Raw genomic sequence first — 144,179 nt, 5'->3', positions numbered from 1 at the left:
TGTTGATAGAATACTGGGGAAGTGAATCAGTCTGCAAAATAGATTGCTCACTAATCACTCATACGACGATTCTATAGTATTGCTCAACTGCGTGGGGCTCGTACCAGATAGGGCTAACAGGGGGTATTGTACCTATACAGAGAAGGGCAGCATGAATAGTCACAGGATTGTTTAATCCGTGGGAGAGTGTCACAGAGATACTTAAGGAACTGAACTGAACGAACTTGAAGAAAGATGTAAACTATCCCGAGAGAGTCTATTAACACAGTTTCAAGAACCAGCTTTAAATGATTACTCTAGTAATATACTACAACTCTCTACATATTGTTCACATAGGGATCGCGAGGATAAGATCAGAGTAATTACTGCGCACACAGAGGCATTCAATCGTTCTTCCCGTGCTCCATACGTGAATGGAACGGGAATAAATCCTAATGAGTACTACAATGGGATGTACCCTCTGCCATGCACCTCACTGTTGTTGCACATTATAGATGTAGAGTCCAGCGGAGAGAATCCACAACCCGGCCGGGAATCGAAACCGGGACCACTGCATGAGAGGGAAGAATGTTGCCACCTTTTTTGTTTTTGCATTTTGTTCGTTATCGTTCATTCTATTTGGATAGTATCGGACGTCGCATGGCATCCGTTGTAGTTCGTTTTTGATCCCTTCACTCAGTTTTTTATACCAACACTCAGAGCTACCGTGCCGGCATCTCAGCTAAGCAGGTGGGCTATGCGGCTGGTGATGATCTCAAAGAAGTAAGGATTGTGCTCTGGAACGAGGGTAGTATGAAGGAAGATTGTTATGAAGTTATGACTACACACTGCGTGACTGCATTCGAATAATGCAAATATAGTGAAGTGAAACTATGGCTTAAGGAAGTTTTGTTCCCGTAGTGGAGGAAAAGTGGTTCCAGACTTGGAACATTTGACAGTAAAAGTATGTAAAGGCGCCATAGCGCTTGCAAATAACCATGACGCTGTGTTGCTTACCGGAATCTAGTGGTAAGGAAAGGATTCGTGACTTCTTCAGGAACTTTGCTACTCTTCTCTCCCACCTCTGATGGAGGAGGGTGGACTGTTTGAGGGCATGCTAGTGTCCCTTTTCAGGTATAGTGGTCTTACGTATTATTTATTTCTTTCATTGTAATTTATTTTTCTAGGAAGTGAGTTTGTCATATATGGTATACAATTTTATTATATGTATTGCAGTATATTCCTTTTTTTAATATGTAAGTAACATTATTTTAATATAACGTGGGTTTTCATAAAAAACAAAAGACATTATAAAAAGAAAAGACTTTATAAAGACAAAAGACAGAAATATGGATAATACACTCCCGGAAATTGAAATAAGAACACCGTGAATTCATTGTCCCAGGAAGGGGAAACTTTATTGACACATTCCTGGGGTCATATACATCACATGATCACACTGACAGAACCACAGGCACATAGACACAGGCAACAGAGCATGCACAATGTCGGCACTAGTACAGCGTATATCCACCTTTCGCAGCAATGCAGGCTGCTATTCTCCCATGGAGACGATCGTAGAGATGCTGGATGTAGTCCTGTGGAACGGCTTGCCATGCCATTTCCACCTGGCGCCTCGGTTGGACCAGCGTTCGTGCTGGACGTGCAGACCGCGTGAGACGACGCTTCATCCAGTCCCAAACATGCTCAATGGGGGACAGATCCGGAGATCTTGCTGGCCAGGGTAGTTGACTTACACCTTCTAGAGCACCTTGGGTGGCACGGGATACATGCGGACGTGCATTGTCCTGTTGGAACAGCAAGTTCCCTTGCCGGTCTAGGAATGGTAGAACGATGGGTTCGATGACGGTTTGGATGTACCGTGCACTATTCAGTGTCCCCTCGACGATCACCAGTGGTGTACGGCCAGTGTAGGAGATCGCTCCCCACACCATGATGCCGGGTGTTGGCCCTGTGTGCCACGGTCGTATGCAGTCCTGATTGTGGCGCTCACCTGCACGGCGCCAAACACGCATACGACCATCATTGGCACCAAGGCAGAAGCGACTCTCATCGCTGAAGACGACACGTCTCCATTCGTCCTCCATTCACGCCTGTCGCGACACCACTGGAGGCGGGCTGCACGATGTTGGGGCGTGAGCGGAAGACGGCCTAACGGTGTGCGGGACCGTAGCCCAGCTTCATGGAGACGGTTGCGAATGGTCCTCGCCGATACCCCAGGAGCAACAGTGTCCCTAATTTGCTGGGAAGTGGCGGTGCGGTCCCCTACGGCACTGCGTAGGATCCTACGGTCTTGGCGTGCATCCGTGCGTCGCTGCGGTCCGGTCCCAGGTCGACGGGCACGTGCACCTTCCGCCGACCACTGGCGACAACATCGATGTACTGTGGAGACCTCACGCCCCACGTGTTGAGCAATTCGGCGGTACGTCCACCCGGCCTCCCGCATGCCCACTATACGCCCTCGCTCAAAGTCCGTCAACTGCACATACGGTTCACGTCCACGCTGTCGCGGCATGCTACCAGTGTTAAAGACTGCGCTGGAGCTCCGTATGCCACGGCAAACTGGCTGACACTGACGGCGGCGGTGCACAAATGCTGCGCAGCTAGCGCCATTCGACGGCCAACACCGCGGTTCCTGGTGTGTCCGCTGTGCCGTGCGTGTGATCATTGCTTGTACAGCCCTCTCGCAGTGTCCGGAGCAAGTATGGTGGGTCTGACACACCGGTGTCAATGTGTTCTTTTTTCCATTTCCAGGAGTGTAGAAAGGCAGTATGAGAAAGGATATGTACATAAGAAGATTGAAGATATGTAAATAAGGCGTAATTTATATATAATTTGGTAGTATTGACATTGTAAGTTTCATGGGTAATTTGCTAGATCGTTATACGTATATTTCTGCAATCTGTTGTGAACATCAGATTACGAGCGTAAAGTTTTATGGGTAATTTGCTTGATCGTTTCCACATATATTTCGGCAATCTGTTGTGAACATCAGATTCCGAGCGTAGTTGATTTACAATGTATTTTGTGTATAGTGGTGTTGCATCTTTTCCTTGCTTGTTTTCTATTTTAACTGATCGTTTTTTTAATTGATCCTGAGAGGGGGTGTTCGGTATTGTCAGGTATTCGGTGTTGTTTAGACTGTATGCTAGTTTCTTGTGTTGGTGTGTTATGTGTGTGTGTTGGCGGTTAATCGATTATTCTTTCAGCTGGGTGAGTTTGTGTTGTTGTGTTTTCGAATAGGGGTTACAGGATTGGAACAAGGTCAGGAAATCTTATAGCTGTGTTTTAAGGCATTGTGAGTGAGGTTGGTACGTATTTCTACTTAGGTTTTCTGTATTTTCTTCCGTTTGTGGTGAGAATATCCACCATGTCTGGCCTTTGTAGTAGGACGAAATTGAAGCGTCAACCATCCACCAGTGTCAGCCCAGTTTGCAGATGAATATAAGTTTAATTTAGTTTTGTTTATGTATTTTTGTAATATTTGTAATGGTTGTGAAGTGTCTAAAGTTTTGTATTTTTTTTTTTTTTATGTTTCATGTACGGAGAGGGCGGCGCAACGAACGGAGACAGCATCTTCGTAGCCGGGACCGGAGAGAAAATTGCTGGCCACTATACGTCGCGGGTCGACAGCCGAAGAGCGACAGAAGATTCTGAAACCGATTTGTTGCGTCGTGCTTCTAAAAATTGAAAATGAATAATTTGTAATGTTTTGTACAACAATGACGTCGTAGAGAGTTTAATCTTATTGATACTGTTAGTTTTGCCTTGTCAAGGCTCAGGTTCACGTCTGTATGTAGGAAGATAATAAACTAGTGGATGCTACTAAAGTTGAAATACGTGTTCCGAGGATTTATTTATGAAGAATTATGTGAATGAATTAATAATATATTTGACAAGATTATTGGATTTTGACAGCGTTCATCGCGACTTTGAATCTCAAAAAGTTTATTCAATGTGGTTCTATTATCGATTAAATCTGATAACGTGTATCAATATAAATTCTGAGGAGAAACAAACGACGTCTAAAATTGAAAAAGTTTACGCAAACCAATTGGCCCGAGTGACGTAATTCTGTGCATACGACTCAAATGATGTTTTGCAGTTTCGTTCAAGAACCATTCTGAGACAATTTAAAAAGAATATAAATAATTTTGAAGTGGGTTGTAACTGACGTAGGTGACGAAGTCTGCACATGGTCATATGTCGAAAGAAAATCATTTATAAGAAACTTACGTCGTTACACTACACCTTGTGTGGAGTATGTGTTTGCCGTATCTCGCCCTGAGCTTGGTCATTACGGTTTTCAGTGGTTCTATATCTGTGATAGTGTACACTTCATTCCTGGGGGTTATGGAAGGTAGTTTGGTGATACTGCGTATAAGTCTTCTTTCTGTTTTGTAGAGTTTTTCCACGCTGTGGGCCTGTATTCCCCCGAGTGGGGCGACTGCATATTCCAGTATCGGTTCTACGAATGTTTTATACGTATGTAAGGCTGTTTTATCTCTGCACACATGGAAGCGTCCTTGCACCTTACTTACTAAATTTTGTCTGAGTCGTGTTTTGTTTAGTAAGTGATTCAGGTGTGTTTTCCTGTTGAGGTATCTGACTGAGTTGTTGAATGTAAGGGGCGCGTTCCAGAGTGATAGATGAATATCGTTGTCGTCTTACTGTCGTTTTCTTTGTCAAATATCTGTGTTGGAAGAGAACTGTTTGTATTTTGTTCGGGTTGGGGCGAATTCTCCAATTGGTCATCCACTGCTGTAGTCGTGTGAGGTAGTCTTTCGTTGTACGGTGATTGTTTTCAGTTCTGTGTATCGGTAGACCTATGGTTTACCACAATGAAAGAAAGTATTCGGCAGCCTACGTTCATAACACACGTGCGGGAATAAAGTACGCCGCGCCACTCAACTACGGTGGATAAGAACGCCAGTTGCCATGCTCTGGTACCGCACTGATTGTTGCGTATGCATTCATATATGCGCCAGCATTCTTGCCACCCAATGGACATAGGGACAACGTGAATTGTAGAATAGGAAACGAACATCATAAAGGCACTTATGCAAGTGCATATTTAGGGAATTTGTGGAGAAAGAAATAAATGTCAACTACTCACAAAATCCGTGGTAAGTGCCACACCTGCTGTTTTGAGGAAATCGCAAAAATCATCCAGAAATCATTTCTTTTTTATGTACTTATTTTTTTTATAGCCTAAACTAATGGAAAAAGTTAATCTAAAACATTTTTAGAGTAAATGTACTGTGAAACATTTAACAACAAAAAAAATTGTTGATGGAACAAAACAATAACAGGGCTATGTGTCAACCTAACTAACATAAAAACTGGGCTAAGTCTACCACTTATATCGGTAAATAAAGGGGTATGGGAAAATAACAATAATAATTTTACTATTAGTAAAATCTGGAAACTCCTGTTTTCAGTTTTTCTATAGTAACTATATTGTTATATAAAGTCAGTTAGGCCTACAAAAGTGCTGTGTTAGCAAACAAACTAGATAAAGAACAAAGACAAAATCAAGAACGTTACTGCATTCTTACAAGTTTTATTTCGAAATAAATGCTTTTTACAAAGTTTAAAAAGTAATTTTTTGTATTAATTTAACACTATTCTATAAACAAAATATCACAATGGTACAGTCTATAAGCAGCTGCTGTGTTTACTCTGTCCGATTTTGGTAAAACAGTTTGTTTTCTTGTTTGAGCTAAGATGTCATCTTTTTTAAGTACTACTTCTTCTCAGATTTCAATCTGGATCTTAGGTGAAGCTGGGCTAGATCTAACCTTTTATGATTTCCATCTTCATTCCTTCTTGGAATACATTCGTTTGCGTCCATGTTTCAACTTAGTTGATTTTTTTTTTTTTTGCAAACACTTTTCCTGGGTTGGTTTTGGAAACTTTAAGGCAAACGGCCTTGGAAATTTCTAACTTTTTGTGATGAGGTGTTCTTTGGAAAAGTCATAAAAATCATGCTCATTCATCGTAGTGGTTAGAAAAGGAGTTTTTCTATTGGAATTATACAAAACTCTCACAAGATCCAAAGTAACTTCAAATTTTTCTACTCTTTTTCCATTTTTCAATAAGAGCAAAGTCTCAGTCACAGGCTATGAGTGTCCAGAGATGACATACTTATGGTGAACTTCGTCAAAGAAATCATCACAATCCAAGTATATCCATAGGAACAATACCATTTGATTTTTGTTTTGGCCACAGCTGTTGTCAGACCACACTATTAACTTTTTTTCTGGGCAATTTTACTTTTAATCCCCCTTAACACACAGCTCGCTACCTCGCTGCTTCCCCTGCCACTCATGCCAATGAAACATAAAACTTTTATTTTTATCTGCCGTACGCAATCCCAAATTGTAACAAGAAATTTGACTTAAATAATACATTTGGCAGTGTTATAATGTTGGCAAAGAGAAAACCTGTTGTAAATCTATGGATACTGTGCATGTGTCACTTGTTGGAGTGGCAGAATAACATGATCACGCTTCTTCTCTTCTCTAGCTTTTTAAGTGCGTCTATGATGAAATTCCAGTGAAGTACGTAGAACATCTCTATTGGTTGAGTCATTCAACATTTTACTTTTAAGCAGATCACATGTGTTACAGGTATCTTCCCTTGGGCGGTGAAATCTCAGTTTGGGAAAGTGTTCTGTTAGTACTTTACAAATATCTAATGTTTGTGTTTGAATAAAGTGGAAGAAAAGCCTCATACATTCAGCTGTAATTTAAATCTTGGCTTAAAAATGGAAGGGAGCTTTTAGCCCTTTTGTAACAGCGTTCGTCCTTGGGGAAGCTTTTGATGTATTCAACAATGCGTTTTACATTAACAGCTGTATATTTGCTTCCTTTGTTTTTATTTCCCCCATATGTTCAACTTAGGTAACATCACCACTCTCTTTTGTTTTTACCAAGTTTTCCACTCTTCGCCTGGTAATTTTGTATATTTGCACACAGGTTTTTTTGCAAACTTGAAAATGCCCGCCTGCGTCTCAGGAACTGTATAAAAAACACTGGCCTGTCTGCGACTCTCCTCAGGTTCTTTGTAAGAACTATGATGCCTTCTTCTAACATTGGATATGCTTATATTTCCCATTACATATGAGTTTTGCTTAACATTATCACCTAGTTCGTAAAACTGATTGAATATGTTTAACTTGTGTTTCAATGCAATGCCTCTACATTGATAGCGGCACCGCCACGAAACCTACAACGAACAAACAAAGAAATTAGATGCATTAAATAATTTGTAACTGCCACAAATAACCTGTTTGTTTGCGACTCTGCACAGCTAATAAGTCTACTACAGTCCAGGAACCAGGTCAAACATAACCTAACGAGGTCTGCATAATCTGGACATAGGTTAGCTTAAAACGCCCCAAAAAAATTCATTATCAAGCTAAGTTTTTCAAAAAAAGTCTTAGTCTTAAGGCGTTAAAGTAATCATATACACTTACCTCATTAGGTGGAGGTTGTTTTTGAGGTACAGTAGTTTTACAGTAGTTCTCATATGGTTTTCCCTCAGCTCTCAGCTTCTTACTTATTTGGAAAACACTACGTTCACCCCTTTTTCGACGTTTTCCTACTTCATCTATCACATAAACCACAATACTAAACACAACACACAGGACTAATCACTGCAACTTGAACACAATTGAACCTCAAACTTAAAACAACAGCACCGGCACATAGCACGGATTCTGTTTCAGAACAGGTGGCACTTAGCACCTGGCGCATTCTGGTGGCAATGTTTCAAACCACTTCCACACTGATTACTAGGTATCCTGGTTTTTACTGACAAAGGTGGGGGCACATAGCCCATATTTTGACAATAAAACGTATTTTTGTCACTCATGCTGGATTTTATAATTAGTCGACAAATGTATCCTCACTAAAAGTTCATGTGTTAACACAAAAGGAGAAATGTCGAGACATTCAAGACTTCAGAATACCGAGAATGAAACGATAATGTAATAAAGGAGAACGTAGTATTTTTATGTATACGTAAATATTCATGTAGTATAAGATATTATCTAACCTCTGTTAAAATATTTGTCTCATGTTAACTGTCATTTGAGAAAGAGATGGACATTCCCCAAAAGCCTCGGGTTCCGTGGGGAGTCTCGGGTAGCAAAAAACTACGCTTTGAAGATCTTTTTACGGGTGGATCAAACGACAGTCAAATTACCAACCTATTCCTTATTATCATACGACTATAACATCTAGTAAGTCACATGAAGAGAACATGTACCTATATGGGTAATCTTGTATATTTTTTCTTGTTTCCGTTTCAGCTACGAGAAAGTGTAACTGTTTTACTGAAAAAACAACTTATTGTATTATCGAAATATGAATGAATAAATTTTTTTACAAAGAGAGAAATCACCTTGTATCAATGTAGTGCGATAAGAGATAAGTTATTTCATGTTATTAGGTAAGTTAGAATGATTTTTTGTATGGAAATACAATATTGTGTGTGTTTAGTTGAAAGACTAGAACGAAAGACAATTTCACATTACTGTAAAAACTGATATGTGAAAGAATCACGTAAGAGGCCATCGAACATCAAGGCAACATGGATAATATTGAATGCTAAGATTTTAAAATACCCGAGAGCACACTGGCACAAACGAAAGACAGTATGTAACAAACATTTTGTTAAATGAATCATTGGGTTCAGCCGTGTGAGTGAGAACTGCACAGACTTTGCCCAAGAGGACCGTGAAACATTCCTATAAATAATTTCGGTGCCTGATGAAATGTTATGATCTCTGTAGAAAAACAGTAGGTATGTTAAGATTGATCTTTTTTTGCCACATTCTGGTTCCTCTACTTTCTTAGTGTTGAATAGACTTTGGACAGAGGGGAGTATGTCGCTCCTTATTTAACAATAACCATTAAAGTGAAGAAATCGGTACACATATTTATTATTATAGATCTGTGGTGCCGGCCGCGGTGGTCTCGCGGTTCTAGGCGCGCAGTCCGGAACCGTGGGACTGCTACGGTCGCAGGTTCGAATCCTGCCTCGGGCATGGATGTGTGTGATGTCCTTAGGTTAGTTAGGTTTAAGTAGTTCTAAGTTCTAGGGGACTGATAACCACAGCAGTTGAGTCCCATAGTGCTCAGAGCCATTTGAACCATTTTGAGATCTGTGGTAACTTCTACTGTAGAGGAGGCGAAGGAATTTAGCTGTTCTTCGAGGCTGTAAAACGAAGTACGCGGATTAGTTTCTGGCTGATCTCTACTGTATCAAAATGGCCGCTTGAGCGGTACGTAAAAATTAAGAGAGTAGTTGTCACCCTTTTCAAGAGCTTGCAGTCTTTAACTTTCCGATTTCACTGTCAAAACGTAAAAGGAGTAATAGTTTTCTCCAGGTCAGCTCATTACAGAATCCCTCTGCCTCCCGTATACCGATGTAAAGCGAGACAGGTACTTCTTTCTATATCATAAAACTAACACCCCCCCCCCCCCCCCCCATGAACCATCTTGCCGTTGGTGGGAACGCTTGCGTGCCTCAGCGATACAGATAGCCATACCGTAGGTGCAACCACAGAGGAGTGGTATCTGTTGAGAGGCCAGACAAACGTGTGGTTCCTGAAGAGGGGCAGCAGCCTTTTTAATAGTTGCAGGGGCAACAGTCTGGATGATTGACTGATCTGGCCTTGTAACACTAACCAAAACGGCCTTGCTGTGCTGGTACTGCGAACGGCTGAAAGCAAGGGGAAACTACAGCCGCAATTTTTCCCGAGGGCATGCAGCTTAACTATATGGTTAAATGATGATGGCGTCCTCTTGGGTAAATCTTGGGTAAAATATTCTGGAGGTAAAATAGTCACCATTTCCGATCTCCAGTCGGGGACTACTCAAGAGGACGTCGTTATCAGGAGGAAGAAATCTGGCGTTCTATGGATCGGAGTGTGGAATGTCAGATCCCTTAATCGGGCAAGTAGGTTAGAAAATTTAAAAAGAGAAATGGAAAGGTTAAAGTTAGATATAGTGGGAATTAGTGAAGTTCGGTGGCAGGAGGAACAAGACTTCTGGTCAGGTGAATACAGGGTTGTAAATACAAAATCAAATAGGGGTAATGCAGGAGTAGGTTTAATAATTAATAAAAAAATAGGAGTGCGGATAAGCTACTACAAACAGCATAGTGAACGCATTATTGTGGCCGAGATAGACACGAATCCCACGCCTACTACAGTAGTACAAGTTTATATGCCAACTAACTCTGCAGATGACGAAGAAATTTTAGAAATGTATGATGAGATAAAAGAAATTATTAAGATCGTGAAGGGAGACGAATATTTAATAGTCATGGGTTACTGGAATCCGATAGCAGGAATAGGACGAGAAGGCAACGTAGTAGGTGAATATGGCTTGGGGGGGAAGAAATGAAAGAGGAAGCCTCCTGGTAGAATTTTGCACAGAGCATAACTCAATGATATTTAACACTTGGTTCAAGAATCATAAAAGAAGATTGTATACATGGAAGAAGCCTGGAGATACTGACAGGTTTCAGATAGATTATATAATGGTAAGACAGAGATTTAGGAACCAGGTTTCAAATGTGGACTCTGATCACAATCTATTGGTTATGAACTGTAGATTAAAACTGAAGAAACCGCAAAAAGGTGGGAATTTAAGGAGATGGGACCTGGATAAACTGAAAGAACCAGAGGTTGTACAGAGTTTCAGGGAGAGCATAAGGAACAATTGACAAGAATGGGGGAAAGAAATACAGCAGAATAAGAAGAACGGGTAGCTTTGTGGGGTGAAGTAGTCAAGGCAGCAGAAGATCAAATAGGTAAAAAGACGAGGGCTAGTAGAAATCGTTGGGTGATAGAAGAAATAATGAATTTAATTGATGAAAGAAGAAAGTACAAAAATGCAGTAAATGAAGCAGGCAAAAAGGAATACAAACGTCTCAAAAATGAGATCGACAGGAAGTGCAAAATGGCTAAGCAGGGATGGCTAGAGGACAAATGTAAGGATGTAAAGGCGTATATCACTAGGGGTATGATAGATACTGCCTTCAGGGAAATTAAAGAGAGCTTTGGAGAAAAGAGAACCACATGCATGAATATCAAGAGCTCAGATGGAAACACAGTTTTAAGCAAAGAAGGGAAAGCAGAAAGGTGGAAGGAGTATAGAGAGGGTTGTTGAGGACAATATTATGGAAATGGAAGAGGATGTAGATGAAGATGGCTCAAATGGTTCAAATGGCTCTGAGCACTATGGGACTTAACTTCTGAGGTCATCAGTCCCCTAGAACTTAGAACTACTTAAACCTAACTAGCCTAAGGACATCACACACATCCATGCCCCAGGCAGGATTCGAACCTGCGACCGTAGCGGTCACGCGGTTCCAGACTGAAGCGCCTAGAACCGCACGGCCACACTGACGAAGATGAAATGGGAGATACGATACTGCGTGAAGAGTTTGACACAGCACTGAAAGACCTAAGTCGTAATAAGGCCCCGGGAGTAGACAACATTCCATTAGAACTACTGACAGTCTTGGGAGAGCCAGTCCTGACTAAACTCTACCATCTGGTGAGCAAAATGTATAAGACAGGCGAAATACCTTCAGACATCTAGAAGAATATAATAATTCCAATCCCAAAGAAAGCAGGTGTAGACAGATGTGAAAAGTACCAAATTATCAGTTTAATAAGTCACGGCTGCAAAATACTAACGCGAATTCTTTACGGACGAATAGAAAAACTGGGAGAAGCCGACTTCGGGGAAGATTAGTTTGGATTCCGGAGAAATATTGGATCACGAGAGGCAATACTGACCCTACGACTTACCTTAGAAAATAGATTAAGGAAAGGCAAACCTACGTTTCTAGCATTTGTAGACTTAGAGAAAGGTTTTGACAATGTTGCCTGGAATACTCTCTTTCAAATTCTGGGCAGGGGTAAAATACAGGGAGCGAAAGGCTATTTACAATTTGTACAGAAACTAGATGGCAGTTATAAGAGTCGAGGGGACGAAAGGGAAGCAGTGGTTGGGAAGGGAGTGAGACAGGTTTGTAGCCTCTCCCCAATGTTATTCAATCGGTATGTTGAGGAAGCAGTAAAGGAAACAAAAGGTAAATTCGGAGCAGGTATTAAAATCCATGGAGAAGAAATAAAAACTTTGAGATTCGCCGACGACTTTGTAATTCTGTCAGAGACAGCAAAGGACTTGGAAGAGCAGTTGAACGGAATGGACAGTGTGTTGAAAGGAGGATATAAGATGAACATCAACAAAAGCAAAACGAGGATAACGGAATGTAGTCGAATTAAGTTGGGTGATGCTGAGGGAATTAGATTAGGAAATGAGACACTTAAAGTAGTAAAGGTGTTTTGCTACTTGGGGAGCAATATAACTGATGATGGTCGAAGTAGAGAGGGTATAAAATGTAGACTGGCAATGGCAAGGAAAGCGTTTCTGAAGAAGAGAAGTTTGTTAACATAGAGCATAGATTTAAGTGTGAGGAAGTCGTTTCTGAAAGTATTTGTATGGAGTGTAGCCATGTATGGAAGTGAAACATGGACGATAAATAGTGTGAACAAGAAAAGAATTGAAGCTATCGAAATGTAGTGCTATAGAATAATGCTGAAGATTAGACGGTTAGATCACAAAACTAATGAGGACGTATTGATTAAAATTGGGGAGAAGAGAAGTTTGTGGCACAATTTGACTAGAAGAAAGGGGTCGGTTGGTAGGACATGTTCTGAGGCATCAAGGGATCACCAACTTAGTATTGGAGAGCAGTGTGGAGGGTAAAAATCGTAGAGGGGATCTAGAGATGAATACACTAAGCAACAACAAAATAACCATAACCATGAAATATGATACTAGGTGATAACCAGTTCATACCTCTCTCGCTAATGAAATCCCTTTTGTGTGCTGCGACTAACGATTCCATCGAGATATCCTCAGATAATGGGCATATCCGTTTTTAAAATTGTTAAATTGTCTTTCTATTACTAAACAGTCAACAGTTAATGTATCCCCATCAGTATACGCAAGTCACACAGAAGGAGTTTTTACAACATTAGGGACTATTTAAGTAGGCAACACTGGTCACTAAGGTATACGTTCAGAAATATAAAGAATTGTTCCGCAATTTTCTAGATGTATGAATAAAGTAAACCGATGTTACAATGCAAATAGATTTTTACTATTCAAGTCATACTGTTTTCTTCTCAAGAAAAGATTTACTAGTTCTCATGAAGAATTTTTGTGTTTTGTGCTTTTTTTGCTTCCCAAGCTGTTTCAGTGTGTTTTTCCAAGAAGAGTTGCTATTGGTTGATTTTTTCTAAAGAAGTTTTTCTTTCTTTTTATCTGCAAATGTGATATGTTACAACTTATTTTGCTCAGATGGTGACGTATATTAGTTTTACAAGAGGGCATTTATTTCTCTTTGCTTCCAAGAAGAGTTTATTGTATTCTTTACATAAATAAGTTATTTGTTTGGTAAACACGAAGAGCTCATCTTCTACCAAGACGATGTTTCAGTTTTAAGAAGCCTTACTTGAGCGGTCTGTCAGAGGCTTCAGGACAAACTGAACGAGGAAAGTGTCCTTATGAGCTACAAGTCTGAGGCGATTTTGGCCTTTCTTAAGTTGGATGTAAAGTAGGGCTGGAAGGGAGGAAAAAGTTACTAAAAAATTGTCCATGGATAGCGTCTTTAACTGTTAATCAAAACTCTCTCACTCCCGAATCTGAACCGAGGCACAGTTTTAATTTTGATTTATAGTTAGCAATGGTGGCCAAATATTAGTGATGTTCAAAAAGAAACGAGCCGGAGGCATAATTACAAAATGGTTCAAATGGCTCTGAGCCCTATGGGACTTAACTTCTGAGGTCATCAGTCCCCTAGAACTTAGAACTACTTAAACCTAACTAACCTAAGGACATCACACACATCCATGCCCGAGGCAGGATTCGAGCCTGCGACCGTAGCGGTCGCGAGGTTCCAGACTGTAGCGCCTAGAATCGCTCGGCCAACCGGACCGGCGGCATAATTACAGAAACCAGTACGTGAATATTAGAAATATTGACCCTGGCTGTTGCGACACTTGTCCCACTGTGTCACAAGGCGGTGAATGGATGTCTCATAAATTCCTGGGGCTGCGATGTTAACCAGTTCCGCACGTACAGCTGGACTTTCTATTAAAATGTCCTCTCCTACACATGAATCACATAAAACGTGTTCGATAACAGATCATGAAGAACTAACGACGATAAATGTAAGTTTGGGTCTGGCTGAGAGTCATGCACGGATAGCCAAAACACTTAAGACATCCGTTCACATAAAGCGACATATCTGGGTTCTAGTCCCAGTCCGTGGCAAATTTTCATTGTCGTCAACCCTTATACAGCTGATGGTTGTTTTTACTCGCATCTGTGAATACAGTTCACATATACCATAAAGGCAGTAGTCGGACTTATATCCATGTCCGAAGGAACAATGCATCTTTATTCCTAAAATCACGGGCGTTGCAACATTGTTTTCATCCGACGATATCAAGCAGCTACTTCATTAAAATTTTTCTCCCGTGTATGGAAATATACATCATGAATGTACGAGTCCTGGTTGTAGACACTTGGCTGACGACACCATTACCACTCCGCGCGTTGGGCGCGTAGGTTCTGTCTCGTCTTTGCTTACCATAGCGTCGCGAGAGCTTCCTTGTCTCCCCTTTAGTGACCTGTGACTCCTTATGCACGTCTCGTGTTAGTGCTCAGTTCTGACGTGGCGTTATCTTGCGTCATACTGTCACCCATTGCTCCTAAGAAATTTCCATCCTTTTGCTTTGATAAGTCCACGCTGCACATGCAGCCACGTTCGTTGAAAATTCATGATTGTCTTGTAGATACTGTCAGGCTATCTCCAGAACACCATTCTACGGCTTACTTCGATCCTGAATCGTATGTGTCTTATGTCAAGTCTCTAGACTCAGATGAGGTTGACAGTCTACCTTTGTGGCACGGACACGAACTCCCTTTCGCTCAACACGTCGGATGTAATAGCACGGTTATTTTGGCAAACGCAGAAGTGGAATATGTAAGTTGATGACAATTTCCTAAAGATCGTGCGGCTTTCCTTTGAGGACATGCAGGGTATACGGTGAGAAACGCTGGTCCGCTCAACATCGTTTACATGTTTATGGTGATGTTCAATCCTTGGACGTGATGATAAAATCGGAAAACCCCTCTCATTTGCGTACGTGTTGATACCGGGCACATTTAATTTAAACAGGACACGTAGGGACCAGTTATATGTAATGAGCGTGGATACTCCTCAGAAATTGCCCTCGTCGTGTCACCTTAAAAATCCACTAACAAGCACTGTAAAATGGTAACTTTGGCGGACCTCGTTCCCAGAGTGACAGCCATTGTGCATGACCAAGATCCTGAGGGACAACACCAGCCACTGTTTGATGTCGCTAGGGAATTTCCAGAGTTAACCTTTAGCAATACAGAAATATACGTCGCTGAAGAATGAAATAAATAGGCAGTAAAGGGAAGCTAAGACGAAATGGCTCCGTGAATAATATGAAGAAGTCGAAAAAGGAATGACTGTCGGATGGACTGACTCAGCATTCAGGAAAGTCAAAAGAACCTTAGGTGACATTAAAAACAAGGACGGCAGCAATAACAGTGCAACCGGAATTCCGCTCTTAGATGCAGAGGAGAGCGCGGTTGAGGGGGAAGATTTATCTGATGTCATAGAAGAAACAGGAATCGATTTAAAAGATGTAGGGGATCCAGTATTTAAATTGGTATTTAAGACAGCTTTGGAGGACCTAAAATCAAATAAGCCAGAAGGGATAGGTAATATTCCATCAGAATTTCTAAAATCATTGCGAGAAACGGCAACAAAACGACTATTCACTTTGGTGTGTAGAGTTTATGAGTCTGGCGACATACCATCTAACTTTCGGAAGAATATCATCCTCACAATTTTGAAAACTGCAAGAGATGACAATTGAGAGAATTATCGCACAATAAGCTGAACAGCTCATGCATCCAAGTTTTTGACAAGAATAATACGCAGGAGAATGGAAAAGGAAATTGAGGATGCGCTAGATGACGATCAGTTTGGCTTTAGATAAGGTAAAGGCACCAGAGAGGCAATCCCGATCTTGTAGTTGATAATAGAAACAATACTAAAGAAAAATCAAGACAAGTTATTAGGATGTATGAACCTCGAAAAAGCTTTCGACAATGTACAATAGTCCAAGATGTTCGAAATTCTGAGAAAAATAGGGGTAAGCTATAGGGAGAGATGTGTAATACACAACATGTATAAGAGCCAAGAGAGAATTACATGAGTGAACGACCAAGAACGAAGCGCTCGTATGAAAAATGGTGTAAGACAGGAACGTAGACTTCCCCTCCCCGCCCCCCCCCCCCCTAGTCTGTTAAATCTGTATATCGAACAAGCAATGATGGGAATGAAAGAAAGGTTCAGTAGTGGAATTAAAATTCAAGGCGAAAGGGTATCAATGATACGATTCAACTGATGTCACTGCTATCCTGAGTGAAAGTAAAGAAAAATTACACGACATGCTGAATGGAATGAGAAACCTAATAAGTACAGAATATGCATTGAGAGTAAATCGAAGAAAGACGAAAGTAATGAGAAGTAGCAGAAATGAGAACAGCGAGAAACTTAACATTAGGATTGATCGTCACGAAGTAGATGAAGTTATAAAATTCTGCTACCTAGGCAATGACGGGCGAAGCAAGGAGGACATCAAAAGCAGACTGGCACTGGCAAAAGGGCTTTCCTGGCCAACCGAAGTCTATAGGGGAATGTTGACAATTAGTTGGACTGATAAGGTAAGGAATGAGGAGGTTCTGCGCAAAATCGGAGAGGGGAGGAGTATGTGGAAAACACTGACAGGGAGAAGGAACAAGATGATAGGACATGTTAAGACATTAGGGAATCACTTGTATGGTTCCAGAAGGAGCTGTACAGGACAAAAACTGTAGAGGAAGACAAATATTGGAATACGTCCAGCAAATAATTGAGGATGAAGGTTGCAAGGGTTACTCTGAGATGAAGAGGTTGTCACAGGAATTCGTGTCGGGCCGCATGAAACCAGTCAGAAGACTAATGATAAACAAAAAAGCGCTCGTATAGGGACTTTGCCACGTAGCTTCCGCGTCGCCGCCACTTCCACGTCGAAACAAGCGTAGACGGACGCAAGACAATGCGGGATCAGACGATTTCTCTTACCTTCTCCGCTCAACTGAAAAGATTCCGTTGGAGGAGGTCTCCCCCCCCCCCTCTCCCTCGCCGAGTTAGGACCAGATGATAATGTGTTATCTGCTGTTCACCTCCGGCACCCCCTCTGACATATATCACGAGACCGAGACCGTCTCTTGGGGATCACGTGAGAGTGGACCTGTTCCGGAGCTTCCTACCTTTCTGGGTATTCATCTTATACTCCTCTGGATGGGGAAAGAATGCCACAGATCGCCGCTGATCACACCCAGAACGGCACAATAAGTGTAGAAGTGGAACACATGGGACGGCAAAATATATACCGTCAGCTTTCGTTTCCGTTCATTCTCAGTATCCGCACCGCCCACCTATGGAGAAGTGGGGTATGCAGACACCTTCCTCTGTGTCTGGTTCTGAATTTCCGCATCCCCCGACCACCACCCACCCACTCCTCCCACGTTACCTCATTAGCTGTCACATTCCAGCAAAGCGTTTTGAAGCTGAGCGTGCGACGTCGAAAAAAGGAAAAAAAAGAAGATGTGGAGAAGAGGGGTCAAGCGCTTTACATTCAGATTCATCCATGCTCTCTGTCGCGAACTGTGAAGCAAGACCTTAAAGGTCACGTTCAAGTAATCGTCTGAACTGTGTCAGTGATAACTGGTTGCAGGCCTATACTTTTCTTACCTTGAATGTGAACAGAATAAGTTCCGATCTTGCGGCGATGCGACAGTCTTGCCATGCTGCGACATTTTGTTTACGATTCAGTAGCAGACACGAAATTTTTGCAAGAGATGTTATTAAATCATTTTGCTGTTCCCGGATTTCTAAGTTATTTAATGTCACTCGTGAACTATCTACTGGTACTGCGTTATTTTACAGAGAGGGAATACCACTGAGAGATTCTGAAGTTCTTGATAACGGCTGAGGTACAGGCTGACATTTTTGTGACCTTACTTTAATTGTTATTTATGCCCCTTCCGGATCTGGCCATTCGACAGATCGAGCGCGTTTTACAAAGAGAGTATAGTTTATTTATTCTGTAAAACTCTGCTGAAGCTTTTGTTGGGCGGAGATTTGAATTGTGTTTTGCGTCCTGTAGATATTACCCCCAATTGTAATTTCAATAAGGAAGTATATGACTTGGTGCGCTCCTCGCAATACACCATACGTGGATCTGTTACTGTCTCTCTCTCGTCAAACATAAGCATTTTACAGCTACATCTAGCAGCAGACTCGATCGGTCTTATTTCCCTCAAGCTTTATCTGTGCGGTTAATAGCCGTTTCCCGATACTGCAATTCACCAAAGCTGTGTGGCTGGGCGCAAGATCCTAGTTTCTGTAGTCAAATGCCAGAACGTCATCTCAGTTGCTGCAGCTTCGTTTCTGGAGCCTTATTTTTATTGATTTTAATGAGGTTTTTCACCGTATCAGCTACCGTTTCTTGATGCACGTGTTCCAGGCGACTATATACAATACGACTGCGTGTGACATATTAACCAATCTTTTTGCTAGTATTCAAGCAACCGTCGTGGTGAATGGACAGCTCACTCCCCACATAATAATCCGACGGAGCTTAACGCAGGGGAGCCCCTCTCCAAGTAGCTTTCTGTATTGTCTGTAGAACCTCTGCTTGAGTTATGTAGCTGGAAGATAATGGGAGAAAACATATCGGTCCGAGCGTACAATAATGATGTTATGGCTTTTCTAAGCCATATCTATGACATGTCCTTGCTCAAGGACATATCATACCTTTTGTTATCTCTCTGAGGCCCGCGTTAATGAACAGATATTAACATGTTACCTTTGTTGGGTTTTAATCAAGTTGTCTTTTCATGAGCAACCGAGGCTGCTCGCCACAAATCGTTGAGGATTACATAGTATCACTGCACTTAAGGAGGCTGCACTCAGCGAGAGGTGACTCGCCGTATGCAAAGAGCAATTCGTGAATGCGAACGCCGTTTTCTTAGCCTTCTTCACGAAGCACAGGTCTCAGATTCCTCAATCTTCAGTTAAGCGTGTTATTTGCATAAACTTTCCCACTCCCAGCTATGATTGCGTACCAATTGAAGCAGTTAGTCATTTCCTATGGGAAAGTCATATCTTTCGACTAGGGTTCGAAATGATAGCGAGGCCACGTCCCCTTCGAGAGTTGATGCTTCCCAGTATTAAAGCAAAGGTTTCGATACCGTTTGTATGAAGTAACGTCTTAACATATACTCGAGCTTTTCATTCCATTGCATCTCGCTTACTTACATATCTTCAGTCGGCCAGTCTCACTCCCCCTGCAGATGTTGGCAGCTTCAACTCTAAATTGCAGCACGTACGACATTTTATCAGTGACACGTCTTACCACCAGATCTTTGGTTTACCGTTGGGGGTACAACAATAGCTCTCCCCTGCTGAAACTGCCGCGTCACTGATATCTTGAAAAACAGTGTGGTTTCACGTTAGTGAACGTTTTTGATGGAGTCGCTTCATCGTGGTATGGGGTATTCATACCTACGAACGCCTCCGTTGCATTGGTCTTCGTCCAACTGATCTTTGCGACACGTCACGAACCCTATACATCACCACTTAGGCTTGTCTTACGGACGAGAACAATGGCGCTGGATTCCCCGACAGCTGGCTTTCCTTACCCGATCAGCTGAAGCTGTTTTCGCGGTTGAACTTTTTCTCCGTCCGGACTCTTCGATTTTATCTCGGACGAAGACCAACTCGACTGTATGGCACCTAGGACACTACGCGCACTATGTAGTCATGTGTGACAAAGATACCGATCCCCATGTCGTTCACCAGTGTATCGTGAACAAGCATTGAGAATGACAGAGGCTTCCGCGTTATCGTGTTTCTTTGGAATATGCTGCACCTTGTCTTTAATCGTCAACGTCTTAGATAGTTTTTCCCTCCTGTTCCCTAATCGTGTTCTTTCCTAGGCAAAGGTAAAGGCATTTTTATTTTCATAACAATATAGAAAAAGCAAACATGGTAAAGCGTGAGACTGGAAACCAAGTTGTAGGATGATCAAATCTCGATGCGACCACGGATTTTGCAGTCTTCGTTTTAACATGGTCTTCACCTCTGAAAGATTTCAGGAGTCACCAGAAACAACATGTGGCTAGAAAAGTGGTAAGGTGGCCGCTCGCGATAAGACTGGAATCCGGGTTCGTGTACCGGTCCGGCAATAATTTTCACTGTCATCATTTCCTTATACAGCAGATGGTTGTTCGTATACGGATCTGAGAACACATTTCATATAAGTAACTCTGAGTTACTGAAAACTGCAGTTATAAAAAGAAAAGATTGGGCATAAGTTGTTATTCACGGCCTTCCCTTCGTTCACAACGTTCATTAACGTGAATAAGGTTCAGAGAAAAAATTCGACAATAGGTGCTACGACGAGCAGGTTCAGCTCATGCCCGGTGCAGAAGCTGTTTGTTGCGCCATATACAGGGTGAGTCACCTAACGTTACCGCTGGATATATTTCGTAAACCACATCAAATACTGACGAATCGATTCCACAGACCGAACGTGAGGAGAGGGGCTAGTGTAATTGGTTAATACAAACCATAAAAAAATGCACGAAAGTATGTTTTTTAACACAAACCTACGTTTTTTTAATGGAACAGCGTTAGTTTTGTTAGCACATCTGAACATATAAACAAATACGTAAGCAGTGCCGTTTGTTGCATTGTAAAATGTTAATTAGATCCGGAGATATTGTAACCTAAAGTTGACGCTTGAGTACCACTCCTCCGCTGTTCGATCGTGTGTATCGGAGAGCACCGAATTACGTAGGGATCCAAAGGGAACGGTGAGGGACCTTAGGTACAGAAGAGACTGGAACAGCACATTACGTCCACATGCTAACACCTTTTTATTGGTCTTTTTCACTGACGCAAATGTACATTACCATGAGGGGTGAGGTACACGTACACACGTGGTTTCCGTTTTCAATTACGGAGTGGAATAGAGTGTGTCCCGACATGTCAGGCCAATAGATGTTCGATGTGGTGGCCATCATTTGCTGCACACAATTGCAATCTCTGGCGTAATGAGTGTCGTACACGCCGCAGTACATCTGGTGTAATGTCGCCGCAGGCTGCCACAATACGATGTTTCATATCCTCTGGGGTTGTAGGCACATCACGGTACACATTCTCCTTTAATGTACCCCATGGAAAGAAGTCCAGAGGTGTAAGATCAGGAGAACGGGCTGGCCAATTTATGCGTCCTCCACGTCCTATGAAACGCCCGTCGAACATCCTGTCGAGGGCCAGCCTAGTGTTAATTGCGGAATGTGCAGGTGCACCATCATGCTGATACCACATACGTCGACGCGTTTCCAGTGGGATATTTTCGAGCAACGTTGGCAGATCATTCTGTAGAAACGCGATGTATGTTGCAGCTGTTTGGGCCCCTGCAATGAAGTGAGGACCAATGAGGTGGTCGCCAATGATTTCGCACCATACATTTACAGTCCACGGTCGCTGTCGCTCTACCTGTCTGAGCCGGCGAGGATTGTCCACTGACCAGTAATGCATGTTCCGTAGATTCACTGCCCCGTGGTTTGTGAAACCCGCTTCATCGGTAAACAGGTAGAACTGCAACGCATTCTCTGTTAATGCCCATTGACAGAATTGAACTCGATATTAAAGTCATCACCATGTAATTGCTGATGTAGCGACACATGAAAAGGGTGAAAGCGGTGACGATGCAGTATGCGCATGACACTACTTTGACTCAGTCCACCGACTCTCGCAATGTCCCGTGTACTCATGTGTGGGTTCATGGCAACAGCAGCTAACACACCAACTGCACCCGCTTCTGCTGTGACGGGCCTGTTACGGACCCGTTTGCGTGCTACGACCATACCTGTCGCATACAGTTGGCGGTAGATGTTTTGCAATGTGCGGCACGTTGGATGCTCTCTGTCCGGGTACCGTTCTGCATACACCCTGCAGGCTTCAGCTGCATTTCGTCGACACTCGCCACAGATGAGTATCATCTCTGCCTTTTCAGAGTTCGAATACACCATGGTCACAGGTCCTACAACACTACACTATCACAGACGTCTGGTAACACGGTGTACCACAGTTGGTCTGCGTGCGGAGACGAATGCTGAATAACAATAGCAGCAAGCGCTACATGCGGACACTGCGACAGCTAGACCAAGGCACAACGGTGCACTACAGCCACACTCGTAAACACGGTCGTCATCGTAAACATGTCCCGGCAGATGCTGCTCGCCGACCGTGGCCCGTGTTTGTTACAACACGCAACTGAACGTCGGAGGTTTCAAGCGTCAACTTTAGGTTACAATATCTCCGGATGTAATTAACATTTTATAATGCAACAAACGGCACTGATTACGTATTTGTTTATATGTTCAGATGTGCTAACAAAACTAACGTGTTTACATTTTAAAAAACGTAGGTTTGTGTTAAAAAACATAGTTCCGTGCATTTTTGTATGGTTTGTATTAAACAATTACACTAGCCTCTCTCCTCACGTTCGGTATGTGGAATCGGTTCGATAGTATTTGATGTGGTTTACGAAATATATCCAGCAGTAACGTTAGGTGACTCACCCTGTATTTCAGCCGGAATTTTTTTTTTAAGTCGCAGTGTGAATTGCGCTCTCCCTCATTTTATTTCGGTTCTAAGCAGCCTTCTCTATAACATTCGCCGGTAGATAAATTATTTTGCAGCCCTGACTAACCGCATAAGGATACCGATTTCGTGCCGCAATCATTTTCTGTTAAAATGTATATGTTTCTAATGTTGCTGATAAGTTTCTCCGCAGTACCGCAATCAGACGCCTGAATGCAGGTGAATAACTTTCCCACGAATTTTCTACTGATGCTTGTGATCGAAATACCTCCCTGTTGATGTGTAGTTGTGTGTTGAAAACAGCGCTAGCAGATCGCATACGAAATTACTAGCCTACGCGCTCTAGAATCCTAAACTGGTTCTATACAAAAGGTAATACAATGATCTACATTCGGTGGTACTATCAGCTCATCTCAACATGTTCATTCTACTTTAAGACACGGAGCTATTGCACGTCAACAATGCTCTTATTCGCTGGCATTCTTCTAAGGAAACATAGCATCTACGTGTACATGGATATATTATAGAAACGTGCATCAGTGTTGATAAACAGTACGGCGATTTTGTGCTATTAATTCCAAATTTATAAAACTCTATATACTCCCTACAGCTAGAGCAAAATATTTAATAGTAGTGTGAACAAAATTTGTGGCAGAAGAAGGTTGATGAATAGTCCTGTCAACGTACATAATCCAGAAATAAAACTAGGTGGTGATAGTGTGAACAACATGAGTTCCATGTGATGATTGAAAGGAAGTGCGAGCATGTAAGTGGCTTAAAATAATCTATTTAGTCGTTAATGTTGTTCTGATTATTACTGCATTTAAGCTGACAGTACAATATCCAAAGACCAAACAGACATCTTTCCTCTTGCTTCAATTAATCCAAATGAAGTAATTAAAATATTGGATTACCATACTAGGAGGTGGAAGCAGGTGGTAGGGCAGTGTGGAGGAAGGGGAGATGGGGGAGGAGGTGTAATCTGGAAAACAAGATCGGCACAAAGTCGATAAGGACGAAGCAGTAGGAAACGAACGTAATGTGAGCTCAAATCAGTACCTATGAACTAAGACAGTATGCACATAAAAAGCCACTCACAATCACATCTAAGTCAAAGACAAAACAGAGAAATATAAAGCTGACAACTGACAACTGATGTTTCTATAGGTAAGCAAAATTGAGGACGTATTGTAGAAAGAGAAGAGGAAGTAGGTGAAGATAAAAAACAAATTACGAAACTGAGAGATTTGCACAGCAATGAAAGAAGAAGTGAAAATGAGGTGCCTGTAGTAGACGACATACCGTCAGAATTTTTGAGATTTTTTGAGGGCTAGCCATGAAAAATATATTACATTTGGTGTGCAAGGTATACTGTTTGTCCAGAAAAGTGAGGCACTCAGAAGAGGAGGAGGAAACGAGATTTCACGGTTTGAGAGGACACGTGATGTTATTGCAGTAATGTACAGATGTGGACGTAGATGTAGGTGTAGAATTGCAAAATCTAATCAAATGTACAAAGTACTTGGCAGTATGAGCTCATTTACCACAATGTGGTTACACCCTGTCTAGTCTTTCAAGCTGTCAGGTGCTAATGACGGTGTCTCATACAAGCACGTGGGATCTCCGTAACCTTCACAGTCATCACTCAACATCTGACGTTGTCTGCTCCTCCTATAAACCCTACCAGGCCTCGTAACAACACTAAACACGAACAAAAGTGATGCACTATAGTGGTGTTTCTACTTTTCACAGAGGATTGCAACTTTAAACAGTTACACACCCACCACCAGCCTGTAATTGACATCCCATCATTCCATCTGGCTGCTTCAGGTTTTTGTCAGGCAATGATTATGAGATTGGGGAAATAACTTTAAACTTCAATAAGAGTCTAATAACTCTATTCCCAGCTGTTGTCTGGTACGAACACTGCCGAACCATCAGTTTAATACTTAATGGTTGGAAAATGCTGAAGTGACTAATTTACAGAAGAATGAAAAAATTGGTTCCAGCCGGGGAAGGTCAATTGTTTCAATATAAATGTAACACACATGAGACAATACTGCCCCTATCCTTTATCTTAGCTTGTAAGTGCAGATTTAGTGAAAGCTTTTGACAATGTTCACTGTACTAAACTCTTTGATATTATGAAGTTATCAGACACAAAATACATGGAGTGAAAGGTTATTCACAGATTGCACAGAAAGCAGACTGCAGTTGTAAGAGTCCAAGGGCATGAAAGTGGAGCTGCAGTTGAGAAGGGAATGAGACAGGTTAGCTGCCTATTCCAGATGTTATTGAATCTGTACATTGAGCAAGCTGTAAAGCAAACAAAGGAGAAATTTGGAAAGGGGCTTAAAGTTTGGTGAGAAGAAATAAACCCTTTGAGGTTTGCCGACGACTTTTAAATCTGTCAGAGAGGGCAAAGAACACGAAACAGCAGCTTAACGGCGTGACTAGCATCTTGAAAATAAATCGTAACGAAATTAAAAAAAAAAAAATTTCAAATGTGTGTGAAATCTTATGGGACTTAACTGCTAAGGTCATCAGTCCCTAAGCTTACACAATACTTAACCTAAATTATCCTAAGGACAAACACACACACACATGCCCGAGGGAGGACTCGAACCTCCGCCGTGACCACGTAACGAAATAAGACAACGTGTATCGAATATAGTTCAATCATATGAGGTAATGCTGACAGAATTACATTCGGAAATTAGACACTAAAAGTAGTGGATGAGTTTTCCTATTTGGCTAGAAAAATAACTGAAGAGGGCCGAAAATAAAAAAAAAAAATTTGCCAATAGCAAGAAAACTTTTTGTGTTTTTATTTATAAATGTTTCATACAAAGTTTATGAGTAGTGATGACATTTGTCGATTCAGCCGCACGTCATGGCGTTCACTGCTTAAATCATTCCATTATACTACACTTTAGACTTAATATTCAATAACGTAACGCTGTTCTCTGCATTTATATCTTGACTCGATGCAATGGCCCACTCCAGACAACTGGTGTAGTATAATTTTAAATGTTCTGGAGTCGTTTCTCCAGGTATTTGTGTCGAGTATAACCTTGTAAGGAAGTGAAACGTGGACAGCAGGCAGTTCAGACAAGAAGAGAATAGAAATGTGGCACTGTAGAAGAATACTCATGAAGAGGTGGAAAGGCTGGATGACTAGCGACATGGTACTGAGCAGAGATTGATGGAGCAACTAGACCAAAAAAAGGGGAACGGTTGGTATGACACATCCTGAGGAGGAATAGTCAGCTACGTAGCGAAGGGCAGTGTTCGGGGCTAGGGAGGAGGGGGTTATGGGGTAAACTGGTTCAAACGCATGTAGGATGCAGTAATTATTCAGAGATGAAGAGGCTTGCATAGGATAGACAAGCCTGCAAAGCTGCATCAGCTGGGTCAACGAGAGCAGAAGCAGATTTCACAGGGGAGGTTTCACAAACCTCTACATGTATTACAACTGACCGACTGAATATCAAGTCGCACAATACTGGTGAGTCATTATATCCAGCAGTACACCTCAGTAGCAGAGTGGCCAGCTCAGCGTAGATGGCTGCCGTGTGGAGGACGTGTTTCGACTCCCTCTACTGTCGGTAATTTTTCCTTGGTGTGGAGTATGGAGTGCACTCAGCCTCGTGATGCCAACTGAGCAGCTAGTGGCTCCAGAGTCTGACAAGTCCGTAAAATGGCCGGGAGTCCAGTGAGTTGATCATATGCCCTCCATGCATCATCCGCATAACACCACAAGGCAGAGGACGACGTGGCGATGGAAAGACACCCCTCAGGCCTTTCCTGTCTGGACGAGGAGCTCGTTAATTATATCAAAAATGTTCGAATGTGTGTGAATTCCTAATTGACCAAAATGCTGAGGTCATCGGTCCCTAGACTTACACACTACTTTAAACTAACTTAAACTAACTTATGCTAAGAACAACACACACACAATCACCCATGCCCGAGGGAGGACTCGAACCTCTGGGGGTAGGGGTTAATTATATCCAGCACGAAGTTTACCCCCACAGTATAATGGGTGACATGCAATGGCAACAAGTTCAAAGCACCGAAATGATCAATAAATTGCAAGAACTTTACTGTAAAAAATTAATACCCATAAACGCATTTAAATGTCAGTGTTTGCATGTGAAAGAAGCATTTTAATTTATATCTTTAGTGATAAGATAGTTTCACCTCCTCACTGGTTGTTATCATACGATATTAAACAAAAACAATGTTACGCTTTTTGTGTAATGTCACTTTATAATTTCCGATGGGACGAAAGTGTCTTATAGCTAATGATACAAACTGCAGTGTTTATTACAAATACTAGACATATCCCAGTAAATAAGTAAATAAAGATCAACAGCCTATGCTGGAAAATTATTTGTAGAGGTTTTTAGTCGATGTACACCAAATCATAAAGAATGCTATTCAACGTGTTCCGTTTCCGCGAGATTCTAAATCAAATACTGCAACCTTTCTATCTCAGCAGTACACTACTGTTGAGATAATATTAGTGAGACATAGCGTTTTCAGCGTGCTTGTACGCTCTTTCTGTAAGACTCATGGAGTCAGTCGGTTTTGTACGCTAAGTTTAAAACCCATGAAACTTCCTGGCAGATTAAAACTGTGTGCCCGACCGAGACTCGAACTCGGGACCTTTGCCTTTCGCGGGCAAGTGCTCTACCATCTGAGCTACCGAAGCACGACTCATGCCCCGTACTCACAGTTTTACTTCTGCCAGTATCTCGTCTCCTACCTTCCAAACTTTACAGAAGCTCTCCTGCGAACCTAGCAGAACTAGCACTCCTGAAAGAAAGGATATAGCGGAGACATGGCTTAGCCACAGCCTGGGGTATGTTCCAGAATGAGATTTTCACTCTGCAGCGGAGTGTGCGCTGATATGAAACATCCCCCAGGCTGTGGCTAAGCCATGTATCCGCTATATCCTTTCTTTCAGGAGTGCTAGTTCTGCTAGGTTCGCAGGAGAGCTTCTGTAAAGTCTGGAAGGTAGGAGTCGAGATACTGGCAGAAGTAAAGCTGTGAGTACCGGACATGAGTCGTGCTTCGGTCGCTCAGATGGTAGAGCACTTGCCCGCGAAAGGCAAAGGTCCCGAGTTCGAGTCTCGGTCGGGCACACAGTTTTAATCTGCCAGGAAGTTTCATATCAGCGCACACTCCGCTGCAGAGTGAAAATCTCATTCTTTAAAACCCATGTTAGCACGAAATAACCATGTGGATGAAATATGTATTGCATTATTGATTTACATTAATTAATTACTGTTCTGGCAAAGCAGAGTGTTGAATCTAGAATTCATTTCTGTAGACTTTTCAAAGAAATAGTGTTGATACTTTGTGATTTATTTGTCTTTATTACAAATCCCTTCTTCATGAAGAAACTAATGGTTTATTGTGCTAATATTATATTATTTAATATTATTTGTAATGATATTGTACATTTATTGGTTTGTAATACAAAGTAGTAGGAGAGAAAATAACAATTTCCTTAATATTAATGTTGCGTACGGCACTGTAGTGGAAAAAGGAAATTTATGCTATCCCAGGATGTAAAGTTAAACACGATATCCGGAACAAGGAAAACATGAGAAGCAGAACAGCACGAACAAGAAAGCTTTCTTTACCAGCAGGGCTCTACTGGTTCCGAATATCGGTATGGAAATGAGGAAGAAATAGCAACATTTGGAATACAGTATAGTGTGGAAGTGGAAGAGTACCATCTGAAGTTCTTATAAGAAATAGAAAAAAATTGTAACGTGCCGCTACAGAAAAAAATACGTTAACTGTACAGTTAAAGATACAAATGAAGAAGTGTTAAAAAGACTATCTGGGGAGAGAAGGCTGTAGAAGGCGCTTTCAAGAATAAGGAACAAGGAAAAATTGCTACGGTACCAAGAATGACGGTAGTCTAAAGACTGGTGATTAAAATGGATAATATACACTTCTAAATGTGTTCATTAACAAAGTCGAGGAAGGCGGATACCCTGGTGTATATACTTGGGGACCTCTCTGTGGCACAGGGCATGATGGTCCATGAAGCCACGCCAATCACCATGCCGTCCTGAGTAACTGGACTACCAGAGTCACCCTGAAAAAATAAATAAATAAAAATAAAAAAAGTTGCAGGAATCTCAGAGCCCAGTAATAACAACTTATTATAACATAAGGGTCAATCGAAAAGTTTCCGTTCGATGGTCGTACAATATCGATATGCCAATCAGGAAAAATCACCATGAGGATTGAGGCAATCGTCCCACCAACGCACGAGGTTGAGTATATCGTTACGGTAAAACACCGTGCGCTGCTGCGTGAAAAAAACCACGACTGCTGCTATATATCCGCAAGCTACAGGAATCTTCGATGATTAAAGGCCTTTTTAAAGGAGCAAAGGCATTATAATCACATGGGGAAATATCAGGATTGGCTTCTCCCAGTCAGATCGGTGTCTTGTGTCAATCAGTAAGGAACTTTGCGCACCATTCCAAGACAGCGGTCTTATACAGATACGCTGCACGATACACGTTCTTCATTCGTTGATGGCTATCTACCGGTGTTTGGCTTTCGGCAACTAAGAAAAGAATAAGAGCAAGTTGGCTTTTTTGAACGCATTTGGTAATAACGTCGCCGTAGTTCACGTATCCGCATTTGCTGCACACACGTCAGAAATGTATGAATGCCACACTAATCCACTGCATACTTGTCGGTGCTTATATAGGCTCACTAGAGTCGCACTACAAAGGATATATCCGGCAGCGATACCCTTAAACGGAAACTTTTGGTCGTCCCTTATGCAGATCAAACCCAGAATAAAAAGCAACTACTTCTATAAACGTAAAGCAATTTTTCTTGCTTTCTTTTTTTTTGTGATAACGGAACATCATACTACAACAGTTGTTTTACTTTGATATTTATGTATGGTTCTTTTTATCTCGCTATTATCAAACATGAAACACTGTATTGTGGCAACTCTGGGTAAATCTGTATTTAGAAAACTGCAAATTATTACGAAAATAAATCAAATCAATTTCTTACGCATTGAAAAAAGTAGTTTTAATTATTTAGTCAACTGGCAACCCTTCCATGGGACACTTCTTACTAGTTATTATACCTTCATACAAAGAAATATATGTAAGCAGAAAATGTTAAATATGAGGAAACAGAATAGCAGTGATAGAGTACCTGAGCAGATATTTCGTACATCAGTAGATTGCATTTTCGGTTACATCAGTTCTCGCTTTGCTTATTGTTCTGCCATCTTGTGTAGTATTGTTTCGTAGAAAGCACGATTCTTTCGTATCTTGAACTTCTTCTTTCAACTTCTCTGTTGGTTAACGAGTTATTAGGGCAATTCTGGGTAATCTTCTTGTCATGGATATTGTACGGCTCAACAGAAACAAGCGGCCGTTTGGGGAGCCAAGCTGAAAAGGGGACCGCGCCTACTGATCATCATCAATTTCTTCCAAATTTATGGTGTACGCACGACTTGTCGAGAAATGAAGGTGGCAGAAGTACGAGCTCCAGATGGATAAGCGTCTAGAAAAAGTAACATGTCTGTCCCGGGTGGGGCGGTACAAGGGCCATGTCTTAATATACTATCAAGATAGCGGTTGGCGCAATGAAGTGTAGGACGGTAATATACGTTGTATTTTCAATTTCGATTTTACTTACACTGTAAGTAAACCGAAAGAGTTCTTAATATTTTATATTTATCAATATTTACAAAAAGGACACGATAAGGAAAAGCAGCGGATCATTTTGGACCGAGGATTCGAAAAACTGTGGATGAGTATGTGGCAAAATATTGGAATGTCGTCATTATTTCATCAAAATCTAGGGAAAGTACAGTAGCGTTATGCAAAATTTTCTTGTGTTACAGTAGCGTTATGCAAAATTTTCTTGTGTTAATAATTTTTCAAGATGAAGAAGGATCGCCATCCTGCAGTATTAAAGTGCCATCCCTCACAACCACCCCATCCTAAAAAAAAAAAGAGAAGCACTTCGCTGGAGTAAACCTGCGATAACTATTTTTCTGTTTTTATCGTCAGGGAAAGCGTTTGCTCAAAATGCTTAAAAACTGCTTTTATCTCATAAATACAGAAAAATAAAGCACTTCCCGAGAAGTCTGCAAGAAAATACATTCCAATGCACATCACCAGCACTCCTCGCCGTCTTGACTAAATGGCGCATTACGCCTAATTTTATGACGAGTGTGAGATGAGAGAAAAGCTTTTATGAATTTAAATCAAGTCTATTTTTCCATAGAAACTTTAAAACAATCACGAAACTGTAAAAAGGCGAGGATTTAGAACATATGCAAATGCCAAAGAATAGTATTTCTTCCCCTCTTTTTATGACGAACATCACTGCAACACGTGAAAATCAACAACTGTAATTTAATAAAAGTATCAAATTTTATTTACACCTTACACTCACCTTTAGGAAATTTGTTTGCTTTCCCAAATTTTCCTTCCCCTCCCTTTTCATCATTTTTATGAATATATTAATGAATACAATTGTAAGTAGGCTGTTTAGGTTTTTTTATTGGTAACGCCACCTCTGTATGAAAATCACTGGCTGTGCTGTGTGCAGTCTGTGGCTGCTTTGCGTTGTTGTAATACTCGCCATTGTAGTGTTAGGCAGCTGGCTGTGAACAGCGCGTTGCGTTGCGCAGTTGGAGGTGAGCCGCCAGCAGTGGTGGATGTGGGGAGAGAGATGGCGGAGTTTTGAAATTTGTCATGAACTGCTCTCTCTCTCTCTCTCTCTCTCTCTCTCTCTCTCTCTATATATATATATATATATATATATATATATATATATATATATATATATATATATATATATGATATCAAGGTAAATACATTGTTTGTTCTCTATTAATATCTTTCATTTGCTAACTATCCCTATCAGTAGTTAGTGCCTTCCATAGTTTGAATCTTTTACTTAGTTGGCAGTAGTGGCGCTAGCTGTATTGCAGTAGTGGGAGTAACCAAGATTTTTGTGAGGTAAGTGATTTGTGAAAAGTACAGGTTAATGTTAGTCAGGGCCATTCTCTTGTAGAGATTATTTAAAGTCAGATTGCGTTGCGCTAAAAATATTGTGTGTCAGGATAAGCACAGTCGTGTAGAAATTTTTCAAAAGGGGACGTTTCATTTGTCGACCCTTAGCCGAGGATACCTCACTGGAATCTTCTGATTTTTTTCTTGTAGTTTGTGTAATTAGTGTAGCTTTTGTTTATTGCTAGCGTGTAATTGTAGAGAAAATCTCCTTTGTAGTTGCAGTCTTTCATTGTTGTACAGTAAAACAGTTGTGGCATGCATGTAGATTTGCACCAATTATTTCGCAGCTGCAATTAACTAGATATTATTTTCAGTGTTATGTTAATGTGTTCTCTTATTTTTGCTCTTCAAATTGTGTTTTTCTGTGTTGTCGTGTGAAATACTGTGACAATAATGGCGTGTGAAAAACGTAATGCTAGGCTCCAAAGTAAACTGAGAAATGACAGTAAAGACGAAAGCAGTGTGTTAGCGCCACCGAGTAATGAATTAACTAATGTTCAATGTAGTAATTTGGTAATTGTGCATAGGGAAATGGAGCGGGCGACAAACAATGGTGTAGACAGTGAAACAATTAGAGAACAGGGAAGCATTATCGATCGATCGGTCGGCGACAGCTCGCCTCAGGAATCCGAAATGACAGGAAACAATCTCGCAAATGCTGTGGATTCAGGATTTGGGTCCTCACCGTTTTCTCAAATAAGTCAAGACACATTTTCTGCTTGTCAAAATGTGAATGTTGCCGGTGCAACTTCACTGCCGAAAAGCACTGAGGAACGTGTTTCAGACACCAGTGCATTGTTATTACAGTTAATGCAACAAATGGGACAAAGACTACAAAAGTTAGACACAACGCTTGAACAAAATCAGAAACAAATGGAACAAAATCAGAGTCAAACACAGCAAAAGCTACAAAAGTTAGACACAATGGAACAACATCAGAGACAAACACAGCAACAGTTAGGCACAATGGAACAAAATCTTCAAAAGATAGACACAGTGGAACAAAATCTTAAAAAGTTAGACTCATTGGAACAAACTCTTGAACAAACACGTGAAGATTTAACTATTGAGTTACATAACATTGAATTGAAATGTCAAAAAGTCTGTAATGACGTAAAAATTCAAATTTGAGAGCATTTTCAACCTATTTTTTCGCGGCATGAAAATGCATTACAGAATCACGAAGCAGCCATAAAAGAACTGCAAACTATTGTTCATGAAAATCACGACACCTTGCAAGCTAAAATTGACTCAGTTGCATCTACCGATACGGTTATGCAACTTGCAAAAACTCAGGAAAACTTAAAGGACACAGTAGATACGATTTCAACACAAATGGACACTCTGAAACTTGGTTCAGAAAAACATACAGAGGAAATAATTTCACTATCGGATAAAGTAGCCGAACTTTCAGATCAGTTCACTAACTTATCTACAAAGGTAAATGATGATCTGAATGACACAACACCTGTAGCCTTCACTGACACAGAAGAGTATGAACAAATTAAGAAATTCAAACAAATTCAGAATCAAATTAATACGCAATACAAAAGAGAAATCCGGGAAGTACAAGATCAGTTGGCGCAAGTAATACAAAAATTTCATATTTCAGAGGACACTCGCGCTCCAACACGGGAAGAGGGACTTAGAAATACGGAACACCCACAAAATAGTAACACAGGACACTTCGGAAATTATGAAAGAAATTGGCAAGGTACACCGAATTATGAGATGGAACCGCCGAAACGACGTAACAATGACCGACATGCGACTCGCCGACATGATGAATTTGACTATAAGCTGTTCATTACTACACGTAAATTCAAAACATTTAAGAATTCTGCCAACGACATTCATCCACAAGCGTGGCTCCATCAATTCTCTCATTGTTTTCCTCCCAACTGGTCATTGGAGCACAGGTTAGAATTTATGTGTGGCTACTTGGAGAATGAACCAGCTGTAAGAATGCGATCGGTCATTCACGATTGTCACAGTGAAGGAGATTTTTATCATGCCTTCCTCTCAGCATATTGGTCTCAAGCCACACAAGACCGAGTAAAACATAGCATCATAATGATGAAACGTTTCGAACAATCTGAATTTTCCAGTATTATGAAATATTTTGAAGACATGTTGCATAAGAATCAGTATCTTTCAAACCCATACAGCCCCTCAGAACTCATCCGAATTTGCTTAATCAAATTACCTGAACATTTACGGCATATTATTTTAGCAGGACGTTGCAAAGACGACATTGAAGCTTTTCAGGGACTGTTACAAGAACTGGAAATTGACACTGACAATCGCGGAACGCGAAAACATGGAAACAACAATTACAGGTCACATCAGCCACATTTCCGTGATGACAAAAATAATAAATGGACACGACAAGGCAATTCTCACAACACAATTCGTGACCAAAACAGACACCACCCTTATGACAACCGCTGGCAGGATAATAATTACAGGGAAAGATCACCTTTCCGCGGTAATGACTATCACAGAGACAATCAGAGAAACAGGCAATATGGGAACCAAAATAATTATTATCAAGGGAGACAGAATAACTTTAGACGCAATGGTCCAGCACGCAGTTACGATTCCGGGAGAAATTCTCCACCACGTGATCGACAAGAAAGAAACTATGGAATCTACCGACATGACGACACACGATATGATCGTAACGACAGACCTGAATTGCATCAGAACTGGCGGGATTTAAACAGAGCAAGGCCCTCTCGACAACGTGAATTTATAGAAGCTAGGTCTCCTAATCCCAATAACGACGCACGGCAACAAAGAGACAGACAATGACTCGCACCGCAGGCAGCCGCATGCGCCGGCTGGGCTTGAGAAAAATAACACAGGCGCTAACGTTGAGAAAAATTCCAGTATTCTTTACCGACGTATACCGCATGATAATTGCATTCAAGTTGAAACTCTGCGTACTAGGAAGAGTAAAGGTTTACACCACATTTCACATGTAAAACCGTTTATTGAAAGATAATCTGCTTTTTAACTTAGTCTTTACCAAAACTTTTCACTTCACATTTCTAGTATGCATTGTCAGACTTAGAAACTGTTACCATGCAACAATGTTTGAAGTTAAATATCCAATCAAGAATCAAGAGAACTTATTTAAACAGAAATTACGATTGCATTGTTATAGTGAACAGACAACACAGTGTTGTATTTGTACATTCTTGCTTGTTAGTTACACGATTACGTAACGACTATCAGGCTTACATACTTCGAACATGTACTGGTACTGCTAATGAGATTTTAATGCAACATTTTGGTTTACTTGAAAAGACATTCTGAAATTAAAGTACTTTTTGCGAAATACCAGATGACACAGTGGTTAGTTTATGTGACAGCTACACGATTTTATCACGACGCTACTAATGAGTGACAATTTACAATGTTGCTTTTTCAGTGTTTCTGTTTTATATCTGCACAGTTTTTCTGAATTATTCTGGAAAGTAAAACATGTTCCAGTAGTAACTTTTGTGGTATAGTAACAATGAGACAGCCCTTTTCGTGGCACAACAATACGTTACTGTACAGTACTTTCTTCATCACGCCAATAAGCATTATAACTACGATATCTATACGCAAAGCATTTCACTTTCGTTTGTGATGAGGTAAGTACATTGGCTTCTGCAGAACTTAGCTTTCGGAGGACGATAACTACGACACTTCCACAGAGATTATCTTACAGCAAGACGCACATTTAGCGCTACAGGACACGTATTTGAGTGATTAATTTCGCACTTAAAACATGCATTTTTTAAGATATTTGAAGTACAATGATACAAAAGTTTTCCGTTATATATTTCATTCCATTGCTGTAATCTGTAACACCTGAGGGTATTATTCATTAATCCTCAGGGGGGTACACGCTTACTTTGTGTACCATGTGTGTGGCAAGCACAAGGAGCCCTAGCTAATATGGTATTTGCTTAAACAACTTTACACATCGGTACCATATTTCTCCAACACAAAATACACAGCTATCTGATCATTTAACTGAGAGAGACAAACTTTTTTACTACATCAGTGACACATGTTTACGTAATTACACCGTTGGATAACTTCACACTTATGAAATTGTATTTTGTCTGTACTTTGTGAAATGCTCATATTTTTTTGGAACCATTGTGATACTATGAGAGCTTTGAATGATATATTTGGTATGGGATCATGATTTTTAAAGTACGTTTGAGGTAGATGACACTATTGAAATGAGCAGAGAATTTTTTTTAGGTTTTGAAATTATTGGAGGAAGCTACGACGATTTTGAGAATTGACTGAGATGTTATGATATTATTACGACAACGATGTGTACTATGCTGTTGAGATATGTTTATGATCAATAAGATGATGCTACCGTATATGAGGAATAAGAAGTATGTTGGAAACCAAGAATCGTACTTTAAGAGTTATGAAATGTGTGTAAATGTGTGACTGTATCACAATGCTGACGAATATTTTTTTTTGACACTGTTATATCAATAAGATTTTGTTTCTACAGATTTGTAACGCTAATTCTTGACCTGTGAAATTTTTTATATGAGACTGTCACTGTAGCGGAAACTGCTGTCGTAAATATTTCCGTACGAAAGTTAAGTGACCACCTGCACGTAATGCGTCGTGGGTACCCAGCTGTGTCAGACGCCTGGAGAAAAAGCCATTATTGCGAGCCCTTTTCAGTGGCACAGGTAAAAAAAAAAAAAACAGGGAGGCCATTATTCTCGCTATTGACGTTCCTTTGTAGAAAGCATCGCAAAAACGACACGGTCGAACTTGAAAACATATGTTTACACTGTGGAGCTCTTAATTTATGATATCTACTGCAATGAAATGATGAGAAACATTTCACATCTATTGTCTTTCTAGTTGAAAGATTGTTTATTGCACTATGAAATGCCATATGGCTAGTGAATGACGTTTCACGCCTTGCTTTGCCTATTTTGTTTAATATCTAGTTTCTAGCTGCACTGCAGCATTGGTTAAAATAAAATTTTATAGATGTACTAATATAAATATTTTCTGTCTACAGATCCAGTAAATAATACTTTTGTGATATATTTCCAAAAAAAAAAAAAATGAGGGAGCACAAAAAGACATTTCCCTTCACAGGAACTGCATACATAATTTTCTTTACAATACTTGGTAATTTATTTCATAGAATAATTTTTTGTGGTGCACCACTTTAATTACATAGACATTAAGATGTGAATATACATTTCCCTTGTCTGCATTGTTGTCTTTACTGTAATATTTTTCTGCTTGAGCTTTGTCATGTTTAGATATAATTTATTACCTTTGCTTCTGCTGTTTGCGAGGCATAGCGCTACTAAATTTCACTTTGTATTACTCTGTTAAGCCAGTTTTACTACGAATTTATTTTTCTTGTTTGCTGCGAATTGCCTTATATTAGTTGTAATATTGCAATTGCTTTGCTAATTTCTATAATGCTGCTTGCTTCGCAAATCTGCATTTTTTTATTGCTGTTTGTGTTAATTGTTTTGTGCTGCTGCATTGCCTCGTCCCTTAGTTTAGCATCTGAGCTCAGTAGATTTAAGTTAGCTTAAGAGGGGGTAGACTATATAAGAACCTAACTATGGAGAATAGGGAAAGAATGCTTTGAAAGTTATATGAAAACGATTTGGGCCTAAATGAGTATTGTACAATGAGCCATATTTATTTTGAAAGAAATATGGTTAGAATACAGAAAAGAGGTACAGATAGGACTTTTTGGGAATAATGATGAACGAAGGGAGATCTCCAAAAGGTTTTGTTCGCAAAATACTGCAGTACCAAAAGTTACACTGAAAACGAACCCAGTCCTTTCCATTGTGTTATCCCCCTATGTGTTTGTGTACCCTTGTGTATTTGTTTTCTTCCTGTCTCTGTGTACTGTTTCATAGAACTTTTTTCTCTTCTAATACTAAGTTACATTCACTATGATGAGGAATACTGTTATCCTCAAATACAATTGGCATTAATAATATGTTATTTACTTTGTAAAGATGTTTAGACATTATTTATTCTGTTTTGTGTTAATGCTCATGTGTGAAGTTGATGTTTCGAAAGTTATTCTGATCTTTTATGTATGTACTTATGTCATAATTCCTGTAACACTGATGTATATGTTTATTTCTATTATGTTGTAAAGCCTGTATTACTACAAATTTTATCTGTATTGTTATGTTCTTTAATGATGTATTTTGTACCTTTGTAATTGTATTTTTATGTTATAAAATTGTAATTGACACCAGTTCATCAAATTAAGTAACTTGTAAGTTACATCTCACTGCACACGTTTCTGTTGGTCATAGTATATGGACAATAAGTGAGAAGTAGAGACTGTTAGTGTTTGCACGTGTGTTAATAATTCAGCAAGGGACTGGATAACAGCATTGCTGGTTCTAAGGACATTTCAAACAAATTATTTGTGAGTGGACAAGTGGTGGTTTAAGGACTTGCTATATTCTCTGCAAGACTCTTCGATGGTGATTGTGCACCTGCACAGTCGCAACAAGTGGCTGCTGGCCGTCTCTACATGGAATACAGTGGGTCTGCGTCTTTGCTGACTCACCAGTACCATTATTTCTACAAGGACTGCAGTGGGTCTACGCCTCTGGTGGCCCACCAATGCCGTCTCTACAAGGACTACAGTGGGTCTGCATCTTTGATGGCCCACCAATACCATTATTTCTACAAGGACTGCACTGGGTCTGCACCTCTGGTGGCCCACCAATACCGTAATCTCTACCAGGACTACAGTGGGTCTACTCTGTGATGACCTATCTACCAATATTCTTCAAAACGTCGAATGACTCAGCTGTGGGTTTGCTCTGTTGTGGACTATTACCTGTCTGCATGTCAAGAGTCAGCACTGTCTTTTCGTTGGAAGGACAACACTACTTCTTCAACACGGCATGGAAACCCACTACTTCCGTGTGCATTTTCTTTTACTGCTCAGACTTTGAGAAAAACACTGCTATTTTACTGTGATGAACGATTATGACTGTCTTTATGGACTGTGAGAAAATTTTAGCTTTTGACCAACATTGTATCAATAAATGTGTGCATTTGATTTCTTTGTGATTGTAATTATGAAAAATTTTATCAAATCATTATTGGGCACTGCCCAAAACAATTTGTAAAATTTTTTGTGGGGAGCATGGGGGCTATGTAAGTAGGCTGTTTAGGTTTTTTTATTGGTAACGCCACCTCTGTATGAAAATCACTGGCTGTGCTGTATGCAGTCTGTGGCTGCTTTGCATTGTTGTAATACTCGCCATTGTAGTGTTAGGCAGCGGGCTGTGAACAGCGCGTCGCGTTGCGCAGTTGGAGGTGAGCCGCCAGCAGTGGTGGATGTGGGGAGAGAGATGGCGGAGTTTTGAAATTTGTCATGAACTGCTCTCTCTCTCTCTCTCTCTCTCTCTCTCTCTCTCTCTCTCTCTCTCTCTCTATATATATATATATATATATATATATATATATATATATATATATGATATCAAGGTAAATACATTGTTTGTTCTCTATTAATATCTTTCATTTGCTAACTATCCCTATCAGTAGTTAGTGCCTTCCATAGTTTGAATCTTTTATTTAGTTGGCAGTAGTGGCGCTAGCTGTATTGCAGTAGTGGGAGTAACCAAGATTTTTGTGAGGTAAGTGATTTGTGAAAAGTACAGGTTAATGTTAGTCAGGGCCATTCTCTTGTAGAGATTATTTAAAGTCAGATTGCGTTGCGCTAAAAATATTGTGTGTCAGGATAAGCACACTCGTGTAGAAATTTTTCAAAAGGGGACGTTTCACAATATATGGAGTATTATTTCGGTCTGTTTGCAGAGCAAGTAACGTGAAAATTGGAAATGAAATAATACTCCGCACACTAGCTCGAATGCGCGTCCCGTGAATTACCATTACGTATACTGTCCGTTCCACCAGCTGCTGCCTGAAAAATACGCTGACATCAATAGCTCTTGCCTCACCCGACGCTTACCAAAATGCTATTTCTCCTAAACGCCTGGCCATCTGGTGCTCCCAGTCTTATCACTTTCATTTCCGCCCGACCCGCGGATATATCTAAAATTTGGTTTAAATCGGTGGAAGACGAGTAGGCGCTGTCCTCTCGAGAGAGCAGGTCCAGAGGCGCCCAGGAGCAAAATTTTTATACTCTGCGTATCACGATTGGTAGCGAAAACCGACACAGGAGGAAGTATACGGTAATAGAAGCAAGAGAATTAAAGTACACGTGGGTCAGAAAATGAGTTATTTGCGAGATAACTGCGAAATTGTGGTTACTAGCCACCACTGACTTCAATATCGAACTTTGTTCTAGTTACAATAAACGTATTTGACATAGAAACTTTTAGATTAAGTCCCCATTTAACTGGACTCAAATTTCACCGAAGATCTACGTTAACAAGACGTAGATTATTCCTTCGGCACGTAGCATGTAACACCTTACTGTACACGTTTCGTTCTGACACGTGTAGACTATGCCATGCTAGTCTCCGATGCGAATTACGAACTCCTTCAAACACTCTCGAATCATCTTGTAAATCTTGACATCACAGCAAAATTCGCTGCCCAGTTCTTCAGCCGTATCAACATAATGCAGTACTCTCCTATTTTGAGATGGCTATGTACACTACTGGCCATTAAAAATGCTGCGCCACGCAGATGACGTGCTACAGACGCGAAATTTAACCGACAGGAAGAAGATGCTTTGATATGCAAATGATTAGCTTTTCATAGCATTCACACAAGGTTGGCGCCAGTGGCGACACTTACAACGTGCTGACATGAGGAAAGTTTCCAACCGATTTCTCATACACAAACAGCAGTTGACCGGCGTTGCCTGGTGAAACGTTGTGATGCCTCGTGTAAGGAGGAGAAATGTGTACCATCACGTTTCCCACTCTGATAAATGTCGGATTGTAGCCTATCGCGATTGCGGTTTATCGTATCGCGACATTGCTGCTCGCGTTGGTCGAGATCCACTGATTGTTAGCAGAATATGGAATCGGTGGGTTCAGTAGGATAATCTACATCTACATGACTGCTCTGCAATTCATATTTAAGTGCTTGGCAGAGGGTTCGTCGAACCACAATCATACTATCTCTCTACCACTCCACACCCGAACAGCGCGTGGGAAAAACGAACACCTAAACCTTTCTGTTCGAGCTCTGATTTCTCTTATTTTATTTTGATGATCATTCCCACCTATGTAGGTTGGGCTCAACAAAATATTTTCGCATTCCGAAGAGAAAGTTGGCGACTGAAATTTTGTAAATAGATCTCGCTCCGACGAAAAACGTCTTTGCCGTAATGACTTCCATCCCAATTCGCGTATCATATCTGCCACACTCTCTCCCCTACTACGTGATAATACAAAACGAGCTGCCCTTTTTTGCACCCTTTCGATGTCCTCCGTCAATCCCACCTGGTAAGGATCCCACACCGCGCAGCAATATGCTAACAGAGGACGAACGAGTGTAGTGTAAGCTGTCTCTTTAGTGGACTTGTTGCATCTTTTAAGTGTCCTGCCAATGAAACACAACCTTTGGCTCGCCTTCCCCACAATATTATCTATGTGGTCTTTCCAACTGAAGTTGTTCGTAATTTTAACACCCAGGTACTTAGTTGAATTGACAGCCTTGAGAATTGTACTATTTATCGAGTAATCGAATTCCAACGGATTTCTTTTGGAACTCATGTGGATCACTTCACACTTTTCGTTATTTAGCGTCAACTGCCACCTGCCACACCATACAGCAATCTTTTCTAAATCGCTTTGCAACTGATACTGGTCTTCGGATGACCTTACTAGACGGTAAATTACAGCAGCATCTGCGAACAACCTAAGAGAACTGCTCAGATTGTCACCCAGGTTATTTATATAGATCAGGAACAGCAGAGGTCCCAGGACGCTTCCCCGGGGAACATCTGATATCACTTCAGTTTTACTCGATGATTTGGCGCCTATTACTACGAACTGCGACCTTCCTGACAGGAAATCACGAATCCAGTCGCACAACTGAGACGATACCCCATAGGCCCGCAGCTTAATTAGAAGTCGCTTGTGAGGACCGGTGTCAAAAGCTTTCCGGAAATCTAGAAATACGGAATCAACTTGAGATCCCCTGTCGATAGCGGCCATAGCGGTAATACGGCACGCCGTGCTGGATCCCAACGGCCTCGTATCACTAGCAGTCAAGATGACAGGCATTTTATCCGCATGGCTGTAACGGATCGTGTAGCCACGTCTCGATCCCTGAGTCAACAGAGGGAGCCGTTTGCAAGGCAACAACCATCTACACGAACAGTTCGACGACGTTTGCAGCAGCATGGACTATCACCTCGGAGACCATAGCTGCGTTTACCTTTGACGATGAATCACAGACAGGAGGGCCTGCGATAGTTTTCTCAACGTCGAACCTGGGTGCACGAATGGCAAAACGTCATTTTTTCGAATGAATCCAGGTTCTGTTTACAGCATCATGATGGTCGCATCCGTGTTTGGCGACATCGCGGTGAACGCACATTGGAAGCGTGTATTCGTCATCGCCATACTGGGGTATCACCCGGCGTGATGGTATGGGGAGCCATTGGTTACACATCTCGGTCACTTCTTGTTCGCATTGACGGCTCTTTGAACAGTGGACGTTACATTTCATATGTGTTACGACCCGTGGCTCTACCCTTCATTCGATTCCTGCGAAACCCTACTTTCAGCAGGATAATGCACGACCTCATGTTGCAGGTTCTGTACGGGCCTTTCTGGATACAAAAAATGTTCGACTGCTGCCCTGGCCAGCACATTTTCCAGATCTCTCACCAATTGAAAACGTCTTGTCAATGGTGGCCGAACAACTGGCTCGTCACAATTCGGCAGTCACTACCCTTGATGAACTGTGGTATCGTGTTGAAGCTGTATGGGCAGCTGTGTACCTGTACACGCCATCCAAGCTCTGTTTGACTCAATGCCCAGGCGTATCAAGGCCGTTATTACAGCCAGAGGTGGTTGTTCTGGGTACTGATTTCTCAGGATCTATGCGGCCAAATTGCGTGCAAATGTCAGTTCTAGTATAAAATATTTGTCCAATGAATACCCGTTTATCATCTGCATTTCTTCTTGGTGTAGCAAATTTAATGGCCAGTAGTGTACAAAACCATCAAGAAGGTAGAGATGACGTGACCTTGGAGGTCAATGTACGGCCTGTGCTGGATCACAATTTGACTGTGCAAAAAAATTTCTCTGTTCACTTTCCCCGTCAAATCTAAGCTTTCGATGATATCGATCACTGTCGTTATCTTTTTTCTCTGTTTTTTTGGTCCCATTTTTAAATCAAAGGGTCATCGTCGATGACGATCCAGACTTCATGGTGGAAGGATATTAGGAGTTCGGGTTCAAATTACTATGAATAAACGTTTGGGGTCAACTTCTTAGGGTCATAAGTTACCGTCAGTACCACCAGTTGGTGGAATGGCTTAGGATGTCGCAGTACCAAGGAACGTGGTACCTTATACCGTCGCCATGGGAGCGGTATTGTCCTTCCCAGGGTTCTTATGTGGTATACTGATGATGACGTTGTGTGGTTTGTGGGGCGCTCAACTGTGCGGTCATCAGCGCCCGTAAAAAGTTCCAATTATTTCACAGTCCAATTTTTTTCACAGTCACATCCAGTCACTGTCACGGATGATGATGAAACGATGAGGACAACACAAACACCCAGTCCTCGGACAAAGAAAATCACCAACCCGGCCGGTAATCGTACCCGGGGGGCCCGTGATTCAGAGGTAGCAACGCTAGCCACTGGGCCACAAGCTGCGGATAAGTGGTACACCGAGTTACACAAAGTGTCTACTTTACTGTGCAAGGTCGTCGTCCGTCTACGAACTGCTTCTAGTACTGAATCCTTATGGAAGGCAGCGTGCAAGTTAACGACGCGAGTATAGAGGTTGGCACGAAGTATCCATCTGACTACCATATTCTGTGTAACATGTAGGCAGCTAATTTGTGTAAACTGGTAGAAGCGGACCTCGGGGAAGATCAGTTTGGATTCCGTAGAAATGTTGGAACACGTGAGGCAATACTAACCTTACGACTTATCTTAGAACAAAGATTAAGAAAAGGCAAACCTACGTTTCTAGCAGTTGTAGACTTAGAGAAAGCTTTTGACTATGGTGATTGGAATACTCTCTTTCAAATTCTGAAGGTGGCAGGGGTAAAATACAGGGAGCGAAAGGCTATTTACAATTTGTACAGAAATCAGATGGCAGTTATAAGAGTCGAGGGGCATGAAAGGGAAGCAGTGGTTGGGAAAGGAGTGAGACAGGGTTGTAGCCTCTCCCCGATGTTATTCAATCTGTATATTGAGCAAGCAGTAAAGGAAACAAAAGAAAAATTAGGAGTAGGTATTAAAATTCATGGAGAAGAAGTAAAAACTTTGAGGTTCGCCGATGACATTGTAATTCTGTCAGAGACAGCAAAGGACTTGGAAGAGCTGTTGAACGGAATGGACAGTGTCTTGAAAGGAGGATATAAGATGAACATCAACAAAAGCAAAACGAGGATAATGGAATGTAGTCAAATTAAATCGGGTGATGCTGAGGGAATTAGATTAGGAAATGAGACACTTAAAGTAGTAAAGGAGTTTTGCTATTTAGGGAGCAAAATAACTGATGATGGTCGAAGTAGAGAGGATATAAAATGTAGACTGGCAATGGCAAGGAAATCGTTTCTGCAGAAGAGAAATTTGTTAACATCGATTATAGATTTAAGTGTCAGGAAGTCGTTTCTGAAAGTATTTGTATGGAGTGTAGCCATGTATGGAAGTGAAACATGGACGATAAATAGTTTGGACAAGAAGAGAATAGAAGCTTTCGAAATGTGGTGCTACAGAAGAATGCTGAAGATAATGAGGAGGTATTGAATAGGATTGGGGAGAAGAGAAGTTTGTGGCACAACTTGACTAGAAGAAGGGATCGGTTGGTAGGACATGTTTTGAGGCATCAAGGGATCACAAATTTAGCATTGGAGGGCAGCGTGGAGGGTAAAAATCGTAGCGGGAGACCAAGAGATGAATACACTAAGCAGATTCAGAAGGATGTAGGTTGCAGTAGGTACTGGGAGATGAAGAAGCTTGCACAGGATACAGTAGCATGGAGAGCTGCATCAAACCAGTCTCAGGACTGAAGACCACAACAACAACATAGCAAGACCCCCAAAACCGAGCTGCCACACAGTGTCTTAGAGAACACGGAGGTCTTATATAACCGAAGCTTTGCTGTGGTTCTGAGGTCAGCACCCTTGAAAACAAGGAGGAGTTTCTTGGCCGTACGAAAAGCTTTGTTCCGGAGAAGGTCAACACGTTAATGGAGAAAGAAGTGTTTGTCCAAAGTGACTCGCAGAAAAGTGACCAATGTCCCTCCAGGGGATATCCCGTCCATGCAGTCTTTAGCTGTTGGGCATCGAGGGGCGTTCCTTGTTTAAATAGATGTCTGTCGTCTTGGCAGGATTTAGTTGCACTTTATTGGTCTGACACCAAGCGGTTGTGGCACCTAGTTCACACTGAAGGCGTCGAATGTTGCCGTGAATACGTCTGCCACTGGTGAGAAAAACCGCGTCATTCGGCAAACTGCGCAGTTTGTATCCCTGTGACATTTGGCATGTCACTGACATAGATATTAAACAGTAGTGTGGATAAAACGAATCCTTGAGGCAACCCCACATACGGCAGTTGGGTAATAGACCATTCGCCCTCTACAGTAACAATTGTCTTTCTGTCTGTCAAGAAACTAGCTGTAAGTTTCACATAACAATTGGGTATCGACGTCAGTTCACCCAGTTTCCGATTTAACTGTTCCCGCCACACTTTCTCAAAGGCCCTTTCAATATCTAAGAAGACCGCTGCAGTAGCACTAGGCAAATTGAAATTTCTGGCAACATAGTTGCAGCTCCGTGGATAGTTTAGGTTGGGAGCCATACTGTTTTGCTCTAATTGTACCGTCTGCCACAAGTAGTTCCAAAATGCAAGCCTGGATGACTCTCTCGAAGGTTTTGCCCAAATCACGAAAAAGATTAATGGGTCGGTAATTTGCTGCCAGGGTAACGTCCTCCTGGTGTAGGGAATAGAAACTACCTTGGCGATCTTCCACAAAGAGGGGAAATACTTTGTCAAGAGACAGCCACTATAAATGGTTCTCGAGAGCACAAATAACTTACATGCCAAGCTCTTCAGGTGTAATTTGCTGATCTTGTCAACTCCAGGTCCCATTTAGCTTCCTGAGTAAAGTTCTAATTTCGCTAGGTGTTAGACGGGGACGGAAACGGTTCAGGAGTAGTGACGATCCGATCGACGAGTTGTACGGTGGCATACTCATGGTCTCTCTGGGCTCTGTTCAGAGAAGCATCATTTGTCGCTCAAACGCCATCGCGAATGCTTCCTCTTTTGCGAGAAGGTCTTCTGTTGTTCCATGAGGAGTCTGAAACGGTCGTCTGGGCATGGTGTGGGCCTCAAGTTTTTCACTAATGGCCATTCTTCTCTGGTTTGCAAGAGTGAGAAGGACGTCTTATCCTCCCACGTTTCCATTTGCCATTCAAGTAATTGCCGTTGAAGCTGCCTTTCCATACGATGCTCTCATTGGCGGTAAACTGGATTGCGAGACCGTTGACATAACTTCCGGTACCGGTTCTTCCGTAGCTGTAGTTCTTCAGGTAAGGGAGGCAACGGATCGTGGATCTGGAAATCCTCAAGAACCGTTATAGCCGACAGTTTATGTGCCCTCCGGAGCTTCCGCGTTAAGTAACTGACGGCATAATCGATTTGGGCCAGGGTCTGAACCTCCAGTGTAGGCTCGATTTTATTATTTAAGTACCTCTTGAACTTGGACCAGTTACCTTCCTGGTGAACTTGCTGATTCGGTAGGTGACCTGTCCGTGGTAACGACGCCAGAACAGGATCATGGTTCGACGATAAGTCGTAGACAGTAGCAAGAGGGATGTCAATCCCAGTCCTTGGATGGTAATAATGTTAAGGACATTTGGACGTTGATGGCCGGTAGAGCTAGTTTGGGCAGTCTCAAGAGGTCCCCAGATCTCCAGGTCAAAGTCCTGTTCCAGACTGTGCAGCACCAGTCCCCTAGGGTTGTTGGTACATGAATTCCAGGTAGGATACTTCGCATTCCAGTCGCCTCCAGTAAACGTCTTGCCGTTGGTGCTAAGATATGATGTAAATCTTGTGCTATTAGCTGTGCTGCAGGGCGAAGATATGCCGCCACAAAAGTGACCTCTCCGAAATCTGCTGCAGGGCGAAGATATGCCGCCACAAAAGTGACCTCTCCGAAATCTGTCCAGAGTGAAACCACAGTCGCTCCAGCTCCTGTGGATTGGGTAGGTTGACATGCCGCTGAGTAATACTACGCCGAAGGTAAACTGCTGTGTCACCACGTGTCACGCATGTCTGTCAGTGCGGTAACCGACGGTATTTCGAAGCTTGAAAGTCTCATTTGGCCATAGGTGACTCTGTACCGGGAGGACTATGTCGATCTCGTGACAGGCAATGAAATCTTGCAGTTCATGTTTCTTATTGCGAACTCCAGAAGCATTCCATAGGCAGATGCGAAGATATGTTGTCGGTGCAGCCGTGATGTTAATCTGACCCCTCAAGTTGAGCCAGTGTCTTTAGCTGTCAACACCCTTCTTCCAGCAGTGATGAGCTTATGTAGAAAGTTCTGGCTGCTAAGAAATCTGAGAATGTTTGTCACTTCGGTGAGCACAGCATCCGCGTCTTTGTCCCGAGGTGTCCTCAGTTTGAACAACCAGCGTCACGCTGTATATCTTGCAATGCCTAAGCAAACGTTCGTCCCTTTCGTGTTGCAGTTGCAGTCCACACTGGTCCTGTCGGGTGGCGGGGGAGGGGAAGAGAGGGAAGGGGAGGGGCGGAGGGGGGAGGGGCGGAGGTGGGCCGTCTTTTGGAACAGCCGAGCGGTCTAAGGCGTTGCAGTCATGGACTGTGCGGCTGTTCCCGCCGGAGATTGGAGTCCTTCCTCGGGCATGGGTGTGTGCGTTTGTCATTACGATAATTTAGGTTAAGTAGTGAGTAAGCTTAGGGACTGATGACCTTAGCAGTTAAGTCCCATAAGATTTCACACACACTTGAACATTTTTTTCTTGTGGAACAGCCGCGCCAGCCGTGTCAGCCATTACATGTTTCATACCGTCTTGAACAGTTGCACGTTCCCGCTGTGGTTGTGCAGGACGTGAGGCTGATGTGTGGAACTTCTTGAGAGCTTTCTGAAATTCACTACAGCCCTTTCAGGATGATGCATACGGCCCTGGCAACCCGCGCTTTTAGGAGGTGAGCCTGGGGGTAGTGTACGTTCAGTACTGGGGTGCATGGCGCCACATTTAACACATCGTGTCGGTAGCCAACAATAATTAGATGCGTGTGTACAACGTTGACAAAGTTTACATCGGGAAGGTTCGTTGCGGGAGCGGTAATCCTCCATCCGCACTTTCATCGACAGCAGATAGCGAACTCCATAGATGGAACCAGATTTACCTCCCTTTTGTAGTGTCACAGTTTACACCGGCAGTGGGTGAAGCTTTCCCTGCCTCTTAACCATGAACTGGTCTACATCCTTTATGGTAAAGACATGATCTTGTAGGGCTTTGTGCACTTCCTCTGCAGTAGCCGAAGGTGGAAAATCTTTCACCACCACCTTCATATCCCTCCCGGTGATATCCTCGAACGTGTGAAATGGTAATTGTTGATTCTTGCGAAATCCGAACACCTTCTGATAATCCTCGAGGGTGCCAATATAGAATTTTACACCATCTCCCGTGTATGCAGCTCGTAAACCACCACATATCTGTTTCCTAAAGTTGCGGCACAGCTTAACATCGTTGGCACAGTTCTAAACCACTATGGGTGACATCTTGGGAGCCTTTGGGACGGACGGAGGTGGGGTGGCGGGTCGGCGGTCGTAGGCTCTTGCACCGACGCTCCAACGAGGGCGTCATATCAGTTTGTAGTGACAAGGGTAGGTCGCGCAGCTCGTTATAGTGCCTGAACAGCGCTGCGGTGAAAGATCTCTCAGCGCTGTACTGATTGAAACCCCTTCTAAGCCACGCTGTCAACAGTAGGTTGGCATTCCATAGATTCATCGTCCAGATTTGTTGTCCTGTGAGGACCTGATTCTGTCGCTTCGCGGTTTAAGCCATACGACGATAATTCCCCAGAATCATTGTCTGTATCCTCCGGAAGCAGTTGTTTCATACGTCGTATTTCTTCTAAAGCTTCTTTGCGATGACGTCGGTGGTATTCGTACTTCTCCTCCGGTATTTAGCTCTTGTGTGTGGTGCACAGGTAGCCTTCAGGCTTTGTTTCGCGGTGTGATGCTGTAGTTGTGGTACAGTCTCACCCACTGTAGTGTCCGACGCGATGTCCGTGACGGGAGTCATGTCATCATCAGACAGGGAACCGATAGCAGCCAGAAATCGCTTTCACACGTCCGCCGACGCGTCCGTGAAAAACACAATTGCAGAAATACTTCCGCGAACTCGCGAAAACACGATAACTGACTAACGGCGTGCGATTCGGTAATAACAGTTCGATACAATCGATAACTGCCTCTCTGATAGCCGTTAGATAGCAAGGTTCCTTTTTCATAACCCCAGAACAGCATTTGATTGGCCGGATTACGTACAGAGGTGGCGCGTTCTGCGTCCATATATTTTGCTTCCGCTCTATATCTAGCGTCGCTTGCAGCTCCATCCATCGCATCAGGTGGTGAATTGTGGGAAGTATACCTCCGGGTTTTTCTCTTTTCAAGTGCACGCTTTCATGCATTGCTAAGAGCATTGTGTCTATTGAAGTTGTATTCACAAAGTCTAATTTCAGAAGCTTCGCCGGCCGCGGTGGTCTAGCGGTTCTAGGCGCTCAGTCCGGAACCGCGCGGCTGCTACGGTCGCAGGTTCGAATCCTGCCTCGGGCATGGATGTGTGTGATGTCCTTAGGTTAATTAGGTTTAAGTAGTTCAGTCCTAGGACCCTGATGACCTCAGAAGTTAATTCCCATAGTGCTCAGAGCCATTTGAACCAAAACAAATTCTGTACGCTGAAGAGCGGCGTACTAATCTGCCGCCAGCCCGCTCCCTTCGGGGGGGAATCGAAATTCAATTAGGGAAAAAAAAAAAAAAACTCTGCACGACGATCGATCGGCAATCGTCCGTATACACTGGCTCACGTAACTCTTGCCACACTCGCAAGGGATTGTATTATATTTAATGCGCGGCAACATTTCTTTCATTTTTCTGGGCGGCAGGAAGACTGGTCTGAATCCTTGCCTGTTTAAGACTGTCCGTATCTCGCTAGTTGTTGCACCGCGCTGTGTGTTGGTCCCCTTGGCTTCTTTGAATCGAGTGGCGTCCTGGTTTCGTCATCAGGCTGACCTAAAGTTATGGACAGAATACCCATACCTTCTGAACATCGTCTTCAGACGCTTGATCTCGGAACCGAGGTGGTCCATCTCCGAAATACACTCCTGGAAATTGAAATAAGAACACCGTGAATTCATTGTCCCAGGAAGGGGAAACTTTATTGACACATTCCTGGGGTCAGATACATCACATGATCACACTGACAGAACCACAGGCACATAGACACAGGCAACAGAGCATGCACAATGTCGGCACTAGTACAGTGTATATCCAGTTTCGCAGCAATGCAGGCTGCTATTCTCCCATGGAGACGATCGTAGAGATGCTGGATGTAGTCCTGTGGAACGGCTTGCCATGCCATTTCCACCTGGCGCCTCAGTTGGACCAGCGTTCGTGCTGGACGTGCAGACCGCGTGAGACGACGCTTCATCCAGTCCCAAACATGCTCAATGGGGGACAGATCCGGAGATCTTGCTGGCCAGGGTAGTTGACTTACACCTTCTAGAGCACGTTGGGTGGCACGGGATACATGCGGACGTGCATTGTCCTGTTGGAACAACACGTTCCCTTGCCGGTCTAGGAATGGTAGAACGATGGGTTCGATGACGGTTTGGATGTACCGTGCACTATTCAGTGTCCCCTCGACGGTCACCAGTGGTGTACGGCCAGTGTAGGAGATCGCTCCCCACACCATGATGCCGGGTGTTGGCCCTGTGTGCCTCGGTCGTATGCAGTCCTGATTGTGGCGCTCACCTGCACGGCGCCAAACACGCATACGACCATCATTGGCACCAAGGCAGAAGCGACTCTCATCGCTGAAGACGACACCTCTCCATTCGTCCCTCCATTCACGCCTGTCGCGACACCACTGGAGGCAGGCTGCACGATGTTGGGGCGTGAGCGGAAGATGGCCTAACGGTGTGCGGGACCGTAGCCCAGCTTCATGGAGACGGTTGCGAATGGTCCTCGCCGATACCCCAGGAGCAACAGTGTCCCTAATTTGCTGGGAAGTGGCGGTGCGGTCCCCTACGGCACTGCGTAGGATCCTACGGTCTTGGCGTGCATCCGTGCGTCGCTGCGGTCCGGTCCCAGGTCGACGGGCACGTGCACCTTCCGCCGACCACTGGCGACAACATCGATGTACTGTGGAGACCTCACGCCCCACGTGTTGAGCAATTCGGCGGTACGTCCACCCGGCCTCCCGCATGCCCACTATACGCCCTCGCTCAAAGTCCGTCAACTGCACATACGGTTCACGTCCACGCTGTCGCGGCATGCTACCAGTGTTAAAGACTGCGATGGAGCTCCGTATGCCACGGCAAACTGGCTGACACTGACGGCGGCGGTGCACAAATGCTGTGCAGCTAGCGCCATTCGACGGCCAACACCGCGGTTCCTGGTGTGTCCGCTGTGCCGTGCGTGTGATCATTGCTTGTACAGCCCTCTCGCAGTGTCCGGAGCAAGTATGGTGGGTCTGACACACCGGTGTCAATGTGTTCTTTTTTCCATTTCCAGGAGTGTAGTTCTGGCTCTGTGTACTAGCGTGTTCAGCATAGCTCTCTTCCGAGATGGATGGTGAAAGCTACATCCTTTTAGACACAGATCTGCATGCATCGGTTTTTCTGTACACAGAGTGTCCGAGTCGTCCATCTGATCTCCGTTCGACCAACACATCTATGAAGGTAACTTCCTAACCTCCATCACCACTGTACACCATTCAAATTAACAACTTACTGCTACAGTGCCCCACTGCCAGATTAAAAGCTTATTGTCAACATATCTCAAGAAGCAAGCTGTCCGAAAGGGAAGACTGTTCAACGCTCGTTCTTCAACACCTCCCATGAAAAAGTTTGCTACGGCTCGTGACAGTGGTGAGCGAAATGTCTCATATCACCAGAAAAAAAAGCTGTGCTTGTCTTCAATTCCCCAACGTTGCTCAAGGTAAGGTAACACTGGGTGAAATTTGAGCCCAGTTACCAAGGTCGTAGCCAGGATTTTGTCAAAGGGAGGGTCCGATTTGTTTTAAATTTCTCTATGATGTACAACACATGTTTTCTTTTTTACAGTGTGTTCCACAATTCATATTACATACTAACAAAGTTCTAGAGGAGAGAAGACTTAATAGATCAAGTTTCATGTAGAAACCCATGTCGAGAAACGTCATCCAACGACGCTACACAGTGTCAAAGTTATAGGCATCAACGCCTGTAAACGTATGTATGGGGACGGAGTGATCCCGTGATTATGATACAGAGTGATGGAGAAGGATAAATGTATCAATTTGAGGTAAGGGTCCCCGTATCCGAAACGAGCGAGTCGAAAGTTATAACCGAAAACCGCTATGATGCCTCTGATCGTGTATTACATGTACTGGTACTGCTGTTAACAATGCAGCCTTTCGCTCCCTGTTTTATATCCCTGCCACTTTTACAATTTGAAAGAGAGTGTTCCAGTCTACACTGTCAAAAGCTTCCTCTAAGTCTACGAATGCTATAAATGTAGGTTTGCCTTTCCTGGACCTGACTTCTGTCAGAAGTCGTAGGGTCAGTATTGCCTCGTGTCTTCCTACATATCTCCGGAATCCAAACTGATCTTCCTCGAGGTCTGCTTCTACCAGTTTTTCCATTCTTGTGTAAAGGAGCCGTGTTAGTATTTTGCATCCGTGACTTGTTTCGACTTAAGTCTTTCAATGCTTTGTCAGATTCTTCCTCTACGTCCTCTTCCATTTCCATAACATTGCCCTCAAGTACATCTTCCTTGTATAGACTCTCTATAAACTCCTTCCACCTCTCCGTTTTTCCTTCTTTGCTTGGACTGGATAACCATCTGAGCTCTTGATATTTATACAGATGATTCGCTTTTCTCCAAAGCTCTCTTTAATTTTCCTCTAGGTAGTATCTATCTTACCCTAGCGATATATACTTCTGCACCATTACATTTGTCCTCTAGCCAGTCCTGCTTAGTCATTGTGCACCTGCTGTCGATCTAATTTTTTCGACGTTTGTATTCTCTTTCGCATGCTTTATTTATTGCATTTTTATATTTTCTCCTTTCATCAATCAATTTCAATATCTCTTGTACTACCCAAGGATTTCTACAATGCCTTGTCATTTTATCTATTATGTCCTCTGCTGCCTTCACTATTTCATCTCTTAAAGCTATCCATTCGTCTTTTACTGTATTCCTTTCCCCTGCTCTTGTCAATCGTTCCCTAATATGCCCTGTGAATCACTCTACAACCTCTGATTCTCTCAGTTTATACAGGTCTCATCTCCTTAATAACTGAAGAAAATGTCTCTTAAAAAAAATTTTGGCACATGCTATCGAGATACAATAGCGTGGAATGAATGGAAAAACAAGGCTACGATTTCCTTTTTTTTACCCTCACCTTCTAGAAGTAAAAAAAAAGTCTTGTTTTGATAGTATTTCTCCGAATAGAGAAATTGAGAGCTTAGGTGCTGACCTTACAGCTGTAGACGTTTCTTCATTGTTGAACCATTACTGTTGCATGTAAGACTATATTTTGTAAACTTGTTGCTAAACTTACCATGTTGTTTTTAAAAAAATTACGGGTTTGTATGTACGTGCAATCTAATTTTTTATTGGAGATCCTTTTTATTACAACCAGGAAATTTACATTTAATTAAGTAAGTAAAACTAGTACTAGTACTAGTATGACGTATGCAGTGGAGTCTCTAGTATCTAGGTCGAAACCATCGAGCCATACATATTGTAAGGCCTTCACAAAAAAGCAGACATGTGAAGGCAAGCGGGCACATGCCTCGAGACCCCTAAGTACCATTTACAAATCTCTGTTACGTCACGAGAAGTGCGGATTACCTTCTGTAAACATTTATCTTGAAATGGCTTACGAAGAGCACCAGGGAAGGCAACTAATTTGGAGACGGTGGGAAGCGCCAGAGACATGTTCTTGGATATGCCACGATTCTGTTACATTTAACTGTATTTTGGACTACAGGGAGGGTAAACACACACATACCTATTATTCTTCAGTGCTTCTTCGACATACATGACATTTAGCAGAGATAGTGGCAACCCTGTAAATGAAATACATTCACAGTTTCGAATATGGACGGACAGCCATCAACAGTATAATAAAATGACGTCTATGAACATTTGTGTGGGACCAAGACACGAACCCGGATTTCCCGCTTATCGCAAACGGTCGCCTGACCATTAGGCTATCCGAGCACGACTCATTGTCAGGCTCAAACTTCCACATGTCATCAACCATGTGTCTACCAATTGTACTCGTACATTCATTGTGTATAGTGCCGCACAGGCGAGACATTTTACTGCAAAGGACGCTTGTCCCGTGTGTGCGTATAAATATGGTTTTGCAGTACATGCAGTGCATTGCATCACATTCTTAAAGAGAATGGCATTGAAATATCATAGAAAACAACCGTGTCATACTCCAGCATCTCACTTTTCTCTCTTTTCTTCATGCCTACATCGGCTCCCTTATACACTCCTGGAAATTGAAATAAGAACACCGTGAATTCATTGTCCCAGGAAGGGGAAACTTTATTGACACATTCCTGGGGTCAGATACATCACATGATCACACTGACAGAACCACAGGCACATAGACACAGGCAACAGAGCATGCACAATGTCGGCACTAGTACAGTGTATATCCAGTTTCGCAGCAATGCAGGCTGCTATTCTCCCATGGAGACGATCGTAGAGATGCTGGATGTAGTCCTGTGGAACGGCTTGCCATGCCATTTCCACCTGGCGCCTCAGTTGGACCAGCGTTCGTGCTGGACGTGCAGACCGCCTGAGACGACGCTTCATCCAGTCCCAAACATGCTCAATGGGGGACAGATCCGGAGATCTTGCTGGCTAGGGTAGTTGACTTACACCTTCTAGAGCACGTTGGGTGGCACGGGATACATGCGGACGTGCATTGTCCTGTTGGAACAGCAAGTTCCCTTGCCGGTCTAGGAATGGTAGAACGATGGGTTCGATGACGGTTTGGATGTACCGTGCACTATTCAGTGTCCCCTCGACGATCACCAGTGGTGTACGGCCAGTGAAGAGATCGCTCCCCACACCATGATGCCGGGTGTTGGCCCTGTGTGCCTCGGTCGTATGCAGTCCTGATTGTGGCGCTCACCTGCACGGCGCCAAACACGCATACGACCATCATTGGCACCAAGGCAGAAGCGACTCTCATCGCTGAAGACGACACGTCTCCATTCGTCCCTCCATTCGTGCCTGTCGCGACACCACTGGAGGCGGGCTGCACGATGTTGGGGCGTGAGCGGAAGACGGCCTAACGGTGTGCGGGACCGTAGCCCAGCTTCATGGAGACGGTTGCGAATGGTCCTCGCCGATACCCCAGGAGCAACAGTGTCACTAATTTGCTGGGAAGTGGCGGTGCGGTCCGCTACGGCACTGCGTAGGATCCTACGGTCTTGGCGTGCATCCGTGCGTCGCTGCGGTCCGGTCCCAGGTCGACGGGCACGTGCACCTTCCGCCGACCACTGGCGACAACATCGATGTACTGTGGAGACCTCACGCCCCACGTGTTGAGCAATTCGGCGGTACGTCCACCCGGCCTCCCGCATGCCCACTATACGCCCTCGCTCAAAGTCCGTCAACTGCACATACGGTTCACGTCCACGCTGTCGCGGCATGCTACCAGTGTTAAAGACTGCGATGGAGCTCCGTATGCCACGGCAAACTGGCTGACACTGACGGCGGCGGTGCACAAATGCTGCGCAGCTAGCGCCATTCGACGGCCAACACCGCGGTTCCTGGTGTGTCCGCTGTGCCGTGCGTGTGATCATTGCTTGTACAGCCCTCTCGCAGTGTCCGGAGCAAGTATGGTGGGTCTGACACACCGGTGTCAATGTGTTCTTTTTTCCATTTCCAGGAGTGTAGATAAAATACCGTACTTACGTAGCAGACACCGGTTCCTCCTGTGACTGGGCCTGTGCAAATCATAGTGTCAGTCAGCTGGTTTTCCGTTATTAAGCTGTCGATCAGCTGCGAGCAAGTCGCTTGATCGATGATGACGACGTCTACAGTCTGCAGGATATCCGGTTCGCCTTCGTCTTCTGTCTCTCCCCAGCCAAGCGCAACAGCGGATGATCCATCTGCGGAAGACAGTTTTTGTTCAGTACTTAAGTCATTCAGGTGCAGATGGTCCACATATTTTTATGTGAAATGCAGCTTGATCTTAGGTGGGAGGTCTTTTTGAATGCAGATCTGATTGTGATGTTTTTGAATTGCTGTCTTTAGAGGCCAAAAACTGAAGCTAAAATAAATTTTTATGGTATTTCTAGTCGCATTGCTTAACAGGAATAGACCGTTATCTGTAGCACGGGCAATAAAAGTATGATAATAGAGGTAATAGTTCCTTTTCTGGATTAAATTAGTGTCTTATATCCATTATTCTACGGTAACTGGAATATCTTATTTTACTTATTGATATGTTCGTTAGCAGAAAACATTTTTAATCTCAGTGCAACAAGAATTCTTGCAGATGGCACTGGAACTATTTTGACATGTGCCACAGATCTTGGGAAAAAATAACGGGAAAGATAAAGTTCAAGGGTTTATAATGTTGAGATGGAAAAAGTTCATTATAGGAAGACAATACTGTCTCAAATATCTACAAACACTGACATTAGAAAATCCCGAAACTACTGGACCAAATGAGCTACTGAATTTCGATGTACTCTTGTGCGAAGTATGGTTTCTTCAGTTATCACTTAAATGTTGGCAGAAATATGACATTCTTTCCGTGAGGGAAATATCTGAGAACAATTTATGTCTTAAATAGGGCAACAGACAAAAATTTATTTGGTAACTGAGCAGAATGAATTGTGTAGTCTAACGAATAACACTGGATGTCCTCCTTGACAATGCTTAGTACTATATACCAACGTATTTACTCCAGTATTTATCCCTCTTCTTCCATTGTTTGACACGTATATACTGAAAGTATTGAATAATTTACCGCTCCCTCATCATATTCCATACTTCATTTTGATATATTATCCTTACTCCTACAATGTCTAAATCCTGTTACATAAACTCCGGAGTTCCGCAGCTTTTAAAACAGTTTATGTAACAGGGTTTAGACGTTTAGGAGTAAGGATAATATATCAAAATGAAGTATGGATTATGGTGAGGGAGCGGTAAATTATTCAATATTTTCGGTATATACGTGTAAAACAATGGAAGAAAGGGATAAATCCTGGAATAAATACGTTGGTATATAGTATTAAGTATTCTTTTTTACCATAATGATATTACCCTTATACAAAGAGTGAGAAAAACAGAAAATATCTTTGTGTAGAAATTGGAACAGATTTCGGAAGACAACACTTCTGCTTCTTAGGAAATGGGAAAAATGTGAACAAGAACAGTGATAGAGAAATAAAGGAACAACGTTCCTAATTCATATGTGAGATCATCAGCAGAATACTGAATAACAGGAAGATGAAATATATGAGAGCAAAAATTTATAAAATAATGATGGTACCGATTCTGAAATATGGCGTTATGCATACTGCGCCTCACAGGCGCATAGTATATAACCAGACGAAATTAGATTTCTAAAATAAGTCAGCGGATACTCTAGGTAGGATAAGTATTCATGAGGCTAAAATAGATTTAAATATTGTATAAGCTGGGACAATGATAGAAGGAAACTGGAATATATGGGAATACTATAAGAAAAGACTGGAAGAGAAAAGACTTCATAAGTGAACAAAAGGGTACAGCCCTAGAGGACGAAGAAAGATGCAAGACCTAGCCTTTACTGTGACTATCGTAGTATTTGCAGACAGTGAAGCAGACTCATAAATGAGTTGGATGATGACTGATATCTGAAGTAACGACTGCGGCACTTGCTACGGAACGTGAAATAAAATATCATAACTAAGAACAACAGCTTGGAGTATTGGAGTATTGGACATAACAGAAGTATATCGATGTTCATGGAAGCTCTACATCATAAGCAAAAAGCTTCAACATTACAGATAATGAGGTTAAAGGTGGTCGTAGAAGCAGTGTAAACTAAAAGCACTCCTACTGGTGATATATGAGAAAAATCACGAGAAACAGAAATGAAGATGTAGGGTACGGAAACTGGAAACCGTTGAAGAAAACCGTATCCAGAGGTCGTAAATGGGAAACAAGTGAATGAACAAATACCGGTGAGAGTATGACGGAGCCTCAGAAAGCAGCAAATTACCCATTTTTTCCAGAGTAAGATAAAAAAGGTAAAGATAAGTTTCGCAATTGGAAGGGTTGTTGTTGTTGTTGTGGTCTTCAGTCCTGAGACTGGTTTGATGCAGCTCTCCATGCTACTCTATCCTGTGCAAGCTTTTTCATCTCCCAGTACCTACTGCAACCTACATGCTTCTGAATCTGCTTAGTGTATTCATCTCTTGGTCTCCCTCTACGATTTTTACCCTCCACGCTGCCCTCCAATACTAAATTGGTGATCCCTTGATGCCTCAGAACATGTCCTACCAACCGATCCCTTCTTCTGGTCAAGTTGTGCCACAAACTTCTCTTCTCCCCAATCCTATTCAATACTTCCTCATTAGTTATGTGATCTACCCATCTAATCTTCAGCATTCTTCTGTAGCACCACATTTCGAAAGCTTCTATTCTCTTCTTGTCCAAACTATTCATCGTCCATGTTTCACTTCCATACATGGCTACACTCCATACAAATACTTTCAGAAATGACTTCCTGACACTTAAATCTATACTCGATGTTAACAAATTTCTCTTCTTCAGAAACGCTTTCCTTGCCATTGCCAGTCTACATTTTATATCCTCTCTACTTCGACCATCATCACTTATTTTGCTCCCCAAATAGCAAAACTCCTTTACCACTTTAAGTGTCTCATTACCTAATCTAATTTCCTCAGCATCACCCGACTTCATTAGACTACATTCCATTATCCTTGTTTTGCTTTTGTTGATGTTCATCTTATATCCTCCTTTCAAGACACTGTCCATTCCATTCAACTGCTCTTCCAAGTCCTTTGCTGTCTCTGACAGAATTACAATGTCATCGGCGAACCTCAAAGTTTTTATTTCTTCTCCATGAATTTTAATACCTACTCCGAATTTTTCTTTTGTTTCCTTTACTGCTTGCTCAATATACAGATTGAACAACATCGGGGAGAGGCTACAACCCTGTCTTACTCCCTTCCCTACCACTGCTTCCATTTCATGTCCCGCGACTCTTATAACTGTCATCTGGTTTCTGTACAAATTGTAAATAGCCTTTCGCTCCCTGTATTTTACCCCTGCCACCTTTATAATTTGAAAGAGAGTATTCCAGTCAACATTGTCAAAAGCTATCTCTAAGTCTACAAATGCTAGAAACGTAGGTTTGCCTTTCCTTAATCTTTCTTCTAAGATAAGTCGTAAGGTCAGTATTGCCTCACGTGTTCCAATATTTCTACGGAATCCAAACTGATCTTCCCCGAGGTCGGCTTCTACCAGTTTTTCCATTCGTCTGTAAAGAATTCGTGTTAGTATTTTGCAGCTGTGACTTATTAAACTGATAGTTCGGTAATTTTCACATCTGTCAACACCTGCTTTCTTTGGGATTGGAATTATTATATTCTTCTTGAAGTCTGAGGGTATTTCGCCTGTTTCATACATCTTGCTCACCAGATGGTAGAGTTTTGTCAGGACTGGCTCTCCCAAGGCCGTCAGTAGTTCCAATGGAATGTTGTCTACTCCGGGGGCCTTGTTTCGACTCAGGTCTTTCAGTGCTCTGTCAAACTCTTCACGCAGTATGATATCTCCCATTTCATCTTCATCTACATCCTCTTCCATTTCCATAATATTGTCCTCAAGTACATCGCCCTTGTATAGACCCTCTATATACTCCTTCCACCTTTCTGCTTTCCCTTCTTTGCTTAGAACTGGGTTTCCATCTGAGCTTTGATATTCATACAAGTCATTCCCTTATCTCCAAAGGTCTCTTTAATTTTCCTGTAGGCAGTATCTTACCCATAGTGAGATAGGCCTCTACATCCTTACATTTGTCCTCTAGCCATCCCTGCTTAGCCATTTTGCACTTTCTGTCGATCTCATTTTTGAGACGTTTGTATTCCTTTTTGCATGCTTCATTTACTGCATTTTTATATTTTCTCCTTTCATCAATTAAATTCAATATTTCTTCTGTTACCCAAGGATTTCTACTAGCCCTCGTCTTTTTATCTACTTGATCCTCTGCTGCCATCGCTACTTCATCCCTCAAAGCTACCCATTCTTCTTCTACTGTAGTTCTTTCCCCCATTCCTGTCAATTGTTCCCTTATGCTCTCCCTGAAACTCTGTACAACCTCTGGTTCTTTCAGTTTATCCAGGTCCCATCTCCTTGAATTCCCACCTTTTTGCAGTTTCTTCAGTTTTAATCTACAGGTCATAACCAATAGATTGTGGTCAGAGTCCACATCTGCCCCTTATTATTATTTTTTTTATGGAGAGGGGCATTTCGCATACTATATTCGTTATAGATATCTTGGAAAATGGCGGAACTACGTGTAGGAGCTACACTGCCTAACAAAGAAAAATCGGGCTCCCAGAATATGTGGTCGGATGTTAATGTACCTTCATACACGAACACATCATCAGCGGGTATGTAAACGATTAGAGTTGCAGTACTGTATGACGGGTGAAACCGCCGCCAGAGTGCTTTAACACTGTTCGTTTTCAGTTTTGTTACTAGTCCTGGCAGGGCACACAAGGGGCGTAAACAGGATCAGAACTAGAATGAAATTTTCACTCTACAGCGGAGTGTGCGCTGATATGAAACTTCCTGGCAGATTAAAACTGTGTGCCGGACCGAGACTCGAACTCAGGAGCTTTGCCTTTCGCGGGCAAGTGCTCTGAGCTACCCAAGCAGTGGCATAAATTGCAGGTTTGGATGACAATACCCAGGTGTCTCAGTGTTTCGATCTCGCAGTATATTTCCAGTTTGTAGTACTTTAATAGCTGTATAGATAACTGTTTAACATAGGTGAATCGTTTGAAAACGTGCCGGCGACGCTTACCTGTGGGAACAACTCCGGCGCTGGGCAGGTTAATGGGTTGGACAAAAGAGTTGAACGTGAAGGCGGTCATCAGTTTGAAGATAGCGATGTCGTTAGGGCTCACGTCAATACCACTGTAAAGAACGCTTGTTACAGAGCTACTCGCACATATTGGCACAAGAAAGCAGAAAATTTATATTAGGATGCAGAACAATAAATTTAAAAGCAAACAAATATGCATAAAATGTCAACTAAATACTCGCAGAAATTTAGATATTGACAACGATCTCGCGACCGTCGGAACTGGAAAATAACTACAGTGACTAAAATTAATGTACTTCCTCTATCTAGTATCTACTCAGTCTTGTTTATTTATTTCCAACTTTTCTCTTCAGTTATCATCCTGGCTTACAAAATCTGATCAGTTTATTTTCTGTAAATTGAGATTATACGACAGTATTAAGGTAAACACTGCTTGGTTCCTCCACGTTTAAACTAAGAGACAGTTCTTGTGATAAAATCGTTTGTGCTGCCAGTACAGAAATTCGATGCGAGACATCATAGTCATGTGTGAAACATTATCCCAAACGAAACTTTAAAACTAACTCATGTACCATGTGAAAATGTTAGCGCAGTTCAGGCAGGTGAATAGTCACAGTGTGTGACAAGCTGATACATAGCATATTAGTTGTAATCGGAAATAAACGAGTTCTTGCTCGCCTAACATGGAGACATGGGCAGAATCTCGGTGTAGCCATTATGTCGAGGAAGGTTGAGAGCAGTAGATATGTTGAACAACAGGTAAATGGAAACACCAGACTAAAGATACTGCAAACGTTTGTTTCACCAAAAAATACTGATGGTTATGTACTCGTTCGTATTCATGCAACGGTAGTTTTCCAGTATGATTATACGCAAGAGCTCTGCAATTTCTGCATTCTAGTCCCCAGTTCTTGGTAAGTCTACCACTATTCCCGCTTCCTGAAGGTCTCGATGATCATACATTCTGAGTTATTCTGTTGTCATCTGTAGTCTCATCTGTCTATACCATTCAAGTTGTTTTCCTTTCAATCCACTGAATCAATATTGAATCTATGTTTGCTGTCAGTTTGATGTCTTCATTTATTACCCTATCTATTACTGTGATTTTGAAAGCGTTCTTCACTACATCATTTCGGCTGCATACAGCTTTCATTCCATTTCCTTTGTCAGTGACTACGCATGTGTCCTTCACGAGAGGGTGCTTTCGACAACACTCCTATACGGTCGTTATTGTATCTTTGACGATACACTCGTTCCAAAATACTGCACGTAGCTGGTTAGTTATGACGTTTAATATCGTTTTTGACTGTGTACATCTTAGACATTCCTTTTATTGTCCATCAGTGTGTTGTCTAAATATTTAATAATTTCGTTCTTCATTTTTAAATCACTCCTTTCCGCTTCTATGAACATAGTATTACATGTTTCCAGCATTTAGCTTTATATATCTATTCTCGTAAATCTCAAATCTATAACATTTATGTATTTATATCAATGCAGGTAATTCCCAAACACGTACGTTACGTTGTTTGCTTCTCGACTGTTATCATTCGGTCATCCATAAAGAGTAGGCTGTAATTTCATCCATCGGAAATGAAATTTTTCGAAACCCTAAAACTTTGTTATTTGTGATTTAAACAATAAAATACCGTTTCGGGCACTGCCGTGGAAGGAAAGCATAATAATACACACACAGATATTACGTCCAATATTATTGTAATCTTCTACAGAATTTGAAATCGGAATGATTTTTAAACCACATATGTTCATAAGTTATTTCGAGCGCTCCACGCCCTTACGGAGTCCGTTCAGATTTCTCCAGTGACCCCAATCCAGATGGGAACACGAGGGTTTATTAAGCGCGTTTGGACATTCTTATTGCTAGAATTGTTTTATGGACTCTTCTGATGGTTGCCCTCAATTTATAAATCCGTTGGGCACTGGTTGATGGTCATATTATGGCTGACGTTTTCGATTAATCTGTTTGTTCGGTTCTTTTGAGCTAAGGAACGATCTTCTGGTATGTGGAGCAGCAATGCCCGATTGTGAATACTGGTGACCCATTCTAGTTGGTTTCGAGCAGTCAGTTATTTTCCTTCATGTATCATTAAGACCTTGTTAATTTCCTTGGTGTGCTTAGACGTCTCCCAAATAGGGTATCCATAACCGGTGACCGAAAATACATGCTGAGTGCTGTGCAGCGTAGCACGTTTTCGTTGGTCCCCTTAAGCCCATTTTGCAGATATTTTTGATTAGTACGCTATTCCGTCTTTGGATTTTGTTTTTGTTTTTCTCAATATGTTTCCTACTTGCCAAATTTCTGTCGAAGTTGGTACCCAGGGTGCCACTAAAGACGATATATAGATCCTTTCCTGCCTCCGGGTTGTTAATGTTCTGAATTTTTGCCAGGATTCGGTATTAGTTGTTTTACCCTGTAGCAGTATGTGAGTGTCACGACGTCACCATTTAGGCCATTTTCAATTTCATCACGAGATTTTGCTTAACATGAAATCGCCGCATTATCTACGTAAATAAAAGATGCTGACTTTCTCCCAAATTTATTGATCATTCGTGTGCTTATGAAAGTGCAGCCATCTGCGACACACTGCCTTGCAGAAAACTGTTTTTCTGGCTTCGTTAACTGCTTGTAATGTGTTAAGATTCGACAAAGAATCTACTATTTAATATACGTGCTAACAAAGGACATTCGTCATCGTATCCCCTCCAGATTTAGTGCAAAAATGGCCCAGTGGTCGGTCAAAAATTAAACATAGCTCAAACTTAAATACACGAAGAAGGTGTACTGAACTGTGAAAAAAGAAGCAAAACAGAAGCAGTGAACGACGTAAGCTCAAGATGTGCTTCTTCTTGTTTGAATGCTTGTTCTGTGTTCAGTTTTTGACGACTGGGCCATCTTACCACCATATCTGAAGGAGGTGCGATGGACAGCATCGCTTGCAAGATGTTTCTACGGATCTTGACCATCCGATTTAATTTTGAAATAAGAATTCTCAAGTTTAAAGTATCGTCTGCTACACACGTTCGATGTACTTAATCCGGGCACTTCGTTCTTGATCTTCCATTCTTATTGTTTGTTCTTCTATACAAATAAAAATAAACACGACAGATGGGAGGACTTGAACTAATCTCTATATGAAGATATCAGGCTTAATACACGTAAGTGAAGATGATGCTGATAATATTTCAGTGATTTGAAAATTGAGTCAAACATAGCACTTCAATGTGGAAGAGTACTTTACTCACTGGAGTCGGTTCGAAGTCTGTGGAATTACCGCGTGGCTTGTACTTACCCTGGGTGGTCTGGGTGCTTGATCATCTGCGAAATCCTCACCTCCTGCTCCGTGCCTTCGTCGGTGCTCTGGTCCAGTTCTCCAGCCACTGCCTGGAACAATAACGTGTACCTCTCGTTCTTTTCCACAGTATATGGGAGACAATTTAGCATCGTTAATTTCTACTCTATAATGTTTGACCTGGGAAAGAAGTGAAAGAGATGAAATTTAAGGGACGGGGTGAGGGAAGGAAGAAATGTTGGAGTTTAAAGGTCCGTTGACGACGAAATCATTAGAGAAAGAGCACAGGATCTTAAAGAAACCGTCCCGACGCTACTCTGACTTGAATCGCAGTCTTCCCGCAAGCGAGCAGTTAAGGGACCAGATAACCCTGCTAAGATTCACAGAAATCACAGATCTTCTGGCTGAAACTAAGAACTTTTTTGAGCAGGACAGGATAACAACCATAGGTGTTGACTTACACAAAAAATGGAGGGAAATGCTAAAGAGCAGTAGAAAGGAATATATCAATTTGCTCCAAATCACAATTCGAGAAGACGGAGTAAAACAAAGAGTAGTTTTCTATAAAGTAGAAATGGTGGATAGAAGAGAATATCGGGCCCGCATCTCGGGGTCGTGCGGTAGCGTTCTCGCTTCCCACGCCCGGGTTCCCGGGTTCGATTCCCGGCGGGGTCAGGGATTTTCTCTGCCTCGTGATGGCTGGGTGTTGTGTGCTGTCCTTAGGTTAGTTAGGTTTAAGGAGTTCTAAGTTCTAGGGGACTGATGACCATAGATGTTAAGTCCCATAGTGCTCAGAGCCATTTTTTTGAGAATATCGGTACAAGGGAGAAAGAAGAGGGTGTCGTAGGCGAGAGGAGCTTTCTCCAGAAACTGAGGATCACTGGTGGTAAATCTTAGTATTAATCGAGGAATTTTTTAAACAATTATTATATCCAGAACAAAACAATGCGTCTATACGAACCTATATATTAGGAAGATAAGGAGAAAAAAAGAGTCAAGTGCCTAGAATTTCCTTCACATAGTGTATTACAGCTATGTTTTGAATATTCAAACCATTTTTCACACTAACGCTTTGCATATGACATGCCATTTCTCCTTTAACGATTGCCCAATTTCGGTCCAACAGGCCATTTCAAGGGGGTGAAAATGTTTTTGGGACTTTGTGGTAAGATTCTATGGGACCAAACTGCTGAGGTCAGCAGTCCCTAGCTCCGAGTGAGGACTAGAACCTCCGACGGGGGGAGTCGCGCGAACTGTGACAAGGCCCCTAAGACCGTACGGCTACTCCGCGCGGCAAGTGGTGTGGAGTATATGACCGAGCATGAACATCAATATAGTTTAAAATACTATGTCTGTTAAACTAACAGGATAATCGTATGCAGGCAAACCACTGTAACTAAAGTTGCAAATAATGATAATTATAGTCGCATCCCTGCTCGTACATCCATACCAACGTGAACTGGAAATGTGCTTAGTAACCTGTATTTAATACAAGTTCTTTGCTGTGTTTGAATTCCTCGTTGTAACATATCCACACATACCGTTAAGAGATCTAATATTCTGTCTGCCATCCTCACTCATATATTTGTTGACTCTTAAAAATGGAATAGTGAGGTGAATATGGCAAGCTGTGTTGTACAAACATATTTATTCATATAAAATAAGACCCTTGATGGAAAAATTGTCGTTTACTCTCCACTGAACGAAGAAAGTAAATTGGAAGGAACAATGGGAAACAAAGTATTGGAAATAACGGATAACGAGTAAATGCCATCTTTTATGGGAGATAACCAAATATAATTATGGAAACATAAGGAGGAGCAATGGGGGAAATGAAGGGCTTTAGGAGCTTCACAACAAACTTTACTGTGTTTCGAGAAGATGAAACAATTTCTTATGTGAGACAAATTTCATGGATGCACCGTTTCCTACTAGGGAATTTTTTGACGTTAGTTTTGTCCAGAGACGGTGATCAAATTGCCGTGTGATAAATATTGTTTTAGAGATATTGCTGATCTGATACAGATTTATTTTTGTGCTAAGAGACGAAGAGTTTGCAGTACGAGACCGCGATATATACTTCGGAAGAGCTGGTTGCCCGTTTGGCTGAAGTTGCAGGCATTACGCGTGAAACACGTGGTTGTTTAGAGCGAGTTAGGCGATCATTAGCACGCAAATGCCAGTTGTGCATTAATGAAAGCGGACGTCATTTTTATTAACACCTTTAAAATTATACTGACCACACTGAGGTTTGAAGACCGCCTCTAAACATCACTAGAGTATAAACCTTCATGACCTCCTATGGCCAACAAGGTACGTTTATGACATTTTTGTCACGTGTAAAGAGTATTTCTTTTTATCGCCATTAAATAATCTTAAGATTTCTTATTCGTAATTCTTTTACGCCCTGTATTTGTCAGACTTAACTATAAATGTGCTGCCTGAAAATAATTGATGTGGATATAAACAAATTGTCTGAAGAAAGAGTATGTGAAATAACTGTTGTAAGGTGTGGTGTGTGTGACAGAAATTGTTCTATGTAAGTTAAGGTGACATATCTGTATCTCTGTATTCTTCTACTGACGAATTGGAACTGAGACATGTTGACGATAACCCTAATGTCAGCGTCAGAGAAGTTGCTGCTGTACAAGGTAACGTTGACCACGTCACTGTATGGAGAGTGCTACGGGAGAACGAGTTGTTTCCGTACCATGTACAGCGTGTGCAGGCACAATCAGCAGCTGATTGGCCTCCACGGGTACACTTCTGCGAATGGTTCATCTAACAATGTGTCAATCCTCATTACGGATGAGGCTTCATTCCAACGTGATCAAATTGTAAATTTTCACAATCAACATGTGTGGGCTTACGAGAATCCGCACGCAATTGTGCAATCACGTCATCAACACAGATTTTCTGTGAACGTTTGGGCAGGCATTGTTGGTGATGTCTTGATTGGGCCCCATGTTCTTCTACCTATGCTCAATGGAGCACGTTATCATGATTTCATACGGGATACTCTACCTGTGCTGCTAGAACATGTGCCTTCACAAGTACGACACAACATGTGGTTCATGCACGATGGAGCTCCTGCACATTTCGGTCGAAGTGTTCGTACGCTTCTCAACAACAGACTCGGTGACCGATGGATTGGTAGAGGCGGACCAATTCCATGGCCTCCACGCTCTCCTGACCTCAACCCTCTTGACTTTCATTTATGGGGGCATTTGAAAGCTCTTGTCTACGCAACCCCGGTACCAAATGTAGAGACTCTTCGTGCTCGTATTGTGGACGGCTGTGATACAATACTCCATTCTCCAGGGCTGCATCAGCGCATCAGGGATTCCATGCGACGGAGGGTGGATGCATGTATCCTCGCTAACGGAGGACATTTTGAACATTTCCTGTAACAAAGTGTTTGAAGTCACGCTGGTACGTTCTGTTGCTGTGTGTTTCCAGTCCATGATTAATGTGATTTGAAGAGAAGTAATAAAATGAGATCTAACATGGAAAGTCAGCGTTTCCGGACACATGTCCACATAACATATTTTCTTTCTTTGTGTGTGAGAAATGTTTCCTGAAAGTTTGGCAGTACCTTTTTGTAACACCCTGTATATATATGACTTTGGAACATTATTAAGGTAAATACACTGTTTGTTCTCTATCAAAATCTTTCATTTGCTGACTATGCCTACCAGTAGTTAGTGCCTTCAGTAGTCATAACCTTTTATTTAGATGGCAGTAGTGGCGCTCGCTGTATTGCAGTAGTTCGAGTAACAAAGATTTTTTTGAGGTAAGTGATTCAAGAAAGGCATAGGTTGTTGTTAGTCAGGGCCATTCTTTTGTAGTGATTTTTGAAAGTCAGACTGCGTTGCGCTAAAAACATTGTGTGTCAGTTTAGTGTTGATCAGAGTAAGTAAAGAGAGTAATGTCTGAGTACGCTCAGTTTTGCTCAGCTGTTTGAAAATCAAATAATGTAAGCGGTTTATCAGCACAGTCATTCATAAATTTTTCTAAGGGGACGTTTCAATACATCCCACGATATTTCAAGTAAGTACATGCCAGGAAGCTACAGGTGAGCCATCGATGAAGAAAATTAAAATTTATCTTTATTTCTCAAAATAGACACCCTCGTGACGAACTCATTTCTCATAATGACAGAGACGTTTATCGATAGAGTCATTAGAATGTTTGTTGATGGAGGCAGAACCTCACCTCTGCCTGAACTATTCATCTCCATCAAAGGGAGCCTCACGGGGTAGCCGCGCGTTCTGAGGCCTCTTGCCACGGTCCGCGCGGCTTCCCCCGTCGGAGGTTCGTGTCTTCCCTCGGGCATGAATGTCTGTGTCGTCCGTAGCGTCAATTAGTTTAAGTTAGATTAAGTAGTGTGTAAGCTTTGGTCCCATAAGACCAAAAGTTTTTCCATCAAAGTGAAGTCCTTGAAAGTGTTCTTCAGGTTTTCGAAACAGATGGAAATCGGATGGGGCTAAGTCGGGACTGTATTGAGGATGATCGATGACAGCGAAACCAAGACGTCGCAATCTTGCAGATATCGTGGCGCTCGTGTGTGGTTAGGTACTTTCATGCTCAAAGAGAGGCCGCGAGCGGCAAATACATAGACATGAAGAATAAAGATACAGAATAGCGCCTGTTATATTTAAAAGCTTTAAGAGTTTATACAGTAAACATTCGGCGGCATCATAGTTCAGCATGCTCTCATTCACTGCTGACAATCAGTAACATTTATCGGCGGATTGTTATTGTTCGCGAAATTATTTTCTATCGATACTTGCAAAACTGACTCGTGAAACGAGTGCATATATGGGACTGGATATCGCTTCTACATAGAACACTATGCAGTCGTCCGGAATATCAAGTACGACTAAACAAGACATTCTTGTAGTTTTACTTGTACTCAGCAGAATGAAAGATGTTGCAAATATTGAAAAAAAATTAAGACAATTGCTTAATAGGTTGTTTGCCCGCCTTTAAAACGCAGTATAGCAGCGATTCTTCCTCGCAGGGATCTAATACGTTCTAGATAGGGTTTCTACTAGAGTGTGGCATCAAACGAGAGTTGAATGAAAAGCAATGCCTCCACCTTCGTTAATTGGGTTTGAATGGGAATATTTTACTAAATCAAATGCAGAAATAATCATTAGAATGTGATCTTTAATTACCAATATTCACTTTCCCACATAATCGCCGTCTACTGGATACATTTCTGCAAACGATGAACAAGTTTTCTGAAGCCGTCACGGAAGATGTCGACACTCTGTTTCCGCAACCACAATCTCACAGTTCTCTTAACGTCTTCATCAGAATCGTACTGTTGTCCCCGCAGATCGTCTTTCGTTATCGGGAACAGATGGAAGTCGGATGGTGTTAAATCGGGATTGTATGGAGGATGCCGTACGACGGTGAGATTCAGTCTTTGAAGGTCTCCTGTGGTAGCACGTAAAGTGGATGGCTTGGTATTGTCATGCTGCATCTTTCGATAGCCAAGCAAAGCAATAATGTGACCCACACGTTCTTGTGAAATGCCGATTGCGCTTGCAGTTTCTCTCTGAGTGATACGACGATCGTCCTGAATCAATCCGTCAACATTTATCTTGTGAAACTCGGTGGTTACTGTCACAGGACGTCCAACCCTTTGTTTGTCATCCAGGTCTGATGTTCCCTCCTCAACATCCTTAAACGTACTCGTCGAACGACGTATAGTACTCACATCAACACAATCATCATAAAATGGTTTCATTCTCTGAAGAATCTCCTTTGGGTTGACACCTTCTGCTGTCAAGAATTCAATGACTGCATGTTGCTTAAATCGCATTGACCGACCGTGTGCGCAGGGTTCCATACTTCACGCTGTAACAACACAACCGATCAATGCTGAGGCTTCCCGCCAACTGGAGCTGTAGAGAAGATGCTACGGAACAAGCCAGTTCTGCCGCACACCAATGCTGCCAACTGCTGAAGATTTACGAAGGTGGAGGCATTACTTTTCAGTCAACCCTCGTGTATCCGCGCACGGGCCACTAATTCCCGTAAATTGCAGGATGGTGGTTCGCCGACGAGGATCTGCTGTCCGACAGCATCCAAATGTTTTCCATCGGATCCAGATCTACAGTTACATCTACCTGGGTACTGTGCAAATCTCACTCAAGTGCCTGGCAACATCGAACAGCACTTGAAAAGAAACGAACACCTGTATCTTCCCGTGCGAGCTTTGATTTCCCTTATTTTATTATGATGATCGTACCTCTCTACGTAAGTCGGCAGATGAGTTTGGGGTATTCACATCATTGTTGCGCAAACATTTCTGACCTTACTTCAAGATGACATCGCCGTTGCGGAGGCGCAGGGTAGTGGTGGATCGCTATAATATTCATGTAGTCCGCAGCTGTCATGGTGTAAGTAGGCTGTTTATGTTTTCTTATTGGCAACGTTACGTAGCGCTCTGTATGACAATCACTGGCTGTGCTGTGTGCAGTCTGTGGCTAGTTTGCATTGTTGTCTGCCATTGTAGTGTTGGGCAGCGGCAGCTGGATGTTAACAGCGCGTAGCGTTGCTCAGTTGGAGGTGAGCCGCCAGCAGTGGTGGATGTGGGGAGAGAGATGGCGGAGTTTAGAAATTTGTAAGACTGGATGTCATGACCTACTATGTATATTATGAGTTTTCAACACTATTAAGGTAAATACATTGTTTGTTCTCTATTAAAATCTTTCATTTGCTAACTATGCCTGTCAGTAGTTAGTGCCTTCTGTAGTTTGAATCTTTTATTTAGCTGGTAGTAGTGGCGCTCACTGTATTGCAGTAGTTCGAGTAACCAAGATTTTTGTGAGGTAAGTGATTTGTGAAACGTATAGGTTAATGTTAGTCAGGGCCATTCTTTTGTAGGGATTTTTGAAAGTCAGATTGCATTGCGCTAAAATTATTGTGTGTCAGTTTAAGCACAGTCTTCTATAATTGTTCAAAGGGGACGTTACATATGTCGACCCTTAGCCCAGGATACCTCACTGGAATCTTCTGATTTTTTCTTGTTGTTTGTGTAATTAGTGAAGATTTTGTTTATTGCTAGCGCGTAATTGTAGAGAGAATCTCCTTTGTGGTTGCAGTCTTTCATTGTTGTACAGTAAAACAGGTGTGGCACGCATGTAGATTTGCACCAAGTATTTCGCAGCTGCGCTTGCAATTAGCTAGATATTATTTTCAGTGCTATGTTAATGTGTTCTCTTATTTTTGCTCTTCAAATTGTGTTTTCCTGTGTTGTCGTGTGAAATATTGTGACAATAATGGCGTGTGAAAAACGTAATACTAGGCTCCAAAGTAAACTGAGAAGTGACAGTGAAGACGAAAGCAGTATGTTAGCACCACCATGTAATGAATTAACTAATATTCAAAGTAGTAATTTGGTAACTGTGCACAGGGAAAAGGAGCGGGCGTCAAATAATGGTGTAGACAGTGAAACAGGTAGTGAACAGGGAAGCATTATCGATCGATCGGTCGGCAACAGCTCGCCTCAGGAATCGGGAATGGCAGAACACAATATTGCAAATACTGTAGACTCAGGTTTTGGGTTCTCACCGTTTTCTCAAATCAGTCAAGACACATTTTCCGCTTGTCAAAATGTGAATGTTGCCGGTGAAAATTCACTGCCGAAAAGCACTGAGGAACATGTTTCAGACACCAGTGCATTGTTATTACAATTAATGCAACAAATGGGACAAATGCTTCAAAAGTTAGACACAATGGAACAAAATCAGAGACAAACACAGCAACAGTTAGACACAATGGAACAAAATCAGAGACAAACACAGCAAAAGCTTCAAAAGTTAGACACGATGGAACAAAATCAGAGACAAACACAGCAACAGCTTCAAAAGTTAGACTCATTGGAACAAACTCTTGAACAAACACGTGAAGATTTAACTATTGAGTTACATAACATTGAATCGAAATGTCAAAAAGTCTGTAATGACGTAAAAACTCAAATTTTTGAGCATTTTCAACCCATTTTTTCGCGGCATGAAAATGCATTACAGAATCACGAAGCAGCCATAAAAGAACTGCAAACTATTGTTCATGAAAATCATGAGACCTTGCAAGCTAAAATTGACTCAGTTGCATCTACCGATTCGGTTACGCAACTTGCAAAAACTCAGGAAAACTTAAAGGACACAGTAGATATTCTGAAAATTGGTTCAGAAAGACACACGGAGGAAATTAGTTCACTATCGGAGAAAGTAGTCGAACTTTCGGATCAGCTAAATAATTTATCTACGAAGGTAGATGATAATCTGAATGACACAAAACCGGTAGTCTTTAATGACACAGAAGAGTGCGAACAAATTAGGAAATTCAAACAAAATCAGAATCAAATTAATACACAACACCAAAGAGAAATCTGGGAAGTACAATATCAGCTGACACAGGTAATACAAGAATTACGTATTTCAGAGGACACTCGCGCTCCAACACGGGAAGAGGGACTTAGAAATACGGAAAAGCCACAAAATAATAACACAGGGCATTTCGGAAATTATGAAAGAAATTGGCAAGATGCACCGAATTTTGAAATGGAACCGCCAAAACGACGCAACAATGACCGACATGCGACTCGCCGACACGATGATTTTGACTATAAGCTGTTCATTACTACACGCAAATTTAAAACATTTAAGAATTCTGACAATGACATTCATCCACAAGCATGGCTCCATCAATTCTCTCATTGTTTTCCTCCCAACTGGTCGTTAGAACACAGATTAGAATTTATGTGTGGGTACTTAGAGAATGAACCAGCTGTAAGAATGCGATCGGTCATTCACGATTGTCACAGTGAAGGAGAATTTTATCATGCCTTCCTCTCAGCATATTGGTCTCAAGCTACACAAGACCGAGCAAAACATAGCATCATAATGATGAAACATTTCGAACAATCTGAATTCTCCAGTCTTGTGAAATATTTTGAAGACATGTTGCACAAGAATCAGTACCTGTCAAACCCATACAGCCCCTCAGAACTCATCCGCATTTGCTTAATCAAATTACCTGAACATTTACGACACATTATTTTGGCAGGACGTTGCAAAGACGACATCGAAGCTTTTCAGGGACTCTGACAAGAATTAGAAATTGACACTAACAATCACGGAACGCGAAAACAGGAACGCAACAATTACAGGTCACATCCGTCGCAATTCCGCGATGAAAGAAATAATAACTCGATACGACAAGGCTATTCTCACAACACAAATCGTGACCAAAACAGACACCACCCATATGACAACCACTGGCAGAGTAACAATAGTTACAGAGAAAGATCGCATTTCCGTAGTAATGAATATGACAGAGATTACCTTAGAAACAGACAATATGGTAACCAGAACTATTATTATCAAGGGAGACAGAATAATTTCAGACACAACAGTTCAGCGCGCATTTACGATTCAGGGAGAAATTCTCCACCACGTGACCGACAAGAAAGAAACTGTGGAATCTACCGACATGACGACAGACGATATAATCATAACGACAGACCTGAATTTTATCAGAACTGGCGAGCTTCAAACAGGGCAGGGCCTTCTCGTCAAGGTGAATTTGTAGAAGTTAGGTCTCATAATCCCAGTAACGACGCGCAGCATCAAAGAGACAGACAATGACTCGCACCGCAGGCAGCCGCGTGCGCCGGCTGTGCTTGAGAAAAATAACACAGGCGCTAACCTTGAGAAAAATTCCAGTATTCTTTACCGACGTATACCGCATGATAATTGCATTCAAGTTCAAACTCTGAGTACTATGAAGAGTAAAGAATTGCACCGCATTTCACATGTAAAACCGTTTATTGAAAGATAATATGCTTTTTGACTTTGTCTTTGCCAAAAAACTTTTTACTTCACATTTCTAGTATGCTTTGTCAGACTTAGAATCTGTTAATATGCAACAATGTTTGAAGTTAAATATCCAGTCAAAAACCAAGAGAACTTATTTAAACATAAATTACGAATACATTGTTATTGTGAACAGACGACACAGTGTTATTGTGTGTGTACATTCTTGCTTGTTAGTTGCACGATTACGTAACAAATATGAGGCTCACATACTTAGAACATATACTGGTACTGCTAATGAGATTTTAATGCAACATTTTGGTTTACTTGAAAATACATTCTGGGTTTAAAGTACTTTCTGTGAGATACCAGATGACACAGTGGTTAGTTTATGTGACAGCTACACGATTTTATCACGACGCTACTAGTGAGTGACAATTTACAATGTTGCTTTTGCGGTGTATCTGTTTTATATCTGCACAGTTTTTCTGAATTATTCTGGAAAGTAAAACGTTTTTGTAGGACCTTTTGTGGTATAGCTGCAAAGAGACAGCCTTTTCCGTATCACAACAATACGTTACATTATAGTACTTTCTTGATCACGGTAAGGTACGTAATAACTACGATATCTATACGCAAAGCATTTCACTTTCGTTTATGATGAGGTAAATACATTGACTTCAGCAGAACTTTGCTTACAGAGGACGATAACTACAACAGTTCCACAGAATTATCTTACAGCAAGACGCACACTCAGCGCTACAGGAGACACATTTGAGTGATTAATTTTGTACCTAAACCATCTATTTTTCAAGATTTTTGAATTACAATGAAAGTTTTCCGTGATACATTTAATTCCATTTCTGTAATCTGTAACACCTGAGGGTATAATTACATTAATCCTCAGGGGGGTACACGCTTACTTTGTGTACCATGTGTTTGGCAAGCACAAGGAGTCCTAGCTAATATGGTATTTGCTTATACAACTTTACACATCGCTACCATATTTCTCCAACACAGAATTACACAGCTATCTGATTATTTAACAGAGAAACAAACATTTTTTTACTACATCAGTGACAGATGTTTACGTAATTACACAGTTGAATAACTTCACACTTATGAAATTGTATTTTGTCTGTACTGAGTGAACTGTTCATATTTTTTCGGAACCATTGTGATACTATGAAAGCTTTGAATGATGTATTTGGTATGAGATCATGATTTATAAAGTACGCTTGAGGTAGATGACACTATTGAAATGAGCAGAGAATTTTTTTAGGTTTTGAAATTATTGGAGGAAGCTACGACGGTTTTGAGAGTTGACTGGGGTGTTATGATGTTATTATTACGATGACTATGTGTATTATGCTGTTGCGATATGTTTACGATCAATAAGATGATGCTACCGTACATGAGGAATTTGATTATGCTACGTATTTCTTATGATGAAATATTGAAGAAGTGTCGACGAATATGTACAATAAGGTAAGGAATAATGAGTATTGGTTAGGGACTCTGATTCGTGGAAAAGGTTGTTGGAAACCATGAATCGTACTTTAAGAGTTATGAAATGTATGTAAATGTGTGAATGTATTACAGTGCCAACGAAAATTTTTTGGACACTGTTATATTAATAGGATTTTGTTTCTACACATCTGTAACGCAAATTCTTGACCTGTAAAACTTTTTACATGAGACTGTCACTGTAGTGCAAACTGGTGTCATAAATATTTCTGTTAGAATGTTAAGTGACCACCTGCACGTAATGCGTCGTGGGCACCCAGCTGTGTCAGACGCCTGGAGAAAAAGCCATTAGTGTGTGCCTTTTCAGAGGCACAGGTAGAAAAAAAAGGGGAGGCCATTACCCTCGCTATTGACATTCCTTTGTAGAAAGCGCCGCAAATACAACACGCTCAAACTTGAAAACATATGATTATGCTGTGGAGCTCTTAATTTATGATATTTACTAAAATGCCTAATGAAACGATGAGAAACATTTCACGGCTATTGTCTTGGTAGTTGAGAGAAATGCCATATGGCTTGCTTTATGTATTTATTTACTCAATTTGTTTAATATCTAGTTTCTAGCTGCACTGCATTGGTTAAAATAAAATTTATAGATGTACTAATATAAATATTTTCTGTCTACAGAACGAGTAAATAATAATTTTTTTCAAAAAAATGAGAGAGCGCAAAAAGACATTTACCTTCACAGGAACTGCATTCATAATTTTCTTTTCAAGTACTTGGTAATTTATTTTGTAGAATAAGTTGTGGTGCACCACTTTAATGACATAGATATTAAGATGTGAATAGACATTTCCCTTATCTGAATTGTTGTCTTTACTGTAATATTTTTCTGCTTGAGCTCTGTCATGTTTAGATATATTTTATTGCATTTGCTTCTGCTGTTTTCCAGGTACAGTACTACTAAATTTTACTTTACATTACTCTGTTAAGCCAGTTTTACTACTGATTTATTTTTCTTGTTTGCTGCTCATTGCGTAATATTAGTTGTAATATTGCTGCTTGCTTGGCCAATTTGAATATTTTGTCATTGCTGTTTGTGTTAATTGTTTTGTACTGCTGCATTGCCTCATCCCTTAGTTTAGCATCTGAGCTCAGTAGATTTAAGTTAGCTTAAGATGGGGTAGGCTATATGAGAGAACGAGTTGTAATGAATTGGAAGAAATGCATTGAGAAGCTGTAAGAAAATGGTTTGGCAAAAAAAAAAGTCTTTTGAAAGAGAATATGAACCAAAAAAGTAGGGTTTAGGGACAACAGGTTTAGGTAGGATTTTCTTGGAAATAAATAATGAGGTAAGAAATATGTGAACATATAAATACAGAAAGCATGCTTGGATAGGATTTTTTTTTGTGGAAACAAATGTTGAAATAAGACGAAAGATCTATGGAATGAAGTTTTGGGTTGGACTTCAGTACCAAATGTTACACTGAAAACAAACCCTGTCCTTTCCTCCTGTGTTATTCTGGTATGTGTTTGTGCACCCTTGTGTATTTGTGTTTTTCCTGTCTTTATGTGTTTAGCTGATGAGAGCAATGTTGTAGAATTTTTGTAATACTATGTTATTTACTTTGTAAAGATGTTTGGACATTATTTACTCTGTTTTGTTGCTCACATGTGAAGGTGATGTTTCAAAAGTTCTTCTGATCTTTATGTATGTACTTATGCCATAATTCCTGTAACACTGATATATATGTATATATTTATTCTTTTGTAAAGCCTGTATTACTACAAATGTTATCTGTATTGTTATGTTATTTACTGATGCATTTTTAGCTTTGTTGTTGTATTCTTATGTTATAAAATTGTAATTGACACCAGTTCATCAAATTAAGTAACTTGTAAGCATTCATTTCACTGCACACATTTCTGCTGGTCATAGTATATGGACAATATGTGAGAAGTAGGGACTGATAGTATTTGCACATGTGTTAATAATTCAGCAATGGACTGGTTAACAGCATTGCTGGCTCTAAGGACAATTCCAAAAACTTTGTGAGTGCACAAGTGGTGGTTTATGGACTTGCTATATTGTCTGCAAGACTCTTTGATGGTGATTGTGCACCTGCACAGTTGCAACAGATGGCTGCTGGCCGTCTCTACAAGGACTACAGTGGGTCTGCGTCTTTGCTGACTCACCAGTACCATTATTTCTACAAGGACTGCAGTGGGTTTGCGCCTCTGGTAGCCCACCAATACCGTAATCTCTACCAGGACTACAGTGGGTCTGCTCTGTGATGACCTACCTACCAATACTCTTCAAAATTTCGACTGACTCTGCTGTGGGATTGATCTGTTGTGTACCAATACCTGTCTGCATGTCATGAGTCAGCACTGTCTTTCCGTTGGAAGGACAACACTACTTCTTCAAGATTGCATGGAAATCCACTACTTCTGTGTGCATTTTGTTTTACTGCTCAGACTTTGAGAAAAACACTGCAATGATACTGTGATGAATGATCAGGACTGTCTTTATGGACTGTGAGAAAATTTTAGCTTTTGACCAACATTGTATCAAGAAGTGTGTGCATTTAATATCTTTCTTACTGTAATTATGAAAAATTTTTTCAAATCTGTATTGGCCAGTGCCTAAAACAATTTGTAAAAATTTTTTGTGGGGAGCATGGGGGCTATGTGAGTAGGCTGTTTATGTTTTCTTATTGGCAACGTTATGTAGCGCTCTGTATGAAAATCACTGGCTGTGCTGTGTGCAGTCTGTGGCTAGTTTGCATTGTTGTCTGCCATTGTAGTGTTGGGCAGCGGCAGCTGGATGTTAACAGCGCGTAGCGTTGCTCAGTTGGAGGTGAGCCGCCGGCAGTGGTGGATGTGGGGAGAGAGATGGCGGAGTTTTGAAATTTGTAAGACTGGATGTCATGACCTACTATGTATATTATGAGTTTTCAACACTATTAAGGTAAATACATTGTTTGTTCTCTATTAAAATCTTTCATTTGCTAACTATGCCCGTCAGTAGTTAGTGCCTTCCGTAGTTTGAATCTTTTATTTAGCTGGCGGTAGTGGCGCTTGCTGTATTGCAGTAGTTCGAGTAACCAAGATTTTTGTGAGGTAAGTGATTTGTGAAACGTATAGGTTAATGTTAGTCAGGGCCATTCTTTTGTAGGGATTTTTGAAAGTCAGATTGCGTTGCGCTAAAAATATTGTGTGTCAGTTTAAGCACAGTCTTGTTTAATTGTTGAAAGGGGACGTTTCAATGGTAGCTTCTACTAATGCCATAGGTCCCTCGAAAGCCCAGGTGAATGTCCCCAGTAGCAAAATACTGTCCCCACCGACCTGCGTCGTGAAGGTGTGCATACTTTCAGTAACCATTGGCCTGAATGACGACACATCCGGACACAGTTATCGACCATGTGTAGCAACTTCCAATGTAATTGACGGTGTCGTTGTGCCCCACGAAAACACGTACCAGTGACCTACTGTGGAGCCGTAAGTTCAATAATGTGTGCTGAACGGTCGGATCTACAACACCTTTGCTCACTTTATTATCGTATTCTGCTCTCAGATATGCCACAGATCACCGCCTACGCTGCTTCACAGAACGGATAAGCCTCCTATTTCCATATTCTGTGATGATGCGTGCACACCTATGCCTAATACTTAGTCGTCTACACATAGTTTCACCATCCTACAACCATTTTCCACTGATTATTCCAGTCAATGAAGAGGAAGAAAGAATCGGAGGAAAAATTAGCGTAGACACAAATTGTTATACAGGTGCGGCGGGAAGGGGGGGGTGGGTGGAAATGCCATGGACAACATACTAAAAATCCCAACCAGTGGTGCAAGAGCATCTGCGTTGCTGTGTCGAGATCTTGCGTCTATTCCGCCACCTACCAACCATACAGACAGGTTACGTGGGCAACGGACCTGTCTGCAGTCGACAGACAACAGACGGCCAGCCCTGCCATCAGGCGGCAACTGGAGTCCAGCAGAGGTCACTGGCCACGTGGATCCGTTTTCTTCCTCTGTCCACGTGACCAAAAATAATACCAACCGAGTTCGAGTCTCGGTCGGGCACACAGTTTTAATCTGCCAGGAAGTTTCATATCAGCGCACACTCCGCTGCAGAGTGAAAGTCTCATTCTGGAAACATCCCCCAGGCTGTGGCTAAGCCATGTCTCCACAATATCCTTTCTTTCAGGAGTGCTAGTTCTGCAAGGTTCGCAGGAGAGCTTCTGTAAAGTTTGGAAGGTAGGAGACGAGGTACTGGCAGAAGTAAAGCTGTGAGTACCGGGCGTGAGTCGTGCTTCGGTAGCTCAGTTGGTAGAGCACTTGCCCGCGAAAGGCAAAGGTCCCGAGTTCGAGTCTCGGTCGGGCACACAGTTTTAATCTGCCAGGAAGTTTCATATCAGCGCACACTCCGCTGCAGAGTGAAAGTCTCATTCTGGAAACATCCCCCAGGCTGTGGCTAAGCCATGTCTCCACAATATCCTTTCTTTCAGGAGTGCTAGTTCTGCAAGGTTCGCAGGAGAGCTTCTGTAAAGTTTGGAAGGTAGGAGACGAGGTACTGGCAGAAGTAAAGCTGTGAGTACCGGGCGTGAGTCGTGCTTCGGTAGCTCAGTTGGTAGAGCACTTGCCCGCGAAAGGCAAAGGTCCCGAGTTCGAGTCTCGGTCGGGCACACAGTTTTAATCTGCCAGGAAGTTTCATATCAGCGCACACTCCGCTGCAGAGTGAAAGTCTCATTCTGGAAAAATAATACCAATTGTATCATGGCCGGCCTGGTGGCCGTGCGGTTCTAGGCGCGCAGTCCGGAACCGCGTGACTGCTACGGTCGCAGGTTCGAAACCTGCCTTGGGCATGGATGTGTGTGATGTCCTTAGGTTAGTTAGATTTAAGTATTTCTAAGTTCTAGGGGACTGATGACCTCAGATGTTAAGTCCCATAGTGTTCAGAGCGAGTAGTATCATGGAACATAGGCAGTACTCAGGCGGGTATCCGGTCTGCTATTGGCAGTTTCACTCCGGGTGAGTGTCCTAGGCCGGGCGCCTATTGCGAAAGTATTTCCACAGTCACACTGGAGCCAGCGCTACTACGACGTCACTGTCCACATCGATGCTTCGCATCCAGAACAAATATTAAAACTGTGTTCCACATGCAGAGCCATATTAAGGGCTGAATAGTTTTCTGTGATGCTACAGGTTGGAGGGGGGTTGGATCCCGGCCGCGGTGGTCTAGCGGTTCTAGGCGCGCAGTCCGGAACCGCGCGACTGCTACGGTCGCAGGTTCGAATCCTGCCTCGGGCATGGATGTGTGTGATGTCCTTAGGTTAGTTAGGTTTAGATAGTTCTAAGTTCTAGGGAACTGATGACCACAGATGTTAAGTCCCATAGTGCTCAGAACCATTTTTTTGGGGTTGGATGGTCAAAACGTGAGGGAATGTGGGACACTGCACTTTGGTCGTACACTTCCCATCTTCATAGGTCTGCAAACTGAAGAGCGAGCTGGTGATGTTCCACTCTGTCTCCTCAACTACAAGAAACAACTACAGGGTGTTTTACCAATGTAGGATGACCCTCTCCAGCACACCTTATAAATCACTGGTGGCGCAATGTGTTCATTTGCCACAATATTCGTTACCACCACATAGAATACATATTCGTTACTAATAATACAAATCTCTGGGGTGTTATATTGTAATAGAGAAAAAAATTGATTCTTAGTCATTCTGCCAAAGTGTGCAAAAATTTGTGACTACACAAATTTGCGCAAAAAAAATTTTTTGTTGATTCCACTGTGTGCCCAAGAACAGCCGATCTGCTTCGCAATTTTCAAGATCCTTTTCCCCAAGACAATTCGCCCTTTATAAAACCCGCTTATGTCAGTCGATTTGCCCTGTTGAGGCCGGTATCGTCGCTGGAATGATTCGAATTTCTTCTCTCTTCCACTGATATACACTGTCTGATCAAAAGTATCCGGACGCTTATTTGAGGACGTTAATATGAAGCGTACCGTCCCCCCTAATTCATGTCGTTTATGACGACTTGAAATCCGCTGGGAACATTTTCAATCAGGTGTACGAATATCTGTGGACGGACGGCAGTCCATTCTTCCTCAAGAGACCAAATCAGACATTGTATTCATGTTAGACGCGGGATCTCAAAGGTTCAGATCGGGACTCTTGGGCAGGCAAAACTATTTCAGGAATGTTACTGTCCCCAGCCCATTGCTTCACAGACGCAGCTTTATGACAGGGTGCCTTGTCGTGCTGATACAAACTGCTGGTGTGCTTCTGTACGCAGCACACAATGCTGTAAAATGCGTACATGCCCTTTCCCCTCCGCGTCTGCTTACGTTCAGTAAGGTGACCATGCCCCAACCTCGCAAAAGACTCCCATACCGTAGCATCACATCGCACGTATTTCACTTTTGGAACTACACATTATGACAGGTAACGTTTTCCATACTTTCGCCAAACCCTAAGCCTTTCATCGGTTATAGAGAAAGTCATCACTCCAAATGGGTTGTTTCCAGTCGTCAACTGTCCACAGTCGTCGCTCTTTGCACCATTTCAAGCGTCGCTTAGTACTGACTTGTAACACTTTGGAACTTGCGAGTGCTTCCTTCCCTTGATTTCATGCTATGTTTTACAATTATATTTATCAATTCTAAGCGACCAATTGTTCCTTAGTACACGAGATCTGCAGGCAGTGGTGTAGCTGTGATTCTTTCTTCGCGTTTCCATTTCACAATCATCTGTGCATACGGGCAACTTTAGATGAGTTGAAGTGTCCCTCACGAATTTTATGTTCAGGTGGCCCGTAATGACTCGTCTACGTTTGAAGTTACTGAGGCCTTCTGACTGACCCAGTTTGCTGTTACTACTTCTCTACTTCCCTCTCTTCCTTCATACTGGCCAGTCCTCCTCTCGTGACGTCTAGTGGCCAATTCTGTATTACATAGCGGTGTCTGGACACTTTTGATCGCGTAATGCACATCTCTTACCGTCTCATGTTCTCGCAAAGCCATCAGACAATATGCCGTCTCAAAACAGGCCTCGTTAAAACTAATTATTTTTGGAAGATTATTTTAGGAAGCAGTGTTGTACGAAATAAGCGATCGCAATGTAATATTTGAAATTACTTATAAAACAGTCTAGATCGTAAGGCACGATTGTTAAAAGATGACCGGTTTCGATCATCACATGATCATCTTCAGACATTCATCAATACTGATGGATAATGGCTGTGCATGGAGCAGAAACCGCTGAATGACGACAGTCAACTCAACGCCAGCAACTGCAGTAACGTCTTTCAGTTGATTCTGCCCCATGAACAGCCATTATCAATCAATGTGGTTGAAGGGCTGAAGATTATCATACGATAATTGGAACGGCTCACTTTTTAATAAACGGGTCGTGAGATTATTTGTTTTATAATTAATTTCCAGCTGTCAAATCGTTTTGGTTCAACAGCGTCAAGTGTACTATATACAAAAGAGTAGACGGCAACGTGTCCTTGGCCCTCTCACTGAGTCTTCTCTTTTACTAGAAATTTGTGATCTTATAAAAAACAGATATTTGTTACTGAAGGCAGATTCCCTACGTTCCTAGTGTTAACGCCGTCTTGCATCCATGTGGAATGAGTTTTCATACACTCTTCTGCTGCGAGTATCAATGTAAAATACATCAGCGTCAATACAAACTACGTGCTTTTCATTTCCAGATTCGTTGGTCAATGAAATTCTCAGTACTTCGGGGACATCTTTAAAGATAATATAGGTAGAAAATATTACACTTTAAAACAGTAACCTTTTTTCAATCTCGGAATTTCAGATTAGTTATCCAGTTGATGACAGTGTTTTGCGTTTAATACTGACATAGAATGTCAGAAGAGTCCTCCATCAGTTTGATCAAAGCTGTTAAATGCTATTTAGAGTAATTTACCTTGCGAGCTGAATTTTTCTTCCGAATGCTGTATGAAATTAGTTTACACCTGTGTTTCGCAGTCGTACATTATTGGAAACGTTTATCGTTAAAGGCTGTCCAGAACTTTACTCTAAGTTTATAGAGCTGATAAATGTAGTGACCGCTTAACTAATCACAAGGCGTATACCGTCCCCACTTGATTTAAAAATCATACACTTTTCAGGCCTTTGGATAAGTGAGATATGAGTTACACCAATTTTACATGTCAGTTACTTAGTTTCTCCTTACCACTCATTTTTATCTTCTCTGTTTCGTCCGTTGACTTTATGTACTTAAATCCCCAGTTCAGTTTGTGTGTGTTACGACACTTCCTGCCATTTCCGTCGAGTGCTACCTTCGTTTTTGGTACAAAATCAGCGTAACTAACACACTTGTCGCACAGTCTGGTACTGTTTTGTGTCTCTTACTCTTTGGGACACCAACAGTTGTACATTCGTGATGCGAATGGAAAGCGCCACGCGTACTCACAATCGATTTGTCGATGTTGGTGATGCAGTGGGCTGCTGTGAGCACAGACGTACTGGAGATGATGGCGCCTCCGCAATGGTGGCTCTTGGTGAACGTCCCCACTATCTTCAGCGACACTATATATGGGAATTCGCCTGCAAAATTAGCGAATAGTGAATGTATAAGTACAGCTGCACAGAGATTGACAAATGTGTGACACAAAGATAGCGAATTTATTGAATCATATACTTGAACTAGAAATGGGAAACTAATAAGTGTAATACAAAATATGGACCACTAGCTCACCTCTATTGTACTTTCTAATAGGTTACGATCCAATCTACAATTTTCCTCATCTGTTTGTTTATTTGTGTCACTCTCTGTTATTAAGTTTATAAATTTCCTCTTTACCACTTGAAGAAATACAGCAACCAACTACTTTTTATATAGCTTCATTTTGCCCAAGACACGTTTCTGGCTGTCACTTATCTTGAGTTGGTGTACTACATTTATAGCTTCCTCGATTCAATGATTTTGTCTGCTCCATTTTGAACGCTGCACCTGCGCTGTAAAATCTTACACTTCATTTGCTAACCGTGTTTCCCAAAGAGTATATTCACTTTTAATTAATAACTTCGTGCACTTACTTCTATTCTGTTACTATTAACGCCTTTTATTGGCATTTATTAGCATAGCAACCTCACTTCTACCTCTCCTGAGTGAGTCATGTAGCGCAGTATTTAGGACGCAGCTGATTATGCGTTTGTTTACTACGCCTATACTCAAGTTACAAGTTTCTTACAAATTCAGAATCTGCCCTGAAATCAGTTATGCTTATAGACGTTATGTTACCAGCCTTAAATCTTGATACATGCATTTGTGTGACTAAATAACAATGCGGTATGTGTGTCCGACAAATCCTCGTTTCTTTCTTGATACAACTGGGGAAGTAAACAGTTATTTTATTGGGAACCACCTACTAAAGAGCTGCTGAACTTCATGTATGGCGGTCAACAATGGATTACAAAAAAAAAAAAAAGGTTTAAAAGTGGATGGATTTAGAGCGATGATTGTGAATGAATTATCTGACAACGACATGATCTAGTGAGCTGTATTTGATGACACAGCTTCCAGATGCCATGCCTCACTCAAGAGTGTTATTTTTTGACGAATATTCGATAGTTCACATTTCACACAAAAGTAATGTAGTTGTTTGGTGTAAAGAAAATATATGAACGTTGGAAATGAAGCCGACTCAGGAAGGGGCCAGTATGTAATCACGTCACCTGTTCAGACCTCATTTTTTTGAAGGATGTGGTATTGAAAAGCTCTCATTCCGACATTTTACAAAAATGGTTAATATTTCAATAGGCAGGTAAGGGAACCGTGGATCACGTGTGGTTGCAGCATAACAGAGCTTCAGCACATTCTGCACTTCAGGTGCACAAATTTACTAATAAACGATTTAGAGGCTGTTGAGATGGGCATGCTTCAGAAACATCGCGAGATCGATTGAAGTGTCCAGCATGATACCCAGACTTCACCTTGGAGAACAACTTATAATGGTGAGTAATGAAAAATACAAACGAGGGGTCTGAAAACACAGAGGCAGAACACACACACAACACAGCAGACCACACCACATTAGGAAAAACAGACAGATGGTACATATTAACATACAATAATGAAAGAGCACACAGAACTGGAAACATACTGAAAAAGCAAGGGTTGCCAGTATCATTTAGAACCAGCAACACAGTTCAACAAAGGCTAAGATCAAACAAAAGAACATCAGACAAATTCAGGAATAGAGGAATATGTCAACTCACATGTGACTGCTGGTAAGCCCAGACAAGCAGGAAGCTCCGAACAATGTTTCAGAGCACATGAGATGTTTGAAGAATGACAGCACACATTCCACTTTCGCAGAACACCTAATGAATAAAAAACATTCCCCCCCCCCCCCACCTCGTCAGTAACGAAACTGATGTACACCTCATGGAACACGGCAACAGTTTACACCGAACACTACCAATAGAAGAAAATAATGATGGCTTTCACAGCAGGTGTAGTCATCACTTAACACTTCCGCGGCGCTGAGATTTCGTGGTCCATACATAAAACTCTCCCCAGACGTTTCGCCTGCGACTGCAGAAGGCATAGTCCGAAGAGAAGCGGCGAACTGCAACGAAAGCGCGAATGAGCGCCGTACATATAAGCCATCCAGAGGGTGCCGAAGTCAATCACGTGACGTGGGCTGTGCTATAATTTCTGATATTGCAAACTTCCTCAATTGAAATTAATCGATTGTCACGTTGTTGCTGCACTGTTGACATCCATATCTTATCCAGCTTAATGCCTTCATCTTTTCTATTAAAATTATTGCAGTGTTTGGCAATCTCAATAGCCTCTCTGTACATTCGCGCATAATAATGCGACGTCTTTGCTATGACGATCGTCTCATTAAACTTTATTTCATGATCACCTTCCTGAAACACATGGTCCGCTACAGCGGATTTATCAATATGTGCGAGGAGGCAGTTCCTTTTATGTTCACCCAGACGGGTGTTGACGCTTCTTTTGTTGTGCCTTATAGACCTTTACACAACTGCACGGAATTTTATAGACACCTGGTGTAGCTAGAGGATGTCGTTTATCTTTTGCAGATCTTAAACATTCTTTTATTTTCGTGGTGGGTCTGAAATCAGTTTCCACATTGTACTTGCTTAAAATTTTCCCAGTGCGATCAGTGACCTTACTGATGAATTGTAAGAACACTTTCCCCTTGAGTTGGTGTCGATCCTCGTCCGTCCTGGTTGTCAATCTAGGGCGTAGTGCACGATCTATCTCTCTGTTGGAATACCCATTCTTCTTGAAGGTCGCTCTAAGGTGTTCAATCTCATCATCTAAGTGAGCTGGTTCACATACTTTGTGCGTCCTGTCTATTCATGTTTTAATCACCCCTCTTTTATTTCTTGGGTGGTGGTTAGAATCTTTCTGCAGATGACGATCATTGTGTCTGTCTTTTCTGGAAACCTTATGACCCAATGATCCGTCCTCTCGTTTGATTACAGTCACATATAAGTAGTTCAGGTGACCATCGATTTCCTTTTCCATAGTGAATTGAATTCATGGATTGATACTATTCAGATGTAACAGGAAAGCATCCAGTTTCTCTTCCCCATGGGTCCATATAACAAATGTATCGTCTACATAACACTACCATCTGGCTGGTCTTTTTCTAGCTGTTTTCAGCGCCCGTTGTTCAAAGTTCTCCATGAACCACAGCTCGACTAAGAGGACTTCCCATAGCCACCCCGTCAATCTGTTCATAAAAAACATTATTATACTGAAAATAAGTTGTTGTAAGCCAATGTCTGAATAATGCCAACATATCACTAGGACAAGATTTTAAAATTTTAAACATGGCTGAAACAGCAACTGTTGAAATTCTTCACGGTAAATGATGTCAGCCAAAACAGTTGCAGGATAAAGATTTATTAAAATTTTGGACTACAGTTTCGGTATATCTAAATATACCTTCATCAGAAGTAAAATACACTAAAATCACATCCTGCAATGGAGATTCATAAAACAATTGTTCCAAAGGCGTCGTCAGTAGTTAAAACGTCATCTCCATTTCTACAACAAAATTATGGACAGAGGATCGATGCGAACACAGCTTAGCATCAGTACTTCGCCTTTGGCACAATTGTTTTATGAAGCTCCATTGCAGGATGTGATTTTAGTGTATTTTACTTCTGATGATGGTATATTTAGATACACCGAAACTGGTCAAGAATTTTAATAAATCTTTATCCTGCAACTGTTTTGGCTGTCTTCATTTACCGTGAAGAATATCACTAGGAACAGTGTCCGGTATACGTGTGATCGCTTCGTTCACCGGGATCATGGAAAACAACATCGCATCAAAACTGACCAGGATATCATTAGGACCCACACTAATTTCCTTAATAATATCTATAAAGTGATAAGAACGTTACTGCCGTAATGAAGAGTAAAGATTATCAGGAAAAAATCATGGACAGTTTGGATCCCAACAATTACAAACAACTTCAGAAGAATCCGACATCGAAGATTTTAAAAATGACTAATCAGTTGGTGAAAGCGTCTTCCCTCTCTTCAGTTGACAAGAAGCAACTCTTTAAATCAGAACCTTACTCGACCAGATTCTATGGGGGTACCCAAGGTCCATAAACGGCTGAGACCTATAGTCAGAGACCTATAGTCAGTCCCATCCATGAATTAGCTGGACACCTTGCCTCGCTGCTGAAACCTCATGTTGGTGGAACTGACAGTCATGTTAAAAAATTCATATCACTTCATCTATATTATTAAGGATATTAATGTGGGCCTTAATGACATCCTGGTCAGTTTTGATGTGGTGTCGCTGTTTTCCATGATCCCGCTAAACGAAGCGATCACATGTATAGCGGACATTGTTCCTAGTGATATGTTGGCATTATTCAGACATTGGCTTACAACAACTTATTTTCAGTATAATAATGTTTTTTTATGAACAGATTGACCGGGGGGCTATGGGAAGTCCTCTTGGTCCAGCTGTGGTTAACTTGCTCATGGAGAACTTTAAACAACGGGCGCTGCAAACAGCTAGAGAAAGACCAGCCAGATGGTAGCGTTATGTAGACGATACATTTGTTATATGGACCCATGGGGAAGAGGAACTGGATGCTTTCCTGTTACATCTGAATAGTATTAATCCAAGATTTCAATTCACTATGGAAAAGGAAATCGTTGGTCACCTGAACTTCTTAGATGTGTGCGAATGTACAGAGAGGCTATTGAGATGAATAGATAGTTTTACTATGAATGTACAGTATACCATATGCTCTCTTGACCTAGATTTATGACTACTTCGCGGGCGCCAATTTCACAGGTATTTTTCTTCGATTAACGATATAATAAGACTATATTAGTTACGTAATGGAACAGTGACTGGGTAGCATGTACTGAATTACCAATGACATTGAATGTTACAGAAATGGAATGATTACTTTGTGGAGGAGTGACTAACTGCTATAGACAAATGATAACTAAATTATATTGCACTGTATTCTTCTTCTGAGAACTCGTTTATTTGAAAAGATCACTATGGAAACACAGTTACTGGGTTACTAGTTTCGGTAATATCCATAAAACTGGGCAGTGGTAGCAACATTATGCAATGCTTACACCACTCTATGCATAAAAGAGTCGACGCATTACAACGACATGCCAGTACATCATGATGTATGTACAGCTTTGAACACGAAGGAGACAGATACCTGTCACAAATTGGCACTTCGTGGTATAAAGCTATGTTGGCTGCGACGGACTAGCTCTGTTGCATGTGTCTGTCTTGTTCGTGTTCGAAGTTGTACATACTTTGTGGTAGAACACCTGGTATGTCTTTGGAAGGCCGCGACTCTTTTAGGCATGTTGTATAGCCCTCATGAAACAGATTGGTATATGCGTTAATGATGTAGTTACCATTGCCCTGTTTTATCTATCTGTGGACGACAATATATATTGCCGAAACTAATAATCCAGTAACTGTGTTTACATAGCGATCTTGATAAATACATTGGTTTTCAAAAGAAGACTGCACTACATAATTATAGATGTCCTCCTGAAAAATGTTGATCACATCAGGGAACCATAAATTATATTGAATGTTACAAAATGTGCTAAAAATTTTTTTCAAATACGAGAGCCAGTATCACACATTTCACGTAGAATTACTACACTGACATGGTGGAATATAGTTTTAGACTGAATAAATGAGTAAAGTAAGAACTAAATGACTCAAATCATAGGCAGTTTTATTAATAATAATAACGTTGTTTGACGTGTAGATTGCAAGAATAATACATGGAAATTTCTTAGATACATTTTTTTCGGCGAATTTGAACATGCTGTTCTGACTCAATGTTTTAGGGAAGGAGTGCGTGCTAAGCATATAAATGCGCAAAACCAAATTACAAGTTACAGAATCAAAATAAGTGTACCTATTACTTAAACACAAATCACAGAATAGGTTTGGCGGGTAATGTTCCTACCGCTGAGCTAACCCCTAAATAGCTCACGCCCCTCCTCCCTCCCCCTCCCCTCTACCCAAAACACTTCTGAAGGAAAGGACATGCTGATAAATGCCTAAGCCACAGCACAGAGTATCTTTCCCAGGGTTAATATTTCACGCTACAGCGGGGTGTGTGCCGTTTCATAGTTCCTTGCCAGTGCGTCGCACCAAGATCTTAACCAAGAAGCTTCTCTTTCGCCGGACATACCCATTGAGGTACCCAGGCCATTAGCTCCCTCCGAACTTCCAAATTGTGCCAAAAAATATATTTTCTATTAAAAGCTAAGGTCTGCATTCGACTCCCGGGTGGGCACATAACTTCGATCTGCCAACAAACGCATCGAGCCCTGCACAGGGAGACACTCATTCTGAAAAACTTGGAAAGTCGTGGGATACCTATATAGTATAGTATCACGTACACAAGGTATAAAACTGCAGTAGCGTAGCTCTCATTTGTACTCAGTAATGCATGTGAAAATGTTTCCAACGTGATTATAGCAGCAAGACGGGAACTAACAGACTTTGAACGCGGAACGGTAGTTGGAGCTAGATGCATAGGACATTGCATTCCGAGATCCACAGGGTCAAGGGTATGCCGAGAATACATCTCACAACGGTAAACGCACTGGCCATTGGCCTGCAATTAACAACAGAGGGCAGCGGCGTTTGTGTAGTCAGTGCCAATAGACAATCAACACTACGTGAAATAACCTTAGGAAACATGAGGGACGAACGACGAACGTATTCTTTGCGACAGTGTGACGAAATTTTTCGTTAGTGAGCTGTGGCTGCAGACGACCGACGCGAGTACCTTATCTGGCAGCGTGACATCGTCTGGAGCGATTCTCCTGGGCTCGGTCGACATTATAATTTGACCCTAGACGACTGGAAAACCGTTGCTTCGTAAGATGAGTTGGTAAGAGCTGATGGTAGAGTTCAACTTCGGCGCAGGCCCCACGAAGTCACGACCACTAGTTATTAACAAGGAACTGTACAAGCTGGTGGTGGCTCAGTAATGGTGTGGGCTGTGTTTACGTGGAATGAACTGGGTCCCCTGGCCCAACTGAACCTCTGGTTGACTGGAAATGGTTACGTTTTGCTACTTGAAGACCAATTGCAGCGACTCGTGGAGTTCATGTTTGCAAACAAGTATGGAATTTTAATGGATGACAATATGCTATGTTACCGGGCCGCAATTGCTTGCGATTGGTTTGAAGAACATTCTGGACAATTCGAGCAAATGATTTGGCCAATCAGATCGCCCGATGTGAATCCCGTCGAAAGTTTATGGGACATAATCTAGAGTTCAGTTCTTGCAAAAAATCCTGTAGCGACAACACTTTAGCAATTAGGAACGGCTATAGAGGCGGCGTGGTTAGATGTGTCTATAGTCGACTTCAGACGACATATTGAGTCCAGAATGAGATTTTCACTCTGCGGCGGAGTGTACAATGATATGAAACTTCCTGACAGATTAGAACTGTGTGCCGGACCGAGACTCGAAATCGAGACCTTTGCCTTTCGCTGGCAAGTGTTCTACCAACTGAGCTACCCAAGCACGACTCACGCCCCGTCCTCACAGCTTTAATTCTGCCAGTACCTCTTCTACTACCTTCCAAACGAGGTACTGGCAGAATTAAAGCTGTTAGGACGGGTCGTGAGTCGTGCTTGGGTAGCTGAGATAGTAGAGCACTTGCCCACGAAAGGCAAAGGTTCCGAGTTCGAGTCTCGGTGCGGCACACAGTTTTAACCTGCCAGGCAGTTTCATATCAGCGCACACTCCGCTGCAGAGTGAAAATCTCATTCTGGAAACATCCCCCAGGCTGTGGCTAAGCCTTTCGTCCAGGAGTGCTAGTTCTGCAAGGTTAGCAGGAGAGGGTCTGTGAAGTTTGGAAGATAGGAGACGAAGTACTGGCAGAATTAAAGCTGTGAGGAAGGGTCATGAGTCGTGCTTGGGTAGCTCAGATGGTAGATCGCTTGCCCGCGAAAGGCAAAGGTTCCGAGTTCGAGTCTCGGTACGGCACACAATTTTAATCTGCCAGGAAGTTTCATATTGAGTCCATGACATGTCCAACTGCGGCACTACGCCGGGCAAAAGGAGCTCGGTCACGCTATTACGAGATATCCCACGACTTTAGTCAACTAAGTGTACGTTCTGCAGATGATGTACTGTTCGGGTTGTAAAGAATCTATTGAGTGCATCAGAAGAGTGTACTCACCCCTCGCTGCGTCGTGGCCTCCATAGATTCGGCCTGCAGCTACGCCCAACCTCCTGGCTGGACCAGTGTGAGCCAAGCGGCGAACCGGCAGCGAGGCTCCTGCGGTGTAAAAACGCTTTACGTCAGAGCCAATGTAGACTCAGTACGTGTGCTGCGATAAATAAATACTTGCCGGTACTCACCCAGTGCACATGCGGTGGAGGCGAGGAGCACGACTACACACAATCGCAGCATATTGGGAAAAGCTGAATGGTCCTGCTTCTCACTGGCAAAACCAAACAACGGGTCGCGACAACAGAGGCTGTCTGACCAAGTACAGATAGCCGACATTAAATATAATCTATGAGTGATCGTAACTGTGATAACGAGGCAGCGAGATATTAATTCATTATTTGATACAATCTCATAAGCAGCTGAATTACCGCCATTAAAATAACGGAATCCTCTTGAAATGTGGTTTTGATATTTCTCTGCAATAGGGGGATTCCTTGCAACTGCATAAAAACAATCAAAGATATGTATTCCAACTACATCCAGGCGAAAATTGGTTTCAGATTAACTAGCTCCATTACAGTTAATAGTTGTATTTCACTGTAGTTATGGACGAGGTGATAGAGAAGTTATTGGGTGGTAGTGGTACAGAATGGGGAACGAAGAAATTAAAATCATTGTTATGCTGACAACATAGTTCTGCTGGCAAACAGCAAAGTTAACCTCAGCGGCTTTACGTATACTGAATGTGGCAGCCAAAACTTACATACGGTCATATACACCCAAAAAATCATATGTATACTGAAATCTATATAACCATTACATGCAAACTGGAAGTGAATGGAAAAATTGTTCAAAGGATAATGGCAATTAAATATCTTTATACTGAACTCTCCAGAAATGGAAATGTCGAAAAGGAATTTAAAGAACAAGTAGAAAAACCAAACAATGTGGCAGCGTGTTAAAATGATAAAATTGTGAAAAACAAGCGTAAAGAAAAGATGCAAAGTCAAGAATATAAAAAACCATAGTGAGCTCAGTACGACATACACAGCTGAGGCAAGACCGGCGACATGAAAAGCCATTTTGGAAGCCAAGGAGCTGAAAATTCTGCAAAGGATTACAGAAATTGGAAATTTGTGGTAAGAACTATGGGATCAAACTGCTGAGATCATCGGTCCCTAGGCTTACACACTACTTAATCTAACTTAAACTTACGCTAAGGACAACACTTACACCTATGCCCGAGGGAGGTCTCGCCTCGGACGGAACGGCTACCCCACTTGACAGGATTACAGAGAAGACACTTAGAGATAGAGAGAGAAGCATTAGAAAAGATGTGGACTCCATTAATGAATGGGTACATAAGAGAGAGCGTGAATGGAACGAACACAAGGTTGACAGGAAAATGGTGAAAATCGTAAGAAATAAATTTCCAGCAGCTAAAAGAAATATTGACCTTCCAAGAAAAGATGGCGTGGTAACCCGGGGTAGCCTGAGGGGTAATAAAGGAATCACGTTAGCCTAGGAATAAAGGAAGAAGAAGATAAACGAAATGCACTGTGTTTCTGTTCATGTATCCAACTGGTGTATATCCAGGGATAGTAACTTCCTTTTCCAGTAAGTCTGGAATACGTTTTATAACCTGTGCTAAAATTTGAAGACTGAAGTTTATATTTATGAAATAATTTCTAAAGCTTCGCTCACATTTCTACTAGCATTTAATTAACATAATTAGCACGACGTGATTCAACAGCACACTGCCATTATCACAAGTATACCATTTAAATGTACACTACATTAATCACTAACGCGATTAGTTTTCTATGTTTATTGTATCGTATCTGGAAGACTTTCCCAGTTTGGCCTGCATACAGAGCTTTGTATGTACTACATGCTACTTCCTAAATGTCTGACGCGTATCTGTCTGTTTGCTTATATTCTATCTTAATGTGTGTTATAGTTTGTTGTGTGTTGTGAAGGCAATGTGCATGTTGTGCCATCTGAAAGTGTTTGCTATTTTACAAGAGATGTTGCCTCTGAATGGCATGCAGGCAGGGGGTTTCTTTTTCACTTTCTGTTGCGGTACTTGGTTGATTACTGTTTTTAGGGTCCGTGCCTTAGTAAAAACGGAAACCTTACGGAATCCCATTGTTGTCTGTCTGTCGGGCTATTTAAAGCCCTTTTTTTCAGGAAAGGGGATCTGGTGAGCTGGGAGCCAGCACATCAATTCGAACTCGCCACTGTATTCCTCGAACCACTCCATCACCCACCTGGCCTTGTGCCATGGCGCATTATCTTGTTGAAAACTGCAACTACCGTGACGAAATATGAGTCACGACGGGGGGAGCATGATCTGCAACCAATGTACGATAGTCCTTGGCCTTGTACGAGCTCCTTTGGACCCATGGATGCTCTCGTGAATGTTCCCCAGAGCATAATGGAGCCCCCGCCTGCTTGTCTCCGTTCTGAAGTGCAGGAGTCGAGGAACTGTTCTCCTGGAAGACCATGGATTCGCGCCCTTCCGTCGGCATGACGAAGAAGATATCGGGATTCATCAGACCAGTGAACACCCTGCCACTGCACCAACGTCCAGTATCAATGGTCACGTCCACTCTTCAGTCGTAGTACATGATGTAGCGCTGTTAACATTGTCACATCCAAGAGTCGTCGACTGCGGAGGTCCATCGTTATGAGTGTACGGTGCACTATGTGTTCAGACACACTTCTACTGGAAATAGCAGTAAAGTCTGATGTTAGTTCCGCCACACTTCGCCGCATGTCCTATTTTAGCAGTCTGGCCAGCCTTGAGAAGCAACATCTGTAATGAGGGGTGGCCCCCATGACCTCGGGACGCGGTATCACCTTAGTTTAGTCACATGTTGAAGACACTCACCACAGCATTCCTGGAAAATCTGACAGAGTCCTTCAGTTTACGAAATGCTCGTGCCGAGCTTGTGTGCCTCATGATCTGCCCTCGCGCCTTCCCGATTCCACTCACGGACAGCAATCTCGCTGATATTACATGGACTGTGCATCTGATTAACAAACATTCCACGCCAGGTAACGCTGCTGTCGCCTGGATGGGTTTTTATCGATAGTAGTTCGGTGGTCACATTTTTCTAGCTGATCATTCTACTTACGGAATCGTTTCATGGAATACGGGTCCTAAGTGTAATATTCGGGTAGCAGTTGTGTATATACATGGTGTTTCAAAAATGACCGGTATATTTGAAACGGCAATAAAAACTAAACGAGCAGCGATAGAAATACACCGTTTGTTGCAATATGCTTGGGACAACAGTACATTTTCAGGCAGACGAACTTTCGAAATTACAGTAGTTACAATTTTCAACAACAGATGGCGCTGCGGTCTGGGAAACTCTGTAGTACGATATTTTCCACATATCCACCATGCGTAGCAATAATATGGCGTAGTCTCTGAATGAAATTACCCGAAACCTTTGACAACGTGTCTGGCGGAATGGCTTCACATGCAGATGAGATGTACTGCTTCAGCTGTTCAATTGTTTCTGGATTCTGGCGGTACACCTGGTCTTTCAAGTGTCCCCACAGAAAGAAGTCACAGGGGTTCATGTCTGGCGAATAGGGAGGCCAATCCACGCCGCCTCCTGTATGTTTCGGATAGCCCAAAGCAATGACACGATCATCGAAATATTCATTCAGGAAATTAAAGACGTCGGCCGTGCGATGTGGCCGGGCACCATCTTGCATAAACCACTAGGTGTTCGCAGTGTCGTCTAAGGCAGTTTGTACCGCCACAAATTCACGAAGAATGTCCAGATAGCGTGATGCAGTAATCGTTTCGGATCTGAAAAATGGGCCAATGATTCCTTTGGAAGAAATGGCGGCCCAGACCAGTACTTTTTGAGGATGCAGGGACGATGGGACTGCAACATGGGACTTTTCGGTTCCCCATATGCGCCAGTTCTGTTTATTGACGAAGCCGTCCAGGTAAAAATAAGCTTCGTCAGTAAACCAAATGCTGCCCACATGCATATCGCCGTCATCAATCCTGTGCACTATATCGTTAGCGAATGTCTCTCGTGCAGCAATGGTAGCGGCGCTGAGGGGTTGCCGCGTTTGAATTTTGTATGGATAGAGGTGTAAACTCTGGCGCAGGAGACGATACGTGGACGTTGGCGTCATTTGGACCGAAGCTGCAACACGGCGAACGGAAACCCGAGGCCGCTGTTGGATCACCTGCTGCACTAGCTGCGCGTTGCCCTCTGTGGTTGCCGTACGCGGTCGCCCTACCTTTCCAGCACGTTCATCCGTCACGTTCCCAGTCCGTTGAAATTTTTCAAACAGATCCTTTATTGTATCGCTTTTCGGTCCTTTGGTTACATTAAACCTCCGTTGAAAACTTCATCTTGTTGCAACAACACTGTGTTCTAGGCGGTGGAATTCCAACACCAGAAAAATCCTCTGTTCTAAGGAATAAACCATGTTGTCTACAGCACACTTGCACGTTGTGAACAGCACACGCTTACAGTAGAAAGACGACGTACAGAATGGCGCACCCACAGACTGCGTTGTCTTCTATATCTTTCACATCACTTGCAGCGCCATCTGTTGTTGAAAATTGTAACTACGGTAATTTCAAAAGTTTGTCCGCCTGAAAATGTACTGTTGTCCCAAGCATATTGCAACAAATGGTGTATTTCTATCGCTGCTCGTTTAGTTTTTATTGCCGTTTCAAATATACCGGTCATTTTTGAAACACCCTGTATGTACACACACACACACACACACACACACACACACACACACACTGACTACAATAACTAAAACACATTATTTCAAAACATTATATTAATTAATTTTTTTAATCTTCATTCGTAGCCGTTTCCTATATTTTCGGAGCAGTAAGCTATACTGTTCATTCTTAACATTTCTGTTCTTGTTCTCGTCTGCTCTGACATGCCGGCATTGATCTATACATATCGACGCACTTCAATAGTAATTCTCAACACAGCAACAACGAACAGCGAACACAGAGTGCGTAGTACGCGAGAGACTGGCAAGGATACTGTTAATATTGCCCACAGACGGCACACTATTTCCAGGTAGCGCAATGTATTTTAAAAACATTTGATATGCGCAGTGTTATTTCGCAATCTCTCACTCTTACCGCTCTACGTCCAATATTATTGTGCCTTCAAAAATGTTGCACAACAGAATTGACCGCTTTAAAACTACGCTCTCGGCAACATCAGTAGATCATTTACGTAACAGGCATACCTGCGTCCTATTTCGCTACTGATTTACATGCTTATACGAAAGACGCTCGTATTGTGAGTAGTCAGTTTTGACCAGAAAATCACCCGTGTAAACTGGCGAACTTAGACAGTGCGAGGGGTGAGATACAGGGCTGGTAGCGTACGTGTGTGTTCTAGGGATGGCGGTTATCGCTGAAACACCCGGCTTTAGGTTGCATCGTTTTTTTCTTTCAACTCCAGTTTAACTCGCTGATAAAAGTGCTCAAAATAACATGTTTCTGAAATAATTCATTTTCAGTTTTTATTTCTGTTTCTTGTAATAAACATAAAAATCGATAACAACTAAAAACTTTAATACTTCATTTTGAGGACATATAGATTAAAATATTAAATTAAATAGGCTAACAGAAGAAAACTTAGTCCGTCCACCGTTCTCTACATTATTCGAAAAGTGATAAGTGGTTTATACTGCTAAAATTCAGTGTTATTCTCCTATTTATACTAATATTTTGAAAGGTTGCTAAAAATCAAGTAATATACAATCATATCACGCTCTAAAAGGAGGAAACTGAGGTTGAAGAACTATTTTTCATTTAATTTGTCCTGTTTCAAAAGCAACAAACGGATAGAGGCATATTATCTACATGCAAGCAAGATATCAGCTACATTCTATTTCTATTGTAATCTATGAATGAACTGTTGAGTTTTAAGTTTTCTTCTTATACGATGTCACGATTGAGTCGTTGCTCCTCCCTTTCTTAATCTCCTAAACCAAATGTTATTGATATTACACTTCGCAAAACACTTCCAGACCAGAGATGGTGCCATCTACATCTACATCTACATCAACATGATTACTTTGCAATTCACATTTAAGTGCTTGGCAGAGGGTTCATCGAACCACAATCATACTATCTCTCTACCATTCCACTCCCGAACAGCGCGCGGGAAAAACGAACACCTAAACCTTTCTGTTCGAGCTCTGATTTCTCTTATGTTATTTTGATGATCATTCCTACCTATGTAGGTTGTGCTCAACAAAATATTTTCGCATTCGGAAGAGAAAGTTGGTGACTGAAATTTCGTACATAGATCTCACCGCGACGAAAAACGTCTTTGCTTTAATGACTTCCATCGCAACTCACGTATCATATCTGCCACACTCTCTCCCCTATTACGTGATAATACAAAACGAGCTGCCCTTTTTTGCACCCTTTCGATGTCCTCCGTCAATCCCACCTGGTAAGGATCCCACACCGCGCAGCAATATTCTAACAGAGGACGAACGAGTGTAGTGTAAGCTGTCTCTTTAGTGGACTTGTTGCATCTTTTAAGTGTCCTGCCAATGAAACACAACCTTTGGCTCGCCTTCCCCACAATGTTATCTATGTGGTCTTTCCAACTGAAGTTGTTCGTAATTTTAACACCTAGGTACATAGTTGAATTGACAGCCTTTAGAATTGTACTATTTATCGAGTAATCGAATTCCAGCGGATTTCTTTTGGAACTCATGTGGATCACCTCACACTTTTCCTTATTTAGCGTCAACTGCCACCTGCCACACCATACAGCAATCTTTTCTAAATCGCTTTGCAACTGATACTGGTCTTCGGATGACCTTACTAGACGGTAAATTACAGCATCATCTGCGAAAAACCTAAGAGAACTGCTCAAATTGTCACCCAGGTCATTTGTATAGATCAGGAACAGCAGAGGTCCCAGGACGCTTCCCTGGGGAACACCTTCAATTTTATTCGATGATTTGCCGTCTATTACTACGAACTGCGACCTTCCTGACAGGAAATCACGAATCCAGTCGCACAACTGAGACGATACCCCACAGGCCCGCAGCTTGATTAGAAGTCGCTTGTGAGGAACGGTGTCAAAAGCTTTCCGGAAATCTACAAATACGGAATCAACTTGAGATCGCCTGTCGATAGCGACCATTATTCGTGCGAATAAAGAGCTAGCTGCGTTGCACAAGAACGATGTTTTCTGAAACCATGCTGATTACGTATCGATAGATCGTTCCCTTCGAGGTGATTCATAATGTTTGAATACAAAATATGCTCCAAAACCCTACTGCAAACCGACGTCAATGGTATAGGTCTGTAGTTCGATGGATTACTCCTACTACCATTCTTAAACACTGGTGCGACCTGCGCAACTGTCCAATCTGTAGGTACAGATCTATTGGTGCGCGAGCGGTTGTGTATGATTGCTAAGTAGGGAGCTATTGTATCAGCGTAATCTGAAAGGAACATAATCGATATACAATCTGGACCTGAAGACTTGCCCGTATCAAGCGATTTGAGTTGCTTCGCAATCCCTAAGGGGTAAGTACGTACATAGAAACAAACACAAAACCCCTAAGGGGTAAGCACATACATAGAAACAAACACAAAACCTGCACAATTGCAATTAACTTTGATCTGAAAAGAAAAGAAAAAAGAAAGAAAATGGAAAGAAATTGTGTCAGACTATAGTGGTACCTTCACAAATGGACGTACGGGAAATAATGGAAGCAAGTGTCCTATTCAGGTCACAAAATAGAACAATGCCGTAATACAACTAATGCTCGACGACAATGCGAGAAAGTACCACATAGACCAGTTGGGGCAAGTTCCACTCATTACGTGTATACCTATACCGTACAATAGGCAACAACACATGGTAATAGGTACAGTATTGTCTGAAGAATGCTGTATCAATTCTTATGCCATGGGTTTGTTGCTCATTTCTGCATACATTGTTATTAAAATATCACTGATCGCTTTTCCCATTGTCTATAATAACGCAGTATTCCACAGTAGTGGAAATTACTCGTTTTCTGAAACAGATTTATATAAAAACTAAAAATTATAGCACTGGTGCCATGTCTATCTGATATTTAGGTTTTACTACCCGGTTATTAGTAAAAAAGAAAATAAACTCCTCTTACAACAAATATCAACCAAATAACGAAAAATACCTGTTACTCAGAACTAAAATACCAGTATCGGTTTTAACTGCTCGGTTTTTGCCTTTCCTACAGTGTTTTGTATTTCTGCGAAAGCAAAGCTGTTGGCCGACCACTTCTGGTGTTATGAGAGTTACATTCGAACCCTGTGATGAACCAGGATGAGTCATTTCACAACACAAAAGGAAGCACAGCACACAATGTATTCCGTAACTGCAGTGACCGAAATGTTTCCGATCGTGGCAGTATCGTGAACGTGCTAGTTCAGGCCCAACTACTACCGGGACATAAAACAAGCACAGATGAAAATACCCCTTCTAAAACCGTCACGGTAATGTATCCGCATATTATGAAATAGTCTTTCCCTTGCTTACGTGCCACAATAATCAGGTTCTTCTTTTCTCTCTCGGCTCCAGAGACTCCATTCGTACCGCTGCTCATAGTGACCTATCGATTACACCTCAAAGCATGTCGCTCTAACAACATATAACATTACTTACAATTTTGCATTAATAAATATTTCTATGCGAGTAGAAACACGTTGATAAATGTATAAACACACAACCGCAAAAATAAGGAACAAGAAATCCTTAGATGGCAGTTAAAGTACGTACATAGAAACAAACACAAAAACTGCACAATTGCAATTACCTTTGATCTGAAAAGAAAACGAAAAAGAAAGGAAATGAAATGAAATTGTGTCGGACTATAGTGGTACCTTCACAAATGGACGTACGGGAGATAATGGAAACAACGTGTCCTATTCAGGTCACAAAATACAACAAACGTATTTATTCTATGTATTACATAAAGCCGAAATTAAGACAGAAAACGTAAGATACCGAGTATTTATACGTCATTGTTAATTAACTGAGACAAACTATATGTAGCGGAAAACGATCCATGAAAAAATATGTTCCGAAACTTATCAGCGTGTATACAGGGTGTTTCAAAAAGAATATACGTATTTCGAATGAATATATTTATTAAACTTTAAGACATACGAATATGAAACTTTACACAAATATTTACAGATGTTCAATACGTCCTCGATCAGCGGCACGAACAATACAACATCGATACTCAAATTCCTCCCATACTCGGGCAAGCATGGCCTTCGTCACTGATGTTGTGGCAGTACGGGTCCGGTTATTCAACTCTTCCAGGTTCTGTGGGAGTGATAGTACACAAACGTTGTTTTTAACGAAACCCCACAGGAAGAAGTCAGAGGGTGTCAACTCCGGCGACTGTTGAGCCCAGCTGAGACATGTTGAGTCACCAGTTCCTTGACGACCAATCCAACGGTTCGGTAGAGTTTCATTCAGATATTCACGCACTTTGCGACTCCAGTGAGGGGGTGGCCTGTCTTGTTGAAAAATGAAGTTGTCTTCGTGCAGTCTCGGAAATAACCAGTTTCGTGACACAGCGAGATAATGCTGACCGTTAACCGTGTTCACATCAAAGGAGAATGGGCTGCCAAAAGATGATCGGGATAGAGCACAAAACACATGTTCAATGGCTGGATGTGGGTTCTGTAGGTCCCAAATTCGAACACTGTGTTTGTTTACCTGACCACTAACATGGAAAGTCGCTTCAATCACTGAACACGATGCATTGTGCGAAAGTGTTATCATCGTCAATAACCGGGGACTGGGTGTTTGTGTTGTCCTTATCATTTCATCATCATCATCTTCATCATTTGTGACAGCGTCGATATTGTATTTTGGAAACAATGGACTGTGTGAGAATTGGGACTTTGTACGGGCACTGATGACCGTGCAGTTGAGCGCCCCACGAAAACCAAACATCATCATCATCGTCAATAGGATCAAAAATCTCGTTACAAAATGCCACAGGTTTGCGTTTATCATCAGGACGCAGAGCTCGTAACAGCTGTAACTTGTACTGCTTCGTAACCAATCGTCGTCTCAAAACACTCCCGACTGGCACGACGAGTTGATTTTGAAGCACTACGTTCGAAAGCAGTTTGAATATGTGCAACATTTTTTTCAGGCACACGAGGGCGGCCAGAACTCTTTCCTTTACATGCACGTCCTGTATCTAGAAACTGTCGATACCATCTGCGAATTTTTCCACCCATTCAGAGGATCAATTTAGTACCTCACCTTGAAACGTCTTTGCACTGTAATCACGGAATTGCACTTCGCAAACTCGATAACACAAAATGATTTCTGATGTGGAGTAGCCATTTTAAACATATGACGGTTACCAGGCAAAAATGAAAACTGACATCTAGCGGCTATTAATATCAACTAGACTATGTATTAGTATCTGCAATAGCCGAGTCGAGGCGCAGCGATGGATAGTTTGGACAAAATAATACTTTGCAATACGTATATTCTTTCTGAAACACCCTGTATTAATGCACTCCTTCATACGTGGCTTGATATGAGAAGCTATACACATTCGAGCGAAAATTTATTTATAGCAGTTTACACTACATCTACCTACCGTACAATAACCAATGTTCAGCACACATTTCTATAACCAAAAATATTACCGGTCCTATAAGCAGGGACCTAATAAATTCATTCCGTCTAATAATCTCTTGTACAAACATGGCTTTCCTGGTTGTGCTTTCCGTCTTTCTTACATCCTGGGAACAATAATAATAAAACAAATCACAAACAATACACAAAGTTGCTTCATCAAAAGAAGTCACATTTTTATGACGCGATATTTTACACGGAAGAAAATTAGAAGACCATTGCCACATGCTGGGGATAACAAAAATATTTAAACACCACAAACACAATGCATTACCATGCCTAATACGGTGCAGGAAAATCGTTGGCATTCAAAAATGCTTCCGGTCGTTTCTAAATGGATAAATACAAGCCCTGTATGGTTTTCAAGTGAATCTCATACTATTCTTCCCGCAAAATAGTGGAAAGTTCTGGAAACTATGATGGAGGTGGATGGCGGTCAGACACTCATCTCTCCAAAGGTGTGGTGTGGTAACTGTGGTGACTAGGGGAGGTGGTACAGATTATCCTCCTGCTCACAAAATCAGTCCTAGAAATGAGAGCTGTGTGAACAGGGGCCCAGTCAGCTTGGAACATAAAATCATCACTGTGGAACAAGTCGCGCAGAGTGGCCGCCTGGTTTGAGGCATTATGTCATGGACTGCGCGGTCCCTCCCGCCGGAGGTTCGAGTCCTCCCTTGGCCATGGGTGTGTGTGTTGTTATTAGCACTAGTTAGTTAAAGTTAGTTTAAGTAGTGTGTAAGTCTAGGGACAGATGACCTAAGCAGTTTGGTTCCTTAGGAATTCACATACATTTGACATTTTAAACTGAGGAACAAACATTGTACAATGGGCTCCACTTGATCACCCAAAATAGGCACATAATCCTTGGCAGTAATACGATCATGCAGAGTAAGTACGGGACCCACAGAGTACCACTACGTAGCTACCGAACTCATCACCCAACCCATGCCATGTTTCGCTTTCTGGATGCAAACTCGGTCAGTAGTTGGAAGCAATGTGAAGCGCTACTCATCCGACCAAATGACAATCTTCCATTGCCCATAGTAGAGGTAAACCTTTGACACCGGCTTTCGTGAACTCTTGCGTCACTGAGGAGTGGTTTTGGAGTTCCATCTCTATAACGAAACAGAAATTTACCAGTTTTGGGCACTTAGTGCCGTTCTTCAGATGGTTATACTTATCGCATTAGGCGCAAGAATCAGCAACGATCAAAGCCACCAGGATGTAGAAGACAATGGAAACCACTTCATTAAGGACACATGGCATGAATAGAAAAAGTGTCTTGATGTTCTCTCCATTGGCAAAAGACGCCGGAATAGTCCCCATTCGGATTTCGGAAAGGGAACGCCAAGAGGGAAGTAACCAACGAAAGGATAAGGTTCTAAGAGTCAAGGTACGCAATGACAGAAACTTGAACGTGGTTGGGAAGCTAGAAAATGTGAAAAGGGAAATAAAAAGAATCAGTCTAGATATAGGTGGGTGTCAGTGAAGTAAAATGGAAAGACGACAAGGATTTCTGGTCAAATGAGTATAGGGTACCATCAACAGCAGCGTTCGTTATGAACAGGAAGATAGGGCAGGGGGCATGTTACTGTAAACTGTTTAGTGATAGGGCTCTTCTCATCAGAATCGACAGAAAACCAACACCGACAACGATAATTCATGTATATATATCGACGTCGCAAGCTGAAGGTGAAGACACAGGGAAAGTATATGAAGATTTTGAAATGGTAATTCAGTACGTAAATGGAAATGCAAATCTAATGATCATGGAGGACTCGAATGCATTTGTAGGGGAAGGAGTAGAAGAAAAGGTTACAGGACAATATGGGCTTTCGACAATGAATGAGACATGAGAAAGACTAATCGCGTTCTGTAACAAGTTTCAGCTAGTAATAGCAAATACTCTGTTCAGGAATCACAAGAGGAGGAGGTGTGGATGGAAAAGGACGCGTGATACGGGAAGATTTCAGTTAGATTACATCATGGTCAGGCAGAGACTCCGAAATCAGGTGCTAGATTTTAAGGCGTAGCCAGGAACAGATATAGACGCAGATCGCAATGTAACAGTCATGAAGACTAGGCTGATTTTTAATAGCTTAATCAGGAAAAATTAATGGGCAAGGAAGTGGGATACGGGAGTACCAAGGAATATCGAGATACGCTTGAAGTTCTGTAAGGCTATAGATAGAGCAATAAGGAGTAGCTCAGTAGGCAATACAGTTGAAGAGGAATGGATATCTCTAAAAAGGGCCATTACAGAAGTTGGAAATAAAAAGGTAGGGCAAAGAAGGTAACTGTGAAGAAACCATGTGCAGCAGGAGAAATATTTCAGTTGAGCGATGAAAGAAAGAAGTACAAAAGTGTTCAGGGAAATTCCGGAATACTGAAATACAAGTCGCTCAGAAATGAAATAAAGAAGAGTTGCAGGGAACCTGTGGCGAATTGGATGCATGAAGAATATGAACAAATCGAAAAGTAATGACTGTCGAAGGACTCAATCAGTATACAGAAAAGTGAAAACAACATTCCGTGACATTAAAAGCAAGGATGGTAACATTAGGTTTACAATGGGAATTCCACTGTCAGATGCAGAGGAGAGAGCGGATAGGTGAAAGAGAACAATGAAGGCCTCTATGAGGGGGGAAACTTGTCTGATGACATGATAAAAGAAGGAACAGTAATCTATATAGAAGTGATAGGGGATCCAGTATTGGAATCAGAATTTCAAAGAGCTTTGGAGGACTTAAGATCAAATAAGGCAGAAGGGATAGATAACATTCCATCGGAAACTCTAAAATCGTTGGGGGAAGCGACAGAAAAACGGCTATTCAGACTGGTGTAGAAGGTATGAGCCTGGTGACATACCATCTGACTTTCAGTAAAATATCATCCACACAATTCTGAAGACTGCAAGAGCTGACAAGTGCAGTCGGCTTGAATGCTCATAACCCTAAGTTGCTGACAACAATGATACACAGAAGAATGGAAAAAAAACCCTTGAGGATGTGTTAGATGAGGATCGATTTGGATTTAGAGAAGGTAAAGACTTCAGAGAGGAAATTCTGACATTGCAGTTGATAACCGAAGCAAGACTAAAGAAAAATCAAGACAAGTTCACAGGATTTGTCGGCCTGGAAAAGACGTTCGACAGTGTCGCATGGTGCAAGATGTTAGAAATTCTGAGGAAAATAGCGGTACGCTGTAGGGAGAGACGGGACATGGACAAGAGCCAATGGGGAATAATATGAGTGGAAGACCACGAACTAAGATATACAGACGGATGTTGGAAATTAGGCGGACTGATAGGACAAGGAATGAGGACGTTCTGCACAGAATCGGAGAGGAAAGCAATATATAGAAAACACTGACAAGAAGAAGAGACGGGGTGATAGGAGATCTCTTAAGACATCAGAGAATAACTTACATGGTATTACAGAGAGCTTGTGGGGTAAAAATAGTTGAGGCAGACAGAGACTAGAATACAATCAGGAAATAACTGAAGACGTAAGTTGCAAGTGCAACTCTGAGATGAAAAGATTGGCACAGGAGAGGAGTTCGTTGCGGGCCGCTTCAAACCAGTCAAAGGACTGACCAGGGACGGCAGTGCTTGTTCTACAATCTCTGCAACGTGCTCAGTGTTCTCTCATGCTGGCCGTAAGATTGGTAAAGAGTTCTTGTGGCAGGGCGCTCCTTTCTTGCATCATCACGGTTTACAATTGCTGGACGGTCGTTGGTGAACGTGAACATGCTGCGAAACGTCTCCACAACGCATTCCACACGTGCTCGATGGGATTTAACTCGGGGGCACAGGAAAGCTGGTCCATTCGAAGAATATCCTCCCCTTCCAAGAGTTCCTCCACCTGCTCAGTTCGATGTGATCACGTGGTAACACACATATAAATGAAATCACGAATGTAACAACGAAAAAAACGTACATGGGGATGAAGATCACTGTCACAATAACATTGATCCATGAGTAAAATGTGTTCAACGATTTCGTGCTCATTATGCCCTTGAAACATTATATCTCCCTACACCTTAATAACTGGAGCCGCCCAAACTGTCATGTTCCATAATGTCCCTGTATGCAATACGTGTACACATCTTTCGCTGTATGAGGAAACGTCCACAAGCACCACTCAGGTTTAATCTGCTGTCATCGAGAAGAGCATTCGACCTCACTCCTAATTGGACCAGTCCCTGTACTCTTGGCATCAATACGAATAGTGTGGGCGGCTATAGGCTTCCGGCATCGTGGCTCTCCGCCATAAAGGAAGTGAATACGCGGCCGCGGTGTGCGAGCGACGTAAACAAAGCGCTGCAAGTCATCTCGGTGGACAATAATATTTTGGGTAAACATTCCCCCTTTCTAACACTGTCCGTTTCGAATCTAGCCAATGATAAAGACCAACCAATAGCAGTGGCAGGAATTTAAACCAATAACCATTCTTCAGCGTAAGTGTGGCATAGTGCCTTTCTATCCAATGACAATGGGCCTCAATGGTATCAACAGGAGATTAGCCGACAACGCCCTTCTTCTGCATCAGAGCGGGAATATTAGTCCATGGCTATTGCCCACCAATTTTAGCCACATGATTTTTACCAGTAATACCACTTCTCCAGCACGATCGCGAGAGAACTCCCCATTATAAGAGGACGCAACACTTGTCTCTGGCAGTGTTCTAGCAGTAGTGGACACCAGAAGACCCTGAGCAAGATCCAAGCAGAGGTGTCGACAAGTCGTTCATTTTAGGAGAAACATGACGCGGCCTAATAACCCAGGAGATTTTAACTTCAGTGACAATGCGAACGGTGACACCGATGTGCTGATGTATAAGGAACACTACGTACTGGTTGTCGGGCAAATAGGCCAGTCCCATGCAGTCGCCGTGCAATAGACTGCGTGCGTTACAGTCGTGGTAAATGTGGTTGCAATTGAACCCGCTGTTTATCGTGAGTCCTTCCCTGCTTGTTGCACAATGGAGTGATTTGCTGCAACTACTCTCCTTCACGCTGTAGTGACTCAGTTTCGAAATGCTTCCCATGAACCTGAAATAATGCTCTTGGGCTACAATCGTCTCACCGCGCCCTTTCTTCCAAGTTCCCGTTGATTCTTTCCCGTGTGAAGTCATCCAGATGTTGTCTTCGGGCCATGAGGTACAGAAGAACACCATCACACCGCACCGTAGCTGCTCGTTGCTTGACACACCCTGTCGTTTCCCGTTTCTTTAACTGCCTGATGTTGCGGGGCGAACCCCATTTTACGCTATAGCCATGCTCACCTCACATCTTATGATGTCCGATTTGCTATGCATGAATGGGAGACCTCTGGCAACATGCTGCTGCACTTTCATTCACGTACACTGACTTGTTAACGTGTTATGTTACTTTATGTACCTTATCCGTACGTTTTGCAGAGTATGCTACGACAGCGTTTACCGTAAGCTAACTACACTCCTGGAAATGGAAAAAACAACACATTGACACCGGTGTGTCAGACCCACCATACTTGCTCCGGACACTGCGAGAGGGCTGTACAAGCAATGATCACACGCACGGCACAGCGGACACACCAGGAACCGCGGTTTTGGCCGTCGAATGGCGCTAGCTGCGCAGCATTTGTGCACCGCCGCCGTGCCATACGGAGCTCCATCGCAGTCTTTAACACTGGTAGCATGCCGCGACAGCGTGGACGTGAACCGTATGTGCAGTTGACGGACTTTGAGCGAGGGCGTATAGTGGGCATGCGGGAGGCCGGGTGGACGTACCGCCGAATTGCTCAACACGTGGGGCGTGAGGTCTCCACAGTACATCGATGTTGCCGCCAGTGGTCGGCGGAAGGTGCACGTGCCCGTCGACCTGGGACCGGACCGCAGCGACGCACGGATGCACGCCAAGACCGTAGGATCCTACGCAGTGCCGTAGGGGACCGCACCGCCACTTCCCAGCAAATTAGGGACACTGTTGCTCCTGGGGTATCGGCGAGGACCATTCGCAACCGTCTCCATGAAGCTGGGCTACGGTCCCGCACACCGTTAGGCCGTCTTCCGCTCACGCCCCAACATCGTGCAGCCCGCCTCCAGTGGTGTCGCGACAGGCGTGAATGGAGGGACGAATGGAGACGTGTCGTCTTCAGCGATGAGAGTCGCTTCTGCCTTGGTGCCAATGATGGTCGTATGCGTGTTTGGCGCCGTGCAGGTGAGCGCCACAATCAGGACTGCATACGACCGAGGCACACAGAGTCAACACCCGGCATCATGGTGTGGGGAGCGATCTCCTACACTGGCCGTACACCACTGGTGATCGTCGAGGGGACACTGAATAGTGCACGGTACATCCAAACCGTCATCGAACCCATCGTTCTACCATTCCTAGACCGGCAAGGGAACTTGCTGTTCCAACAGGACAATGCACGTCCGCATGTATCCCGTGCCACCCAACGTGCTCTAGAAGGTGTAAGTCAACTACCCTGGCCAGCAAGATCTCCGGATCTGTCCCCCATTGAGCATGTTTGGGACTGGATGAAGCGTCGTCTCACGCGGTCTGCACGTCCGGCACGAACGCTGGTCCAACTGAGGCGCCAGGTGGAAATGGCATGGCAAGCCGTTCCACAGGACTACATCCAGCATCTCTACGATCGTCTCCATGGGAGAATAGCAGCCTGCATTGCTGCGAAAGGTGGATATACACTGTACTAGTGCCGACATTGTGCATGCTCTGTTGCCTGTGTCTATGTGCCTGTGGTTCTGTCAGTATGATCATGTGATGTATCTGACCCCAGGAATGTGTCAATAAAGTTTCCCCTTCCTGGGACAATGAATTCACGGTGCTCTTATTTCAATTTCCAGGAGTGTATATCGCTTTTTGCCAGCGGAGTGTACAGCTTTTTTAAAGCATCGGTGATCCTTTCGTTGAGTTTTCTAAGTCCCTTTTGCTGTGATCAAGATATTTATTACGTACGCTGCTAATTAGAATATCATAACTTACAGCCTGCTTAAACACGTTACAAAGAAACTAGGGCAAGCAAAGCAATCCTCTTAATTCTGCATTGATAACTAGTAGAAAGGGGCGAACCAGGAAGTAATTTGGAACAACAGGTCAGCGTTCTCTTGTGACTCGAGTTCACTGAACAGCACTTGTGAAGAAGCAGAAATAAAAAAAAAAAGAATCCTTGTTAACAATACAGCACTGGGAATAATGAGTTCCTTTTAATAAATGAGAACAAAACTAATTTTTTTAATTCTGTCTGCAGTTTGTCATTTGTGTTTTTCTCCCGTAACTGGAGTCTTCTTTCTTTTTCGGTTCCCGGTAACACAGCTGGAATTTTATGTACGGCAAGAAAAGTTTGTAGTTCCTATGTGTGTCATCTCAAAATGTTATAAGTGTACTGCCTTTTCGCTGATTAACTGATCGTATTTTTGTAAAATATTTTAGTACAATAAGAAGTAAATAACTTATTGCAAAATGTCAACCAGCATTTGCTTATCTGCCCGAGTGTCTTCTTAACTGTAACTCTCTCTTTACAGTAACATTCTCTGTGACGAAGAGTTACCGAAGTCAGAGATCTGACGTTTCCACTTCTGCGTGAGCGATGTCGTCCAACGTTGTAACGGGAGCGCATATTCACCTAATTAACAGAACCCCATCTCACCTTTGTATGTTTCAGTACAATTAAAAAAGAAGATTACAAACGCAGCAAATATATCCTCCATTGCTGGAATGAACGAAAGGTTGCTCCTCTCAAATATAACTGTTAAAGTTTCTGATTTCTCATTATCGGTTCGCTGCCTTAAAGGTTTTACAATTCATTTACAGCTGACTTTTCCCCATATCTACAAAGCAGAAATGAAAATTTCATCTTGTTTGATTGCAAAAAGCCTGGTAGAAGAAGGCTATGTGCATTCAAAGATTTGCGTTCAGAAACTGTGAGCAGAGATTACCTGATGATCACGAACTATGTAGAAATGTACTAACGCAGAAGATAATGCAGACTCAATAAATTTCTTTTCACCATACGGGAGCTATTCCAAAAATGCAATTGTTTAAAGGACTTCAGCAAGATTTTTCTGTAGCTGCGGCAGAGAAATATGCATATAAACTACATTGCGAAAGCATTCCAGAGTGCAAGTGCACAAGTGTCGCTAGTTCTGAAATCAAGTTTCTGTGTGATATGTAAGCAACGAAGTAATTTACTACAAATTTAGTTCCTAGGTCTCACTCTGCACTTACAGGGTATTACTTTTCTTTAATGTGTCAGTGACCAATAAAGAACTGCCTCTGTAAAATAAAGGCAACGGCCTTGCCGCAGTTGATACACCGGTTCCCGTTGAGATCACCGAAGTTAAGCGCTGTCGGGCTTGGCCGGCACTTGGATGGGTGACCATCCAGCCGCCATGTGCTGTTGCCATTTTTCGGGATGCAATCAGCCTCGTGATGCCAATTGAGGGGCTACTCGACCGATTGGTAGCGGCTCCGGTCAAGGAAAACCATCTAAACGACCGGGAGAGCGGTGTGCTGACCACACGCCCCTCCTATCCGCATCCTGAACTGAGGGTGACACGGCGGTCGGATGGTCCCGATGGGCCACTTGTGGCCTGAAGACGGAGTGCTGAGTGCTTTGTAAAATAAAAATCTTCCTAGTGAGCACGAGTACCTCGGCATTTAAATGGCTGCCTGCTCAAAGTACTTGATAGAAACCTCAAAAACCATGGTTATTCCTTCAGAACTCTCCTTCACTCGGACTCTCGTATTTTGCTTAGTTGCATTTCAACAAACTCCTGAAAATTGAAGTAGAGTGTCAAAGAGATAACTGGCACAGTAATGACCTTATCTTGTGTTCATTCCCGGTGTCACAAATGAGGCAACTGGGCATTTCATCTCCAAGGTTACCCACGCACATGCTTCCCCCAGGGGACTCCCTACCTTGCCCTCTCACTTGAGGCAACTGTGTTTGGCACACTCAAAGGTCACACTCGCCACACCGATCTCCACCAGTTGGAGGGTGTAAAAAGGCAGGAAACCACTGGACCAATAGGAATCAAGGTCCCCACCTCTCCCCTTCTTTTTATAATAATGTAATTGCCTGTCATTAAAGGTCTGTATACTGCAGTGAAAGGACCACCGTGAAGTACTGGCAGCAGCAGGAGAGATCAGCCACTCTCTCCTGCTAGAATAACAAATAGAAGACTTTCACACTTTAAACAAAATATTCGTCCAGTTATTATTATTAATATTATTATTACTATTGCTGTTCATGTATAAATAAATGTGTTTATACTTACGTTTCGTTATTTACTTTCCAGCAGCATTTTCCCTTCATGTGATACTAAGAAAACTGTCTAGCAAATAAACACAGATGTTCGACCTGCTATTGTCTGCACCACCACAGCAGCACGCAGGCAATCTTCTTGATTTATTGGACTGTTCTCAATCGTCACCACAGCCATTGCAGCAGCTGTCGGAACATTCTCAATACCCCGAACCTCAGTTAAAAGCCACCAGGATACCAGAATCTGTCAATACGTATAATCTGACAGCTAGTAGATATAAATGCGACATTGTAGACCTAGCATCTGGGGGTAACTTCGATGTAGTAACTGAAACTGAAAATGCTCGACGGGTTGTTACTGGAGTGCAGTCGGTCAGTATACGTGATATGAGCGGGTCTACCTGTGAAGCATGATGAAAAGCACTGAGAAGCAGATGACGACTGAGTACAACCTGTCACACACGTATGTTGGATGTTTGGATGGAAGGTATCGGTCATAGATATGTATGGCGAAACAACGCTTGAATTAGTTTCGGGAGACACACACATTTACTTAAAACCCTCGAGTGTTGTGACTTTACATGAGCTATATGGTGTTTTAATGACTGTGGCAGACAGACTGTGTCACTGGCACCCGAAAGTTAGAGGTACATTCTATCACTTGGTAAACTATTTACAAGAGCAAAGTGTAAATATGGGTCAATTATAACAGTGTGTAAAAGTCTGCATTCATTCAGTGTCAAAATCTACAAATATACCTATAAGTACAAAATCCGTGGAGGTCGACTGCATGTATGGAGTGCCTATGTATGTAGTTACTTCTGTTGGTTTGAATGCAATACAGGCCGAAGTGAAGGCATATAAGAAACAATAATTATTTGCAAAATATTATTGAACAGTATGACCATAATAATTTGAGATAATGTACGTATATATGTATATAGTGATCCATATCAACTGCAACCATGGACCTTGTATATAGCAAAAAACTTCGATTGTTTGCAAGTCGCCCATCGCTTGCGACACCATTGTAGGTATTGTCAATCTTCTTATTTGTAATAACAGCTGTTAATGGTTTCCTTGAATTGTATGGCATTCGGAGAACGCAGCATCCTCTAGGCACCCTATACGAGACGAGTGGCCAGATTTTAGTGCTGCGCCATCAGCAAGTGTTACTGTGCGAGCCATTCAACGAAACAACATCGATATATGCTTTCGGAGCTGAAGGCCAACTCGTGTACCCTTGATGGCTGCTTTACAGCTCGCCTTGTATCGTCAACACCGACGTTGGACTGTCGATGAGTGGAAACATGTTGCCTGGTTGGACGAGTCTCGTTTCAAATTCTATCGAGTGGATCGACGTATGTGGGTATGGAGACAACCTCATGAATCCATGGACCCTGCATGTCTGCAGGGGACTGTTCAAGCTGGTGGAGGCTCTGTAATGATGTGGGGCATGTGGAGCTGGAGTGATATGGTACCCCTGACACGTCTAGACACGACCCTAACAGGTGACATACATAAGCATCGTGTCTGACCACCTGCATCCATTTATGTCCATTGTGCATTCCGACGGTCTTACGCAATGACAGCAGGACAATGTGACCCCTCACACGTCGAGAATTGTCACAGTGTGGCGCCAGGAACACTCTTATGTGTTTAAACACTTTCGCTGGCCACCAAACTCAAAAGACATGAACATTATTGAGCATATCTGGGATGCCTTGCAACGTGCTGTTCAGAAGAGATCTCCAGCCCCTCGTACTCTTACGGATTTATGGACAGCCTTGTGGGATTCGTGCTGTCAGTTCCCTCCAGCACTACTTAAGACATTAGTCGAGTCCATCTCACGCCGTGCTGCGGCATTTCCGCGTGCTCGCGGGATCAGGTGTACCAGTTTCTTTGGCTCTTCAGTGTATAAAAAACCGATGAATAAAACAAGTTCGACGATCACTGAACCCATTAAACGGTATCCTAATAAAACGTAAAAATCCAATGAATTGAACTGTTCTGGAAGCGCAGAAAACGTTAAACACTATTCTGATAAGTAAAAGACAGCAACGAAATAAGTTATGATGGCGAGCACTGAACAGGTAATGCGTTAGATGGATAACTCACCAAATGATTAGATAGAAAATGGGAGCAAAAGCAACCCTAAACGTAGCGGGTGGACAGTAAATTCAAATTATAATTCAAGTTAGCCACAAGCTGTGAATACATGTCTAGAAAATCGACTAAACGTAGCTCAGTATCAAAATACAAACTAGCGGATTTGGCCCACAATGGTGAATCTGATGAATGACTGCAAATACCAGTTGTATCCAAAAGGAATCAGGAAGCATTGGCTCACACATCAGTTAAGAACAAAATTGCTGTCCGTTGTAAAATGTCTCGTCATATAGTCCACAATTTGAGTCTCTAACAGTTCATGGAACAGACTTGCTCCCTCCAATAACTGAGTAGCTGACATTTCAACCTGAACTGGCATGAAGGTGACATCAGCAGTGCACAGGTTAGGCCACTGCTTTCCATCTACATTCGGCCAAACATTGAGCTCACAAGTCCTACGTAAAACTGGACACCCAACTGCCCAATGCTGCCAGCAACTCACTTCCACATTGCTTGCCAAGCTCATCCCTGTATATAAGTCCGCCACTGCTTAGGCGCCCTCTTGAAGGCAGGCGTTGACTGGTGACCCAGAAACAGGCCCGAGACAAACACAGGGCAGATACAATCGATACTTGGGAAGGACCCCCTTAGTGAAATTCTGATCACATAAATTGGACGGTGTTGTCGTTAAGTGGTCTTTATGGCTGAGGCATCGTCTTCCTTAAGAAGAAGCAGTTGAAACAAAAATGTTTGCTACTTACCACGAGTTACTGTTCCATGTGCTTCTTCAGCCGCCGCTGCTGCTACCTCTTCTACCTCCGCTGCCATCACCACTGCCATCACTAACTGTTAACACAGCTGATGCAGCCACCACTAACTGTTAACATAGCTGAGGCAGCCATCACTAACTATTAACATAGCTGATGCAGCAATCACTAACTGTTAACATAGCTGATGCAGGCGTCACTAACTGTTAACATAGCTGATGCAGCCATCACAGACATTGATGGCACCACTGCAGTCACCACCAATGTCGTTGTAGTTGTCTCTATCACTGGCTGTAGAGAGACAGATGCAGTGACACCTACATTGAGAGCTGGTTTCGATAAGCTGTCCAGTGTGCATATCTACGTAATGCTTTAGCTAACAGCCGAGAGGAGTACTGTCTATCTCACATACACAGTTACTCTGCTTCTTCCTTCTTCGACAACAATGCTTACAGTCTCCATGACCTACTGGGTATGATAATTTCCTAAACACAAATAGTTTCCCATCGCTGTAATCTAACAAACATATCAAGATGTGATTACTACACATATTATTATTTTTAGCACCAAAATCGAGATACCATCTTTTCTATTTGATCCTTTTTTAAAACCCTGACACAGGGGTTTAGTAGGACGAAGGCCATCACCTACATGGTGCATTTAGATCATAATACATGTAGCAGGACTTATACTTAGAAATAAACACCTCATTCTTAAACACTTGTGGTAGCTAGTCAAATCTTTGTAAAATATCACATAACAATGGCATAAGTTATGTAGGAAACAAATAATAGTCAACAGTGTTCAAACATACTGTACGATTCCTATAAATGATCAAAAGCAGTTTACACATGTTTTCAGACTTCAGTCAATAAGCAGTGAAATATTCCTCTTATTTTCTGTCATCGAAATAAAAATCTTTCACGTGAAGTGTTATTACACGATCGAGAATAATTAGTTCAGAAATAGTTAGGACGTACGAAGAGCAAGTTAATGGCTGCATTCAAAGTAGAAGCAGATGCATCAGTGATCAGAACATACGGTATACACTCCCAGCACTCACACACAGTAACAACTACGGCCCTCACTCTGTATTTATTGGGTTTTACGTCTCGGATAATGACCCAGTTCAGTAGGCATTCACGATAGTGAAGAACTGGCTCTACAGCCCACTGTATGCACTTTCTCTACCCGTAAAAAGCACTGCTGCTAATATTATGTATAGGGTGCTTAACTGAAGATATTGAAATATATCGAAAAACACACATTGGATCAATAAAAGCTATAATTACAGTTTGCTTGCTTCTGAAGGGGAAGTTCAATCATACCACACTCTTGCCGCCAGCCCACCCCGTGCTTAGTAACCCCATCCACTCCCACCCACCCGTTTTTTATTGCAGATTACGATCCTACGGCAGAATCTACATGAGTTTTCCCTGAAGCCCTTTCTTCGTTTTGCTTTGTGATGGGAGGAATAAAAATGGGTACACAATGGTATTTACGACATTCTAGTCTGTGGTCCTTGAATGTTCAATAGTAAGTGGAACCACACCTCCATGCTGCCAGCGTAGCTTAGACCAGTATTTCATAAATTTTAATTGTCAACTCCATTCGCAACGTTGATTTCTACGAAACATCGAACTGGGGACGTGGCCGAATAGCCAACTACGACGTATCATAACAGGCAGTAAACTGCAACCCGTGCTCATGTATCACGCAGACGCAAACAGATAGAGGCTCTAAACATTACAATACCTGCGCAGTGTTTATTGCCTGCACACCTACATATCATTTGGAGAATAAGCCTGCAAGTGGGCGATGAATGTTGCAACCACAGAAGAAAAAATTCAAATGATCCTGATTTCCGGAGAAATGTTGAACCTTCGGTTGCCTTGCATGCCGAGTGTTTTCCAAAGAGAGTTCGCTCTCGCTCATTGTTTTACAAGGTTGTGAACGCCTTTATGTCTGTCGGCAGCGTACAGACCGGCAAAAGGAAGCTAAACAAATGTGTTACAGGAGAAGCTAATGATTTAGCTGTACCAGCGGCAGAGCATCACAACCTACGGATAAGCGCCCCCACGATTCCGGTATGTCAGTATTTATTATTGTCACAATACTGCGTCGTCATAAGTAGCATCCGTACCATGTGTCACTGCAGCAAGAACTTCATGGCAGCCGATTTCCGTAACCAGATACCGTTTTGTGAATGGCCACGTCAATAAATGGAAACAACCCCTCGTCCTTTGCCAAGGTGCTGTTTTCCGATGCGTCTACATTCACAGACCTTTGTAGCGTTAACTTTCATTTTTTGAGTGTAGACATTCCCCCCCGGTTACGGCAAGTTGACCATCGACGTCCTTGGTCGGTTAACCTATAGTGTGGCATCATTGGGAATAAAGATGTTGGTCCATATTTTACGGACCGCACGTTGAATGGACGCAAATATCGAACGTTTTTGGAATAGGAACTACTGGTAGTACTACAGGATGTTGCCCTGGATGTTCGACAACGTATATGGTTTCAGGATGAAAGTTTCCCAGCGCATTACGCAACCGAACAAGGGAAGTATTAGACCGTGTCTACAGTGGTCGGTGGATCCACAGCTGTGACCTTATGAACTAGCCCGCTAGGTCACCAGATTTGACGCCGCTGGATTTCTTTTTGTGCTGTTATGTAAAAGATGAAGTGTACCAGCAATTGCCAATAGGCCTTGAAGACATGGTCGACCGCATCAGAAACGCTTGTGCTGATATTCCCACAGATATGTTTCTATCCCGTGTTTGGTCATTTGAAAAACGGATCGTTAAGTGTATTGAAATTAGTGGTACTACGTTTGAACTGTTACTCTAATTAGAAAAGCAGGGTAGCGTTCGCCTCGAGCCACGGGGCTTATAACTTTTTTATCTTATGTGTAGTTTTCCAGATATTTCGTTGTCTTCAGTTAAAACGAGGTCCCTTTATATTTATCTTGACCGATAAATCGTTCATTAAGTCACCGGAGAACCCTCAAAGGATAAATATGTCAAAACAGATAGCAACACTCCCCCTTGCAAGACAGCCTTCATATAAATATTAGTGCTGATGGTGATTGTGAATAAGAATGTAGGCAATATGTGACGTTTACCTAATAATTATTTTCTTTTTTTCCTTGCTGGCGGGGCAAAGTCTTGACTGTAGCTACCAGATGTGCTTATAATGTTGTTTAATCGTACCTATAGTTTAAACAACAATAGCAGCGTCTGCGTGAGTGTGCTGTCAGATCATGGGTTCTGTCTAATGCTGGTGTTCGAAAATCCTTAATATACGAGATACCAAAGTAATATTATCATTAGATCACTGGGTTCGTCTACGTGATATTTCAGATTGCTGCTTTGTTTAAAATAAACACTAACTCTTCCTCAGTGTTTCTGGGAGATCATACGATCACTACAGGAGAATTCCTGCGAACAGTTGAACTATTTAACAGGAGAGTGCACCCATCTACAGGAGCAGACGTTTCATAATCTGACGTAGGCCGATTACGCGATCCGGCATGCCCTGTACCGTCTACTGTTCGATTATTGAGTCTACGAAAAAATGTGTAGTAATCTGTTGGAGTTAGTGAGCCAAACTTTTCATCCATAAAAAAAAAAAAAAATCGCTCAGTTTTACGATTCATGTTGTGTACCGATACCTGTAGAAATGTAAGAACCAGCTGTGCCAGATTTAGGCACAAAACATACATCCTTATTTATGTATGTTTTTATACCCTGATACTTGTAAGAGATTATAACTAAAAAACAAGAAGTGTAAGAACTACAGGTGTGTGTAGTTTCATTTCTCAGTACAATATCCTGTATGCTAATGTGAAAGTAAAGTCATCACTATGACTCCGTGGATGAAACATCCTCGTCACAAGGACCTCGTAGTAACCGACTGTCCTGCAAAGGTAGTGGAAACCGGAAGAAGAAGAATGGGTGACTACTACCTGACAATACATACGCTTTATGCAAGTCTGCAGGTTTTCATGGCCGTTGTCACTAAAGTTAAAATCTTCTGGTTTGCTAGGCCGCGTCATATTTCCTTCTAAAGCAATTGACGTTCAACCCCTCTGCTGGAATCTTTTGCAGGACGTTAGGGTGTCCACTATTGCTAGATCGTTGTCACAGATCAGTGTCACGTTCTCTTATCGGTTGAAATTCTCGTGGCTATCATTGGTAGGCCATCGTCATAGACTTATATTGCCACGTTGATGCAGAAGAATGGGCGTTATTGACTGAACTCTTAAGGATACTATTAGTGGCCCATCATCATTGGTTAGAAAGGCACAATTCCACACTTACGCTAGAAGGAGAGTTATTGGTTGAAATTTCTCCTACTGCTATTAGTTGGCCATCGCCATTGGCTAAATGCGAAACGAACAGAGCAAGAGAGGGGGAATATTTATCCAAAATACTATTGTCCTCCGAGACGACTTGCAGCGCTTTGTTTGTATTGCTCGCACACCACGGCCGCATATTTACTTCTGTTATGGCGGGGAGCCACGATGCCGGAAGCCTACAGCCATCCTCTCTATGGAAATTACAAGCATTCTTTGAAATTTCAACCATTTCTCGGACCTTTCTTCTGTAAATGTTGGTTTCTTTAGCCAGCACACGTGCTTTATTAAATCGATGTCTGAGCCACAGTTCTCATGCTGTACCACTACTGCCGATTTTACACTATGTTTCAGCCGCGTGTGCCGTTCGTGCTCCTTAATGCGTTCCATAACAGTTCTTCCCGTTTCGCCTGTGTACACTTTGTTACTGCCACATGTTTAAATTGTTCAAAGGGCCCTGAGCACTATGGGACTTAACTTTTGAGGTCAACAGTCCCCTAGAACTTAGAACTATTTAAACGTAACTAACCTAAGGACATCACACACATCCATGCCCGAGGCAGCATTCGAACCTGCGACCGTAGCGGTCGCCCGACTCCAGACTGTAGCTTCTAGAACCGCTCGGCCACACAGCCACATGTCACTTGATAGATGCCTGCATTGTGGAGGCAATCAGGTGCATCCGTTTATCATCGGAATAAATCTTTTATTTTGTTTTGACTAAAGAAAGGTGTCTGGATAACATTTTTCTTTAAATTCTGTTTGTGCGAGCAGTGACCCTAGAAAAGAACGGTAACGTAACGGAGTGAGAAGGCGGTTCCTCGTCATACTTATTTGCGTGATTAATATTCCGGCTAAAAGCCCTGTCGATTGAACAACTATCATAGGCATTTTCCATCATTGTCCTCTTTAAAAAATCGAACTCATCATCGGTGATACGGAAGGCACATGTGTGACGGCGGCTGTGGCCGAGGGGTTCTAGGCGCTACAGTCAGGAACCTCGCGAGTGGTACTTTCACAGGTTCGAATCTTGCCTTGGGCATGGATGTGTGTGATGTCCACAGGTTAATTAGGTTTAAGTAGTTCTAAGTTCTAGGGGATTGATGACCTCAGATGTTAGGTCCCATAGTGCTGAGAACCATTTGAACCATTTTAAGGCACGTGAAGACACAATGCTGAGCACTGCTTGTTTCTGGGCTTCGTGGTGGTGCGAAGTGGCATGTAAATATAAGTTTCTGTTCGTCTGCTTTCTATACAGTCTGTGACCCAGAGCATTATCAGATATCCTATATACCAACGCTTCTTGGAACGGGAGTTGGGCCTCACTCTCAACCTCCAAGGTAAATTTGATTTTTGGTTTTATTCCATTTAAGGAATTGTCCTTCTTTGCTGTGTGGCCATATAACAAAAGTATCGTCCATGTAGCAGAGCCAGCGAGAAGGCTTCAAAGGAGCACTACTTAATGTCTGTTGCTCAAAATGTTCCATGACATTGCCAGAGGCAACTTTCGATATGGGTGAGGCCATAGCAGCGCCTTCAGCCTGTTCATAGAATTCACAATTGTATTTAAAATAGCTCCTACGAAGACATATTTCAGTTAAGTCACAAACATCTGGAGCAACATTCTCCCTTATGATCTCCACTGTATCTGATACTGGGTCGTTGGTAAATAAGCTAACAAGAATGTCACCTGCAGATATCTTCAATGTGCGTATAATTTCTAAAAAATGTTTTTAACCTGTGACAAAACTATTTGATTACCTAACTAGATGTCTCAGTTTACTAGATAAAGGACGTGCTAGAAAATATATACGCTGCAACTGTAGAAACATCTCATTATGAGAATACTGATGCTATTCTGTCATTGTCAACATATTCTGAGGGGATCTCCTTCAAGCATGTATATATATTTTCAAAATCATTATTTCAACCGAAATACCATATATTACAGGACCTTCCAGATACTGAGCGAAAATAGTGATGTCATGCCACCTGAAAAAGTGAAACCTAACTCTTTAGTCCTATTTCACGACGCTGAGGTTGGAAACCAGGATCAAGTGAGGAAATATTTTTGTTTCAGCTGCAGTATAATGTTTAATATCTTTTATTTGAGCTAGACATTTTTCAGGAATCCGATATAAAATATCTAGAAGATCTGTCAGAAGAAACAATCATTAAGTGAGATGTGTCCTATACAGGTTCATCTACTTCTGTACTAGTTTTACTGTAAATAAATAGTATCTTTGTGTATATATGTGTAGCAAGTAACTCTGGTACAGAGTATATATATATATATATATATATATATATATATATATATATATATATATATACTCCTGGAAATGGAAAAAAGAACACATTGACACCGGTGTGTCAGACCCACCATACTTGCTCCGGACACTGCGAGAGGGCTGTACAAGCAATGATCACACGCACGGCACAGCGGACACACCAGGAACCGCGGTGTTGGCCGTCGCATGGCGCTAGCTACGCAGCATTTGTGCACCGCCGCCGTCAGTGTCAGCCAGTTTGCCGTGGCATACGGAGCTCCATCGCAGTCTTTAACACTGGTAGCATGCCGCGACAGCGTGGACGTGAACCGTATGTGCAGTTGACGGACTTTGAGCGAGGGCGTATAGTGGGCATGCGGGAGGCCGGGTGGACGTACCGCCGAATTGCTCAACACGTGGGGCGTGAGGTCTCCACAGTACATCGATGTTGTCGCCAGTGGTCGGCGGAAGGTGCACGTGCCCGTCGACCTGGGACCGGACCGCAGCGACGCACGGATGCACGCCAAGACCGTAGGATCCTACGCAGTGCCGTAGGGGACCGCACCGCCACTTCCCAGCAAATTAGGGACACTGTTGCTCCTGGGGTATCGGCGAGGACCATTCGCAACCGTCTCCATGAAGCTGAGCTACGGTCCCGCACACCGTTAGGCCGTCTTCCGCTCACGCCCCAACATCGTGCAGCCCGCCTCCAGTGGTGTCGCGACAGGCGTGAATGGAGGGACGAATGGAGACGTGTCGTCTTCAGCGATGAGAGTCGCTTCTGCCTTGGTGCCAATGATGGTCGTATGCGTGTTTGGCGCCGTGCAGGTGAGCGCCACAATCAGGACTGCATACGACCGAGGCACACAGGGCCAACACCCGGCATCATGGTGTGGGGAGCGATCTCCTACACTGGCCGTACACCACCGGTGATCGTCGAGGGGACACTGAATAGTGCACGGTACATCCAAACCGTCATCGAACCCATCGTTCTACCATTCCTAGACCGGCAAGGGAACTTGCTGTTCCAACAGGACAATGCACGTCCGCATGTATCCCGTGCCACCCAACGTGCTCTAGAAGGTGTAAGTCAACTACCCTGGCCAGCAAGATCTCCGGATGTGTCCCCCATTGAGCATGTTTGGGACTGCATGAAGCGTCGTCTCACGCGGTCTGCACGTCCAGCACGAACGCTGGTCCAACTGAGGCGCCAGGTGGAAATGGCATGGCAAGCCGTTCCACAGGACTACATCCAGCATCTCTACGATCGTCTCCATGGGAGAATAGCAGCCTGCATTGCTGCGAATGGTGGATATACACTGTACTAGTGCCGACATTGTGCATGCTCTGTTGCCTGTGTCTATGTGCCTGTGGTTCTGTCAGTGTGATCATGTGATGTATCTGACCCCAGGAATGTGTCAATAAAGTTTCCCCTTCCTGGGACAATGAATTCACGGTGTTCTTATTTCAATTTCCAGGGGAGTATATATATATATATATATATATATATATATATATATATATATATATATATATATATGTGTGTGTGTGTGTGTGTGTGTGTGTTAATAAGTCATCTCTAAGGTAAAAAAAGTATTTATTCTAAAATATCTTAGAAAATAATCGTAATTAAGCCATGAATTAAAGATCTTATAAAATATTATTGTTAATAAATAAACCAAAAACTTGTTAGCATAAGAGTACCGCAAAAAATATTATTAATAAACCATAAATCAATTATATAAGAAATAATCAGCCTTGATTGCGGTAATGAAACCAACCTTTACCTAGGTTTCAGCCCAAGTAATTGAGCCTTCTTCAGAAGACATACTTGATTCTATAATATGTCTACGAGGGCATGGTCTAGAAATAAAACTAAAACAGCCTGAATAGGTTCTTTCAGTTAGACATTCTCAATGTTCCCCGCCATGTTGATATACAGCGCGTCATCTAGGTCTTCTTAGCTTCACGTGAACTCCCGAGGCCCACCGTACGGCGTCCATAGAGACGAGGCGCTCGCTGGAGCTTAAGTCTTGGTGGTGACTTAGTACCTATGTACCGCGTTTTTAAAATGTGACTATTCAGGCTGTTTTAGTTTTATTTCTAGACCATGCCCTCGTAGAAATTTTATAGAATCAGGTACATCTTTTGAAAACGGCTCTATTACTTGGGCTGAAATCTAGGTAAAGGTTGGTTTCATTACCACAATCGAGGCTGATAGTTTCTTGTATATTAGAATATTACGATTGCTGACTGGGCTGCAATGTTGAAAGCAGTAACATAAATCAATTCATTACATCAGTGTTATTATTTAAAAAAGAACTTCATATTTTCTCTACAAAGTAGATGTCACTAGGCTCATGCAACTGCTCTATAGGGAGAGAAAAGGAGGAGCCGAAAACATTGTTAACAATCCAAAAATTATTTTGTTACCGTTATTTATAACAAACCTCTCACTTTCACTATGGTGTACAGACCTGTGGTGATGAAACTTGCACAGTTGCTCCGGTAATAAAAGGGGGAGGAGGAGGAAGGGGTGTGGTCCCATGGATTCTGAGAGAATAGGGGAGGGGAGATGTTTCCCACCAATCTTATGTCATGCAACTGCCAGAGATGTACGGATATGGTGTCTTGCTGGAACTGAGGCTCTTAATAGGATCCATCATGAAACCTTACGCACACACTGTCTGTTCACTTACATCCGACAACAGATAGATATCACTCATCAGACCAGTTGGAGGACTCACGCAATGGATCTACAATTGAACTGGGGGCCGGTTGAAGTGTAAGTCCAAGGACCTTTGCACTCTGAAACACATGTGAGGCGAAGTACGTCGCTACATTAATTACGGAAAAGCCATCAGAGAGGCATTTCTGACGTATTTCTGAGAGTGGAAGGAAGACTTAAGAAAAATCACTGCACGTTTAAAGGACTTACCGACATAGGATGAGCTTTCGGCAATGTAAAATGGTGAGAGTCGTTCGAAATTCTCAGGAAAGTAGGTGTTAGCTGTAAGAAGAAATGGGTAGTACAAGAAGCAAGAGGGAAAAATAAGAATGAAAGACCAAAAAATAAGTAGTTGTATGAAGCAAGATATGACACAGTTCAATCTATACAGGGTGTTCAGAAATAGATTGAAGGGTTTCTAAGGGTGTTACAGAGAACATTTTGCTGAGAAATAACTCGTAAGAGAAAAGTTCAACACACTGTTCCTTTTCCGAGTTATTTAGAATCGTAGTTAGTCACTCACGTCGTCGCACACATGTTGAAGCAGACAGCTGAAGACAGTGTCGCCAAACCTGTTCTTCGTTTAGTATCCGCAAACCAAAGAAACGTATCTTTTGCTCACCTGGCTTAAATTTATGACTTCCAGAGGAGTCGCATGTTAACTGGTTATCAGCAATCGAACAAGTGTATCACACAGACCCGCTGATGTCTGTGCATTACCGCATTTTAGAGCACCCAGATTCTTGAATTTGTGTGAACAACGACGATTGACTAACTCCAATGTTAAATAACTCTAAAATGGCGCAATATATCGAATTTTGTTCTTTATTTCTCATCACAATCTCCCCTGCAACACCCTCACAAGCTTTTCAGGTTGTTCCTGACCATCTTGTATATGGAAGAAGCAATGATGGAAATAAACGAATGCTTCAGGAGGGAGAGTAAAATTCATGTCGAAGGAATATGAGTGATGAGTCTGTCAAAAGCCGGCCGAAGTGGCCGTGCGGTTAAAGGCGCTGCAGTCTGGAACCGCAAGACCGCTACGGTCGCAGGTTCGAATCCTGCCTCGGGCATGGATGTTTGTGATGTCCTTAGGTTAGTTAGGTTTAACTAGTTCTAAGTTCTAGGGGACTAATAACCTCAGCAGTTGAGTCCCATAGTGCTCCGAGCCATTTGAACCTTTGAAGTCTGTCAAAGCGAAGAAATCTGCTGACCATAGAAAATAGTTTGGAAGTAAACCGAATAAAGATGAATGAATGAGGCGTAGCAAAAATGAGGTTAGTGATGAATTTACCATCAAAATTGGAGCCCAAGCGTAAGGGTTCCGCTGCCATGGAAGTAAAGTAACGTATGAAGGACGAACAAACCAGGACATGCAACGCAGACTGGCGTAAAGCTATAAGGGTCTACTAACATCAAACCTTGGTCTTAATTTCTGAGATAAATTTTAGAGCATATACGTTTGGAGCGCAGCATTTTATGGAAGTGAATCATGGACATCGGGCAAATCGGAAAAGAAGAGAAGCGAAGTGTTTTTGGTGCTGTAGAAGGATGAGGAAAATTTGGTCGAGTGATAAGAAATGAGGTGGTTCTCTCCAGAATCGGTCAGAAGGGAGGCATGTTTATAACAGTGACAAGATACTAGATGATAGCAATTACTTTCATGGTACGAGAAGAAACCATAGAGGGTAGAAAGTGTAGGGGAAGACGGGGATTAGAATACATCCAAAAGCAGCTGAGGACGCTGAATGTAAGTGCTACTTTCAGATAAAATGATGGTACAGAAATAAGACGCTCTACTGAAACAGATCTGATGTTCAGGAGACATATCGACTGCTCCATTGTCACTACCCATAAAGCTATTGCTCTCCCTCGCTCAGCTCATAATCGTATTTTATTGCTTAGACACTGGAAGACGTTCTTGGAGAGGCATTTAAACGTTGTCACTACCGTAAATTAATGACTTGGCTAGTTGGGAATCCACCTGATGGAACTGTTTGAAAATATGAATGTTAATTATTTTTAAGAATGCTGCCATTAAACTATGCACTCTTTGCCGCATTTCGATGCTGTTTATTGATGTATGTGCTGTACTTTGATTGTACCTTTTGGCACGATAAATACAGTTCCTCCTTGGGCATAAATTAGTTTTCTGCCTTATATTTATTGTCTTAACTGCCATCTGCTTGTTGACCATCAAAACTGTCGTAAATATGAGTATTTTGTTAGAGACATCTGCTAATGTAATTGTGCTGCCACAGTCGAATTTGGTACATTCATTGCTAATTTTTCATCTGGTTTTACAGGTCAGGCTGCTGTCGCCTCCCAGACTGTCATTTTCCTAACACACATACTATACTGTGCTAAGGATGTATAGCAGCAGAAATACATTTTGAGCTTCAGAGCTTTGTTTCATACCAATATGTAACCTGAAGAAGTCATACATCTGATATCTTCAATAATTCGCTTATGTTCCGAAAAGATTTTTTGGAACAAAACAATATCAGTTCACTTCTTTTGCCTTTCTAAGTCATAGTTCTGATTTTCTCCGAGTCCGTATTTGTTTTTGCACCGATCGTCCTAGCTTTTTGCATTAGTTACTGTATCCTTACAACTCACGGTCTGCTAGGTAGCCTAATTTCCTAGATACGAGATTGTATGAGATTGTGTTTATTCCTTACTGCATATTTATACACTGCCCCATCAAATTAATGTGACCGTATGCCAAAAGCCTGAATAATCATCTTTTGCAGCACGGATCGCTGCGAGGCGTGCGTGAAGAGTGTCACTGAGGTTGCGGAAGGTCCCGACAGATATGTGGAACCACGACGACACCAGTGCCGTGGTTAGTTGCGCTAGATTTCTCAGTTAAGAATCGGTGATGTGGTTAGCCCAATGACAGTGGTCCCATATAATCTTGATTGGGTTTAAATCCCGCCGTCCGCTGTGGCCGAGCGGTTCTAGGCGCTTCAGTCCGAAACCGAGCTGCTGCTACGGTCGCAGGTTCGAACCCTGCCTCTGGCATGGATGTGTGTGATGCCCTTAGGTTAGTTAGGCTTAAGTAGTTCTAAGTCTAGGGGACTGATGACTTCAGATGTTAAGTCCCATAGTGCTTCGAGCCATTTGTTTAAATCCAGTGGAGTTTGGTGTCAAGGAGTGTGCGGTAAACCTACCTTAGTTCTTTTTGAACCACGAACGTACACTGCGGACTGTGTGACACAATGTATTGTCTTGCTGTTGTGCCGAGGAAAAACAAACTGCTCGTAGGGATGAACATGGTCCCCAACGACAGGTGCATGCTTGTGTTGATCCATTGTGCCTACAAGATTGACGAATCTCCTCCGGCCTTGATCCTTCCGACTATTGTTGCAGTGTGTTTGCTTTCACTCTGTACGCGACAAAGGTCCTCTGTGCAGATTCCAGGGATGGTCGCCGATAAACAGCAATACCATGGGTTCATGAACTATGTGACTGTTACAGAGGCCTATACACTACTATGTTCGCTAAATAGTCGTTTAGGATACGCTGTTGGTAGTCTCTTGGTTCATCCATGTAGTTAGTTGCTCCACAGTTGCACGTCTATTGTTGCATGTACGTCCCCACAGCTACTGTTCGTCCCTGTCATGTAAGGCCGGTGGTGTTATGCTGTTGCCTTGATGCCCATTTTGAATAGCGGCAATCTGCCATGCATGGTATGCTTTAACCATAGTGGCACGTGAACAATTCAGAAACTTAGCCGTTTCGAGAAGGCTTCCACCCTTGGCCCGAGAGGCAATGACCATGCCCGTCCCAAAATGAGATAAATCGCTTCGTTTCCGCATTACTACACCGTCTGTACTGTTCCGCCTCCGCCTCCGCCCCCCTACCCCCCCCCCTTCCCACTGTCACACATTATGTACTCTAGACTGCTAGTGGTACCACCTGCCGTCTGTGAGCGGTTGGTGCAAGTGATCGTCGAACATAGGCAGTAGTCATATTACTGTGACTAGTCCGTGAATAATTTTGAAACTTCATTCGCTTTTTTATGTTACGTCCTCCTTGCTTCACAACTGAATAACGTAATCTTGTATTTCCTTACTTGGTTACTCACAAAATATTTCGGCTGAATTTAGTCTTCTTCCCCATACATAAGACTGTAACGAAGAAGCCACCTAGGTCCCTTTTCCAGAACTGGGGTGTGTGCTACAAGCAAACACAGTGTCATATCGGAACCCGAGTCTCGGACTAACACATTAAAAGTATTATCCTTGGCTTTGAGCAGTGGCTGGGGTGAAATCTCATTTACTTTCAATAGGTTCTCTTCAGTCACGCCAAGAGAATGTTCCTTAAATACGAACACACACGTAAGAACTTTCAACTTTTTCTTTTCCCGATCGCGAAACTTTTCTCCGTCGAAGGACGTTGATTTCTAAGCATAATTCCTTCATAACTACTTCCTTCATAACTGTCACCTTTCGCAAGTAATGCTGATGACAGCTCAGCTCTCGGAATACGTAGATCCAAGTTCGAGTGTATACAGACAGTTTTGTTGTACCTCACTTTAAAATTGCAGATACTTTCATCGTTATTGTTGTTGTTTTGGTCGTCAGTCCGAAAACTGGCTTGATGCAGCTCGCCGCCCTACTCTACAATGAGGCGACAAAAGTCATGGGATTCATTCTAATATCGTATCGGACCTCGTGTTCCTGGCGTAGTGCAGGAACACGATGTGGCTTGGACTCAACAACTCGCTCAAGTCCCCTGAAGAAATGTTGAGCCATGCTACCTCAAAAGCCGTCCATAATTGCGTATGTGTTGCTGGTACAGCATTTTATGCACGAACTAACCTCCCGATTATGTCCCATTAATGTTCGATGGGATTCATGTCGGGAAAACCCAGTGCCCAAATCATTCGTTCGAACTATCCAGTATGCTCTGACACTGCGCATTGCCATCAGTAAGAGTTCCATTGTTGTTTGGTAATATGAAGTCCATGAATGGCTGTAAATGGTCTCCAAATAGCTGAACATAACCATTTCCAGCCAGTGATCGGTTGAGATCTGCCAGAGCATCCAGTGCATTGTCCATTTCATGTAAATACAACGCGCACCACTTTGGAATCTCCTCCAGCCTACACAATACATTGTTGGCAAATTGGGTCCACGGTTTCGTGGAGTGGGCGTCGCACTCGAACCTAGCATCAGCTCTGACTTCGAGACTCATCTGACAAGGCCAGGTTTTACAGTACGGCACATCAAGAAGTGCCCCGTGTGTGCGGGTTAATTACCTGCTACAAATGTATTTCTATGGTTCTGTCTTGCCATGAAGACACACATGTATTTTCTAGTGTTATACTCTCTTTTTGTTATGAGTCCGTTTCGATGGTACCAAAGAAAGTGCGGTGAATCGCATAGCATGTGAATCTGAAGACGGCAGCTTAGTCATGTCGAACTTAGTAATCCTGTGTACGTACAGGCAAATCGAGACAATAAATAATTTCATACCGGAAGCTTTCTTTACGCTGAATTCTAAGGGAATGTCATCTACTCGAGGGAAAATGTTTCGTCTTAGATCTATTGGAGTTCTGTCAAATTCTTTTCGCAATAACATATCTCCCATCTCATTTATTTTCTTTCTTTCCTATAATATTATCTTCATTTTCCTTGTAGAGCACTCGATATATTTCTTCCTCTTTCAGCTTTAGGCTCTTCGCTTTTCGATTGCCTTGCGATGTGAAACCTAATAATGTCTGTAAGTCTCTTCCAGGCACAACCTTCTTTTATGTATCTTAATCCAAGTATTAGGAATGATTAATTCATGCTCCGTGCAAAATTCTACCGCTCTCTTCCCTCAGTCTATGTTCTGTTGCTGTTTTCCTTTCTCTTCCTCTTCCAGCTTTCCATTTCTGTCTCCTACCACAGTTACATTTTCCTCTCCCTTTACTGTCCGAATAATTCCTCTCTTCTCTTCATACGTCTTTCAATCTCTTCAATATCTGCGCAGCTGGTTGGCGTGTGAAATTGTACTACGAGTGGTGGATGTTGGCTTTGTGCCTAACTTGGCTTCCACAATGCGTTCACTATTATACACATCATACGAGCTTATCCGCATTGTTGTTTTCGTATTGATCGTTATATCTATTCCTGCAATACTCGTATTTGATTTTGTATTTAGAACCCTGTACTCATATGACCAGAAGAACTGTTCTTCCTGTTCTGCCATCCACTACACTATTTCTCAATGTGTCTAACACCAACATATCCCTTCCCCTTTTCAAACTCCCTAAGCTCCATACCCCATTAAGAATCCAACATTCCGCGCTCCAACCCATAGAATTCCACGGAGTTTTTCCTGATGATGAAATCCTGGATAACCGAATGGGGGACTATTTTACCTGCGGAATGTCTTATCCAAGAGGTTTCCATCATAATTTAATCCCAGAGAAGAGCTCCATGGCCTCGGGACAAATAACAGCTTAAGCTTCCAATTGCTCTCAGCCGTCCACAATACCAGTACAGCAAAGTCCACGTTGGCTAGCGTAAGGCGCATTGCTGACACTCGCGGAGTAACAGAACAACGATATAAAAGGCCTTTCAGGTCAATCGTATCAACAATTCTTGGTTGAAACACTGTGTCCGATCTCTTTTGGGTGAGGAAAGTCTTAGATGAGCAATAAAGGATAAAAAGGGTGATGAATCTCACTTTGCCCGTAAGCTACTAGAAAGTTGTAAATCGCACTCAACCATAAACTTGCAAATGGAAACGTAGGAAAAAATAAATACTGCCATTGGAAAGAACCTTCGAAACTAAATAATTTGTCACGAAGAAGCTTTTTTATTGATGCAATTTCGTTGCTATCAGTAAACCACGTTTCTTGACGACGTACCACACTGGAGAGGGTAACATGCTACTGGCATTTCTGGTGTCTAACAAGATGAATTTTGGAGATAATTCCTCACAAGTAATCTTCACTTCGTATATTTTATTTTATTTATTTACTTTTTGTGACAACACATGCTAAGGAAGAGATATTACATATGCTTATGGGACTCTCCAAAGGGTGAATACAGCGTGGAAGAGGTGAGGGCAACAGACGCCTCCCCCCCCCCCCCAACCCCCTCTCCCCCAAGCCATCCAATCCTTCCTCCAAGATTACAAACTTCGTCAATGAACTTGTACCTGCCCTACCAAACCAACAGACGTAGTATCAGTTTATTATTTTGAGAAGAGTAAGATAGTAGAATGCATATAGACCGGAAGAAAATGTTCTCAGAACATTTTTGATGAAATTTCAAAAACTATGTCTTCATTCACCGCACGTGCCCCCTACGCCAGGTACTCGCAAAATGTCGCCAGAAGTACCTACGAGAGGAGCGAGTTTATGCAAACAGATGCCGGCCGCGGTGGTCTAGCGGTTCTAGGCGCTCAGTCCGGAGCCGCGCGACTGCTACGGTCGCAGGTTCGAATCCTGCCTCGGGCATGGATGTGTGTGATGTCCTTAGGTTAGTTAGGTTTAAGTAGTTCTAAGTTCTAGGGGACTTATGACCTCAGCAGTTGAGTCCCATAGTGCTCAGAGCCATTTGAACCATTTTTGCAAACAGATGTTAAGATCGGACACCCCTGTCATGTTGTAAGCTGGTATTCTAGCTACAAACTGTCGGATAACATCTCTGTAATCGATCGATTACGGCGTATTCCGAGATAAGTATCGTCCGGGGATCACCACTACGTTCATCAGGTATTACGCGTATACGATTGCAGATAACAAGCGAATGCTGCATTTGATTTCCCAATCAAAAACGTTGACTGTTGTACTGTGGACTGAGGAATCTATTTTCGGATGTAGTGACAAAGCATGCATCAAAAATACTCGACGTTAGGCATAAGAAAACCTTCGCTGAATTCATCAGCAGGACGACCAGCTAGTATGGTGCACAATCTGGTTGGACACATCTATGACAAAATTATCGAGCGTTTTAGTTTGCTGCTTTTTTATTAAACTGTGTCAGGTATTAAGAACTTATTCAGCACAGCTAGATTTTGCTGTAAGAAGACGTCGCACCAACAACACGGTTGCTAAAGTAATGACAAATGGTTCAAATGGCTCTGAGCACTATGGGACTTAAGATCTGTGGTCATCAGTCCCCTAGAACTTAGAACTACTTAAACCTAATTAACCTAAGGGCATCACACACATCCATGCCCGAGGCAGGATTCGAACCTGCGACCGTAGCGGTCACGTGGTTCCAGACTGAAGCGCCTAGAAACGCACGGCCACACCGGCCGGCAAAGTAATAACAGCACGAAGTGTGTACAGCACATTTTTGTTTAATGTCCAGGCGTACCTTCATGATAGTTTTCCAGTCGCTGGATTGCTACACGAGGGCAAGCGACTTGGCCACCGCGATCACCAGACTGACCTCATCTTGGTTATATATTTTGGGGACACATCAAAGACATGAAGGGAAACCGAAAATTGTAATGTTTTCAAATCTTATGTTGTTTGGCAAAATTGAAAATAAAGTTTATTATTTGCTAAACGTCCATGAAAATGTTTTTCCATGCTGCAGCATTAGGAAGCTAATCTTTTAGCGTACAAACCATCGTTTCCTCTCTTTAAGCGTCATTCGAAACATAAACTGCAGAAAGACGTTTTTAATTATATGACTGAAATGGTGTAAAATAAATTACACAGTTGTTTTAGAACCATTGCTAATATGTTCGTACTATAACACCTCGGATTAACTGTTTTCCAGAAATTTTAGAAGAATAAAGCATTCTAAATTATGATTTCTGTGAACATGGCTAATGAATAAGGGTAATCGGTTTTGGCAGAAGAGATGTAGGAACTAAACTTTCCCTCTCTGTAATAGTACTGAATAAAAGGTACACACAAATGACCAGGACGCTAGTCTATACAATAGACCAATCCAATAGAGACCGACACTGGTAATTTTAACTCCATAGTCTTATATTCTCTTCTAATAAAAAGAATATATTTTTCTCAGTAATCAGTATAATTATATCTGATTATTCAGGATCCACCAGTAGTGAAGGCGGCACGCTCAACCTCTAGTTCGTCCGTTCACACTATTTCCACTACGCTACTTCAAAGAATATCTTCGAAATGAGCAACATCACTGATTCGGCGCTTTCGGCGATCTGATCTCGATAATAAATCCTTGAGCCTACACGTAACATGTGTGAGTGCACCGTGACCAACTCTGGGTTAGACCAAATTTTTACCGAAAATTGCGGAAGTAGCTTCTACGTAATGTAGCTTCTCCAGCAGCTTCACGTAATGAATGTTTCACCATTTCATTTAACCTTATCGGTTTGCCTAAAATGAATGTAACCTGAAAGGGTTCGGATGCACCGTTGGTAAGTAAAGGTACTTCTACATTGAGTCTGAAGCTGCAGGTTGAAGTTTGGATTGCTCACAGTCTTACATTACAGCACAGTTTTCTAAAATGAATTAAGAAAGATCCTTTAAATTTTTCGTGAAACATATTTACTTATTTAAACACGATTATGTTCAAGTTACAGTTTTTGTGAAACACATCTTATATTCTCAAGTTTACGTACTGTAAAGTTACCTTTTTATGTTTTGTATACTGTGGGACATAATGTACTGCCAACCTCTAAACTCCACACATCAAAGACAAGTCAATGGAAAAAAAATTATTGGCGGATGAGAGAACGCAGGGTCTTCATTTGGACGTCAAAAAATAGTTTTTCGAAAGTCCTAAAACAGTTGGAATCAAACTAAAATTGTAACTGGCTGAAGACGGAAACGTACAACAGATATTCCCTGGTAACTTTGGGTAGATTTTTCAAGGAAAAATAAGTCAAACGACATCGCTATAAAATGGATAATCGACCTCGGTTCATTTTGCAATAAACAGGTTCGTATTATTGATTCCCTATGCTGTATGATCTTTTATCGAGCAGGCGACACGACTTTCTCAAAAAGAATTAGTAAATTCCTGTCGAGAACTACCAACTGCTGTCGGTTACTTATTATACACGGACGATGAGACTGTACATAACAACCCTGCCTCACAAACAAAGTGCAGCTCATAGAAGGAAAGAAGGAAACGAAATTAAACTTCACGGATTGAGAGAGTATGTGACGTTATTTCAGTGATTCCAAAATGGAGTAAAATTTACAAGAAACATAGAAATACAGGTCACTTGTCAGTACGATGTTGTACTCCCTCAGGGCTGGAAACCTGCACTAGTGGGGTGGATGCCATAGAGCAGTAGCATCCCCTCCTGAGACAGTGTGGCTCATTCCACTTACTATTGTAAGCCAACAAAGACGTCCCGCTGAGCAGCAAGGTGTTTCATTGTGATCCGTCGATTAGCTCGCACACGAGTGTCCATAGGTTTGTGCGGCCGGCCGGTGCCCTGAGGCCCCTCAAGTTTGTGCGACTTTGCTGCAGTAATGACAGATGCCTCGCCCAAAGATTCGCAGTGCTTTTGCTCACTGCCAAGTATCAGAAGACATTTTGCAGCCGCCTATGAATATCTGTGATACTCTGGTTTTCCGCCAAAAGAAACTGAACAACAGCTCTCTGCTTGGAACGCACCTCCGTTAGAGATACCGTTTTGGAAGCTACGCATAACGCCGCCACCTATCGAAACCTCATGAAACTAGAGGGAATGAGGCAAATTTTTTCAACTAAAATTGACCGATTGCATTACTTATTCAACGCCCTTAGTACATTGCGGAATAATCGAGCAAAAAATTGTTTACTGTGCACAATATCACATGAACAAAATTACTGTTTACAATATTAAGAAACATTATTCACAATGGTTTGTGATCAACAAGCAAAAACATTTGAGAATAATGGTTAGGACCGTGCATGGCGGATGTCAGTCTCAGTTTGGATCACCGATGCGGTAACATTACCAATTTAGGATGTTGATGTTTGTCGTGGGCATTGAAATCATATGTAGACTACTGGCGAATGAGTGTGTTGGTGGAGGAGGTTGGCTTAAAAGCTTTCAGATGTCGATGAAATCTCCTCTCGAACAGTGTTTATTTGTAAGTCGTGAATCATTGTATTCCTAACGAATCGTGCACCATTAAATATGAAGCAAAATGCCTTTTTTTCAACAATCTGAAGATTGAGGAGGTGCGTAGACGTGATTTGTCCTCAGATGGGACAGGCATACAACATAACTGGTTCTGTTACCGACTTATAATTTAGGAGCCTGCGTTTTCAGTTTAGAGAAGACCTTTTGTTTACTAAGGGCTACAAGGCAGCTAAAATACGGTACGCTTTGTTCTCTACATCGGTAAACATGTATCTTAAACATGAGACATTTATTAATGTGAACTCCAAGATTTTTGGAGAACTCAGTACAAGGAATGCTTGCACTGAATAGCAGCTGTGTGACATGTAAATCCAGTGTTATTCTTGGGTAAAACGTGGTTTTCACGTTTGCCTACATTGTCTTGACTGATTATGGCCATTTTTCAAGCTGAGGGGAAACACACTGGAGTCTGTCGTGAATGTCGGTACGTTGTCAGTGTAATACATTGTCGTATGATCAGCGAAGGAAGCTATATTTACTGGTCGCAAGCCTGTTATGTCAGATAAATATATATTTAATAGTGTCGCCCCCGAAAGGGAACCTTGTGGCATACCGGCGCTTATAGGGTAGACAGCAGAAGCAGTGTCAGCAATAAATGCATGATTTTCAGTGTCGAAGGAGTATGACGTGCTGCACTACTTTTCAAGACTCATGATAATATACTAATTGGCCTATACGTTTTGGGATACCTATGGTATTTGGGTGGCTTGGGCATAGCATAAACCTTGGAATGCTTCCACTGCTTAGGAAAATTAGGAAAATGCTTTAGTTTTGACATTGAATTAATTTGTTGATGACTACCACTTTTCAGGAAGTGAGAGGAAAGTTTCGTAATATCAGGTTGCTTATCTCGTCAATATCAAGAGATATGCGTGATTTTAGGTAAGACAGTACTTTGTTCCCGCTGATTAGTGAAATCGATGCGCTCATTTTCATCGTCGACGTAATTGGTGGCAGTACCCACAGCAGGTTCGTCATGTAGTGGTGGACTCACAAAGGATTTTCGAATAACGTTCCGGACAGAATTTGAACCTGGATTGATCTGTTTTAAATCTGTATTTTCATGCGTCGTTTTCATGTTGCTTTGTTTTCTCGCAGAGTTTCCTATTTATCCTACTTAATTCACCTTTTACTGCTGGATTACATCGTTGACAGAGTTGCCGTGATTAGTTATTAGTTTTCTTTAATCGAAAAAAACTCCAGAGGAAATTCACATGTGTAATTTGTGCGACGTAAGACGCGCAAATTACTGAGGCTAGTTGCTATTATCAAAAGGTCGATATACTTTCAGTTCTAGCTCTTTAACAGTCTGTATCATTGTTTCAAGTCATTGCTTGTATAGCTCTCAGTTAATATTCCTACGTGGCTGAATTATCTCTTCGCCTGGCGACATATCTCCGGCGTAAACCAATAACCAAAATTTAAAGAGTTGCATTTATTATAAAGATCGGCACATTTTTATATAGGAAGACGTTCAGAAAGTCTGGTAAAAACGCAGTATTTGTGAAGTAATACGTCTGCTCATTTGGCGAAAGAATAGTTAGACTGGAGGTTTTATAACAGTTGAACAATATATTTCCATTAAGGTTGGTTCAAATGGCTCTGAGCACTATGGGACTCAACTGCTGAGGTCATTAGTCCCCTAGAACTTAGAACTAGTTAAACCTAACTAACCTAAGGACAGCACACACATCCATGCCCGAGGCAGGATTCGAACCTGCGACCGTAGCGGTCTCGCGGTTCCAGACTGCAGTGCCAGAACCGCGCGGCCACTTCGGCCGGCCTCCATTAAGGTTGGTGGTCCTTGAACGCCACATGGGATGTTTAGATTTCAGATCACCAGCTACTATTCCGGTGTCAGTAGTGCTGCTATTGAGTTCAGTCAGTGTAAGTTTTTTTTTGTTTTTTTTTTTTTTTTTTTTTTTTTTTCAGGGGTGGCTGGTACTGCAAGGCTAATGTAATGTCACCCCGAGAAACTCATATCTTCATAGCTGTTGCTCCTAGATTAACTGTCTGCTGCAAACGAATTTCCCGGTGCTGTACGTTTTCTTGGACGAGTAGGGCAGTGACACCGCCTAGTCAGAGCCTCCTCAGTCCAGTAACATTTAAATCATGGCATCTTAAAAGTTTATGAAGGTCGCAAGTGAGTTCCACTGAGTCACATTACACCTGCAAGATTTCACCAGTGAAAAGTTTCATTTCAAGAACTTTGCTTTTTATGCCTTTTGTATTCCAGGATGTAACTTTATAATTTTTATTTATTAAAAAAAAGGAAATCTCTCTCCAATACATACACACAAATACATTGACAAAACAGTTGAATCCGGAAAACTGAGAATGTTGGTAACACTTAGCAAAACAAATGAAACTCTGTATTGAAAAGGTGGCAGTTACGGTGATGTGTAACATAAACAGTGAACTGAACGTTAACTGTAAGATGTCCACACGTTTGCCAGATGAGAGAAAGCAGTTTGATTAGATGCAATGAATTAGAAGTTACCTGGAAGTACCTTTCGATTTCATAAAAAAAAAATTAAGGAACTGTTTTTAAATCTATAACCTAGATGTGAAACCATAACCTATGTCTACAAATGGACAAATGATGTAATATTTCAGGACACCCACTGAAGATGCCTTGTAAAAAAAGGCGAAACGCGTCTGGGTGCATAAATAAAAATAAAAATTTCGATATGCAGCATGCAGAAAAGGCATTTTCTTTGAAATAACTGCAACTTGTTTACAGCTGCTGTGGAAAGGGCGACTACAAGAAACGTGTCAATGACTTCAAGGTTTCCCACTGCTAAAATTTATTCACCTTTTAAGGATACTTGGTCAGTAGATATAATAAAATTTCCAGACGAATGTCTGGAATTTCTTGTGCGTTACGAGGCTGATAGTGATAATTTATGTGAAACGTCGACAATGTCGATGAAACATCGGTTTATCACTTCGAACCGGAAACAAAACAGAAATCGATGGAGTGGCGCAACACCCCTTCTCCTCTGAAGAAGTTCAAAGCCGCACCCACTGTCAGTAAAGTCATGACTGGTGATCTGAAGGGGTTATTCTGTTTGATGCCGTTCCTTGTAGCGCAACGTTAAATTCTGAAAGGTATTGTGCTACTTTCACGAATTTGCAGAAACAACTTCAGCATGTTCGTCACCACAGAAATCCAAACGAACTTCTCCTTCTCCATGACGACACAAGGGCTCACACAAGCCCGCTCCCCCGAGAGGAATTTACAAAACTTCATTGGACTGTTCTTCCTCATCCACCCTATAGCTGGGACTCGTAGATTCCGACTTCCAACTGTTTGGTCCAACGAAGAATGCGTTCCGCGGAAAGCAGTACGTGGACGTTGGTGCGGTTACTGATCTCATTGAACGGTGATTATGTTGCAGAATAGTATTTTGTCGCCAATAGATTGTGGAATGACATGGTGTAGTGCGATCCCGAGTAAAACCAACCTGCTTTCAGAAAGCAAATGTGTTGCATTACATGATGAACGCCCGTAGTATTGTGACGGAACGTCACATAAATTGACATTTCGAGAAAAAGTAAAAGGGCTTTTTGTGTGTTAGAAAACAGTGACGTGTGAACTATAAATTATTGAAAGACTGCATCCGTGTGCGCAATGAATATAAAAATATTAAAAAGTGCAGTTTATGATCTGCAAAGCTCGCAAACAGCGATGCATTGAACAAATAGCCTTTTGTTTATGTTATCTGTGTAATGTAGATGAAGAAGAACAGAGATAATTTTTTTGGGTTATACTTTTTTTTTCCTAGCTTACTTCGCCTATGGAAGGCCGCCATTGTATCACAGTCTGATATTTAATGTAATCTGCCTGTAAGATATCAGAATATATGTCCAATTGGTATTAGAAAGTGTAGGTTGTTGAAGTAGTGAGCACCTCCCACAATACCCACCATTAATTGTAATTAATCACTCTATTTCAGAACTTCGTGTTCCTGGGAGCTTTTTTTCCCCAGGAGCAGTTGTTCGGCCATTACGAAGACGAAATTTTTTGTTAGAAATTCATTCTGTAATATTAAATGTAAATGCGGGAGACTTCTCTGTTTTGGTCATTTAAGAGTTTCAAAGCCAGTAAAGTAAAGATAAATTCTATTCATTAATGTTTTCGTACTGAATGAGTTCAGTATGTTTAAGATTGGTCGTTTAACGGCAGATGAGATTCCCCTCAGTTTTTGCGTTGCAGATAACGAATAGTAAATGCAGAAAAATATTCCGTTTAATAAGCATAAAAATATCTCAGGTTCTGAGAACCAAATTATTCATTATAGTCTTCTTAAAATCACGCATATTTTGTCTCCATAATATCAGCGCTCACGCGAAACTATCTGTTAGAAGGCGGTGAGTTGAGCGCTGTGTATAAAATATTATATCGTGCGTACTTCGGAATAGTCGATGTCCGAACGTAGGTTATCATGATATTGGGTTATTTCAGAGTCTCATGCTAGCCCACAATATTTAACAGAGTAAATAATATTGCAGTACAGAGTAAGTAATATTTCAGTATTCAGCATTTATTTTTTTGATTCATCACTGCATATGTAGAATTTAACAAAACTCCCAATCCCGAGGACCGCGATAGTATGTTGTCCAATAGTTATTAGACTATTTGTAAATCTTTCATTATGTATGCTTACTAATGACCTAATCCTTATAACGCAATACTGGAACCCATGTTTTATTTATCATTTGCATTTTGTCATGCTGTGTGGTTTGTAATTGCCTCCGTAGTAAATGTTTTGCCCATTTACTGTCATGTTCTGCAACATATACGAAACGTTACGTATATACAAAAAAAAATAAAGGTGCTTGTGAATGTGGAGCATCCGTAACCTCGGACCTCATCGTCTGGAAATGAGTAATTAGACAACATGTTACTCGCGAGGACAGAACGTAATTGCTACTACAACAGTATGTGACATAAGAAGGAATGAGGAGTTGTTGCACATGCTGAAATTACTGACAGCCAGTCGGTGTACTGACCACATGCTCCTCTACATCCGCATCCGGTGACGCCTGTGGGCTGGGGATGACACAGTGGATGGTCAGTGCCGTTGGACCTTCACGGCCTGTTCGGGCGGAATTTAGTTTACTTTCAGTTTACGGACTTCTAGCACACATGACCCAGAGAAACGAAGAAGAGTCCATAGTCTACGTCTTGTCAACGATATACACCTAGTCAGACAACCAACTAACAATAACTTTCCGGAAGCACAGGTGGGTCTCTAGGAGGACCAGGAAGGATTTCGTAGAACCCTGACAGACTTCTTGAAGTATTCATACTTTTGCTGGCAGGATAGTATAGCCTCGGAGCGTCAGGGGCTAACTATCCATGCCTATTTTAAAACTGTGTTAAACTTTTAAAGACGATATTTTATGTAAGTCTTTTCCTCGAACACCACAATTTTTAGTTATACTAACAAATTCGAAATTATGCTACAATAGAATGTGCTAAATTTCTGTATACCAATTCATGTGCAAAATTTGGTCCATCCTCGTGTAAAGAAGACAGACTGGAAGACATAGCAAATAAATAAATAGTCCGAGTGATTCAACAGCTTCAGATGCTTGTGGCGCATACATTTCAATACGCCTGGAGTGTGTTGCTTATTCTGACAGGCGGCGACCTGGGATCTTGTGCAGTGGCTCTATCATTATTAATGATTATAGGCCTGCATTACCTTAACGAAGATATTCAGTGCGTTTGGTCGACAGGTGAGCAGTCCTCTGTAATGTGACGTTTCTACCTTCGATTGCAGTGTTCTCACTTAACGAATTTTTTTGCAGTGGTACTTGCGCAAAAGAAACAAATACATAAGACCAGTATAAAATGGCAATGAAAACTTTATTCGTGTGGGCCATTGCTTTAGGAACTTGATTGTTCGGTGTATTTCTGTAGTCTGTGCTCTGTTAACTTTGCAGCAATTGTTTCCTTGATTGAAAGTCATTACCAGGAAGCACTTCGCTCTTGAGTGATTATCCGTGTACTAGGTATCGAAAATACACTTTAGACTTGGGAACAAAGAACAGAAATAATAATTACAGCTGATCTGCTTTCTATCACATTAATAACTCCACTTTTATCTTGAGGTGCCTCGAGGAGGGATCGATTGTACACTGACGTAAAGCTTTTATAAAGAAACTTCGACGGGGACTAACAGCTCCCATCGTTATCACGTATTACTTGGTTACCACTTATCAACAAGTAGCACAGCTACCTCATCTTCCTGGGACAATTCAAAATAAAAGCATATCTGTTATTGAAAGCACAAGTATCTGCCGTTACCGGTCTCAGTAGCGCCGATAAATGTACTCCATAACAAAGTACAGAAATGCTCATATATAGCATACAGAAGTACTGAAGACGTAGACCATAAACGATTACCTGTCAGATTTTTAACAGAGTAAGAAATTTCTTGAACTTTTGTTCAATGACTGGCACGTTGGTTAAATAACGCAATGTGGATCTAAGATAGCGTGACTATTGCTTATAATTGTAATTATGTTTATAATGCATTTCGCTATAACATATTTACAATGATTCAGCCTTTAAATTTGGGCACATTAATGACAGTCACTGCTAAGCCAAGCAGTGTACAACTGTCTGAACATCGTGGGGCAACTCATCTACGATGAATGTCTCCCTGTTCGTTGGTATCCCATTTCTTCAAGCTGTCCCTGAATTTTCTTCTGCCTATTCGCAGTGTATTGAGTTCTGCACAGCCAATGATTTTTTTGTAGGTTCCAGATGATTACAAAATTTAACGTTCAACAGATCAACCCAGATGTTGTTTGCATATAGTTGCAGTTGTGTTGTTGATTCTAGAAAATTTTTTCTAGACATTAATCGAAATGACAGATTGTAGTTTCAAATTATTTCATGGCTTGTATGCGGAATCCTTTACCCTCTCCACAACTGAAGCTGCCGTGAGTTTAACATATGTCTGCAAGGGACGATCGTACCTGTGTACAGCTTGTCAATGATACTGTGATCAATATGGGTGACACCATCTCTGGTTGCATAAGCTTTCGTGCCATGCGGGCATAAGTATTCTCTGGCCGACTGTGTGTGGCATGAAGCCTTATCAGAAGCTACGTAAAAAAGTAGTATCAGGCGGCTGCTGAACTATGTTAAGTTGGTTAGTTAACTCCACATCCTGTAGCTTACTGACACGATTTCTACAGTAATTATGTATAAAGAGTCACTTTACAAGCTATCAATATATTATTAGTTTCTGTGTATGGGAACATGTTTCCCAATTGCGGAATATTATCACAGTGACGTAAATTAATTTGAAGGAATATATTAGTATTTACTTCAATTTGAAAACAAAAGGAAACATCTTTGTTTTTCTTTTCTCTCTTAGGTCCGCCATAGAACACGCACATAACTATAAAGCATTTATGGGAGCACGTTCTGCATCCCAAAAGCGTTGTAGTATTTCTCTGCTAGTCTGCTTTCTCTCGTCTGTCCAGCTCCTGTTCTGCTTTCGCTCAACGTGAATGCCCTTAAAGTTTCGAGCCGTGATCTTTACTGTGAACGGTTATACCTGTACATTTCATTCATCAGACGCTCTTGAGGTCCTTCATTATTTACTTGTAACTTTTATCGGAGACTAGGCTTGTTATCCAGTACATGAAAAACCTAGTTCTTTAGTCGGGTAGCAACCATCCTGAACAGACATTCGTGGAACTTCAGCCGTTTCTTCCTTATAGAATTCATTAGCCGTTCATCGTCCCTGTATAATTCTTCCTCTTCCTCTGGTTGCGGATGGACGGGAAGGGGAGGGGGGGGAGGGCGGTCAGAGTTTCAAGCTGTCCCCTCCTTCTCCATCATGGAATAGTCCTATCAAGAGCTACCCTCATCGTTAGCTTTGCCCTGCGCCTGCGATCGGCGCGTTGTATCTCACAGTCACCTTATTTGTCAACGGCTTCTAACGCATTACTTCTAGAATATGCCATCTCT

General features: G+C 42.2%; 1 protein-coding gene across 1 annotated transcript; it reads right to left on the bottom strand.

Annotated features, from left to right (window-relative positions):
* Positions 1 to 28,320: 28,320 nt before the first annotated feature.
* On the bottom strand, positions 28,321 to 93,194 carry LOC126234780 (trypsin-1-like). Its single transcript, XM_049943529.1, has 7 exons — positions 93,073 to 93,194; positions 92,891 to 92,989; positions 84,593 to 84,726; positions 64,822 to 64,913; positions 61,490 to 61,602; positions 56,353 to 56,549; positions 28,321 to 28,981 (listed from the first exon to the last, which is right to left on the bottom strand). Exons 1-7 carry the CDS (start codon positions 93,122 to 93,124, stop codon positions 28,838 to 28,840), a joined length of 831 nt encoding a protein of 276 aa, XP_049799486.1. The 5' UTR covers positions 93,125 to 93,194; the 3' UTR covers positions 28,321 to 28,837.
* Positions 93,195 to 144,179: the final 50,985 nt, after the last annotated feature.

The sequence above is a fragment of the Schistocerca nitens genome, chromosome 2 (genome assembly GCF_023898315.1).
Source record: "Schistocerca nitens isolate TAMUIC-IGC-003100 chromosome 2, iqSchNite1.1, whole genome shotgun sequence".
NCBI classification, from domain to species: Eukaryota; Metazoa; Arthropoda; class Insecta; order Orthoptera; family Acrididae; genus Schistocerca; species Schistocerca nitens.
The sequence above is the reverse complement of the archived record's forward strand: the minus strand, read 5'-3'. Positions and strand labels throughout refer to the sequence as shown.

Coding starts and splice junctions, on each gene's coding strand:
- LOC126234780 (XM_049943529.1), bottom strand. CDS start 93,124: ATGCTGCGATTGTGTGTAGTCGTGCTCCTCGCCTCCACCGCATGTGCA. Junction 84,727..92,890: donor AGGCCACGACGCAGCGAGGG/GTGAGTACACTC, acceptor CTAATTTTGCAG/GCGAATTCCCATATATAGTG. Junction 64,914..84,592: donor CCAACATCGACAAATCGATT/GTGAGTACGCGT, acceptor TTATTGTTCCAG/GCAGTGGCTGGAGAACTGGA.